This window comes from Leuresthes tenuis, unplaced genomic scaffold (assembly GCF_036924035.1).
Source record: "Leuresthes tenuis unplaced genomic scaffold, fLeuTen1.0.hap1 SCAF_12, whole genome shotgun sequence".
Classification (NCBI taxonomy): Eukaryota; Metazoa; Chordata; class Actinopteri; order Atheriniformes; family Atherinopsidae; genus Leuresthes; species Leuresthes tenuis.
In genome coordinates this window covers 21,826,394-21,949,739 of record NW_027325366.1, presented here as the reverse complement: position 1 = coordinate 21,949,739, position 123,346 = coordinate 21,826,394, and the positions used below count along the sequence as shown (strand labels likewise).

The 123,346-nt window shown below is 38.9% G+C and overlaps 5 protein-coding genes across 7 annotated transcripts; 4 read left to right on the top strand and 1 right to left on the bottom strand.

Annotated features, from left to right (window-relative positions):
- The first annotated feature begins 830 nt into the window (after positions 1 to 830).
- On the top strand, positions 831 to 31,539 carry scn1laa (sodium channel, voltage-gated, type I-like, alpha). Its single transcript, XM_072397097.1, has 27 exons — positions 831 to 1,011; positions 4,541 to 4,857; positions 5,773 to 5,891; positions 7,096 to 7,185; positions 7,293 to 7,421; positions 7,990 to 8,081; positions 11,099 to 11,326; positions 11,880 to 11,943; positions 12,104 to 12,245; positions 13,848 to 14,054; positions 14,550 to 14,816; positions 15,905 to 16,279; positions 17,639 to 17,771; positions 17,879 to 18,117; positions 18,209 to 18,382; positions 19,460 to 19,816; positions 20,000 to 20,473; positions 23,295 to 23,454; positions 23,557 to 23,711; positions 23,859 to 24,032; positions 24,642 to 24,764; positions 26,760 to 27,041; positions 27,146 to 27,199; positions 27,793 to 27,930; positions 28,013 to 28,117; positions 28,228 to 28,498; positions 28,597 to 31,539. The coding sequence occupies exons 2-27, from the start codon at positions 4,594 to 4,596 to the stop codon at positions 29,778 to 29,780; spliced, it is 6,000 nt and encodes a 1,999-aa protein (XP_072253198.1). The 5' UTR covers positions 831 to 1,011; positions 4,541 to 4,593; the 3' UTR covers positions 29,781 to 31,539.
- Positions 31,540 to 37,626: 6,087 nt separating this feature from the next.
- ttc21b (tetratricopeptide repeat domain 21B) lies at positions 37,627 to 49,935 on the top strand. The gene is made up of 29 exons (XM_072397096.1): positions 37,627 to 37,805; positions 38,218 to 38,347; positions 38,436 to 38,546; positions 38,624 to 38,790; positions 38,924 to 39,046; positions 40,037 to 40,194; positions 41,071 to 41,155; positions 41,287 to 41,385; positions 41,510 to 41,705; positions 41,784 to 41,881; positions 42,151 to 42,351; positions 42,579 to 42,708; positions 42,804 to 42,961; positions 43,755 to 43,979; positions 44,090 to 44,328; positions 44,577 to 44,649; positions 45,655 to 45,765; positions 45,844 to 45,982; positions 46,481 to 46,587; positions 46,814 to 47,002; positions 47,231 to 47,341; positions 47,435 to 47,516; positions 47,605 to 47,755; positions 47,842 to 48,003; positions 48,116 to 48,311; positions 48,569 to 48,793; positions 48,944 to 49,064; positions 49,155 to 49,222; positions 49,308 to 49,935. Exons 1-29 carry the CDS (start codon positions 37,782 to 37,784, stop codon positions 49,383 to 49,385), a joined length of 3,957 nt encoding a protein of 1,318 aa, XP_072253197.1. The 5' UTR covers positions 37,627 to 37,781; the 3' UTR covers positions 49,386 to 49,935.
- Positions 49,936 to 50,588: 653 nt separating this feature from the next.
- On the top strand, positions 50,589 to 57,794 carry galnt3 (UDP-N-acetyl-alpha-D-galactosamine:polypeptide N-acetylgalactosaminyltransferase 3 (GalNAc-T3)). Of its 2 annotated transcripts, none has more exons than XM_072397092.1 (11): positions 50,589 to 51,045; positions 51,314 to 51,853; positions 52,492 to 52,664; positions 53,181 to 53,330; positions 53,514 to 53,748; positions 53,849 to 53,966; positions 54,088 to 54,288; positions 55,913 to 56,044; positions 56,264 to 56,365; positions 56,463 to 56,615; positions 56,717 to 57,794. In XM_072397092.1, exons 2-11 carry the CDS (start codon positions 51,357 to 51,359, stop codon positions 56,828 to 56,830), a joined length of 1,875 nt encoding a protein of 624 aa, XP_072253193.1. In that variant the 5' UTR covers positions 50,589 to 51,045; positions 51,314 to 51,356; the 3' UTR covers positions 56,831 to 57,794. The 2 variants fall into 2 exon arrangements, with proteins under 2 accessions (XP_072253193.1, XP_072253194.1); XM_072397093.1 differs by having other exon boundaries at positions 50,590 to 51,045; positions 51,460 to 51,853.
- A 127-nt stretch (positions 57,795 to 57,921) lies between these two features.
- On the bottom strand, positions 57,922 to 81,428 carry csrnp3 (cysteine-serine-rich nuclear protein 3). 2 transcript variants are annotated; one of them, XM_072397094.1, is made up of 6 exons: positions 81,138 to 81,428; positions 80,245 to 80,285; positions 66,932 to 67,100; positions 62,843 to 63,102; positions 61,209 to 61,505; positions 57,922 to 61,038 (listed from the first exon to the last, which is right to left on the bottom strand). In XM_072397094.1, the coding sequence occupies exons 3-6, from the start codon at positions 67,092 to 67,094 to the stop codon at positions 59,908 to 59,910; spliced, it is 1,851 nt and encodes a 616-aa protein (XP_072253195.1). In that variant the 5' UTR covers positions 67,095 to 67,100; positions 80,245 to 80,285; positions 81,138 to 81,428; the 3' UTR covers positions 57,922 to 59,907. The 2 variants fall into 2 exon arrangements, with proteins under 2 accessions (XP_072253195.1, XP_072253196.1); XM_072397095.1 differs by lacking the exons at positions 80,245 to 80,285; positions 81,138 to 81,428 and adding an exon at positions 70,054 to 70,408.
- A 23,291-nt stretch (positions 81,429 to 104,719) lies between these two features.
- Positions 104,720 to 121,265, top strand: xirp2b (xin actin binding repeat containing 2b). The gene is made up of 9 exons (XM_072397091.1): positions 104,720 to 104,860; positions 106,942 to 107,104; positions 107,666 to 107,794; positions 108,464 to 108,550; positions 108,819 to 108,876; positions 108,984 to 109,072; positions 109,643 to 118,997; positions 119,388 to 119,518; positions 119,742 to 121,265. The coding sequence occupies exons 2-8, from the start codon at positions 107,054 to 107,056 to the stop codon at positions 119,477 to 119,479; spliced, it is 9,861 nt and encodes a 3,286-aa protein (XP_072253192.1). The 5' UTR covers positions 104,720 to 104,860; positions 106,942 to 107,053; the 3' UTR covers positions 119,480 to 119,518; positions 119,742 to 121,265.
- Positions 121,266 to 123,346: the final 2,081 nt, after the last annotated feature.

The following is a 123,346-nucleotide window of genomic DNA, read 5'->3' as shown; positions in this document are numbered from 1 at the left end:
GTTCCAATTGTAACAAACAGATTTTATTTACCCCAGGCTTGATTGGGTTCATGCTATCATTAGTCTGGTAACATAGATGCCAAATTTTTATTTTCTTTTTTTGTTTTTTACAAAATCTTTAGTAGTGATTACCAATAGGCCATTAGGCGAGATTTACAGTCAGCTAATTTATCTGTTCAGTAACTGCTTATAATGACTTGTTTCTGTTATTATCATTCGCTGTTCAAATAATTATTTGTCCACATTTATTTATTTACTTTTAATTATTAATTATATATTTTTTTATTATAGTATAGGATAGTTTCCATTCTGAAAACTGTGATACGCTTTTCAGCCACAATTTAGTTTTTCATGCGTTGCAGTCTTTATCCACCAGGGGGCACCAGACTTACAATTGGTGAGCCCTGGCTCACTGTCAAGTCATCACCAAACTTTACAAACTAAATGATTACTTATAAATAAAACCACCAATTCGGTTTCAGATGTAGACCACCTACCTAAGAGACTGTTTCATTGGTGACCTATAGTGCTTGAACAGAGAAATATGCAGACATTTGGGCTCACTCAGAACACCCACAACAGATCACATAATCCTAAACACACACAGAGAAAAAGAAAGAGAGAGTGACTGTTTCAAAACACAGTCAATCAGATGTATTGCTGCGGTTTTAGCTCTTAGTTTCTCATACCAGAAACCAAGATCTAATTCCCGGCAACAACGCTCGGTAACCGCACTATTGGCTAAACAGCTTCTGAGGCACCTCTGCCCTCACTTTGGTACCCTGGAAGAGCCGGAAGCGCAGCAGTACGGTACTCTGCCGCTCCGAGGGGCGGACGCAGTCTCAGTCTCCCAAGGTTTTTCTGTTGAAATTTTGGAAATGAGTAGCTCTGCACAGGAAGAAGCTGCAAACATCTTGAACGGACTGACAGGACAACGTTTTTCGTCACACTGAGGGTGTTCCACATAATTCTTTCGACTTGTGTTCACCTGTCGATGATGGAAAATTGATGGTGAGTTTAAATTAGTGTACAAGATGTGCTTTTGTAATGGCTGTGAAATTCACTTAAAAGTAGTTTATTCCATGTTTTTCATGAAAGTTCGAATTGGATATAAGTGTTGTAATTCTATCTATCTATCTATCTATCTATCTATCTATCTATCTATCTATCTATCTATCTATCTATCTATCTATCTATCTATCTATCTATCTATCTATCTATCTATCTATCTATATATCTATCTATCTATCTATCTATCTATCTATCTATCTATCTATCTATAAAAAATGTGCTTGAGACGTTTCACCTTTTGCTGTATGATGTAATATTTGATGATCATATTGCTAAATGTATCATTTTAAAATAATGTCAATGTTGGAGAGGCTGTGTGGGAAAACGTGATTGATCTCTTCTTGCAGTTTGGGCAAAAACTAGACAGCAAATTGCGGTCGCCAATACATTACAGAAGTTAATGGGCATGACAGCAATTATTAGCCCACACTCCATCTTTGATGACTTCCTGCTTGCCTGACTGTCAACATCATTATTAGATTGCTGTCAATTAGAGATCTGACTGTCCTGCCCGCCTTTCATCCGGAGTGTACAGAGTATAGCCTGGAAGCTTGTACATAAAAACATTAATTGATTAGAGAATTGTGTGAACAGCCACTCGTCATCAGCTATTTTGCCAACGCCCTGAAGGAGTAAGACTGAGTCGTGGATCTGTACTCGGTATGAGGAAGCAGCAGTTATGAGTTGTGAGCACTTAAGAGCTTTGAGTGTTTTGGCCCCCCAGGAGCCCACAGGCATTGGATTGTTATCAATCTGTATGCAGATATATTCAGGCTGAAATAACGTGTTTTCTCATTCTTACACATGAATGAAAGCCAGACCGATACATCAATTTCTCTGCTTTTGTCACCTTTGTGGCTGTTCTACAGCATGCCTGAGCAGCTGTACAAGTAACGACTCATCTAACTATTCTTTAGTGAATTTTGCCAAACACCTCTACTCTTCCCAAGAAGAGAAATTCTGTAAACCTCAACAATCAATCAAAATATATGAAAAAACTCTGAAGATGGATCCAGCTCCCCGGTGAATGCATAGGCCTATGCATTCAGTCTGACAAAAATAGTCTGAAAAGAATATATACTTTACTTTATTAGGCAATTGCGGTAGTTTAGAATACAGTGGTTACACTGGTTTTCCTTGAAAGCCTACATACAATCAAAAAGCAATATGTCGCAAACCATTTCTTACATAATGAAAGCGCCAAAAAGCATTCTGAGGTCAAATAATTTCACTTTGAATTGAGTGATGTACATTAATTATTAAAGCTTAGCTTCCGTCTCTGTTTGACCCTGTGGCCTAAAGCCAGTGTCAGTCATCGCTTGAAGCACTTCATCAAGACCCAGTTAAATACACGATGCATAACAGATAGCAAAGTAATTTGTTGGGGTTCTGTTCCAACGAAAGTTGGTGGGAACAAATGTGCTTGTGTCAGGTTAGTCAGCACAAGGTCATGATGCAGACAGGTTAGAGATAAATTGAAGTGGGCCTATTTGAAGCGTCAAAGTGGCAGTTCATATCTCAAGTTATGTGTAATGAGTTGGGAACAGATTGACAGAGTGATGCATACCTCTTTAGATGTTACAAACGGCAGGGTGACCTTGTAGGGTGATCATCAGATCAAAGTACTTTATTCAATTTAATGTCTGCGGATAGCCATCAGATACTTTGTATTACTGCTATTTCTCAGTTGTGTAGTTGTTCCTGTTAATCTATACAAACCTGATGTAACGTATGTGCCACATGCTCCATTTCAGACCTGGTGTGTCGTCAGGGTGCTTTTAGTTTTCAAGTGTGATGTGAGCATCTTGTCATACTCTAGTCAGTCATTTACAACTAAAGGCCAACGTTTAACTTTTCTATTGATCTTAATTTCAGATTCACAGTTTCTTCAGGCTGAGAAATAAAGGTTTTAGTGGATCATAACAACTTAGTCAAGTTGCTGCAGAAAGTCCCCAGATTTTATAGGCTTTTTTTTAAACAGTCTGAGGTACAAAAGTACTTGCGCTGTGAACAGTTTTATACAACAATTTCAGTGAGTGTAAAACTCATCCACCGATTTCCACAAGCTCAAATTTGTTAGATTATTTGGGCTGAGCTGAAGACAAAATATTGTATCTTCAGGCAAAAAATGTAACCACTATTTTGTAAAAAGTGTGACCTTGAACACGATAGATTCCAGTTCAATGTGTTTTTTGCTACATTTGATGTTTGAAAGCACATTTTTCAGCAGTGCAGTACTTTGCTTTTGGAACTGGACTTTGTTTTTTTTTTCTTTTTAAATCACAGATGCACTCAAATCTGAAATGAGTACAAAAGACTTGTTCACAACAGTGACTGTAATGTACATGACCGTTTAGCACATGTTGAATTCTAGAAATTCTTGTGTACATACCTAGAATATTGAAACAGGAGAAAGTTGTATTTGCATAACGTGAATGCTGCTTGCACAGATATTTGCAACCCCTCTTTGGACTTGCAAAGGTCTTGTGCACCACATTTGACTAGCTCAGCAACCCAGCCACTGGTCGGCTGTCTGTCAAGTGACTATCAAGGGAGTGTTTTGGCAGTGTCAATGATAAATATCTTCATTGTGTTTTGTGAAATGTAACAATCATTTATATTGAAAATAAGGAGCTATCCCCTTTGCTTGAATTGTGGCTTTAGTCCCATAGGGAGAACGATATTAAAGTCCTGCTGTGTTTCTGCACCACATGTTATTATTACAGTAGACTATGTACAGAGACTTAGGCTATATTAAAACCCACATTTTTTTTTCTTTTTTTCTTATCGCTGTGTCTCCCTATGTTGTTTCAATTACATCACACAAGTCCAACTCAGTGCTAAGGGCAATTGATTGACCAGTGCGTTTGTGATTGACTTTTGCTGTGTGACTGATTACAACACACTATCTGAATGTATTTTTTTATGCTGTTGAATTCAAATAAGGCTGAATCTCTGTGGCAGGCATATGCAGTGCAGTCTGTAGTGCATTCATATTTAATACAGCATAGGTCTTCCTAACACATCCTACCAGTCAGGTCTATTAGTAGGATGGATCTTTTCCTCCCTCTGCTCTTTGTCAGGCACTGAGGGAAAGAGACTCATTCCATTTTGAGGGATGGTGGAAGGGAGCAAGAATCTCACCTGGAATTGATCATTGTCATGTCAAATTTTAATTTTATCTGCAGATGAGTAGATAATTAGGTCTAATTTTATCACACTTGGAGGGAATTTATGTGCATGACAGCCATCTTTAGACCTGTTATAGCAGATGGTGATCTCTGGCCAAAGAGCAGAAACAAACCCATCTTCCTTTCCTCTCCATTTGAAAGTAATTTGTCTGTTGGCAGAGTTAAAGATGATTAGCCAAAGATGTGTCATCACATAATATTGAATGTTAAAACAAAGACAATGTTACCCAGTTTTGTAAACTGCCCGACCTTTTTTTTTTCCTATTGTGACCCCTCAGGCCTTTCTCATGTTGGACGCTACTTGTTCACTCTGAAGTTGCAGGATGAAAAGATGGCACAACCGTTTGTACCACCAGGTCCAGATAGCTTCCACCTCTTCAGTCGTGAGTCCCTCAAAGCCATCGAGAAACGGATTGATGAGGAGAATGCCAAGAAGCCCAAGGGAGAGAAGAAAAAGCGTGATGATGAGGATGAGCTCAAACCAAGTCGTGATCTGGAGGCGGGCAAGTCCCTCCCTCTTCTCTATGGGGACATACCCCAAGGCATGGTTTCGACACCGCTGGAGGATCTGGATCCCTACTACAATAATCAGAAAGTAGGCTTGTTTCATTCCAAATTTGTGTCTTTTTGTCTACATATTAGACAAAAACCTTTGACAAGTAGAGTCAAATTTTTTGTTTAATCTTTGCATACAAGGAATTACATTTTCTTGGTTGTTATCGCAACACTTAAGCATGAAACAACATGAGAGATGACATACTGAAACGTTTTTTTAACTGTGTTGAAATGTATGGGTATAATATGTGGTTTGATATTCTTAAAGAGTCTGTAAGAGAGTGTCACTGAAATAAGGCTTCTCCATCTAATATTGCATCCAGCTCTTACACAGAAGTATTGTCATTTAGCCAGGGGTCTTAAGAGTATGTACCAGACAAGAAGAGATTGTTGCTGTGAGCCACGTTCTCACCAGTGGAAATACTCTGGTGATGCACCTGGGTAGTATGCACGAGACAAGATATATTTCAGTATGCTGAAGAAATGTTTCTAATAAAACAAACACGTGTGGTGTATAAGGATGCTGAGTTATCTGTAATGGTGGCTCTTTTTGCATCTATATAATGAATGAATTCCGATGAAGTGGCATTGCCTAAAAAAAGAGGCAAAGGAAACATACGGGGCAAGAGGCAAGAGTAGGAAGCAGCAAGCATCATCAGAACACCCACACAGTAACTATAAAGGCCCTGGATTATTATCCAGTTTATTCACTCATGTGCTCAGTATGACATTACTCTGGGTTTCCACTGGGGAGCTGGCAGAGTAAAGTCCGGACAATGTGTAGTGCATCTGATAATGACATTAGGCAATCTCACATGCTGCCTCTCTGGGTAATGTGTCGAAGATTTCAGAGCTGCAGTGCATGTGCAGGAAAAGCTTTTGATTAGTTCCGGTAATGTGGGCTTGAAATTCAGTCAAATAATTCTGTCGGAGTAAAATCTCTTTTTACTTTTAGACTTTCATAGTATTAAACAAAGGGAAGTACATTTATCGCTTCAACGCTGCTCCTGCCTTGTACCTCCTGGGCCCCTTCAATCCTCTAAGAAGAATATCAATCAAGATTCTGGTACATTCGTATCCTTTCAACAAGACATTCATCTCATAAGCATAAATGAGGTTTTATGTTGAGTCTGTACCATGTGGTGACACAAGCTTAGTTTAACTTGTTTACATTGCAACTTTGATTCAGTTCACTGACACGGGAAGTTTGAGCATATCTGTTGATGTGAATAATTAAATGACTAAATGATAACCTGATTTCCAAAAGGCATAAAGTTAAAGGTAAGACATTTATTTTGTGCTATTAGGCTAGATTGATTTATTGATTTTGTCTCTCTTGTACTTTCAATAGCATTAAAGAAAACCTGAGAATAAATAATGGGTTTGGCTCCTTGCATGGTCAGTAATAGCAGCAAAGAGGGCGCTTACAGCTTGTAAATACGAATGCCAGCTGGGAGTCTTTTTGCTCTTTTTTTGGTTGCTTTTTGCTCATTCCTTCTGGTTTGCTTACTAGTTGTATGAAATTCTCAGGCTGTGTTGCATGCACTGCTCTTCTAACATCCTTTTAGAGATTTTTAGTAACCTGTAAGAGTCACCGCAAAGCTTTCAATTTATACCTTTTGAAGAGGTCCATTGTTTGAAGTTTGTTTGGGATGATTATTCTCTCTTGAAGCCATCTCCCTTTCATCTTGAGCTTAATTTTTTTTCCAAAGACGGCATTATATAATATTTGCTTCTAGAATCCATTGGTATTTTGCCAAATACATTTTTGCCTCAAAAGAATTATTTATCCCTGTGCTGCTGGCTGTAACAAAAGCCCAAATCATCATTCATCCACCCAAACAATGGGAAAACAATGCTCCACCACCACAGAGTCTCTTTGGTCTTTTAACAACAAGTTTTTTTGTCCTCCATAACTTCCAACTCTTTTGTTAGCTGGCATTTCTTAACTAGAGTCAGATACGAGCAAATGGCTGTACCTGAAAAAGCTTAGGTGTCTCCTTTGATATTAGCAGTGCTAGTCGCCTGTGACTGTGAAAAAGCCAAAGCCCTAACAAGTTGTTATTGTTCAAATCTGTTTCATGTTGCCCAAAATATTGACTGGAACTCTTCATCTTTAAGGTTTTACCTTTTGGACATCAGTTGATCTTCTACTCACATTTGTATATGGACAGATTTTAAATGGGTGCACAAACCTTTGCTTGACTGGGTTCAAAATGACACAAAAACTGTTAATCCGACAATAAAAATCATCATCTTCCTTGACAACCGCCTGTAGATTGTTCAGCATTGTGATCATGTGCACTATCCTCACCAACTGTGGACTCATGACTCTCCATCAACCGCCTGAGTGGGCAAAGAGCATGGAGTAAGTTTTCCATTAACGACACATCAAATGACATACACATACTGTATCACATTTCACACATTTTGTAGTTGTTTTGCAGAGTGAAATAATTGTTATTTTTCCAACAGGTACACGTTTACTGCAATCTATACCTTTGAATCCCTAGTTAAGATTTTAGCTCGGGGATTCTGTATAGGAAAGTTCACTTTTCTAAGAGATCCCTGGAACTGGCTGGATTTCTTTGTCATTGTCATGGCGTAAGTACAAAATTTCAGCAAAAAACACAAGAATTATTCCATATCATCTTCAAAGTTTCATGAGTATACAACCTGTGTTTTTTTGTGTGTCAAGCTGACATCCAACAAAGTTGTATTGAACCGGCTTTATTCTTTGTTATTTTTGGGGAGGCCTGGATTTCTCTAACCATCAAGAAATCCCAAAAAAGTAGTGCCTCACAATGTCTCTCAGTACTTTCCATTTTTTTTCTCTGGCTCATTTGTTCCAAACAGATAGATTTTGTACAAAAATGGACGTCCACTGCACAAAAATAGGACTAAAAGCTAAATCAGACTTTGAAAGCACAGATAATTCTTGTTTGGTCTTGGTAGTCAGACTTTTTTAATGGAAATTTAAAGCTAAACTGTCGCTTGTCCTCTCTTTCTTATTTGGTATGCTATTTCTCATCATTGTAGCATATCATTATCATTTTACCCTTACAAGTATAGGCCGACGTAGCTCACTTCAGTGTAATTTCTTGTCCTAATGCTAGTAAAATGTAAACGAATTTGATTGATGTCTGACTATATTTTTTAAATATACCTGCAGGTATGTGACTGAATTTATGAAGTATGGGAATTTGTCAGCTCTTCGCATATTCAGAGTTCTAAGAGCTTTCAAAGCTATTTCTGTTATCCCAGGTAAGTGGTACAGGTACATGCATCCTTGTCACCCCTCCTTCCTATTATTGAGGACTGCCATATAAAAAATAAATAAAGATGTGGAAATGAATAATTAAGTACACGTGTTTTTAAGTTTTTCATTTATTTATCAATTTATTTTTTACTTACATTATATTTAGTTCCACATTTATTTTTTATTTCTGCGTTTCATTTTTTCTATTTTTTTACATTTACTTTTTTTATTTCCACATTTGTTCATTTATTCATTTCCACATGTTTCATGAATTAATTTTCACTTCTCTTACTTTGGACAAACGAAAATTACAGCTTGTGAAGAAGTAACCCTGAAATCGAACACATCCTTTATCTCGGTAACTGTTAAACAGCTGGTTATTGTGAGACATAGAATGCGACATTACAGAGATGCTCACATAAACTTACTGTGTGTGCTTATGCCTCTTATGACGAATGTTCACTTCAACAAAATTTCAAGTACAACGCCGATTAGTTTGGAAATTTAATGACAGTTAAAAAAATGGGGGATGGTGTTAAGAGCTGGTGCAGCTACTAGCAACCATCGACACTTTTAGCTGAAGGACGCCAGTTAACGCCAGTTAAAACGTAAAAATACACATATTTAATTATTGATTTCCTCATATATTTATATATTTATCTAGTTTTGATTATGGCAGTTTTGGTCCTCCATAATCCTAAAACTAATATCAAATGTTCATTCAAATATAACACAGATGTCACAGGGTTTTTTTCAGCAAGCTTAGCATTCACAATCGTAAACATTATCATGGTTATCTAAGGTGAAAAGTCATTCAACTGGGAATGTGTTAATATTATCAGTAACTTAGTTTAGTGCCAAGATTTAACGTTTGAAATCAGGGACTGACTTTTAATGATCAATGGGAGAACAGTGGGTTTTGTTTGCGTTGCTCTGTGAGATGTGTGGTATTTCTTTCCATCTGCTGAGCGACTCTTTGTTTTTCCCACTATTGTTTCTGAATGCTTTGCTGTTTAGACTCTTGTTTCTCCTCTCTTCATGTGGTGAGGGTGTGTCCCAGTATTACTGCATGCATATGATCCATATTTCTCCTCCCATTTTCTTCCTGTTCCTTGATGCAGTTGTCATGTTGTCAAATTGATCAGTAGTTATCTTTTTTTTTGCAAAGATAGCGTGGCTCCTAAAATAGATTATAGGATTATGAGATTACTTAGATGCTCTTAACATATTGCATTATTATGAACTTTCCTTCACAACTTGTTCCTAGTTGGAAATGGGATAAAAAATTAATGTACCCTTGTTTTTACACCCAAGTTTTACTTCACTGTCCATTGTGATTTTGATAACTTTCAAGAAGTGCAAATGATAAAATCAGCAACAGCCAGAGTAGTTTACTTCTGGGTTAGGTCGGCTAATCTGAAAAATGTAAAATTATAGTTTAATTAAAGAAGTCAGTAGAGAAATGGAGGTTTAACAGGAAAAGTTAACAGATAGCCAAAGCAATAATGATTGAAATCATGGATAAGTTATGAGGTATGAAAGTGAAAATTGTAGCAGTAAACATAATGGATAATCTATTGATATTTTAAGATTATGAATAAATAATTATAAATTATTATCTAAGGCTTTATTCAATAGAAATGACCAGCTGCTTGATAACTACTGAAATCTTTACCTTGATTTATGGATAACTGAAGGTTAACCATGAAAGGCATCAACAACTCAAAATGTGAGTAAATATATATTTTGTACAGTTATTGTTACAGTTGTTCATTTTCAGCAATATTTTCAAAAGATTGAATTGAACCAAAAGATAATTTTCCAGTCCCTGAGAAATTGTATTGTTGCAGTATGAATAATTGAGGAATCTTATAAGAAAGACTAACTGAATAAATCATTTCAGAATCTAAGATATAAAAAAAGAAGGTTGAAGTTAAATTTGAAGTGTAGCACAGAGAGGTTTGGTTGATATCCACAGATATTGCCATGAGTGGACTGGAGTGTTGTTTTTTTTAGCTTGGCAACAATTTAGTTGATGATATCATACCCTTACTCTTATAGGTAGGTAACTCAGGTATATTCTCCCTTTAGACATATATGGAAATTGACAGTCAATTATTCAACATCCTGAGTGCAAAGATATTCCTTGTCAGTGATACGTCTAGGAATACACCATTTGTTGTTAACAAGCTCTGCAATTTCTCCGCCTTTACTTATACCTCCCTGTCTCCTGTCTACGTCTGCTGTCTCTGTCTGTTAATATAGACTGACATCCAGGCGGAGAGGCATTGGAGTCCAGAATATGCTTCTGCAGCCATGTCTCATTGAAACACATAATACTACTTTCCCAATATCTCTGCTTTGTCCTCATCAGTGATCCAAGTTTGCCCATTTTATTGGCCAGCAATCTTACATTACCAGCGATGAGCAAAGGAAAAATTAGTTTAATCTTCCACCTAATTTCTCTCCTTTTTTGCTCCTACCCATTACTTGGGCTTTGTAAGCAACTTTTACGTTGTAACAATAGTACATTGGAAAATATTTTTAAAAATGCCAACAAAAACTATCTCCATCAGCACACCATCCAAACTAGCGTTAAAAATATATTTTTTAAAAACTCCCAATAGCTAATGCAACTGTACGATTAAGTCATGAAATTGCAAAAAAATATATGATATTGCAGATCACCTTAAACTGTTTTTTATATACAGTATATATAAAACAGTTTAAGGTGATTTCATGTGTAAGGACAAGTTGTCAAAGGGTAAAGAAATTTGTACAGTTTAATGGGTCACTTAATATAATGAATTGCTGTTAAAGTATTCATAAAAAGTTGTATGTTATTGGTTACAATAGAAAGATATCTTGTATTTGTAATTGGTTCAAACAGTTTTTAATGGTAATAGATGCAGAAAAAGTTGAATGTAATTGCTTACACTACAATATAAGTAGTCTAGGTTTAGCTTAAATCAAAATTCTGGTAACCATGACAGAGAGTGACAAGTGCTTTTGTGTTTCACAGGCCTGAAGACCATTGTTGGTGCATTGTTTCAGTCAGTGAAGAAGCTTGCGGATGTAATGATCCTGACTATCTTCTGCTTGAGTGTCTTTGCACTTGTGGGGTTACAGCTGTTTATGGGCCATTTACAGAATAAGTGCATACGGATACTAAAAAATGATACATCCACAACAAATTCTACATCTGACGATGGGGCCCAATTCAACTGGACTGCATATGTACTGAACGACTGTGAGTACTTTATTTTCTTCTGTTCTTCTCTGAGCTGGATGGAAAACTTTAAAATTGCATCTAATGTAAGGGACAAAGGAGAGGAATACCAGTCAAACCAGTCGCAAATACAAAAAATAATGCAACTCACCTATGAAGTCTCACAATATTCCAAGAACAGATACAACTCCCAACAAAAATGGTCCTGTTGCATTGGCAAGGGCCCAGTCAATGTACTCCAGTAAAATAGTTAGTCCACAACAACTCTTACTTCCATAAAGACTTTCGAAATTTCCATCAGACCATGCCTCTACTGAAAGTGGTCCAAGAACAGCTTTAAACTGTCTTTGGGTGTGTCTTTTTTAGGCATTTTAGGCGAAAACTGGAGGAATTTTAAGGGGCTAACATTACAGGCATTGTAGAAATATAATAGATTGCACATGCCTTGTAAACTTATTCAAATTATGATCTTACTATAATTCAGTTTTAGTCATGTTCTCTTAAGAAACCATTGCTGAAACAGTCCTCCTCACAAATATTAAAACCATGGTTTTCCCTTTTTTTCAAATTTCAGATAATCATTATAAACTTCCAGACAAACGAGATCCATTGCTTTGTGGAAACAGCAGTGCCGCTGGGTAAGCAAGGTGCCCAATGGCAGCTGATAGAATGCTGATTATGTTATAGAATAAATACATTTCTTGTATGGTGAATTGCTGAATTATTAACAAGACCAAATGGAAGGAAAAGTAGGACAGCTAATTCTTTCTGAGCTTAAAAGACTCCTATTTCCTACAGGCAGTGTCCAGAAGGGTATGTATGCATTCGATTCGGACGAAACCCAGACTACGGCTACACTAGCTTTGACTCCTTTGGTTGGGCCTTCCTTTCCCTGTTTAGACTGATGACACAGGATTACTGGGAGAATCTTTACCAGCAGGTACGGAGTGGGAAAGGTGACAAAAAAAGTCATGTTGGAGATATATATATATACACACACAGGTGTGTGTGTAGCTTTCAACTAAGGCCTTGCTGCTTGACTTTTATGTACTTACATGGGTTTCATCTGTTCTATCAGATTTTACTACTCTTTTTTAAACAATAAGGTATATTATTAAGCAGCGCGATCTCCAGGATACTGATGCTTCGTTTAGTCCTTTTTTTTATTGATTAGATAAAACCAATTTAAGTATAGTTAAAAGATGCCCACAAACTATTTTATACATCCAGAGAGGGCTGTTAGTGGACCAGAGCAGCATTTTGTAAGTCAGTTTCTTTATTCGTCCCATCTATAATAAATGAGTGGTGACTAGTAGTCCCAGTAAGACTTGAATCTTTTAGTTCTATCAGATTTTTGTTTGAGTTAGAAAAATGTTTAAAAAGCTTTGAACCATTTTGTCCTTATTTTTCTGTGTAGCTCTTACTTTACCTTGAGCGTGAACATCTCTTACTTGCTTCCTTCTGTTTGTGAATGACTCTGTAAGAAGAACACATTTAGATGCACACTGGCAAAATATTTAACCTAATGTGTGGTTCCCGACGCTATATTTTGGATTATTGCCTCTGTAAGTACACAAATAGGTGGGGCTCGGTGCGTGAAAGAACAATAAGTGTTCTTTCATTGCAGTAATAGTAAAGATGATCTACAAAGCATCCTGTTCAAACAAACTTCTAAAACCAGTGCAGGTGCATCAGAGGAAAAATTAGGAGTTGTAATGTGACTTAGGCAAACAAACCTTGAATGATGTGTAAAAAGCGATATTGGTGTCCAATGAATATGCCAGTACTTAGCATTGTAATATAAATAAGCAAAGCAAACAGCTAATACAACAAAGCTCCAATGAGGGCATTGAGTAGCAATACCTGTTGTTATCAATGAGGTCTCTTTAATACCAATGCTTTTGTCCCTAAAACAGAACAGAGATTTATTGTTAAGTAACCATTCAGAGTATCAATTTGATCATCTTTGGGATAATGAACATGATTGCTGTCTCTTACAGAAGAAGAACACAACAATAAAATCTTTTGAATAAAAAATCCTAGCAACAGCAAAAAAAAAAACAACTAGAAATATCCAAATCTTAATCCTTATCATATGCGTTATTCTCGCAGTCAATCATTTCTGACACATTAGTTTAACCTTGACATTAACATTGTGTATGAATCTACACACCAAACCAATTAGAAAATTCACAAATGGGCTTAATGATGTCACTGCAGATTGGTCACGTTAATTGTAATGAAATATAGATTATTGTGGACTTTAGGTTCGCCCTTGAATGAGCCTATTTTGCTAATCTGGACATCAAAATGAAATTGGTCTGTGACAAAAACACACAGATGCAGAAATAGTTCTATATATTCTGTTAGATCTTACTTGTAATGATATACCAAATATTAATAGGAATATATATTTTTTAAAGTAATAGTTAAGAAACACACCATAACAAGCAATTATAAAAGAAAAAATACTTAGTATAATAACTGCAATGTTAAAGAAGTGAGTATAAGTGTACCACAATCTTGTGTATATTCCTTCCAGACTTTGCGAGCATCTGGGAAGCCCTACATGATCTTTTTTGTCTTGGTGATCTTCCTCGGTTCCTTCTACTTGATAAACCTGATCTTGGCTGTAGTCGCTATGGCCTATGAGGAGCAGAGCCAGGCCAACATAAAGGAAGCTAAGGAGAAGGAGGAAGAATTTCAGGCCATGCTAGAGCAGCTGAGACGGCAGCAAGAGGACGCTCAGGTATGTGGCGACGAGGACTGGTTAAGCAGTTAGTTAAGCAGCAACAAGAACATAGCTATGTAGTTATGGATGTGTGCTCACATCGGCACCACAACAATCCATGCAAATAGTTTGATAATGTCTAGACACAAATCCAATCTCAATTTTGGCCTGTCTGTTCCAAAGATTTGATTTGAGAAACATTTCAGATTTTTCTGCAATCTGTTGATACTTCAAATATATTTGAAGTAATATACAGATATTCAGTCATCATGTGTTGTTTTCATGACCATAATACATAAGTATACCTGGTTCGGGATGGGTGAAGATTTTGTTGGCAATTATTAACAAGTGTTAATTAGTGTATTAATATGCAATTACCTTCTGTGTTTCATGGTATGTCCATACACATTTGGTTATTGGTAATAATGGCAAAGATCAACCTTAAACGTCTCCATACAGATCTGAAACATTGTCTAGAAGATTTTCTCATCAGTTTTGTCTTTTCTCAACAAGGCATTAGCTAGTGCAGCTGCAGCAGAGAGTGGAGAGGCCGTTGACAAATGTGGTGGCACTCTGAGTTCCTCTGATGCTTCTAAGTTGAGCTCCAAAAGTGCCAAAGAAAGGCGCAATAGGAGAAGAAAAAGAAAAGAGGAAGATGGGAAGGGGGCTGCGAAGAATCCTGAATCAGATTCACTGGACAGTGTAAAGAAGGGTCGCTGCCGCTTCTCTGTGGATGGAAACCTGCTCAACTATGACACGAAATGCTCCTCCACACATCAGGTGCAGTGACATCTGTCATTATTCTTTGACTAAAAAAGTAATCATCTGTTGGCCTTTTTTTCTGAACCTAGCCCTAACATTAGCTCACTATGTTCTTTTTCAGTTTTAAAGTTTCTTTTATATGCGGAACTTTACATCTTTACCTTATTTTGTATTTCATTATTGTATCTTTTCAAGAATAATATTACATATTACAATTCAAGTAATTATGATATTTTTAACTTAGTATATATGTTTTAATGATCACACCCTTTAACTCCTTTACACCAAATTACAGTTGCATAGATTTTAATTATCAATTGAATTTAATATTCTCTGTCAGTTATATAATCATCAGATTGACTAACAGTCTTTCTTCTTGCAAAACTTACTATTCTATTTAATCTGTCAAAATAGTAGCACTCTTGTGATTTATACCTCTTCCATTGGCAACGAAATATTAAGGATTTTATCAAGTGAAATCAAAACTCCAGTCTGTGATGGGTGTTCATTTAGTAAAATGGTATATATGTGTTCTCTGTATTTGCAGAGGTTGAAAAATAATTAATGTGAGGCAGTGAGAATAAAAAAGACTGATACTATGAATACTAAGCTTTGTCTTGGATTTACAGAATAATATCAGATTTACTTAGATATGTTCCATTTGTCACTGTATCCTTTTGTTAAGTTTCCTTATTACTGCAGACATCCAAATAGATTTTTGTCATCACTTTCATATCATCTTGATCATCACCATCATCCTCATCAACTCCTGCTCTTGTCATTGTGAGCCACAATCAGGATATGTTTTAATTGTGTGATTTTCTTCTTACAATGCTTATCATTGATATGACCCCACCATCATCATAATCATCATTCTTTTCTTCTTCATCGTGATCATCATCATGATCATCATCTTTACAAGTCTTATTCATCACCACTATGTATTTTTAAGTTGAGAAGTTTTCTTACCATGCTCATCTCCATCGTCATGCAGTTTTTTCACACCATAGTCTCCTTTTTGTTTCTAAGTAAGAAGATCGTTGTCATCGCCATTCTTTCCTCCTCATGATCAGCATTTATCATTAGAGAATATCTTTTTCTCTCAGTCCTTTCTGAGTTTTCGTGGACCCCTGCTCTCATCCAAACGAAACAGCAAGACCAGCCTTTTCAGTTTCCGAAGCCAAACACCGGATGTGGGCTCGGAAAATGAGTTTGCTGATGATGAGAACAGCATTTTTGAGGACAACCTGAGTCGGAGGGGATCCCTGTTCCATTCCCAGAGGTGCGATCGACGGAGCAGCAGTATGAGCCAGTGCAGTTTCTTGCCACATTTCCTATGTCAACACAGTGGGATAAGGCACAGCTCTGTAGACTTCAATGGGGTTGTGTCTCTGGTGGATGGGAATTCACTCCCATCTTCACCACCTGTGGGGCTCCATCTGCCTAAAGTGATGGTAGATATGGCCTCCACCGGGGACAATGTAAGAAATGCTTCCCTATCCCAGTTGTCCCTATTTATTTGCTCAGAGCTCGAATGTAGTGGCTCTCACATTTAATCAAATTAACTACACTTCACATGTCTGACACTTAGCATTAAGACTGAATATTTTCCAAAGCAGGACAAACTCTTTAGATTGATCATTTAGGTAACCATTAAGTAAAATATTGGTGACCTATGTAGGGTAGCATTGCTAAAAATGTACAGTTGAATGTTTATACATGCTCATTATAAATATGATTTGGTTGTTTTCCTTGAACTATTTGTTTTCTGGGCCAACCTGATTCTACAGGATACATATTTGATAGGAAATAAAAAGTGGATTTGGTGGACAAGTTTAAATTTTTTGTGGGTTGTCTTAATACGAACAGGGTAATATTCTACATAAACACCCAAAAGTTCTATAATGTATTTTGATTTCCGAAGACCTCTAAACTGAGGGTAGTTATAACTGACTCTAGCTTCTCTGTGCCAAAACAAAGAAGGGTGTGAAAGCAATACTCACTGGACTGATGAACTCACAAAAAACGGCAAAGTCAAAGGAGCTCAATGTAGATCTGACAAGGAACTTTTTAAAAAGGCTTTGAACCTTTGATTTAGTCAATTGAAGCATAGCTGCTTTGCTTGGAAGAAATTTCTAAAAAAAAACAAGCTGTGACTTTCAACTGTGAAGAAATTGATTTGGATGGTCAGAAATTACCTGAAACCCACCAAGACAAGACAAGTCTCGCTTGAACTGGAAGCTGTTGGAACATCAGTATCACTATAAAGCAACTTTTATGTAGAATTATGGACTATAACCTAAATCCATCAGCTTGACTGTTTAAACGTTTTGACACATAATGGTAATCCAGCAGCACAATGACTCCAAATACACATCAGAGCTGGTTGTGGATAGGGTGAAAAGTCAAATCCCTGCAATGACACGGAGCGGTCCAATAACCAACCAGAATCTTGTTGATGAGAACCAAAAGCAATTTTGAGTGTGCATGTACATGTTTTTCCCTATGTTGATAAGAACTTCCATTTTTTTCTTTTTTTGCAAGCTGTAGATAAATGTCTTTTCAGACCTTCTGAAAAGCCTTTTCCACAAGTAGAATTCTGATGTAATCAGAATGACAAATTAGGGATGAAGTTTATAACACACTACTGTTCTTAATTATATAAAAAAACTATTGACCTATTGCACTTTTGTTTATTGTTATAACTAGCAAGCTTATCTTGCCCGTTATTCTAATCATCTTGCGTAAGATATGGATAAAGTATATGTGTTGCTTTTGTTGTTTATTCATAGTAACTAACAACACACAGTTGCATCTGTAACAAACATTTCTATGGCCAGGCGGACTCTACTGACACAGAATACAGACAGGCCAGTGGAGTACCCTCTGGGGAGTTTATGGACTTCCTCGACGGCCCAGAGTTCAGACAGAGAGCACATAGTATAGCTAGTGTCATAACCAGCACCATGGAAGGTATGTTTTCTGTATCATTGCATCAATTTTGAAAACATATTATGCCTTTCATGTTTACAAGATAAATGGTAGTTTCACATAACATGTTTTGCATGTTTTACCATCAGAGCTCGAGGAGTCAAGGCAGAAGTGTCCTCCTTGGTGGTACAATTTTGCTCACACATTCCTTATCTGGGAGTTTTGTCCAAAATGGCTGAAAATCAAGAGAGTGGTTAAACTGATTGTGATGGACCCATTCACTGACCTTACAATCACCATCTGCATTGTTCTCAACACATTATTTATGTCCATGGAACATTACCCAATATTTCCTTGGTTCTCCAGAATGTTGACTGTGGGCAATCAGGTAAGCTGACTTCAGTGTAATGTCCATATTTTTGCAAAATGCTTATCATTTATAGTAATGATCTTATTTAATTTTTTTTTGTTTTCCTTAGGTGTTCACTGGGATCTTCACAGCTGAAATGGTCTTTAAGGTCATTGCTTTGGACCCATACTATTATTTTCAAGAGGGGTGGAATATTTTTGATGGAGTCATTGTCATTTTAAGCTTGGCGGAGCTTTGTCTGGCCAATGTGCCTGGCATGTCTGTTTTGAGATCATTCAGATTGGTAAGTCGAACTATAAAAATGTGCAGTGTCAAGATAAAGTATGTGAAAAACCTATTTTATACAGATTGTCTAAAAGTACTGTATAATCAGCTCTTCATTTACATTAGGGATGAACAAACACAGTATGTTTAAACTTACAGCATACAACTCCTTGTATTGCCACTACATGTCCATCTTCAATAATTATTCAAACATTCACGCTCTAGAATATTGACATAATTAAAACGTGACAAGGGTCAGGGAGTTAAAAACCTGGAGTCCATTCAGTGCAATAAGATTTGAGGCAAGATAAGGATGTCAGGATAGCTGTCTGCTAGCTGAAGTTTGGAAGATGAGTAATGCAGCAGCCCAACTAACCTAGATTTTAAAGAAGATTTATAATTGAGGGACTTTAAACAAAGAACAACTGTTCAACCAGTAGGACTGGTCTGAGATTTCTTCTTTTAGGTCTACATCCCAGACATGCTTTTTTTGGGTGTCATTACTGTCTGAGGAGGTTGGACTACTTGTGACATACAGACATCTTTTCACTGGCACAAGAAATTTGTTCAAGAAATACATATTGAACTACATTAAATTTTTTGGACTGTGGTGATTAGCACTATCACATGACAGCAAGAGGGTTCCTAGTTTAAATCCCGGCTGAGGCCTTTCTGTGCAGAGTTTATATGTTCTTCCTTTTCATGCAGGGGCTTTCTCTGGGTACACTAGCTTCCTCCCACCATCCAAAAACACAGATGTTAGATTAATTGATCATTCTAAGTTGAACCTAGGAGTGATTGTTAGCGTGCATGGTTGTTTTCTATCTGTTGGCCCTGTAATGGAATGACAACCTGCCCAGAGTGTCCTACGCCCCCCACGTGACCATGCATTGAATTAAACTGATATAAAAAATAGATGGATGGATGGACTTAAATTGTTATTGTTTTGTAACTTAAGCATATTTCTTCTACTTACATGCTAATTCTGCTAATTTAGTTTACATACTTATTTGTCACTATGTCCTAGCAAAGATGTTCTGGTGTGTTTTGAGTGCAGGAACTCATGAAATTACTTGACTTCTTTTTCCTTTTACAGCTGAGGGTGTTCAAGTTGGCTAAATCTTGGCCCACTCTTAACACACTCATCAAAATAATTGGTAATTCAGTGGGAGCTTTGGGCAACCTGACCCTGGTGTTGGCCATTATTGTCTTCATCTTTGCTGTGGTGGGAATGCAGTTGTTTGGAAAATATTACAAGCAGAATTTGTATAAAATATCTGCGGACAGCACTCCGCCTCGCTGGCACATGCACGACTTCTTCCATTCATTCCTCATTGTGTTCCGAGTGCTTTGTGGAGAGTGGATAGAGACCATGTGGGACTGTATGGAGGTGGCTGGGACTACCAAGTGCCTCATTCTCTACATGATGGTCATGGTCATTGGAAATCTTGTGGTACATTACATCTTTTATGGTCAATTCATAAGTCCAAGTCATCCAATTTTTCTCTGTTTAACTTATCACTGCAAATAAATACATATCCATGATGCAGTTTCAGTTATACTTGTTTTGTTGATATCATTCAGGAGCAACAGACCAAAGATCAATCTCACTTTAAGTGATGTCATCGTCTTACAGGTGCTGAACCTGTTCCTGGCCCTGCTGCTGAGTTCATTTAGTGCAGACAATATTGCAGCGACAGACGATGACAGCGACATGAACAATCTACAGATCGCAATTGGACGGATTCACAGAGGCATTGCCTTCACCAAGTCGCTGCTTCGAAGTAGCTGCAGGAGTTTATGTTTCAGGGATAAAACGAAAAGGAAGAGCGAAGACAAACCTCTGGATGAGCTCCACAAACCTTTTGGTCTAAATGGTGTTCCCGATCATGCTATCAAAGACTTTCGTAATGGCAATGGGGATGTGATTGGAGTGGACAAAAGTGGAGACAAGTACATAGTCAGCAGCAAGAGTGATGACTCAATTATGTCTTTCATTAATAACCCTAGTCTGACTGTTACAGTACCTATTGCTGTGGGAGAGTCTGACTTTGAAATGCTCAACACTGAGGACTTCAGCAGTGCCTCGTCTGACATACCAGGATTCAATGTGGTAAGGCTGCTGTTTTGGATTGGTCAGTTTAGTTTGTCAATTTGAATTTAATATAAAAAAAAGTCTCAGCAGCGTTATCGCAAGCTAAATATTTATGTGATGTGATGGATCACCAAGGATTTTTGTGTTGAGGCACTCATGTTGACATAGGATGATCTATTGCACTTATGCTCCTACAGTCTACAGTCTGAACACGTTATAATGTTTCCTCCACAGATTCCATTTAGTAAGGATAAATAAATAGATAGATAAAATAAAATAAAATAGATAAATAAATGTGAAAAGAACATGTCCGCAGTCACTGTTAAAAAGCCTTATGGCTGTGGGAACAAAGGTCCTCCTGAACCTCTCAGTCCTGCAGGGCAGTGACATGAGCCTCTCACTGCTCCTCTGTCCTGCCAGGATGCTGTGGAGGAGGTGTTTATTGTTCACCATCAAAGAATATAACTTCCTCTTCATCCGCTGCACCACCACAGTTCTGAGAGGGTCCAGCTCCCTGCCTATCACAGAACTGTTCATTTTCACTAGTCTGTTCAGGCGCCTACAGTTTTTGTCTGCAGTGCAACTCCCCCAGCACACAACAGCATAGAAAAGTGCACTCTCAATGACAGTGTGATAAAACAAGCACAGCATATCACTGCAGACATTGAAGGACCTGAGCTGTCTCAGGAAGAAGAGACAGCTCTGTCCCTTCCTCTACACTGTATCTATGTTGGCAGACCACTCCAGTTTATTGTCCAGTACCACCCCCAGGTATTTGTAGGACTGGACAGTCTCTGTCTTCTCTTCCTAAATGCAGACCGGCTGCATCTATATGCATAATAGGTAGAGTATATGTCAAAAAGCTAGTGGTGTGAAAGGACTTTCACATCACTGACTGTCTTTAATGTCATTGTTCCTGTGTCATGGCTGCTATCAGTTTAAATACATACAACGCAAGTTTTCCAGAAATTGATTAACTTTGTGAAATTGTTATTTGCCTTTTTCAGTATTCTACAGAAAGATGTCTAAGCAGTTTGTAGCAACCTACCACTCCACACATAATAAATTAGTCCTACTACCTTGACCAGACTGACTGGGGGGTTGGGTTTATTTTGATTTAAGGAGGCTACCCAAAAGATTTACCCGTTTAGTAAATTACTTTTACTCTTCTGATAACCAAAATACAACTGTCCAACTATATTTTGAATAAATGCCTCCATACAAGCTTTTAGAGACTGAAACTTTGATAAACAAATTTTCGACAATCAGACTGAAAGATAAAATATTTCATATGCATAAATTGGAGTGCACGACCCTAAGAATGCTTTCTACGTTTTTCCTCAGAACTAGAAAATATTCAGCATGTCTTCATCAACAAATAAAACACTGTGTGAAACGAAAAAAGAGCTTTTTGTGCGTTCTCACAACACTCAGCTACTTTGAATTACGTATGGTTGGTTCTCTCCATGTTTACTCAAAATGCATATTTATCCATCAATAAGTCATGTATTATATTTTTTTCAGCAGACCTAAATTCTACATTCATTTAGCATCTTTTTTCAATCCGTGCCACAGATTTGTATTTCAGGTTTTTTTTTTTTTTATCTTATGTTGATCTATTTAATTAACTCTTTATTGATCGAGCTTAGTAAGGAACTAAACTAATCGAATCTCTATTTTTTGCATCGGGTGTAACTCACTAGAGTTGTACTTGTTACTTACAGCTGATGCTGTCAAAGTTTTTGGAGACTTGTAAGAAGTTTTTATATCACGTTATCAATGAGTGCCTCATTTACATTCTTTTGTGCCTGTACCTTATCTCTGTAAGATACTGAAACCTGAAACCTTCCCTTATGTATCTAAGCTAAGCATTCGGAGCACTTGTCAACAGAAAGCTGTACAGTACACCATTATGACAACCTAACACAAACAACATTTTTTCACAGCATCAGTAAAAATTTGATACGAAGAAGCATCATGAAAATGGGATTTGTGGCAGAGCCATTGTATATTGTTCCCAAAAAAGTGCTTTGAGAGTGTGTGCTCAAGCATGATAAGAACACAGGTGTAATTTCTGGAGATTTTCTGATTTAAGCACAACTAAAAAAGTACTATCAATGTTTTAGATTTCCAAATTATAAAAAAACATTTTTGAGCTCTAGTTGACTTTTGATTATGCTCAAGCATAACATGCTGCATTGTTCTTCTCACAGAAACAGAATAGCAGGTTTGAAGCACAAGCTATCATCACACTGACATTAGTGTATCCAGAATATCACAGTAACATGTTTACATCACTGCCTGCACTGCATTAGCTGGTCCCAGGGCAGCCAAGTGCTCCTACGTTCTCCAGGAAGACATTGAATCTGTTCTCATACCAGCTATTAAGAGACACACCCTGCAGAAAGCCATACAACAATAAGCTGAATTAGAAACCATATGGCTACTTGAAAACAATACCAGGCTTCAAATTGCCTTTCTCTTCTATCTATCTTTTAATGCAGAGGCTGCAAACACCTGTTACAAGTATGTGTGTAACTGACGTAGCAAACATTCAACAGTTAAAACAAGTTACAGTATTTTAAATTCGCTGGTAAATTGTACTTTTGATGTCACTGGTGATACAAATCTGTCCATTCTTATTGCTGTAGCTATTTATCAATCACTGTTCTTTGTTTAAGCCATCACATATGTGATTTGAACTTGATCTGAATACAATTTGACTATTCTTTTGATGTCTTAACCACCTTATCTGTTTCAGTGACATTTGCCATGGCTCTGTAATATTGCTCATATCATATTAGTTTTTCATCTACAATCTTGGTTTTATCCACAGGTTATTGATGATGATGATGATGATAATGATGATGATGATGATGGGCAGCTCAGCTCTTCTGAGGGCAGCACAGTGGATGGTCTGCCAGCTGGAGAGGGACCAGACTTTTTAGACTTTGATTTTCAAGAAGCTATGGAACCTGACCCCTGCTTTCCTGCAGGTGAAGGCTACGACTACACAATTCATCAACTAAAACATTCAGTTTGATCTGATACAGCGTAGTACATGTCTAAAACACCATCTCACCTTTGTCTCTTCTCAGTTTGTGTGCAAAACGTCAAGTGTTGTCAAGTAAACGTGGATGTGGGTTGGTGGAAGATGTGGTGGACACTAAGAAAAACCTGTTACCGGATAGTGGAGCACAACTGGTTTGAGTACTTCATCATCTTCATGATCCTGCTTAGCAGTGGAGCACTTGTAAGTCCCTGATTGTCATTCTCTGCAAAGTACAGACAAACTTTATTTTAAAGACAATTTCTTTCTCTTGATGTTTTATATGACTGAAATTGTACAGTCTTGTTTACAGTTTTCAACTGTAACTCAGGGTTTTCAATTTCTCATCAGGCATTTGAAGACATCTACATTGAGCAGAGGAAGACGATCAAAACAGTGTTGGAGTTCGCCGACAAAATTTTCACCTACATCTTCATTCTGGAGATGCTGCTGAAATGGGTGGCATATGGATTTGCAAAATATTTCACAAATGCGTGGTGCTGGTTGGACTTCCTCATTGTTGATGTAGGTTGAAGCATCTCAGTTTATCCTAAAAAATACCTACTGTGCACTCATTTTTTCAACCCTCTTTTTTAAGCATTGTTATATCCTCATTTGTAAGTGGCTTTGAATAAAAGCATCTTCCAAATGCATAATGCATAAACAGTATACTTGGGACAGGTCAAACACAGAATAAGACCAATGTAGTATTGCCTGTTAACCGAATACCTATGTCTTTGGACTGTAGGACTAAATTGTGGTACCTAAGGAAAGCCCACATGTATACAGTCCAGTGAGAATATGCAAAATCCACACAGAAAACCCTCAGCTGACCAGCAAGTTCAAATGCAGAACCTTATTACTGTGAGATAAGAGAGCTAAATATTGACCCACCATACTGCCCCCAGGACATGAACAAATAAATGAATGAATGAAAAAAACGATCAGAACAAGAATGATTTTCTAAGTAAAGACGTTTTCTTTTTTTATATCTATATAAAAGGCATAGCAAAAACAGTGCTATCAAGAGAGTATACGGTCTGTACTTTCTGTTTCTCTCTGTAAAGTGTTCCTTGCACATGAATAATGTGTCTTCTCTGCTTACAATGTAATATCTGTGTTCATTTGTTCCAGGTCTCACTGGTCAGTTTGGTGGCGAATGCTTTAGGGGTTGCAGAACTGGGTGCGATCAAGTCTCTGAGAACCCTGCGAGCTCTGAGGCCCCTGAGAGCCCTTTCACGGTTCGACGGCATGAGGGTAGAGTAACTGAATAGCCTTATACACATATAGCCTTTAATATCCTTACCCATTCTGAGAAACAGTGCACTTTCTACCACCGACTTATTGCACTGGCTCAGTATTCAGATATTCCATAATGCAGTGAAGAACAACATTAAATGGATATTAAGTTTTCCTTTTTCGTAGTGGGATTGTGTGGATTGCTTATGAGCTATTAGTGTCTTACCTGTATTAGAATGTAGCAAGTGCACCACCAAAAAGATCCGATCAGGAGGCATCTTAATCAGATGCCCAAACCATCTAAGCAGACTCCTTTGGATGTGGGGGGCGTTCAGCAAATGACATATTCTAGATTTTTACGCTGCATCCCTTTTGTATCAGTTATTCACGTTGTCACTTCATTTTCTCGAAAGTGCTTCACACAACCTCACAAAAAAAATCCTTCTTAGACTTTCTGTCTTTGCAAGACACAGTATTTGTTGTATGTAAAAAACATATTCCTTAATTTACTTTGCCCTCTTTTTCCAGTTATCATTCATCTTCTATGTTAGCTCAAACAATTAAATGACAAAGTTAATATTGTTTTTGATTACACTCTTCTTCAGAAGTCGGATGAAGATTTTTTTCTAAGATTGATCATTTTGACTCTCTCGATAATCTATTGCTTAATATAAAGACTTGCGTCTGAGGGAAACAGGGGTTAATGAAGTTACATGCTGAAATATTTCCTGGCAGGGAGCAGTAAATGTCCACTGTTTACCAGAATTCCTGAGTGAGACATTTGTCATTGTTCCTGAGTGAGACATGTACTGTGGCCGAAATCATTGTGTATTTACTATTACGTTATCGCTTCTTATTTAGTGAGCTGTATTGACTTTACCCTACTATATATTACTTATTGGCAAGGGCACTGTGTAATGGTCCTCATTTTGTGGATTTGAACATTTTCACTGATGAGTTAAATTGATTGTGATTAACAGGTGTTATAGATCTAAATATGTCCCACTTTTGCTCACTGTTTTGGTTTTTTTTTTGGTTTATTGTTTGTTTGATTTCACTTTAGTTTTTGTGGCGAATAATGGTGCCACACCATGTTAATCAGTAATCTTTAGTGGTGCTGGTAGGTGGATTTGGTGAGCATAAAGCCCTGACAAAGCCAGGGTAGCTCTTTCAATTTGTTTTAAGTCTTTATGCTAAGCTAACATTCTACTGGCTCCAACTTCTTATTTAATTAATGTGAGAGTGGTTTAAATTTACCCCTGAAACTCATGGCAAGCAAACAAAACTGTAAATTGGCCAAAATGCTGAATTATTCTTTGAGAGGGCACCATGTCTCTTGCAAAAAAATTGTAATTATGATTTTGGCACATATTGTATTAACATAATATTTAGCTGTGCTATGCGGACATGTCCTAAACAGAGGTTTATAACTTATGTAACTGAAGGCGCACGGTTGTCAGCTGTTGAAATCAATGAAGTATGTATCGACTAGTTCCTTTCATATTGTAGTCAAGTTTTACAGCACTGCTATGATTGCCTTTATTCACGTGGTCGCCAGTGATTTCCCTTATTTACATGCCAATTTTCTCTTGTGCGTCAATAGCTCTGCTTAGATTATGTTTGCTGTGTTATCTAACATGGTTTCTATGTGCTGTGTATAGGTTTCTGTTTACAGTAATCATATTTTATGACATCCTAGATCCTCTACAAGCTGTTCTGTTTCAGTGTTCATTTAAAATTAAGTTATCCACTAAAACTAATTTTTATGTTGATCAATCTCTTGCCACCTCTCCACCTAGTTTTTGCATTATTACCACGTACTTATCATTGCATTTCAGCTTTGATGTTCAGTCACAGCTGTAATGAGCTCATGCTATTGTATGTTGATACTGAAATGTTCACTCTTATGTGTTCCTTTTTTACATTACATGGGTACAGTTGGGTGCATCAGTTTTAAATTGCATTTTCTCTACCTGCAGTACAGATGTTTTTTGTATGTGTGCTGATGTCCAGGTGGTTGTCAATGCCCTGCTGGGAGCCATTCCTTCCATCTTCAATGTGTTGTTGGTCTGTCTCATCTTCTGGCTTATCTTCAGCATCATGGGAGTCAACTTATTTGCAGGGAAGTTCTACAGTTGTGTGAACAAAACTTCGGATAAGCCTTTCAACCGAACAGAGGTGAGATTCAGGAATGAATGCTTGGCCTTGGAAAATGAGACGATGGATGCACGCTGGAAGAACGTCAAAGTCAACTTTGACAATGTAGGCATGGGGTACCTTGCACTGCTGCAAGTGGTAAGTACCCAGAAGAAAACTTGATCATAAAATGCCAGATAATTGCACAATGTGTGTATTTTATAAATAATTTGCTGTCTTTTGCTGTATTTATTTCTATACAGGCTACATTCAAAGGATGGATGGACATCATGTATGCTGCTGTGGACTCAAGCAAGGTAATATTATATTCTTTGTGTAAATCAGCACTACCATCACTACTAAGACGAATTTAGATTCTCTACAGCAAAGGAGAATAGCCTCTCATGAGAGGGCAATGCATTAATTGTAAAACTCATAGCAATGCTAAATTGATTTACTTAAATTTGTTGCTATATTTGTTTCAAAGCGCCATGTCACTTATTTTCTGTGAATTGCTCCTACTGCTGTAAATTCAATGGAAAAAAAACTGCAACTTACATTTACAGCACAGTATTCTTTAGACTGATTCAGTTGTTTGAAATTGACAAATGGATCATGAAGTTACAGCCACAGTGAGATGGTAGATCAAGCGCTGCAGGCAACTGACTGCAGCTAAGTCCTCGACAGAAAGGCAATGTGCAGCTTGCAATCAGAACACGATAGCAGTTACTCCCAATCTCCTTTTTTTATCTTTTCTGTACAGCAAAAGCTTTTCTGAGGACAGACTTATGTACCTTTGAGGCTTGTTAGTGTTAAATCACTCTTGTTGTTACCACTGCAACTACAACTGAAGTATATTGGACTCTAACCTTCCATTCACTAATTTCTCTGTTTTATGTTTCTATTATAGCAAGAAGAGCAGCCAGTATTTGAAATCAACTTATATATGTACTTATATTTTGTTGTTTTCATCATATTTGGAGCCTTTTTCACCCTGAATCTCTTCATCGGTGTCATTATAGACAATTTCAATCAGCAGAAGAAAAAGATAAGTATCAAATCCTCTTTCTAAACAACTTTTGATATTTGTATTTTTCTGTGATTTAACATGGCTCTTGTGCCCTCTTTACTTTGGAGGCCAAGACATCTTCATGACTGAAGACCAGAAGAAATACTACAATGCCATGAAAAAGCTTGGGTCAAAGAAACCACAAAAACCTATTCCCAGGCCAGCTGTATGTAACTTTTATCTAGAATCTGATCTTGTGTTATTAGTATGCAAAATGTATTTTTGTCTTATTTGTGTGTGTGTGTGTGTGTGTGTGTGTGTGTTTGTGCCTTTCAGAACAAGATTCAAGCATACATCTTTGACTTCACCACAAAGCAAGCATTTGATATTGTGATTATGGTTCTAATATGGCTGAATATGGTAGCCATGATGGTGGAAACTGCTGACCAGTCAGAAGAAAAAGATGAAGTTCTCAGGAAAATAAATATAGTGTTCATTGCCATCTTTGCTGGAGAATGTTTGCTGAAGATGATCTCTCTTCGCCAGTACTATTTCATAAATGGCTGGAATATATTTGACTTCATTGTAGTCATCCTGTCAGTCATTGGTATGATATGCTTTGTCAACTGTTTTACACAAACAAACTGATTTTGTGAGTATAACTGTTTTATTTAGGGTGTCATATGTTGTCTTTTCTTTCCTTAGGTTTGTTTCTGGCAGATTTGATACAGAAGTACTTTGTCTCCCCAACCCTGTTCAGAGTCATTCGACTGGCTCGGATCGGCCGTGTCCTCCGCCTTATTAAAAGTGCCAAAGGAATCCGCACACTCTTGTTTGCCTTGATGATGTCACTTCCCGCTTTGTTCAACATTGGTCTCTTGCTCTTCTTGGTGATGTTTATCTATGCCATCTTTGGCATGTCAAACTTTGCTTATGTCAAGAAGGAGAAAGGCATCGACGACCTTTTCAATTTTGAGACTTTTGGCAACAGCATGATCTGTTTGTTTCAAATCACCACGTCAGGAGGGTGGGATGGCCTCTTAGCTCCAACTCTCAACAAACACAAAGATGATTGTGACGCTTACATGGAGCATCCTGGCAGCTCTGTTAAAGGAAACTGTGGAAACCCAACTGTAGGAATTGCTTTCTTTGTAAGTTACATCATCATCTGCTTTCTCATTGTGGTGAACATGTATATTGCAGTCATCCTGGAAAACTTTGGTGTGGCCACTGAGGAGAGCTCTGACCCATTAAGCGAGGATGACTTTGAAATGTTTTATGAGGTATGGGAAAGGTTTGATCCTCGTGCAACGCAATTTGTGAATTACAATAAGCTTTCAGACTTCGCAGATGATCTGAAACCACCGTTACGCATTCCCAAACCTAATAAGATGGAACTGATCTCTATGGACCTCCCAATTGTTAGTGGGGACCGCATTCACTGCCTGGATATCCTGTTTGCCTTCACAAAACGTGTTCTAGGTGAGGGTGGTGAGATGGACATTCTTAGGGGGCAAATGGAGGAGCGCTTCATGGCTTCAAATCCCTCCAAATTGTCATATGAGCCCATCACCACCACACTCTGCCGCAAGCAGGAGGATCTGTCAGCTGTTGTCATTCAGAGAGCATTTAGACGATACACAAAGAGGATTAAGTTCCCTGACACCACCAATGTTGACATTGAAATGGATGAAAACGTCACTGACAAAGAAGATCTTGCCACAGACAAACACGAAGTAAGTTCCAGTGCTGATAAAACTGAGCTATCCCCTTCGATGGCTTCTCAAACGTCATGTAATAGTGTGATAACAAATGAGAAAAACAAATGCGAAAAAGACCGAAGCGAAAAGGAGGTTGCAAGCAAAGATGTCAGTGAACAAGATATATAAAACCACGATGGAGGTGCAACGAAGACTTCAATGACACAATGTTTACAATTTTGAAAAACCCTAGTATGGATATCCACTATGCCTCATAGACTGCTTACTTGAGGCTTGTGTCTAAAAGTGGCTCATTCGTGCTTTAATCATTATTATCCACTATTATGGATGATTTCAGGAGCATCAAACCTCTTTGCCGTTTGTGAAGATCGGCAACATTATTTGAAGTGTTTTGAAAGAAACATTAGTTAGGCTTTAACTTCAATTGCAGCTAGTTCTGCTATCCAGTGTCTTGGATTATTGTTATATCACAGACTGTTAATTTACTGGCGTGATTATTTTTCAAGCTGAAAAAGTGTTTTGTTTTATTATAGAAGCATTCATTATTTTGTCAGTTGACTTTTTATAATTTTTTGAACTCTTATGGTTGTTCCCTCAGGGGTAATATTTTTAATAAACGCACTGCTTTAAGGCTGGTCTTGCTCACTGATAGTGCTTGGAATGTTGGACAAAGCCAGGAGGCAATGTCAGAGTTATGGTTGAGTAAAACTGTTGACCTGCATGAATGTTTCTCCATGGTTATGCATGTCAAAGAGTGCTGTTTTCATCACATTCTCTCCCAAGTTTTATGATGCAATGTTTAGACATGATCTGGCTGCTTTTTGTAAAAAAACAAAACAAAACAAAAAGTCAACTTACCATGCATCTTAGAGAAAATCAAATACGCTGATTGTGTGTACTTATCAGTGTCAGAGCAGTAACCAAATATACTTTGCACATTGTTTAATCATAAAACCATACTCATGTGTCATCTCAGCATCCTGTTTTATATCCATGTACTATTGACAATATTATTGATTATTCATGGGTTTTATCATAAAACTGTTCTAAAAACAAAGACCCCAATGCCTTTTAAAGCTGAAAATTAAAGAAAGATTTCATGTTGTTTGCACACTGTATCTGACTTTGTGATCATTTATATCCCTATAAATCAAATCGCTGGCAGTGTGCTTTAGAGGTGGAGATGATCTATAATATTGTCTGGTCATGGGACGGCAGTGTCACCTGAAGTTTTTTACTTTTCCAAAACACACGGCTTCTCCTTTTGCATACCCTGTCTTCATTGTCTGTGTTTTCTGTCTTGGTTGCGTGTCCTCTATAATAATTATAAAATCACTTGATATGACCGAAATCTTGTTGATTCCCTATGAATACAAACTAAAATCTAATCTCATGTGTGCAATATTGACAGTAAGTTTTTTTCTGAAAAACACAAAGCTCCATGTTAGATTACTCAAGGGATATTTGACTGAAAATGTATGTGCTTCATAAACTTTCTTATTTTCATGTTACATCTCAGTCTTCATCATGATGAATATCGTAGATGGATGAAAGATGGCTCGAGTGCTCTGAATGATCACGAGGAAATGGCATCACACATGTTGTGTTCTTTGCTATTTCCTGTCTCTGTTTACATTTTATATTGTTGCCTCCCTGAGCAGCTTCATCTGAGTTTTATCTGTTGTCCTCAGTTATATAAGTATAACTCACATGATGTAATTACATTTTGCATGTCATGAAAATGTTCCAATACTTATGCTACACTTTATGCACAGTGAAAGAATGTTTTTATGACTTAGAGTTAAACATTTCCCATTGTTTATATGCATAATACTTGTAGTATATAAACCACTTGCATGCAAGGCATTGCTATAACTCATTTCTCGAAAAAGGTAAACTATTGAAATAAAGATTACATGTAAGTCAAGTACGCCTACAAAATTCAGTCTTCATTTGTTTTATCATAAAGACATGATTGGGGTGTTAGGGTAATAATTTGAACACTGTTCCTCTCAAATTAGACTACCTGTTCTTCTAAAGTTTGGCTCTGAGTGCTTTGTGTACTTCGCCACAGTATGTCCTGAAGAGAATACTTTTCTTTCTGTGTTTCTATGTTCTCTACAGGTAAATGTATTGTTTAGTCATGTAAAGTCATTACATTTAATTAGAACTGAGCTCCTGAAACTCTAAGTGTGTATGATATACATGAGGACTGTTGAAATTCTGAGACAATAAGTCTCCCCTCAGTTCAAGTTTGAAAAAAAGACACCACTTTCACTTTCCTCAATACCTATTGGATACGATCTTTCCTTGTTTCATCCCATACACACTTGCTAAGTGAATATTTCTTTGTGCAGCAAGTCATCTAATTGAAACAATCATATAGGCCATATGTACATACCATTCAGTGCAACCTTTTAAGTTGACGTACCACGCCTACAAGCAGCAGAAGGGAAGGTTGACTCGTAAGCATTTTCACATCATTCTCAAGTCTTTTGAGACTTGAGATCAACGTATGTTCCTGTAACAACGCTAAAAGACTTTTGTCACCTGGATTTAGACAATAACATCAATTAATTTCATGTCAGTTTTATTCATATAGTGTCAAATCATGACAAGTCATTCATGACACTGAAGATACAGACCAGTTCAGGCCAAATATAATCCAATCTAATCCAAATGATTTGATGACAGTTAGAAAACCATGATGGTTTGAACTAAATACATTCTTTTAACAATCAGACAATCACGTTTATGTATGCTAGTTTGCTGGCCTTAAAACACTGTCACCTTTCTTGCTATATGAGCCCTTTTACCATATTAGAAATATTTAAGTGATTCTTTTTAAAACAAACAAAAAAATCTACTTTCACTGAACCTTCCCTGAAACTCTTCCTGTCTGATACTTTGAAAACCTCTGATATACATTATATAGTTGGTAGAGATTCTAGAAAAGTAAGAAGATCACTGATGACTGCAAGAACAAAGAAGACAAATATATTTATTTTTGCATGAGAGGGTAAAGACGGATGGGGGTAAGATGATGGGAGCTTGTAACAATGGGTTAACATGCTGTTGCCACATCCTCTTATCTGACGAATAAAGGTTTGTTGTTTTTTCTATTTTTCTGCCAGCACAAGTTAGCTTTTCTAACATCCAACATTTACAAAGTCTGGCTATGCAAACAACATGTTGAAGATGTTTACACAATTTACTACTGCCTATCTGTCGGTGGATGTTTAATCTAAAACCTTCAAAAGTTGCATTTAAAGTACATAGAATGAATGTTAATTTTATGATGGTAAAACTAATTAACACTTTTCTGATGTTATGATATAACAAAGGCAACTTTTTTAGAGCTCTGCTTAACAGTGCTTTTTTGTGTCATTAACATCAGGCTAGGATTTTATGGAACTAGAACAGAGACATTTAGAGTTTTGTAAGTAGTAAATATGTTTTGTACTTACATACATGCATATTTCATTTGTACTTGCTATTACACATACAAATATAGTGATACAAGTTATAAAAGGCATGTACAAGTTGCAGAACTTTATGTCTATATTCTAGCTCTAGGATTTGTGTTCACTGCTTCATTAAACTGATGTGCAACTTTCACTTTTCTGAGGGTTAAATTTGATAGAATAAATGATTGTCAGATAAATGATTCATAGGCATTAAGCATTAGCTTTTATAACAATAATTCATAGAAATGCCAACAGCACAAAGTGCCTACAGCAACTAAACCCTAATCACCATTAGATGCCATTTTGTAACCTGTAAAATGTTGAAGTATTCATCCATTTCATGTGCAAAATGAAATAAGCACTAAAACTATTAATGCTTCAGCTACAGTAACCAATGTCTTGAATTTCTTGGGATATTGAGAAGCTCTTTTTAAGTGACACAACATGTACTATGAGTATTTCTATGAGAAAAAGACACTACTGTTATATTATACTCAGAATATTCAGATCTAAAATGTGTACAAGTTAAGAGTTTATTACTGCTATGTTATATGTTTCAGCAAACATCTGTATAAGGAGCTAGAATCTGGTTTCTGAGTATGTCGCGTGGTGTCTGCCAGAACTATTAGCATCTAAAGTGGATGGAACATTTTATTAATTATTAACAGCAATCCAAATAATAATTTATTTTCCAGCATCACTTTTGCCTATTGCGGTTGCTGAACCCTTTGGACAGTAAACAGGAGACTGAGAGCAAAGTGCTCATTATTCCTGCCATTTTGTCAAACAATGTGATTATCACTTTGCGTCACACCCACTCGAAGTACTTTATGGCTCATATGTTGTTTTACTGAAAGAGCAGTCAGCACAACATTTGAGCTGCAACAGTCTAAGTGTTTGCCAGCATCCACTTACACATTATGACAGAAACAAACCAGCAATTGTTTTGATGTCAGGGTTTCTACTCTGCATCAATTTTTGCTTAATGTCATCTACCCTCTGATGTAAGAGATCCAACATTGTACATCATGAAATGTAACTGGAACCAGCACACAGCTTCACCGATGGCAACAAGTGGGGTTACAGATTGCCTATTTTAATGGCCAATAAATCAAGAATGATTCTGCAGATTATCCTTGCTTGTTGCCCAGCAACCTGACAGCAAACTCCTTTGTTAGACTGCATTAAGGTGGAAGGTCGGATGTTGGTCTACTGTCCCGATGTCTGGAGTCTTGCATGCTGGGCAGTAATATGTGGACATGTTTATGTGAAAGGATGTCTATTTGGCTTGGATCTGGCCACTGGTATGCATGGAGGGGGGCATCTTAAAATCATTTCAGAGAGAAATCTGAGAGTGGTACCATAACAGCTCTGTAATTTTATTTGCTGTAGATAAATGGGTTGAAAATCCCATTATGTTAGATAGTGGTGAGTTCCCTCTTATACCTTCCCAATGTGCTAATAGACAGACACACAAGGTGTCAGAAACATATGCATGTAGTTTGTTTTTTTAAAACCACAACCTCAAAATCACATGTTTGCAGATAAACTGTTTCTCACTCAAAACAAAGCACCCCAAATATCACAGTTTACAGACTTTTGAAATAGAAATATAACAGACATTTTCCTTTTTCGATTACTTTTTTCATCTGCTGTTTTAACATCAAAGTCACAGCACATATACAAGAAAACAGAATGATACCTGTTGTTTACTTACAAGGGTAAACTAGCACATCTGAGCACTGAAGTGCAAAGTAATCAGATTTTAAGCAACTTTTTTCATGGCAGCACATGTGGAAAATAGAAATAAAAGAGTTCATTAGCAAGTGATCTGCTTGTATAATTGAGGATGGTGCTTTGATCAATAATGGTCTATACAAACCACAATGGATATAGCCATTAGAATGCTATAGTAATATACCCCAGGGGGTCAGTATTCCATTGTACTGCTCTAATAGGTTTTCAGATGCATCCTTTGAAAGTGCAACAACACATGCAGTATTCATTGCTCTTTTCTAACTACAACACCTCAAATGTCTACCATATAACTACTCTATACTATGTTATTATTGTAAAATTACATACATTTCATTCAGATGATTGAATCACCAAAGAAAAAGAGAAAATTCTACATTCATAAATTAATATTATTGGTCATATTATTGTCATTATTATTGGTTATTGTAAAATAACCTCCAGGAAGTCCAGATCTCTGCTCAAATTTATGTGAAACAATACATAGACATTTGCCATTGCTGCACATACTGTACACAGAGCTCGATATCAACCTGATTTACTCTTCCATTGATGTGTTCTGTAGAGAGTAATGATTATGTGCCAGGGTTAGCGCTAAATAGTATCTGACAAGGCATGGAAAGGTCTCTATTGGAACAGTTGCACCATGACTCATCACTGTGGACATCATACTTAACAGTCAATTCATGGTGTTGTATAATATTGGGCCACCAGTTATCACTGACTTGATAGAAACATATTTCTACTGCGCATGGTTAAGTATATAAACATGTAGAAATAGGTGAAAGCAAACGTTGCTGATACAACATGGAAAATAATAAAGTTTATATAACACAATAACTTGAACACAATAAAGTGTCAGTGTTATCTTATGCAGTCTAATTGTGCAGCACTGCAAGAGAATAGAGCCAGCCATACGAAAAACAAACCACACTAACCAAACTTATCTGACTGTAACCTAAGCCAGTGAACTCGCTCACATCATTTCCATATATTCAAAGTAGGTTATACTTACTTTGAACCTTTGCCATGGATTTTTAAATACATTCGGGAGTTGTTTAACCAAGTGAATTTCTGAAGATACTGGAGTTAGTCGGGTTTAGTTTGATGGTGCTTTCTATTTCAACTTCACTGTATTTCAAAATGAAATATTGCATTTTTTCTCATCACATTTACCTGTTGTTACCTTAGTTATAGCAATATCAATTTATAAAATGACCATGATACATAAGATGAAATGTTATGAAGCAGTCACTAGAAAATATATCAACTTAACGAACATCAGCTACATCTCTCATGTATTTGACAATGGAAACCGACAGGGTATGTAATGAATACTGTTCTCTTTTAACATTTGATGACTACTACTTATTTTACTTGAGTGTAGAGAACGGGATGCTGTGAAAAATGTAATCAAAAGCTTAATGCAGTGACTTACAAATAAAGGACTATTTTATTCACAACAGAACTTTGAAAACATACAAAATGTTGCGTGCAAGATATCTTGCCCTGTCATGACAAAAAGCTCATCTATGGCAGCAACACATCTCAAAAATGTTGGAATCAGGGAAACATAAGGCTGGAAAAGTAATTAAAAAACTAATTGTAAAAAAGCAAGTAATTATGTGAACTGGCAACAGATCAGTAACAAGATTGGATATTAAAGACTACCTTAAAAAGGCAGAGTCTCTGAAAAGTAAAGATGGACAAAAGTGCAGCATTCTGAAAAAAATATGTTTTGAATATTCTATCATCTACACTACATGATATCATCAAAAGATTCAGAGAATCTGGAGTCAACTTTGTGGGCAAGGGACACAGCCAAAAAGATATTGGAATCCTGCAATCTTCAGGGTCTCATGCAGCACTATATTAAAAATGTTCATGATTCTAAAGCTTGAAAAACACAAAGTTGATTCCAAAATTACTGAGTCAAAATGGGAAACTGCTCTGTGATCAGACTTATCAAAATCTAAAATTCTTTTAAAGAAAATCATGGATGCTGAGCCCTCTGAACTAAAGAGCAGAGGGTACAATATCTGATGGGATGGGGGTGCATTAGTGCCCATGGAACTGGAAACTTGCACATCTAAAGCTGTGCCATCACTGCTAATGCATTGTGAAAGGCAAAATATGACAAAGAAAACCCAGGATTGTAGAGCTGCTTGAATCCTAGATCAGACAAGACTGAGACAACATTCTTCTTCAAGAGGTCCAGCAAAAGTGCCCAGAAGTTTATTGAGAGGGGATGCTACACATATGTGAACATGACCCTGTACCAACGCTTCTAGGCGTGTTGCTGGCATCAAGAAGATAAAATATCTGTTTTTGTCTTTGTCTTTTGTCTTTTTTAAAGTATGCCAATACAATTTCATGATTGGGCTACTAGGTTTATCATCAATTTACAATAACAATAGGCTCGACTTTGGTTGTAATAGCAGTAGAAGCAGTTTAGTATCAAAATAATAAAAAGGGTGATTACGCCCCCTATAGGTATAAAAGGAAAATTACCTTGACAAACGTCAACCATTACTGCTAATATTTTCCGAAACTCATTCTTTCAGGCTTCTCACAGTTCTTAAAACCCTAATGTATTTCGCTAACTACCACCTAAAAGACGGTAGAAAATGTAAAAAAATGTAAGGTTTAGAGAATATAAACCATATTAACGTTATAAACCTAAATATATGGTAAAACAAGACGGTTCATACGGCACTCACAAAGGAAGTCGGTCCTGAAAGTCAAGATGAAGGGATTAATGATTGTATTGTACAGGCTGTTCCTAAGTTACCAGGCAACGCTAAAGGACTTGGTGCAAGATGGCGAAGACAACACGAAAATTGCTATAATGTCCGTCTTATTTTAAAGAACCGTGAACACAAGGAACATTACCTAAGTGTTACAGTAACGCCAAAGCACTGTCTGCACCTAAAGCGTTTGAAACAAGATGGAGGATGAAGACACAACGCTGGTAAGTTCACACTTACCATACAGCACCAGAATGATACAGCACCAGAAGACGAAAACGTGTAGGGAAGCGAAAATAATAGTGTAACTTGTTAAGAGACTAAAAAAGCCAGTAAAGCTATAGATTAAGGAGGATGATTTGTAGTATAGGGTCTTCCAAATGGTGTAAGAGTTGTGACAGCTGTTGGCCGCGACGACGACATGGTAATAACTTACTTTAACTAGCTTAACATGTATTGTTGCTGTAAAAGCAGGGTAGCTGGCGCATCCTTTCACGTTTTTCACATTACTTCATTCTGTTTTGCCAAAGTAACCGGTTGATAAGCTACTTTCAGCTATTTCTATTTTTGTTTTGTCTTTGCTATCAGCACCTTTACACTCTGACAAAGTAAATTCCCTCCTTGTGTTTCCCTCAGGCTTTGATCAAGTACTACTGTTATGAAAAGTACTTCAGTCATGCTGTGAACTCTTCATCAGCTGCTCAAAGGAAATACAGCAATGATCCCATCTATATTTTTTTCCACGCATACGGGACTCTTATGCAAGGTGAGCTAAAGAAATTCGTAACGTGTCTTTAGGTAAGTGTGCCTTTTCCTTCTGTTATACATGTAGCTCTTTGATTATTTTACTTCAGATCAAATTGAAGAAGCCACAGCAGAACTGGATGCATTAAGAGATGATCGAGATTTGTCTCTCTGCACACTAATGGCTCTTGTCTATGCAGAGAAAAGAAAAACGAACCCAGGTAAGCCAGCATAGTTCTTTTATTCGTGCCGTTAGACACATTTGCTGGGATTTTTATAAGTCTCCTTGTATTCACAGACAGAGAAGTTATTCAGGAACTTGATGCTAAAGTCAAAGAGGATCGTAAAAGTGCACCTCCCAAGAGCCTGTACCATGCTGGCACTTTTCTCTGGCTATTAGGGCGGAATGATAAAGCTCGGGAGTACACGGAAAGAATGATCAAACTCTCCAATGGCTCTAGAGAGGTGAGATTAGTATTGTTCCTATAAGATGATTGACAAATGTATCAATATTATATTGGAAAGCAGTGTGTGCTCTCAATGATTAGAGCTGTGTGCTTGCGTTTTTGTAAAATGTGCTCTGAATTTTGTCATTTAGGGGATAATCCTAAAAGCCTGGATAGATGTTACATCTGGGAAAGACGCATACGCCAGAAAGGCTGGAAAATACTTTGATGAGGGGCTGAAAGAGAAAGCAGATGTTTTCGCCCTGATGGGAAAGGTGACATGGAAAATACTGATCCATACTGAATGGCCTTCCTCAGCTGCAGCTGCAAATAATATGCTGCTAAAATTCCTCACATTTCCCACAAAAATCTCATGAAACCTTCTATGTATCTAATTGACTCCTTGAGTCCTTGATTAAATGCATCTGTTTCCATGACAGTAATTTCACTAATAAGTTCACTGTTTTCGTTTACCATACTTATTGAACAAAATCTTGGTTCTGAAAAATTTGGGATGGGTTTTGTTTTTAATTTCAATTCAATTAAATTCAGTTTTATTTATATAGCGCCAAATTACAACAATTGTCATCTCAAGGCACTTAAATAATATAGTCCAATTCAAGCCAATTGGAATTCCAAAGCCAAATCATAATCCAATGAAATCCAATTAATTGATTTCAAAATAATCCAATTCATTCATATAGAGCCAATTCAAAAACAATGTCCTAGTTAAGGAAACCAACAGATTGCACCGAAACTTGTCTTCAGTCCAATCTCCCGTCCTGTTTTAATACAAAACAAATTTGCATTTGCAGATACAAATTATTCCAGCCTTATACTTAACTGGAAATAATACAAAGACAACAAATCAAATGTTATATCTGAGAAAAGTTGTTGCTTTTTGAAAAACTCCTGTAGAGTTCTGCGCTGTTTACCACCACACTGCATGGTCTTGTGAAAATAACCTACACATCAAATTCAAAGAGAGCGAATAACTCAGCATCTCTTTTATAAGTTTCGACATTTGTTATGTCCTCTTTGTATTATTTTCAAGACAATATAGCTTCTGTTAATTGTGTTTCTCTTTTTATTCACATTTGAAAGAATCCCGTTGTTTTGGAAATGATCGTAGCTCTTACAGATTTTTTTGGACTGTAAATGAGTTAAATCAGTTCAACGTAGCATGTTAAATATTGCCTACCTGCTGTTTACATGTCACACAGTGTGCATGTCAGTCATCCTCACTGAAATTTCTTTTGTCTCAGGCACAATACTATGAATATCGTCAGAACTACTCTGGAGCGTTAGAGATGGTTAACCAAGTCATAGTGAGTTTTCCTGGGTTCTTACCTGCTCTAATCAAGAAAATGAAACTGTTGCTGAGTCTTCAAGACTGGGACCAAACCATAGATGCTGCACACAGGTAATCAATTTGGAGCTTTTTTGAGGGTTTCTTCGAAGTTGTGCGATGATCTCTGATATGTTTTCTTATGTAATATTATTTGAGCTTGCTTCCCAAAACTAAAAAAGATCATAAACAGTTTTAAGTGCCCCTTTTTTCTTTTGGAGATCAAGTATTAGTAGATGACGACTAATCCTTAATCATTAAAAGAGGGCACCTTACCCCTGAAAGACGACGGGTACGGCTCGGTCGTCAGTGTATCTGATGACATGACAAAAAAAAACAACATTTGTTAGCATTTCAGAAGAAAAGACAGTCTGCCGTCACAAATGATCCAGCGTTCAACTACACATTTCATTTGGAGTTATCTCTCTGTGTCGCTCTCAGCCCCCATAGACACAGCAGAAAAAGAACATGAAGGACAGCACTAAGACAACTAAGAGCAGTCCACGTTCAGTTTGTTTATTATTTATGAGACTGCCCCCAAGTGGCAGCAAAAGCTCAAACATGACATGCATCTGAGTGGGACCAACTGAGCGAATGTGGACATCTATGTGTTTGCCTTTCTTGGCAGAAGCCAGTGCAACATAAAAACAAATAAAAAAACAAATTACAAGAATCGCATACAGTTTCAAAGAGGAGAAAGAGCAAATACTCAAGTTGCACCAAGTTTAAGCTGCTTTATAGCCTCTTTCTGATCTCATGAATTTGACTGGGGGGCAGGCAGCAAACGGTATTCCTTACATCCTTTAGATGCCTTCTTAGATGTTATTTGTGTGGGAGCTCAACACAGTACTGCAGCAGTATCATATATTCTATTACTATCAATAAAAGAAATCCTAGCTTATTAAGTGTTGGAGATGGACTTTATTCACAGCATCTTGTATCATATTTCAGGCTTTTACAGAAAGATAAAAATAACCTGGAGGCACTACGGATTCTAGCTCTACATTCTTTATGTAGAGACGGCGATATCACTGAGGTAAAGTTAACACAATTTTACATTGTCATACATTGAACATAGTAGTAGGAAATCAGCATGAAGGTAAAAAAGAAAGCAGGTAATAAGTGGACATACAGTATGATGGAACTCTTGATATCGCCCAATAACAGGCTGTAAAGCACCTTTCGAACGTCATCAGCAGCTTAGACATGTTGGAACCACACAACCCTGAGCTTTTCTACAGAATGTCTCTTGCCTTCACCCGTGTCGTAAGCCCATTTTTCCGTTTTAATCTAAATTCTGTTCTGAAATGTTTCAGCTGTTGTTTCTGAGGCGTTCTTTGCACAGAATTACAGCCCTTCCTGTTATTGTTGTATTTTCTTTGCCCTCTAGTGTGGACGCAATGCGAAAGTGATTGAGCAGACATTCAGAATGGTGGAAAGGGCCTTCTCTGTGGCATCAGAGGACCCAGATTTAGCCACAGAGTTGGGTTACCAGATGGTGCTTCAGGGCAGAATCAAGGAGGCCATGAAGTGGTACAAGACTGCTATTACCAACAGGGAGAAAGCTAGCATTTCAGCTTTGACAGGTAACATCTTCGCATGATACTTTGAGTGCAAAATTGAAATATATATTAAGAAAAAAATTTCATATGGTCATTATCCAGGTATAGCTCGTTGCCAACTGATAGAGGGTCAACTTGAAGATGCAGAACAACAGTTGGAATTTCTCACAGAGATTCAACAATCCATTGGAAAATCAGCGGTAATGTCTTCTATTAGAGTTTGCTTGAAGCAGAGGCTTATTGTGATTTAGAGATATTGTTGAAGCATTATGCAAACATAATGGCAGGACAGCAGTTTTTTTCCTCTCAGTTCTTCATTCTTCCACCAAGATTTATAGTTTTTTTTTTGCCCTTAATGTGAAACCTTTGAGTTCTTTTTCTAGAATAGCCCTTTTAAGTGGCTGAATCTGTTGAATCTTATTTCACGTGTTTGCCGTCCTTAACTTGCAGTTTGTTTTCACTCTTATAGGAACTTCTCTACCTGCAGGCTGTGTTATCAGTGAAAAAGCACCGGTCCCAGGAAGAGGTGACCAATCTGCTGAACGATGCAGTGGACACACACTTCTCTTCACTTCAGGGTCTGCCTTTGGGAGTAGAATATCTAGAGAAGATGAACCCTGACTTCCTGTTGGAGATTGTGAAAGAGTATCTTGCACTGTGTCCTTCTAAGGTACAACTAAACGAATCATTAGTGGTAAGGCGTCTGATAAGGGCCTTCATTTTGGGAAGAGAGCTTCAGTATTTATTGTATTTATTCAGTATTCCTTTGTCACGTTGTGTTTTCTTGGGACACATTTCTTGATGGTTTAACCCTCTTGCTTAAAGACTTATGAAAAAAGAAACATTTAAGTCATGATTAATGTGTAGTAAATAGCATTTTCATTGATCCACTATAAGCCTCCTGCCCCTGGCCAGCCTCCTGCCCCTCAGCTTCAGCACTGTGCCACGTTGTTGGATACTGTTGTCAAGATAGTTCCGGGCCTCCTTCATGCAGTCTTCATGTTAGCTAAAGTCAGGTATCAGTCTGGTGAGTTCTCCAGTTGAGCAGTTTATTTATTTACTTGTTTGTTCTTGTCTCATGTCAGTGGTATTTTAATTTGCATTGCTGCTGTGTTCGCTCAGGTGACATTGAAGCTGCTCAGAGCAGTCTACAGCACTGCTTAGACCAGTGTCCATCTCATGCAGATGCACATCTGTTAATGGCCCAGATCCATCTGCAGCAGGGTAACGTGACGCTGTGCACCCAGTCTCTGGAACTCTGCCTCAGCCATAACTTTGAGGTAAATCGCCACCCACGTAGATTTGGTGACCCCTTTCACGTATTTGTTTTGTAACATTTCTTTCTCGCTGTTACATTCATCTGATGAAAATACAGACATGCTCCAAATATAGGGGCAGCCAATTTAATGGCAGGGAAAACAAGAAGCAAGTGACAATAAAGGGAATTTCAATGAGACATGAAACATGAAGGCATCCTGCCGCTTCATATATTATTTTTGATGTAAGTATATATAACGATGTAAATACAAAAAGACACAGCTTGAAATGACATCGCTCTAAATACAAGTGTTAATGTCGGATGGCTCTGATCACATTCAGAGATGGTCTGGGACACATGTTTACACTGTAAAGCAGTATGAACCCAAACGTGTCTTAGGCCACATTAACAAACCACCTGCTTACCTAACTTCAAATGGCTGGGTGGCAAGAATTTCCTGTCTCACTGTTCTGTTGTCTATATAAAACAATTTTCTGTTTCTAATTGTTTACTTGAGAGCTGTTCGAAAGCTTCAGCTGAAGGGGGGGGGTATGTTGAATACACAGGCCATTGATGTATTAAAGGTATTAAAGCAGTAATGGTACTTTTTATAGTGAGCAGTGCGGTTTGCAGTCTCTGTCTTTCATCACATTCAGCTTCACTTTACATACGCATGTAGATGTCCATATTAAAGCCTGGTGTAAACAGCTTCTAAGTCATATCGTTGCAAAATCAAGTTCTTGATTTGTTGACCTTTCTTTTATTGATGCAGGGATTGCTTGTTCAAGTGGGTCATGATTTATTGTTCATTCCAGATTCGAGACCACCCATTGTACCACCTGATTAAGGCTCAGGCTAAGAAGAAAATGGGTGAGCTTGCAGAGGCTATTCAAACATTGCAGATGGCTATGAGTCTTCCAGGTGTCCGCAGAGCTGGATCATCATCCAAGTCTAAGCACAGGAAGACAGAACTAAGCTCTGCTGACTGTGTATCTGTCTTCTTGGAGTTAGCTGAGGCTCTGTGGCTCAACGGAAAACAGGTAAAATACTCCTTTCAAAGTGTGCTGAAATCTTATTTGGGCCCATATATACTGTATGTCTGGCTTTGAAGGAAAAAGTAATAAGATGATGAATGAGTTTCCTCTTTCAGCATGAAGCGGCAAAAGTGATGCAGGATGCCATCAATGAGTTCTCTGGAACCCCTGAGGAGCTACGTGTCACTATAGCTAACGCAGACCTGGCCCTATTGCGTGGTGACACAGAGCTAGCGCTGAGTATGCTGAGAAACATTACACCCGAGCAGCCCTATTACATTCAGGCCAAAGAGAAAATGGCAGACATATACCTGAAGCACAGAAGAGAAAAAAGACTTTATGCAAGTTGTTACAGGTGAGCACTACATTTGGAAGATACACATGTGCACACTGTAGTTCCCACATCTGTCAAATAGTTAAGTCTAATAAACCAGAAGGTGAAGGTACATTGAATAGAGCCATCCATGCTGTTGGAAAGAAATGTTTATGGTTCTTAATGGCAGTTTGGACTTAGCAAAGTGTGAATGAACAGATCACCTCAGAGATGTGTCTACAATAATGAAGTACATCATTTGTAATGTGATACACCTGTCTATTTCTTAGAGAAATGGTGGAGAAGCTGCCTAACCCTCACACATATCTCTTACTGGGCGATGCCTACATGAACATTCAGGAGGTGAGTAAAATCTGGGACTCAGCTGTGTCTAATGAAGATCTAAAGATATTTTCTGTACACCAAAACATTTGATTTGTTGTTGTTTTGACAAACTTAGTTTGGCTTTACATGTGCATTTAAAATCACTTTATTTCTCAGCAGTAATGTACATATTTTAAAAGAATAGCCTAGCTCAAAATTATTATAAAAAGGTTATATGTGAGTGATATGAATACAAAAACCTCATGTAACATAGTAAAAACACAGACTGGGACTATTTTTCTGCACTGTACTGTTCACACTGTACTTTCCTCAGTGCGTTCTGCTGATAATGTTCACATACCTTTGCTTAAAAGATCAGAATGTTACTTCTAAAACTGGACAAACTCAAAGTAAACAAAGCTTCCACTCCTTAGAGAGCAAGAACGCTGTCATTACATTAATTAAGAAGAAAATATTTTAGAAATGAACTTTTTTTCACAGGGGATCAGTGGCATCACAGAAACTCCTTGCATAGTCTCCCCTTCCATCTACAGATAAGAAGGTTATCAGCTGGTCCCTGGTACAAGACAAGAAGCACTGACCTAAAGTCATTTTTCCAAACTGTGGTGGACACAAACAACATAATCCTCATCAATAGATTTCAGGACAAACAAAAGACCAATTGTGAAGTCCTTCAATCATTTTACACAGTGGACAGGAACAGAATGCAGCTAAGTTGTTGTGCAGTCGGTTTTAATAGAAATCATAGCATCAAAGACTGTGAGATATTGTGGTATTGGTGGCAACCTCAGCCGCATATTGTTGACACATAGTTTGGTTGTGACGATAGGTGAGATGGCATCATTCAAAATCAAAAGAGATCCTCCAAACCTCAGTATTTGCGTCTTTATTAACCATTTCCAAAAGGTTTTACTTAAAAGGAGACAACACCATGAGTTGTTTAAATCATTTTACTGCTATTTATAATATTTACACATACCCAAATTCTGACTCCACTTCTGATTTCCTCATGTTTATCTTTAGCCTGAGAAAGCCATCGACGTTTACGAGCAGGCGCTGAAGAAAAACCCCAAAGATGGTGCCTTAGGCAGCAAGATTGGGAAAGCCCTCGTCAAGACTCATAACTACGTCAAGGTCTGTGTTTACAGTCGTTTGAAGATTAAAATCACACAAACAAACGAGTGCTGACGCAAGACTGCCATTACCATGCAGGCAATTAATTACTATGAAGCAGCCCTGAAGACTGAGCAACAGAATTTCCTGCGCTATGACCTGGCCGAGCTTCTGATGAAGATGAAGCAATACGAGCGCTGCGAAAAGGTCCTGCATGACGCTCTGGATCATGACCCAGGTACTTCAGACGTCACGATATGTCATGGACTGTGATTGTAGTTTCTGCACAGCCGTGATGACACAAGCAATGTGGCAGTATAAACAGCACGATGCAAAACTGGGCGTTGGTGTTTGTAAATGACGGTGATGCCGTACTTGTGTTTGCACATAGAATCTGCTGTCTTTCTGCTATGTTTTTGATTGAGGATTCATAGATTGTTGAGGGGCAGGGAGCTCATATCTCTGAATTCCATATCATAGAAAGTGAAGATCCATTCCTGGTTCTTCCTGAGGCATTTGAGGCATTTGACCACAGGGGGGTGCTGCAATGTGTACCGCACAATGGCCCACATGCATGTTTTTTCTAACGTTGCTTACAGCTGTTCCTTTTACATGATCTGGTTGCCACGGTAACTGTGACCTCCTGGACTGCATGGCCTCCTTTTGCATCTTGAAGCTACACTTGTTTATTGGGTTGTTGTGCTTCTAACTTGTCTTTTCTTCTTCTAAAATCCAGTAAATGAACTACCCGCCCTCTCAGATGATTGCCGTTATCTGGTCCTGTTGGCAAAGATCCAAAACAAAGTTGAAAAAAATGAGGAAGCTCTACTTTCTCTGCAAAGAGTAGGTGGCTCCGGTTATTTCGTCAGTCTTTTTCACATTTTCTATAAGATATTATTGCTTCATTATTTCTCTACACTACGTCGTTCACTTGGTGAAGATAGACAATCTTCTAAAACCATGGGCACATTTACAAAGGTGTGTCTCATTGTAGTATTTTCTGAACAAACATTTATGATCGTCATTGGTTTTGTTATTTCTGTAATGACACTGTATTTGTTGTTCATAGGCCCGAGATGTGCAGGCCAAGGTGTTGAAGCGTGTGCAGATGGAGCAGCCTGACGCTGTCCCCACGCAGAAGCAACTTGCTGCTGAGATCTGTGCCGAGATCGCCAAACACTATACAAGTCAGAGGGGCTATGAGAGAGCGGTCAAATTCTACAAAGAAGCTCTTGTGTACTGTGAGACAGATCGCAAGGTCAGTGCAGCTGAATCAAAACCGTTGTTTGTACTCACCACAGCTGTGCTCCACGAGCATTGGAGCGATCTTTTTCAGTCTTTTGCATGTTATTTTTTTAATTATGTGTGAACTCATTTGTTTATAATTCGATTGTACAAAATGTCATGTTTATGCGCTCAAGATTATTGTCCAAAAAAACCCGTGTGACATGATTTCATTCAGATGAATGCGCTCCCTTGTTCTCAGGTGATGCTGGAGCTGGCGCGGTTGTATCTGACTCTGGACGAGGTGGACGCATGCCAGGAGCAGTGCAGTGTCATTCTGAAGAACGATCAGTTTAATGAAGATGCAACTCTGGTCGGTTCTGTTTCTCTGACACCACAGCTGCTATCACGGCCCCTTTTAAAAACTAATATAAAAAGTGCTTTTCTCCTATTCGTTTGTCTGTAGATGATGGCAGACATTATGTTTAGGAAGCAGGACTACGAACAGGCAGTGTTTCATTTTCAACAACTCCTTGAGCGCAAACCAGGTGCTCCTGCTTTTTTTTTTTAAATGTGCATTGATGATTTGACATTCTCAAAATGAAAAGCATAATAAACGGCACCTGTCGCTTTCAGACAACTACCCAACTTTGTCACGCCTTATCGACTTGTTGAGGAGGGCTGGCAAGTTGGAAGAAGTCCCCAGATTTATTGATATGGCTGAAAAACATTCTTCCAGGACTAAATTTGATCCTGGGTTTAACTACTGCAAAGGACTTTATCTTTGGTAAGTGGAACGACTTTTCACCCCAAGATTATTGGGACTTCTGTTCTTTTTCAGCCTTTGTGACTAAACTTGTGCTTTCTGTTCAGGTACACGGGAGAGCCAAATGACGCCCTTCGACACTTTAATAAGGCTCGAAAAGACAATGACTGGGGTCAAAATGCTGTGTATAACATGATCGAAATCTACCTTAACCCTGACAATGACACCATCGGTGGAGAAGTGTTTGAGAATTTAGAAGGTGAAATTGGGTGAGTGAACTTTATTAACAGAGTTAGGTAGAGTGGAAATGACTCTATTCAGAATACAACTCTCTGTTTAAAACCTCTAATGCTAACATGCTTTCGCTTTGTCTCTCCTTAGCAACTCCACGGAGAAGCAGGAGTCAGAGCAGCTTGCTGTGAGAACAGCTGAAAAGCTACTCAAAGAGATAAAGCCTCAGACACCGGGCGGACACGTACAGCTCCACATCCTGGAGAACTACTGCTTGCTTGCGACTAAACAGAAGGCTAATATAGAGAAAGCCCTCAGTGTTTTCACAGAGGTTGCAAACAATGAGGTAAGTAAACTCCAGATGGTGCATGAGTTACATCACTCCCTCTTTTGTAAATATACCCACACTAAGAGATGGGCATTATTTCAGGCTCTCTCTTAATGTCAGTGAGCGCCATTTGGTTAGAAACCACACATCACTCTGTACCAGGCTGAATATCAGTGTATATAACTGTGTGTATGGTAATAGTTTAGCTACATAAATCAGTGGTGGGATGTTGTCAGATTCATCCTGTTTCACCAGAATTCTTCGGTTCAATCCAGAAAGACCACGTACCAGCACTGTTGGCCATGGCAACAGCTTACATGATGCTAAAACAAACCCCTCGAGCCAGGAACCAGCTCAAACGCATAGCTAAGATGAACTGGAACGTCGCTGACGCTGATGAGTTTGAAAAGAGCTGGCTGCTCCTGGCAGACATATACATCCACTCAGGGAAGTTTGACATGGCAGGGGACCTTTTGAAGAGATGCCTTAATCATAACAAGGTCAGCCTGAAAATACTCACTGCTTAAACATAACATCAAGGCTACATAGTTCTCACATATACGCATCTTATCCTCTTTTTGACAAATTGTGTTTCCTTATAACTCAGAAACCAACTTTAATTTCAATGTGTAACTGGACTTTTTCCCCAGTCATGCTGCAAAGCTTATGAATATCAGGGCTACATAATGGAAAAAGAGCAGGCGTTCCGTGATGCTGCACTCAACTATGAACTGGCTTGGAAATATGGAAATCGGACAAACCCAACTATTGGTATGTCAAGCAAAATCAGATGTCAAGTTCTATTTATAATGGATCAAGACAAAACACTTTCGTAACATCTAACGTCTACTTTTCCTTCAGGATACAAGCTTGCTTTTAACTATTTGAAAGCAAAGAGACATGTGGATGCCATAGATGTCTGTCATAAGGTGAGACATCTAGGGATGGATGCTTACACTCTTATCATCTTTGAGTTGATTTTATGATTTGCATCTGATTTATTTCTGTCCTCAGGTTCTTGCTGCTCATCCAAATTATCCAAAGATGAGAAAGGAAATCCTGGACAAGGCTCGCGCTGCCTTGAGATCTTAGTGTTGGACCTGTTTGTGTGTGTGTGTGTGTGTGTGTGTGTGTGTGTGCATGAGCAAGTGAAGGAGAGAGAAAGACATAAAATAAACATTTATATATTGAAATCAGTCAACTTTTAGTAAATCTACTTTCATTGTTTGGATTTTACTGTTGAAAGTGAACAGTTACTTGGATTTGGGAAGAACCTCAAACACATTTCTATGTACATTTTTTTTTCTGAGCCTATTCTAAGCTGGTTGCTGGCAGTCCAAAGAGAAAACACAGAGCAGAGACATTCAGGCATGTGCGCGACTGAAAGCTTACAGACATAAAACAGCTAGAAAAATGTTTTTGCAGCATAAAACGAGGGGACCTCGTAGAAGGGGAGTCTTAGGAGCGTTTCACCTGTATTTATTCAAACTGTGTTTCTATCATCTATTAACATTTTTTAAGGCAACAACTAAAGTCTCTAATAATGATTTTCTGTAGCTGACTTAGCATTTATATGTATTGTATAGAATTGTTTGTTTTATTTGTTTTGTCCTTCAAAGAGATACGTCATTTAATAAATATATAATAGTGTTTCCTTGGTCTTACTTTCTTTTTCACCTGAATTGACAGCATTAATAAGAACATGTGCGCTCCTAATTATGGATGACCGCACGACGATGATGTATCCACATATCAAACGTCACTTGAATCACATGTTGGACACAGTGAGCGTTTTAATGGACATAATAAACTAGCCGCCTGCCGTGGGTCGGACGCGGTGGGGGACATGGTCCTCACAGATGGAGTCGGTGTGCAAGTCAGTGACCGATTGACTTCAAACAAGGCACCAGAGAAGGTTCCCTGCGGTGAAATCCACGTCCTCAAGCATCAAGCGCTTTACGAACAACATCCGTGGGACTTTTCAGGGAAAAGACAAGCTTCCAGAGAGCGGTGGTGAGTGTCCACAACTTTTATCTGTAATTCTCGGGTTATATGCGTTCCCTTCGACTCGGGGAGTTTTCCACATTTGTACCCGGACCATGTGTTTTCTCAGTTTAATAGGACTCGTTCATTAAGTTTAAGCCCTGCGAGCGCGATGTCTCTCAGAGACTTGATTGGATGCGGTGGGATATATCGCCTTCTTCCGTGATTTGTAACCCAGCAACTGTTCCAGTCAGTGACCAGTTGAACAAATCCTATTAATGACGCCGTTGCTGACTCTGAGCAACTCCGAGGAGATCAGTCACCAATATTACTCCAAACGAAGACAGCCTCAACTCGCATTGATCGAGAGTTCATCGCACCAACACATGTCTGACTGAGTGCCTTGATTTGATTTGGCTGCTTGTGGGAAAGGTGGCCGCAGTTGATCGCCATCGTCTTTTGTAATCTCTGCTCTCTGGTTTGTGTTCCAGGTATGGATTCTGACCACTGTTTTGACACGCAGGAATCCTCTCTGCGCACGCGCACCGGTGCGTCACCACCTTCTACCTGAGAGTAACACACCTGGATCCAACGACACGGAAGTTTGGTGAAGTCCGAACACAGAGCGAGTCTTTTTGTCTCCTCGCATAGTTTCACTGGAACTGAAGCAACAAGCAGCGGATCCCCAGTTAAAGCAGGATGCAGGGTCGTTGGATTTGAGAATCAGTTAAAGGACTGCTAAACCTAACCTGTAGATCAGCGACTCATGGTACGTTTTTATTTGCTATGAAGGAATCCGGATCCCAGGGTGTTTGCTGATTTCACGTACTGATTTTTTTATTTATCTTCTTTTTTTTAAAAATCTTATGCTGAAAGCACACTGTTACTGTGGTGATATAACAGACAATGTGTCAATATGCTGTCTGTATTTTTCTGTATCTTTTTTTTCTATATCTCAATGTCTTAAATGTTAGAAAATAGCATTAATGTGGACTGCTAATCATTGTAATGCATTTGACTATATTTACTTATTACAGCTGAATCTCAGTCCAAAGCCTGCTTGCTCTCCACTAAAGAACAATGACAACTCTTCGCAGAGTCCTCCGAAGGCGATTGCACCCTTTAAAACTGGCTGTAGTGGCCTTAGTCTTTGTCACATTTGTGTTCTTTATACAATGGGAAGTGGGGACCCAAAGCCAACAGGAGGAACCATGGCTAAAGGAGATGGCAGTGAAGCGGGACGCCATGCTGGGGATGGTGATGGGAGCTGTCAATAACTTCAGGGATGCAATGCCAAAAATGCAGATCAAAGCCCCCATACGGCAGCAGGATGAACCAGGAGGTGCTTCCTGCCTGCCAGGTCACTACACTGCTGCTGAGCTCAGGCCAGCTCTGGAGAGGCCACCCCAGAACCCTCTTGCTCCTGGAGCTGCTGGGAAACCATTCCACACAAATTCACTGAGCCCCGAAGAGCAAAAGGAGAAAGAGAGGGGTGAAGAGAAACACTGCTTTAACCTGTATGCAAGTGATCGCATCTCTTTAAACAGGGACCTGGGCGCAGACACAAGACCACCTGAGTATGTCAACATGTACAGTCTTTATGCTTTCAAAAAACTTTTACAATGTAATTAAGTTGTTCTAATCTGTGTTCTCAAAGTGGGGGGAGAAAAAGAACAAGAAGATCTTGCTGTTCGAGATTAGCATAAAAGTGTACAGTTCTCCTTAGCTATTATAAGAATTTATCCAAAATGTAACTCTTCGGTTGAGTCTGTAAGATTACTGTAAGATTTACTGCAGACAGGGTAATGTAACATGGCTGTTGAACCCAAACAATTTTCTCATATTTTCTTTTTGAATCAGACGAAAATGTCAGGTACAAACCACAGAGATGATTGCTCTGACTGACTTTGTTTCTGCATGCCTGCCCAGTTACAGTTGGCTAAATTCACAGACAAGCTGTTTTGTAGTACCCGAAAGACCAAATGCATTTAATTTTGTAATCGGTATACAGCACAGACATAAGGCCTGTTCATAAATGACAAAATCCCCCTCTCCAACAGGGCAGGTATTTAAAAGGTTGCCACACATGCAGTATCATAGCTGAAATAGACTCCCCACAGGGGAGAGTCTGCAGATGTAATAACCAGACTATTGCTCTACTCAAGAACCGTTCAGAATAGTCAGATCTTTGTTTTCTTTGTCCTTCTCGATGCAGATGTATAGAGCAAACCTTCAAGCGATGCCCCCCCTTGCCGACCACCAGTGTGATAATTGTGTTTCACAATGAAGCCTGGAGCACTCTGCTGAGAACAGTATACAGTGTCCTCCACACCTCACCCGCCATTCTCCTTAAGGAGATCATCCTGGTAGATGACGCGAGCGTGGATGGTAAAAACTCAATGGGGGCCATCAAGACTGCCCTGCTCACTTTTGAGTTTGATGTCTTGCAGTGTGTGCGTCTGTAGCTTGTGAAGTGGGTAACAACAGGAAGCAAGGGGCCGCTATCAAATACACCAAAGAGGAATTAGCAGTGGTTGGGCTAAGAAATGAGTTACTGCCTGTAAATAGGTCAGATGTTGGAAGGAAGCAAAATGCAGGAGAGTTCAGAGGTTTCAGGGAATGCAGTCCAGCTGACACTTAAAAGTTTAGTCATTAGGTGGGAGCAGGCAACAAACTGACCTTCGTTCTACAACTGATCTCCGCACACACTGTCACTGTCAAACGCTCTCACACGGTGTTAGTTTTTATCTTTTTTTAAATTTTTTTAAGTACTATGAAAATAGTCTGCGCAGATCTATTACACATTAATAGAGTCTTTACGAAAAGCTGTTTACTTTTGCATTCATCAGATCTTTTTGGAATTTATTTTGAACTCTATGTCTAATGAATATCTCGTGCTTTCAGATGTATTGAAGGAGGAGCTGGATGAGTACCTGAAGCAGCTGAACATTGTGCGAGTAGTCCGACAGCGAGAAAGGAAAGGACTCATAACTGCTCGGCTTCTGGGCGCGTCCGTGGCCACCGGTGACACGCTAACCTTTCTCGATGCCCATTGTTAGTCAACACCAGTTAGTCAACACCATTATGCACATATTTAGACTGTTCTACACGCCCTTTCTTACACACCCAGAGCTCTACAAAGCAATGTTTGCTCTGGTTGAAAGCCAAGACATAAGAAAGGTAGAAATTATTAAGAAAGCAGCTGTGATGAAGTGTCCTGTGTGCATGTATTAATAGGTGAATGCTTTAATGGATGGCTGGAGCCTCTGCTGGCAAGGATAGCTGAGAACTACACTGCAGTAGTGAGTCCAGATATAACCACTATTGATCTCAATACATTTGAGTTCATGAAACCGTCCCCATATGGCCAGAACCACAACCGGGGCAACTTTGACTGGGGTCTTGCTTTTGGCTGGGAGAGTCTACCATATCACGAGAAACAAAGGAGGAAAGATGAAACATATCCCATTAAGTAAGCACGAGTTGCGCATCAGTTTGGAATATCCACTGTATGTAGGCTTTTTTTTTTGTAAATCATTTGAAACCTGTATCTGAATTGATTTATTTTAAAGGACTCCCACATTTGCTGGTGGGCTCTTTTCCATCTCTAAAGAATATTTCTACCACATTGGAAGCTATGATGAAGAAATGGAAATCTGGGGTGGTGAGAATATTGAAATGTCATTTAGGGTAAGACTTCAGTGAGCTGTCATTCTGTGCAGCAGTGTGCATATTCACCACTGAGCTAAATGGGTGTGTCTAACCACATGTCATTGTGCGTCTGTTTCTCCCGACTCCTATTAATCTGCAGGTGTGGCAGTGCGGTGGACAGCTGGAGATCATCCCTTGCTCCATTGTTGGTCATGTGTTCCGCACCAAAAGTCCACACACCTTTCCCAAGGGTACACAAGTGATTGCTCGCAACCAGGTACGACTGGCAGAAGTCTGGATGGATGACTACAAGGAGATCTTCTATCGTCGCAACCAGCAAGCTGCGCAAATTGCAAAAGATGTAAGTGCTGGTTTTGAATCTAGCATGCCTATGAGATTCTGTTAATTGACTTCACTTATTTTGAAGGAGTAGCAAATTGCTCTCAGGCATTGTCTTTCGTCTCCACTCTTCACGGTTGTAAATAAGTGTTTTCAAGTCCACTCATTACTATCTCCCCCTCAAGGCAAGTTTGGGCAAATCCAGCTCCTGTTCCTGACATGCTTACAAGCATTAAGTCTGATTATGAATTACTTAACATGCTCTACAGGGGAAAGCATGCACTCTCCAGCAAAATTATTCACTATTATATCTCTCTGTATATGAACTCTGTAAAAATTAAACACATACTTCAAAATGAGGAGACGTAGATCAGCTATCAGAGGATGAAAGCAGTTAACCAGCAAAGAAAAGCCCTGAAGGAAATCAGCTCTGGTAAAATGACAGCCTCTCAGTGTTTGCCAACATGTGGTCTCATTGGAGCCATAAACATTTCCCTCAGGGCTGTACCTCACAGAAGAGGCCAGCCCTTTCCCGCTGATTTCAAACAGACACGCCATCATCCACGGCTTCACAGAGTCCCCTGTCAGGGCCATCAGTGGGCCCTAGTTTGAGCACAATTCCCCTCATTATAGTAATTAAGGGCTCTCATTATTTAAGAGTATGAGGTGCCTGCAAATGTTTTTAAATGTGCCTTTACTCTTCAGTTTGAAAGGAACAGTGGTCAGATACGTTTCTGTAGTTAATTAAACAAATGAGGCATCAGAGCACTGGAACACAGTTACTGGTGTTGAGAAGTGTTAACTGATGGTGATCATCAAAGCAATTCAAAAAGGAAATGTTTCAGTCAAATTTAAACTGAAATACTCAGTAACTACAGTCTACAGTATGGGATGGATTGCCTTGAAATGTAAAACATTGAATTAGTAGATTTAATCCAATTTTGTCTTGCTGCTTTTAGAAAGGTTAATTAAAGCATCAGCGACTCAGTAAATTGTTTTGCGCTTGACTTATGAAAGAACCCGTGACTCTGGGCTCTTTGTTAATTTTATACTTAGAGGTGTTTTATACCTGATCAGTGTTATTAGTGGTAGTTTGCATTACAGAGTTTTCTCTTTCTTTTTTTGGTCTTTTGTTGCCTATGACTGTCTCAAATATTTTATCAGGCATCAAATCGAAATAGGCATCTAAAACAAACAAAAAAAAAACCTTTCTTAGTTCAAAAAGATGATTTAAAAATTTCATAGTAACTTATCTGATCTCCGTTGGGATTTATCATTTGTCTTTGTATTTTATTGTATTTTCAATAACATATCAGGTGTACTTGATTTGCAAACACTATGATTTTCTCACTGGGCACTTCTATGAGTTCTTTTAGCACTAATTAACATGCTAAACCTCATATTTGATGCATAAAAAATTTAACATGCCATTATTTTCAGAACAGAAAATCTAAAGTCAAAAATTTCTTTGAGTTCTTTATAATTCTTGCATTTAATTGCAGATGGACAGTGTTACTGGAGTAAAAGATTCTGCCTCTTTTCTATGCGTTTAAACAGAAAAAAAGATATAGATATAGATTCTAAATATATTTGGAAATACTGATCTTGTTATTCTCTTGCTTTCCTGCCTTTCATTGTTACAACAGAGAACTTTTGGAGATATCTCCAAACGCACGGACCTCAGAGCGCGGCTGCAATGCAAAAGCTTCTCTTGGTATTTGAGGAACGTCTATCCAGAAGTCTTCATGCCTGATCTCAACCCACTCCGCTTTGGCTCGGTAAGACCATACACCCCATCACCACCTCTTTCCAACCCCACCGCTCTGTCTAGCCACTGTGGGTTTCCACTTAGAATCTCCAGAGGGTACAGAGCAGTTCCAATTTAACACCACAAAAGCACTTCAGAGGCTGAAGTTGTTTGAACAGCTTGTGCTGGATGTTAGTTTTTCATTTTGTTTCCTCTCACTGCTCTCTCTTTTCCTTCTCTTTTTCTTTAGGTGAAAAATGTGGGCAAAGACTCATGTCTGGATGCTGGAGAGAACAATGAGGGTGGGAAGGAGCTCATTATGTACCCATGTCATGGACTGGGAGGAAACCAGGTCAGTAAGAAAATGTACCTTCTATCTCTTCTTGATAAAACTGCACGGTTCACTTTCAGACACACTGATAAGGTTTTTGATCTTTCCTGTGCTCTAGTATTTTGAGTACTCCACACGTCATGAGATTAGACACAACATTCAGAAGGAGCTGTGTATGCATGGGGCAGAGGGAGCTGTGAAGCTGGATGACTGCCAGTACAAAGGCAGGAACACATTTGCAGGAGCAGAACAAAAATGGGAACTGAAAGACGTGAGTTTTGTCTTTTGCATTTCTTTGCACTGTGATTTCAGATGCCTGGTTTATCATTTCTGCTTTTGGGAGAGTAATGGTTTTATCATCTCTTTATATAGAACCAGTTAATCTACTTACCAGGATGGAACATGTGTCTGACTGCCCGTCATGAGCATCCCTCTCTCGCTCATTGCAGTCCCTCGGACAGATACCAGCACTGGTCCTTCATCTGAGTGGGCAAAACATCACTTTGCAAACAGCTATGTATGCACGAGCATACTTGGACACAAGTATTCTTTTACGTATGCAGTTTTTTTTTTTAGAGTAATGATTGTATTGAGTTTTTTAATTTATTTTTATACATGTAAGAAGTCAACTGCTGCTGCTGGAAAGTCCAGACTTTGGAAGGAACCATAATGTGCCACCTCTACAAAGAAGAGACCGATTCTTGCAACAGTGAAGTTGCACTATGTTGACAAGTGCCTCTTTTGGGTTTTAGATGTTTTCAATTCTCCAAGTATTCTCAACCAAAACATGCAACATTTGGTGTTTAAAGCCAGCATATTCCTTACTGAGACATAAATGTAAGACAAAGATTGTGAGCAAACGGTTCCTACTGGTAACACTAAAATCCTAAATGTGATGCACCAAAGAGACAGACAGTGAAAACTTCAACCAGACAAGAATTATATGCATTGTCCCTTTTAAAATGTAATTCTTGGAATGGAAGATCTCTTATTTGGGACGGTCCTGTGCCTTGGATATAATGTTGTGGGTTTTTTTTTTTCTTGATGTGAAACTGATCGGAGGGTTTGGTGTGGTGAGGTTTTTGCAAATTTCAGGTGAAACTTAGTTTGGTCTCCTCAGTCCAAATGCATCAGTTATTTCTTAAAGTATTCTTTTAAAAACATTTTTTATCTTTAAACATTTTCAGTACAAATAGATAAGAAGAAGAAAGGCCGATTTATTATTTTTTTTTATGGAAACAAAACTTTGCGTGCTCATCGACAGCCTGAAACTCTGCATTTAAGCAGGGGTCCACATACTAATTTCTGGTGCAGGCACTAGTGTTTAAATGGCTGTGAAATATTGTTTGACTGGTTAAAGATCAGGTTGTGTTTGCCTTTTGTCAAATAGAAGCTGCCATGGTGCAAAGATGTTATTTTGAGCTCAATAAATTCAGTTGGGTAGTACAAATAGCCACTCCTTTGATTCATCCCTGTGGTCTGCAGAGGGCGCCTCAGACCACAGGGCCAGTGCTAACTCACTTTGCGGTAGAACTATGATGTACTGGATACAGCGACGTGAGTTATTTCATAACTGACTTGCATCACAGAATCATTTTTGATCAAATTTATTTGAAAATCATGTTTAAACGAAACAACAAAAGAATGATCTAGGCTTTACTTACAGTTGGAAACCAAACACATTAAAAAAATGTACCATTTTGTGCAAAACTTATGCATTTCACCAAACGTGGAATAGAGTTAAACAAATCGGGCACATGAAGCTTTACAACTCACAACGCGCATGAAACAAATTACAATTTTAAGATAGTGAAGCAATTTACTCAATACAGACTGTTTAGTAAACCACAATAAATACACATTTCAATATATCATTCGCAATAAATACTGGAAACTAAACCCAAACGCAGGAGTTCTAACTGGATGCACTGTCATTGTATCTAGCCTTCTCACATAATATGCTTTGGCACAATTAATAAGCACTATAGGCTATGTTGATGCCACTGATTGCCTGAAAGCGATTTGTACACCTACTCTGTACCATGTAGAGTGGCTCGAGGTCTGAGATGCTCTACCGACACACAAAGCCACCAAAGCTGTAGTGTTGAACTCTGATTTTAACAAAGTCACAGACATTTGCAAGCTTGAAAGAGAGGCAAATGCCAGTATTCATGCAGGAGCAGAGACCGAAGAACAACCGCCTTACTCGCAGAAATTATTGCAGTCCACGAAATGTTGAGGGTATTTACACATTTTTGGTAAGCAGTGTTAGTTTTCATATCTGGCTTTTCAGACATTTTTCAATGGCTTACAGAACAGTAGGAGATCTTTTTTTTTTTTTTTAAACTTTTTTTTGCTGATTAGTAAAATCACGTTTATAAAATAAGCTTTGATTGTCAACTTTAAACATTTGTTTTTGCCATATAGAATTACTAAAACTAGGATAGTTTTTTTTTTTTTAAGTAGTGTATCCAAAGTAGTGCTTTAGATGCAAATAAGTACTATTAAGGAAAGTCCGTTGACATCTATTGCACTTAAGCAGAACAAATAATTTCCTTATTGGATCCATGTAAATGAACTACTTGGTTGTTAAGATCATTTAATTTAGCTCCACTGGTTACTGTTTGAATTAAGCCATTTACGTTCATTTAATGATAAATCCAGAGTTTTGGTGTCTGCGATGAATCATAGAGTTTCTTCTTCTACTGTTTTTATATCCCTGTTTCCAGGAACTGCCCAAAAGGATAAGTCTTCATTTGCAGTGACACATGCTAAGTATATGATTCAAAAACTGAACAAGTGGGGACTCAAGGATAGGTTATTTGAAACCATCTGCATGCCACTGGACCTCGATACATACTATAAGTGCAAAAGGCTTTGAGTTGGTCTGTTCATCTTGTATTCCAGAGTCTTCAGGGTTTTTCATGCTTTTCAAAACCATAGAAAAGCATCAGGTCATGACATTAAAGAAGAGAAATGCTTATTATGAAAACAACACTTTTTATATATATATATATTTATATATATATAAAAACAATGGTGTCCCCATCCCCCCCAAATATCACTGAGATTCCCAAAACAGCATGCAAATTTTTTTATCAAAACATTTACAATATAGAAGTTTACACGTATAACTCAGCAACAATAAATAAACTGACTGAACCTTTTGAAACATTTGACAAATAAAGCAGACATAGAAAAGTTCCATCTATAGTACAATATCTGCTTGAAACAATAAGTTTACATCTGAAATTACAGGAAACATTGCACAGCATGACATATATTGTGTTTTGATGTTTTTGTTCCATTTGTTCTATTTTGCAGTGAAGCACAAACGCTGTCTTGGAGAAACGTGCAAGAGTGAAAAGTTCCTCCAAACCGTTTCCGTCACAAACCTATGGCTTCATAGTTACAGATGAACATGTGTTACGGTGCCGTACATTGCTTTGAAATTTAAGGTCCGTTAATGAAAAAAGGCAATGATCATGTTCCCTTGCAATACCACTTGGTCGGACTCAAGTGAAGACATAATAACAAAAGAACACTTTAAAAGGTGAGGCCTTTTAAATGGCTGTGACCTCAGGGCAATGGTCTGGTAAAGGAAGGTTCTTAGTATTATTTGCTAGTAAGGTCAGATCAGAATGTCCATTAACACTTGACTCTTTTGGAGGCTGTGTCGCCATCACGCATGAGCTGTGACTGCTGTAGGAAACCTGACTGTTATTGTTCAGGTAGTTTTGAAACTGTGTCTGGTTCTGGTTCTCAGGCTGTTCCACTAATGCTGCTTTGGACAAAACCTTCTGGTCAGATGTATAGCAGGTCAAAGAGGCAGTGGGAGCACCACCAGTCATAGTATAATGGTGACTGGTTGTGTACTGTTCCTCTGCTTGATTAGAATAGTCCGTGTATTGCTCAGCAGTTACGCTGAATGGTCCCTGGGCCATGCTGCCGTTGGTCGTGCTGACTGGATCTTGGAATGCTAAAGCTTCCCCGTAGGGTTGGCTGGGCTGGCTGGTTTGGCCATTAGAGCTGGCGCTGGAACTCTCCAGCTGATAGTACTCAGCCGAGGAAGAGTTCATTAAATAAGAGTTTCCGTTTATGTGGTTATCGTGTGCCACAGAGTCATCGCTGTAACACAACACAGAGGACAAGGGCACCACTTCAGTGTGAGAAACTGCTGGGCTCGCCATATCATCCTCAAAAGTCTTCTCTGCATCCTCATCATCCACCTCATCATCCTCAGAGTCGCTGTTAGCCAAGCTCTGAGTGCTGGAGTCAGACAGCCCACTGCAAACACTACTACTATCTTCCTCTTCTTCCTCATCTTCTTCATTCTCTTCTTCCTCTTCCTCGTCTTCTTCCTCTTCCTCCTCATCTTCGTCCTCTAATGGCTCCTCCATCTCCTCTGCAGCCTGCAGGTGCATGTTGGCAGTCTGTGGGACAGCATCTGACAGGGAGTACTCCAGCCTGTCCTGCGGCTGCGTATAAGGGTTTCCGCTTCCCAGGTCATTAGGAACACTACGGTAACCATTGGTTGGGGATGTTTGCTGCTGCTCGCGACTCTTCTCCAGTTCCAGCTTCATGATGGTGTGCAGGAAGTGGGTACGAACACGGATGGGATTAAACTCTACTCTTCCAGTTGAATTGCTGCAACCCTCTTTTGTGCAGCCACATGGGAATGACATACGATCCACCTTAAAAAAAACCACAACATTCACAGTGTGATGCATGTTGAAACACAAGACTTTACTGCTTCTTTTACCTTACTATATGAACCACTCAGTCCTGAACCTTCTCCTTAAATTAAAGTTTCTGTGTTCACAGGTAACATGGAGCATAAAATTATGTGCATTACGGGATTTACCTGACACTTGATCCCTGCTATGCTGCAGGCACAGGTCTCTGGGTCACAGAAAACTCTGCAATCGCAGCCGCAGTCCTCCCTGGATATGCGGATGGTCCGAAGTTCATGTTTCTCCTCCACGTCAATCTTCTTTACCCCAGAGGTGCGCAGCAGCGCCCGACGCTTTTTGGTGGTGAGAGGCTGCAAAAAAAAGTACTCGTCTACTTCTGTGTTGTCGAGATCGATGTCATCATCAGAGATGTCCTCAGCTGTGAGCGTGTTGGCCTCCTCAGACTCCACTGTGCCATTCTTAGTCAGCTGAAAAGAAGATGGGAACACATACAGGAACTTTCAGAGTTGGGCCATTCAATGCCAGCTTACCTAAACCTCACAGTTTCTGTTGTGGATTTTCTTGGAAAAAAAATTTGATAAATATAACGTGAAAACTTTTATTGCGTGCATCGGACCCTGCGAAATCCTAAAATTCTACTCTAATACGACTTCGGTAGGAATTTTTTAATCTTTGAGTGAAATTTGTTCATTTTTACAGTTCTCTTTGAGACTCAGTTTCTCATAATTTTTCAAAGAATTGTGTTAAAATTCTACTGAACATCCGCAAGGAAACAAACAAATCTTTACTTGAAATAAATATCAATCAGATATTATGTGCCTAAACAGATTAAAACCAAAAAAGATGAATTTTTTTTACAGGAATAAATCATATTTACTTATGTATTTGATCAAAATTGTAAACGTTCACTGAGGCGACTTTGAATTATGCTGACATTTTCCACATGAATAGCTCTGCTTCCACTCTGAGGCCCTTAGATGCTTTTTATTGCTCTGCATTACGATTTATTACTGGTGATAGCTACAGTACCCATCATTGTGAGCTTTATGCTAAAGTTGGTTGGCCTTTGCTCTCCGTAAAACGTGACAGAGACACAGAGACCAGGTTTTATTTGTTTATAAAGCACTCACTGTTTTTTTTTTTACCCCCTTTTAATACAACAGTGTTATCATGCGCCAGATGTTTTTATTCAACATAGTAAATACAATTTTTTATTGTGAACCTGTTATGTTGAAAAACAATAATCTGTAACACTCTAAAACCTTGATTTGTCTTATCCTTTAGGGATTTAATCTTGTCAAATCTGATCTCTAGTTGTGATTGTCACGCGTCGCTCATAGTGAGTGGTTGTATGCTGACTGTATTATATTCAAAAGTGTAAACACAAAGCATAACTTTCTGTGTGAACATCAATACAAAACTGTATAGAAGCAGTCAACGTGTAACTGCAAGAAAGTGAAAAGTGGAGAAAAATAAAAGCTGAACATTTCTTATCATCATTAACTCTTAACAATTAAAATCTAACCCTCTGTAAGATGTCTGAAAGAATCACAAAAAAAGCCAAAATTTAAAGTTCAAAGTATTTCAGTTAAGCTTTAGGATTTCACAAGCTCTAACATGTGTTTTTTTTTTTTTGTTCCCAAGAAATTCCAAGACATGAAAGGCTTAAGTATTTCTTTGAAACAAAGAATATTTCTGAAGAAATTCTTTACAAATTTCATCTGCTGTATCAAGCTTGAAAAATGCACTGGTCAGAGTGACTTAGAAGATTAATTTGTTTGGCAACATTTAACAAAGCTTTTACCCTCAATTTGATTGAGTTAAGTTTCTCCTCCTTCAAGTGGTCTCTGAGCATGTCTTTGTGGATCCTTTCCTGCTCCAGGGCAAATTCACCCAGGGAGTACTGCCTGACCCAGCTGTGCCTGTTGGACATGCCCAGTGTGCTGCCTCCCTGGCTGGGCACGCTGGTGAAGCCCTGCCGCCGGCTGAAGTAGTACACTGTCACATTCTCAAAATGCACCCTCCTCGTTCGCAGGCGCTTCTCCCGCTTCAGTATTGAATCAGCTGCAAAAGAAATATTAATTAAAAAGCGACACACAGCAAGCACTTGTCATTTTTGGTGAGAAGTATTTTTGACAAATCATTAATCCCATGCAGAAAGAATTAAAGCTGAACATTACAGTATCAAGTATGCATAAGCGCTGCTTTTTTAAATTATTTATATCATCCTTTATGTTAGAGACGAGCCCCTTAAAATCTGTTTTGTGACTATTTTTATGCAACAAGGGACACAGTTTTGAGCAAGAATTGTCCTCAAGTGCCCAAAATATGGCAAATTCTTTCTTGCTGACGTTTCAACAAGCTTTTTCATATCTTTAACTTGGCACAGATTTTTCAGCCCTGCTGCTTGACATCCAAGTCCCAAGTGTGTCTTTTTAAGGAGAGCTCTACAAGGGGGAGGTGCAAAGAGGAGGGCAAAGTCGGAGCATAAATAATCCCCTGCCTGGCCCGAACAGGAAGAGTGCTGGTTCACACAGAGGCAGCATTACCCAGAGTTCACCCCCCATCAGACAGACAAGACAAATAGAAACCATCTGGTTCCAGCAGCTCTCCACCCCATCCAAGAAGGACAACGCATTTCATAACAAATGAAGAGATGTCATGCTGATGCTACTCAGCAGAGCCCAGTTTCATTATCTGCAAAAAGAGATGCAAAACATCTTGATGTCGCTGTCAGTAATTAGTTAAATGTATAATACATCTAACATGTAGCCTTTTTTCATACAAGTGTTTCTCTACCCTTTAAAAGGCTCCAACACTGACTCTCACCGTAACCCCATCAAGGGATGGAAATCAAAGCCACTCAAAACATTACTGTTTCATCTGCCTGCCAAAGACAGTCATCACGCACAGCTCCCGCGTAGCTTTTGACCTTCTCGAGCTTCCACCTACCAGCAACTACAGAGGCAAAGTGCATCATAACGCTTGTGTTTCTAAGCCTTTTTTTATGCAGGGGGAGAGCTTTGTAATCAGGCCTCCTGCCATTCACAAAAGCAAAAATATGGCTTATTTTACTTGCTTGGATTTATTTACATGTTTCATTTTGAAAAATGAAATATAAATACAAACAAACATACATGAACACACATTCTTTTATGACTCCCCTCTTTTGCTCTTTTAGAAATCACATTATTGCGATTGTTTTCTCCCAATGGATGGATGAAGTAGCCGTTTCTGATGCATCTTATTTACCGTCATCTTTCCACATGCACATTTCCCTTATTAGAAATGACCTCAGCGAACTTGCAGAGGAAACTTGTCTTTTGTAATTGATTTAACTTTGACTGTGACAGTAGTTTTTCATTCAAATTTAGTTCAAGCCAAGAATTACTGCGGAATGTCATAGTAATAAGTGACATTTGTGACATTTGCACAACACAAATCTTCATCAAATCAAATCTCAGCAGTGACCTAATCTTAAAAAACTACATTTGCAGGTCTCATTTGTACTTGTTTCTTCATTTGAGTCAACTTAAAAGGTTGCTACAGCAGCTTAACTGATCAACAGAAAAAATATAGTCACCTTTCCCCCCCCCTATTATCAATTTAACCACATAGGGCTGCTTTACTCTGTTTTAGAGTATTATAAACTTAATATGTTTCTGCTTTTTATTCTTGATGTAACAAGACTGATATATGTTTCTATTGCCAAAGTAAAGTGGGGTTAATAATTGTTTTGGTCCAGCATGGTGTGTAATAAAGGAAAAAGAAACCCAACCATGCAAGCGCTGCAAAATCATTGCAGTAACACATACAAAAGAAATGTGCGAATACATACTGTGAACACATAACCAATCTAGGATACTGGTAGCCCAACAAAAAGAACATGACTGATGAGTCCAGTTTGTGTTCATACCAGTATAAAAGATCTTGCAGAGGGTGCAAAGTGCAGGACCGACTGTTTAAGAAAAGAGACTATTTTTAAGTTTGATGTGGCTTGTCTGTTTGTCTGTAAGGATATGTAAAAATTCTGAAGATTTCATGAAATTTGTGGGAAAACTATAGCAAAGCGGGAAAAAACAATAATATAAAAAATAATAAAAGTCCTGCTAATGATTTTAGCTTCAGTGTTTGGAACCAACTGGAGACGTGTGCGTGATGACTTACAGCAGTCAAGCTGTAGCATGCAGAACTTTTTGTAACTCAGCAGATTGAAAGAAGATGTGATTTTTATGATTGCTGGAAAAAAATAAGACTGACTTGAGCATCAAAACCGAAGTTAAAATGAAAGTTTTCTGTTTCCTGTAACTTGTCCTAATGTTAGAAGGACAAGTTGTGAGATAAGCTAGGCTGCATGAATCTGTTGGTGTTAATGCCACGTGCAGCTGAGTGTCATCACTGTGTTATATGGTCTTGAATGATCTGGCCAGGAGGTATGGGCCTAAGACTAACCCCTGGGGCACACAGCAACTGAGCTGTGCTGTTTAGGAGGTAATGTAAAAAATAAAGAAAAAATGTGATCAACAGCATCAAATTAAATCTTAAAGAACTAAAATCTATCGGTCTCTTCTATTTGCACACTGCAGCTGGTCATTACTCACTTTAACAAGTGCTGTGTCTGCACTATGAAGCGTTCTAAAACCAGAATGGAAGCTGTTAAAAACACTTTTATCACTCATACATTTATATCAACTGTGTAGAAATGACTTTCTCCAAAACATTAGAATAAAAAGGACAGTTTTGAGATTAGTATGTAGTTACTCAAAGATAAGTGGTCCAAAGTAGGTTTAGAAGTAGATAAACATGTTAGAAACTGTTTGGAAAAGAACCAATGGCCAGAAAATTATTAAGAATGTGTAATATAACAGGGCTGACTGTAGAAAATACTTCCTTAAGCAGCCTTGTGGGAACAATATCTACAATATATGAGGACATGTGGGAGATGGTGCGCTCTAACTCTGGAAGGGAAATCTATTTCAGGCAGAACTAACATTGGGAATGAAAATTCAGCAAAGATCTGATATTTTACTTTATTGACTTTTTCTGAAATTGCAAATTCTTAAAAAGATTAGGAGGGATCAATAATAATGGTATAAATTACCCTAAGCGTATTCTAGGAATAACTCATTCAATTCAGGATAAATTTTGTTAAAATTGCAAAATAAAGCACAGGGCTTGGTGCCTTCTCTTGTTTATATTTGTATTGTTGTGCTGTTTATTACGATAGCCTCCCCGGCTGGGCACGTGAATTGTAGTTATAGACTTCATTATTGCCAAGCAGCTGTGCTTCTGACCTATGAAGATGTCGCTGTGGGATCCAAGTAATTTTTTCTCCACCACATTATATAAATCAAAAAAATAAGGGACCATTTTTTTTACTTAATAACTATGACATGAAACTACAGCCCTAACTTTCACCAATTTTATCATCATGTCTAGACAATACATTAGCATATAGCTGTAACACTGCAGAGTAGCTAATCTACAGTACATGTACAGTGCCAACAGTGTTACACACACAGTTTGAGACTGGATCAGCTTGTTCCTGCACACTGATGCTGCTCCTAATGAGGGAGGCTGCCTGTGCATGCTTCCCCTTTATCACAGCACTTGCCTCCTCTTCTCTCTAATGCACGGCTGCTATTCTAAATTCATATGATACTCCCTTATCAACAGACATGCAGGTTTGTTTTCTTTGACATGCTTCCTGTAATGATTGTGAGCTAGCAAATCAAACTACGGTAGCTCTGAGAATTATTCACATCCTGATTATAAATCCCTTTTGGTGCTTCAGCTTTGTTTCCCTTGATATGAAATGGTGACATTAATCTTGTCAATAGCGCACATTTGCCACACCAAGAATAATGCATGCATATAAAAGACAGACACTCACGGGTGAAAGGACCTGAGGCAGAGGGGTTGACACTGTCACTGCTATCCCCACTCTCGCTGCAGGAGACCTCATCATCAGACTCCTGCACAGAAGAGCACGGGGAGGAGGAGGCCTCCACCTCCTCAAATTTCCTCTTCAGTATTCCACTCATGGCCCGCCGCATCTGCACCTGAAACCGAGAGACAGCAAAGGGGCCACGCATTATTTAATATCCAGTTTAGGGCCTTCATAATCCTCAGCTCACTCAATTAGCCACCAACATGGACTCTCCCACTTTCACGCACACACACACACACAGAATCTATCTTGCTGCTGTCCCAGCTTCCAGGCGTTCCCCTGGGCCATTGATCACCTTGGCACAAAGGAGCAGAGAGGGAAGAAGAAAGCTGCTAATTACATACTACATCTGCCTTACAGTTAGTTCATTCCACTGCTTTTGATTGAAAGGTTAGAGAAAAAGACTGACTGAACTAACTTGTCTTGTACTGCTACCTGTCAGCAGTAACTGTTGTACAGTATATAATATGTATAGTACAAAGTGTTTGTATTTATACCTATAAATGCTGCATAATAGTTAAATAATAGTTCAAAACATCCAATGGCAGGACATTTATAACACAGCAGCTTACAGGATTAGAAATCCAGTCATTTTTCTGAAAGGAAATAATAAATTCTGACAAAATTGGCATGAAGTGTGGTTGTACTTTTTAACACAGGTGCATGCCCTCATTTCCATGTACTTCCATGTAGCTATGCAATTGTGACAATATTCCCATGAAGTGACATGTAGATCTATCACTATCTTGTACATCTTTAATGAGCCTCACTTAAATCAGATGCCTCCTACAGAGAAAGAAAAAAAGAGAGAGAGAGAAGGCCTCAGGTGAAAGCAGTTACAATCACAGAAGCATAAAACTAAAATCTATACTGTGAAAGGCTGCAACTGCTCCTATAATCCTCTACAAATGCAGCCAATATTCATGTATCATAGGGCATTGTAAAATGAAATAAATAGGCAGTGGATATAATCACTGCTACAAAGCTTTCAGTGACAGCCACCACAGTGCCGTCAGTCTCCATAACAGTGACAGGGTACAGCAACGTTATGCACAGATACTGAAAAACACTCCTTATATCTAGTTTAATGTCTGTGGCTGGCATTCATGCAAAGGTTTTTGAAACAGACCCCTTCAATGTCAAGTGAGAGAGTCCATTAACTTCCCCTGACTGATGATGCAATTAGACAAATAAACAAGGACAGGCTCATCTGTCAAAAACAGTAAAACGAATTGCTATTACACTGAATCTGTCTCTAATGCTGCTGCACTGTTAACTATCAAACGGCACACCAGTCAGATTTATGTGTTTGTTCCCATCAATACCATGTACATTGTGATGTTGCAAGGCCAGTTTCAAATGGTTGAAAATACAGTGCTTTAGTGTATCAAACAGAAAAACCTTAAATCCTCAGTTTTAACAGCAGTAAATGGAACATCATATCACATTTAGATATACAACAGTGCTGCAGAGGCACAACAGAGATTGCTATGACTGGCACTGCTTTCTCTCTTAGAACCTGGAATCAGTAGAGACAGCATGCATCTTCAGCCAGTCCCGTTCTGTCTAACTGCCAGAGCAGCTTGTGGGGGAGTTCCATTCACAGACAGCCTCAGTGTTTCATCTGGGCTCCGCTATCAAGTCATTACAGATGCAAATGCCGCCTGAGAGAGAGGTGCAACCCAGAGAGGACTAGTGGTGCCAGCAAGAGGGTCATTGTTCCCTGGAGGCTGTGCTTGTTCAGTGCAGTGACATGGCACGACCAGCATTTGGAGAACCTCCAGAGTCAACATATCTACCTACAACTAAGGAATGTGTGGCATCCTCCATGTGGGAGAAAGTGAAGGAGAGAGGAGTCAGTCAGGCTAACCTCGTTGAATAGATTTCTTTTGATAAAGAATTTATTATGATTTGGATGAGAAATACGTGGCTGTATCCCGAGTTAGATGGAGCTGTCTTTTACAGTCTGTGCAGCTAACTGAACTGGCTGACAAGAAACTGAATCTCCTCTCCCTTCTGAATGAGCACGACAAGACTGAGATTAACTAGAGAGGGAAAAGGTTACATAATTATGTTTTGTGAGATTTAAAAATGTGATCAAAAAAAGCTGCTGCTCTCCCATTGGAAACAGATTTATTTCACAATCCTGTTCATTTGCTGCCAAGCAGGAGTGGAAATTTCCACCAGATATGACCTGTGCAATTTTAGTCCATTTCCTCCTGAAGGTCCTAATTAGAAACCATTGTTGGAAGCATATTCGTATGCTTCGCCCTTAGCTGATGCTGCACAAGGCTTTGATACTAAAAGTGGTTTCCATGGAGATTCTAATGTACTCTCATAACTAGTGCTTCCCCATATGGCCGTATTTCCAGTGTTACATACTGTGTATGAGGACACTCAACAACAAAGCATTGATGTCAGAGAAAATTCTGTTCATACATTTGCAGTCATTCCTTCCTCAGACTAATGTGTTACTGATTCATCTGCTTTCTGCTATGACAGCATTAAAAGTCAAAATATTGAAACTGAATGGGCATGACATCATATACCACAGAGCTGTGGGTAATCTCGGGTGAACCTCTTTCATTTGTGGCTTAATGAAAAACATAGTTTGTTACCCCTCTCCAACAGCTCTTTCTTTGTCTTCACTGTTGCCTTACCACTAATCATGGCTGGGCAGCACATACTATTGTAAGAGGAAGAAAATCCCAATGAAAATGCAGCAAGAGCCAACATGGAAAGCCCCTCCCTGTGTTTGCCTCTGTGTGAACACACATCAAGTACGGACACCAACTCCTTCCCTTAATCAACAGTGCTCACAGCTTTGTAGCACACTTGCATCCCAAACACAATCATTTCCACCATCATCATTCACAAAGTTCTCACAATCATGAAAAAACTATCTGACCAAACGAGGCTCGAAACGCTCATCCCAAGTGATGCCAACAAGCCTGTGGCATCTGGAGCACGTCATGACACATCAGTCCTGCTGTGACAACATTACACGTGTGTGTGTGTGTGTGCACATGCGTGTGTGTGTTCAATCTCTCACAGGAACAACTGACCTGTATCCACTGGCAGAGAGTGACTCCTTTCACCTCTTCTCACAGCAATGCAGCTACACAGTCACAGACGTGGCTATTCAAAAAAGGTGAAACATGATGAATGAAGAGATTCCCATTTTGTTTCAGTCCACTGACTTGCAGCGACCCCTGAGCTCCAGGGGCATGAGAAAGAAGGGTGCAGGAGAGTGAGGGAGACTAGTAATTTTCCAGCTCTGACCGCACTGTCGTACCATATGCTTTATTGTTACAAGACGACAGTCTTTCTCACTTTAAATCCCTCTCTGTCACTGTGTTGCTCTCTGCTTCTCTTTCTCTCTTTGGCCACACAAAGGCTCATTAGTTGCAGCCGGCTGAAAGGCAGAAGCCTGACTGGAGCAGAGTGGAGCAGAGCAGAGGCAGCCTGTGAGATCACATGGGTGGGATGTCTGAGAGAGAGAGTCAGGCGTGCCACTGCTACTGCTGTCTGCAGATATTTTTACCAACATGAGCTGGGGAGGTAAGGAGGGCAGGGAGGGGGTGAGGAGAGAGAGGTATAGAGGGGGAAAAAAAAACTAAATGTTGAAGAAATTGGTGAGGGGAGGTATGTGGGAAATGCAGGGCAGTGGGAAATTGGGGCAAAGGGGGTCTAAGAGAAATGCATAGAGGAGGGGATTCAGAAGGAAACAGGGAATGGGAGGGGGAAAATGAGAATGAGATTTGGAAAGGGGTGAGAGTAGGGTAAAGAAAAAGAAATGAGGAAACAACTGATGCCAAGAAAAACACCATAGAAGGGGGAGGTACCAAAACCACAAAGAAAAGCAAACAAAAATTCCAACCTAAATCAATAGAACATTTTTAAAAAGTAGCATAAAGCTATGTCATGAAGAAAGATTAACAAAAGGGACAGTTTCAGCAAAACCTGCTGTAAATATGCTGCATAGTTGAGAGAGATTGACATCAACTTAAACTACCTCATCCACAGGAACTAAGATTTATCTGCACTGAAGTAAATGTGCTCTTGACGTTTCCTATGCCCGGAAGTTCTGCTGAAGAGTTAGTGGGGCCTCGGCTTGTGCAGTCAAAGAGCTACGATCCCATCTTGTACTCAGTTGGATCATATGTCAACATAAAAGGTCTGGCACTTCCTCTTTCAGGATAGCTTTGAGCCTAGATGCTTTTTTCCCCCAGACAGCCAATGCAGTATTACGGTCATTGCAAACAAAGACAATTTTCTAAGCACAACCATGGCATTCTGTACAGTATACTGTCCTTCTCTTGCCTATCGTGCAATAGGAAAATGAGTTTTATATATTCTAGAAAAGGATGACAAAATCAGTGATTAATTGCCCGTGTTGAAAAGGTCCTCACATATAATTTTTCTAAAGCGCTAAAGTACATCTGTCATGAGTGAACCAGGTAGTTCATAAAAATAGCAATAAAACAAGAGTCTACAATACAGTTTCAAGAATACAAATGCAATTTGCCCTTGCAGTCATCTGCATCCTCTCCAGAGTCTTCGCTGAGCCTCAGCTCCACACCACTGCACTCTTCCTTCATCCATGTTGCAAACCACCAAAGATGATCGTAAATTTGAGAACATCACCACGGTATGAAATCATTTTGTACGTATTTCTGTAAGCCAGAAAAGCACTGACTGTACAGTGACAGAGCATGCAAAGCACTCAACGTTCATGGTTGGCTAGTACAGCTAAATCTGAATGCCGACAAAACACGTAAGCATTTGAACATAACTGCAGCAGCGAATGCACAATACACAGCGAAAAGCTGCTGTCATTATCTTCTTTTTTTTTTTATATTATCATTATTTTACACTTATTATGTGTGGGTCATATGAGGGTGTTTCTCTCCCCTCTCAAAGACTGCATGAAAAAAATCAATGCCAGTGACTTACTCATGCTAATAGGTGGGAACAGGAGCAACAGTGATTCATTCCTGATGGATTTGTGTAATCTAGTTGTACCTGGCAAGGGAAGAAGCCAAAGCTGGAAACTATGTCTCTATCTTCAAATACATCTGCATCCATATTTGCACAGTGGAAGTGGGTGGACCATACAAATATCTTGTTCTGTCATCTGAAAAACGTTTGCATTTGTCAAATTCAATGTAACATATTAACATGGACTTTGAACATTTGATAAATTATTAGCCATCTATCCAGAAGGCTGGCACATCAAATAATTCTAACTCAGTAGTTTGTGAAAAAAAAAAAAGATAATCCCAAAGTAGGCCATCAAATGAAATTAAGTTTGTAATCAAAATGCAACTTATTGTTCTAAATAACTGATGTGAGTGAACTATGAAAAATGCAGACACAACACATTGATGAGTTTTGTACAACCTGATTGGTCCCCTGGTCATGTTCTCCACAACCTCTGATGTTGTGTTAGTAAAATATCTATCTCCTTTGTTTCAATGATTTACCCATAAGCCACACACATATACGGCTCCCTATTACATAAAAATGCAAAACATGAGCTGGAGAGATGGCAGTTGTTACACCATTGCACCATTGCAATGGTGACCTATATTTGCTCTGACTTCAAGAGGCTCTCTCATATGAACGAAAGGCAACTGAAGACAGCAGGCAAAAAATAAACAAAGAAAGGTTTAGAAATGATCTCATTTCATGTGTAGCCATGTGTAGTAATTGGAGTCACTTGCTAAACGCCACAAATAAAAAGTAAATTGCAAAAATATGACATCTTCAAACAGAGTCTATGGTTTAATAGGGAAAATACAGCAGTCAGTTTTGTGTCTTTCAGACACATTAGTGACTCAGGGCCAGGGTTTGTGTGTGTCGTGTTAAAAATGCAACGGTGAGACGCAAATTACCAGTCCAAAAGGTTTGGTTTTGAACTCTCTGGTTCATGAAAACATAAGTAGCTAAGAAAGAAGCTGGAGTGAAGAGAGCCTGAGTCATTGCACCCACCTTGTTTATCACCTTCATTTAATCCAACTCATTGCCCAATACAGCAATCTCACATCATCTTCAATACCACAAAACCCAGATGGCAGATTCTTTCACCATCCATATTAGGTTTAGACTTAGACCAAGATAGATGAAGGTGACACACAAGTCTTATGGCACTTTGAAGACGGCTGGTTTTGTTTTAAACTTTGAGTTCAGGTCCACTTGTGGTTTACCTAACTAAAAAAAAAGTACTTCAAAGTAAAACACAAATGGATGGGTTTTATGTCAACACAGAGGGGTAGATGCAGTAAAGGGGCAGAAAGCAGTGCCGATGCCAGTTTGCTTGGCAGAACCAAGTCCAGAGATGACAAGGCAGTAAAAAAGGATGGTCAAAAATTGTTCAATATTCTAAAGGGACCCACTGCCTTTTTTGCCAAGAGCACGAGAAAATGGTGGATCCAGGCCAGGAAAAAGGGTCGACTGGGGTGCATTAGGTCACAAATGCAGAGAAGTCTCTGCAGACCCTTTGTGTCTCAAAATGCAAAACTCTGCTCGCGTTTTAGACTTTATCCCTTGTAACAACAGTGAGAACATAATTATTTGTTTCTAAGGATTTGATGTGCGCAGATTTTCCTCAGTAAAATATCATGACATATGTGCTGCTGTGCCATGCAGCTGCTAACTTGGAAACGTCAAACCATTTGTTGTCAAGAATAGTGTTGGAACCTGGTTATTTCTCTGTATGATTGGTAACGTACTTATTGATATAATCAAAAATTTGAACAAGCCACTCTTCTAGTTCTCGGTCATATCTTGTACAGTATGTCTACAGCAAATGCATCGAGTGATGTTTGTTAATAAGGAACCCATCTCTAGGTGTAAAAATCATATCACATCTCGTCATCTGCAGGAGTCTCATAAGGTGAGCATCACCTACAGTAAAACTGCAGTTATGGTAGCTGCAGTATATACGGATCATCATGTCAACTGCTGTCATTGAGATCAATGACCTGCAGTGCGCCCACTGAGCATTTCCAGATGTATATGTGAGTAAAGGATATGGGCATATTGTAGGCCACAGATACAGCGAATTGTCAGTGGATCATCATATTCTGAAGTTTTTCTCTATTCCAAAGATGATACTGACACAGAATACATTTCTTATTCTAGTATGCAAGAAGAAGCAAATTGCTTTTTCTAACAAGACCGTTAGTTTAAAGACATTTAGGCAGCACTCTTGTCTGCATGCCAGACAGTTGTTTCAGCCATCAGTCTAAAAGACTCCAACATTAAGATCACACTAAACTATTTTGCAAAAGAACTAGAATGGTCGACACATATTTGTGACTACTACAACTGATAGGTTCAGGTTAGGAAAGGTTAGGTCTTTGTTATGATTGAACCTGCATCAAGGCGTCCAACTGCAGTTTTAAGCTAATCTTAGTTAATTGCTTAGGGTGGCTGGGAGGCTGCGCTTAAGCTTGCCCATATACCTGGAGCACTTATCTCAGGGAAACAAGAGGATGAATTGAAGAAAAACTGGCAGCCAGGCTTCTAAAAATGCCACATTCATTTTTGTAAAAACTACACCCCGGGCATGTTCACTTGATAGCTTTGATAGGTTTTGGCAAGATTTGGTGTTTTTGTGCTTGCTGAGTGATTTTCTCTCGCTCAGAAGGCTGATCTGCTGGCTTCACAGAGACACAGTATCAGTGACTGAATCGGAGTCCTAATACAGCTGTTCTAGACTTTCCAAGCTCTGGACGAATTTTCGGAAAAGCATCCTACACGTGAAAAGCATTGTGTGGGGTAGTCGTGACACTCATTGCCATCCCTTGGAGCTACACTCAAGTAAGCCAAGTGCATGGCACCTGCTGAGCAGGAAATAGCAGAGATACAAAACAAAAAAAACAAAAGTCAAGCTTTTTGCAAGCTGACGACCCAGAGACAAAAGTGGCTGGTGAAGCTTGGATTGATTTAAGTCGGAAAAACCTCCTGAGGTGGTCTAATGATTAATAATCAGTTATATACAAAGCATGTATATACTATTTGCATTTTTAGAAAACAGTCCCTCAAGGAGGACCAGTCTTCCTGGAGCAACTGTGAGTGGGAGGAGGGGTAATGTTGAATGGGTATAGATCGATATAGACTGTAGGAAAATTAGCTTCCTTGTTCTGTCTGCTTCTGCCAAATGCCCATGTCATTCAATATGGCTGGCCTCATCACAGCCTACAAGTGTTTTCTGCTGTGAAGAAGTACACATTTATAGAGCCCAGATGGTTCAGCAAATCTTTGCTTATCAATTATTCTTTCCTTCTAAGTTCGAGAATAATTTCTTTTTTCACGGCAGCAGACTTGCCTGAATAACCGAGGGTGCATTCCCGTAAAGGGAACGGATTGGAACACAGAGCATAGAGAGTCCCTGCAACCACAAAAGCTCCTCATCCAAGCAGCCAGTCTGAGGTTGTATGTCGGACTCATCCATCACGGGTGTCGCACTCAGCCATAAACGGCAAAGAGAAATACAGACACAGAGGCGGGGAGAGAGAAAGACCCGGGTCTCAGCTGGGCTCCCTTGAGGAGAGGCTGTGGCCTGGATGATTATACAGCTACAGATGATGTCAGTGGAGGATCCCGGTCGCTGAGAGAACACAAACACACGCTTACATATTCACTGAAGCCGTTTTGTCGAAAGGGTAAGGCAAAGGCTTCTTTGTGAGAGGTCAGGGGCCATCTGCTTTAATGTGCATGTGCAACAGTCATGTTCGTGGAAAATTTAACAAACATTTGTGTTCTGTCTCTGGAGGACACAGTCACATGGACCACGCACCAAATATGAAAAGGAGAATCACTTGTTTATTAAAAAATTATTTAAAAAAAAAATAAGGCAGCAGCAGAAAAATAATCTATGTGCAAAATTACACTCAAAACATGCTTAAAAAATGTGTAGCTGCAGCTAGAAAACAGTGCTGGTCAGATGAGCTAATTGTACAAATAAATAATTGTCAGTTGCATTCTTCTCCACTCTCAATTGGCTTTGAAAGAATTACACAAGAATGTGCGTGTTGAGAAAAAAAAGAGAGAAAAAAAAATATCCCACAATTAAACACAAAGGAACCCATTTAAGGAAACGTTGCAACATCTACAGATTTATGCAAATGAGACTTCACATGCGCTCTGTACATTTGTTAACTTGCACTTGCCTGAGGCTGCAGACAGATCTGCTCCACACACATGAAAGAGGGGGTGGAGGGGTGGAAGAGGGGGGAGGGGACGCAGGAGGGTGGGAGGGAGCGCAGCCCACTGCTCAGCACTCAGCACACGGAGGAGCTGCAGCCTGGTGATGCCTGCTGCAGCCTCTCCTTTGCAACTACAGCACTGGGAGTCATTGATCTATTCTTCCTTCTCTTAGAACAATAAAGGAAGCATGGCTCCTGATTAACCACATGCGTGTACCCAAACGTGCACTGCTCTGCTACACTTATGAATGCACCACTTTCACCGTTACATTTCAGTTAATCACAATGAGCTGGAGTTGGCTGCCGGTCTGATGAGTAGTAGTGTATAGCCACATCCTGAATAATAAAACTGATATTCTGCCACGTACTTGTTGATAGCTCTGAGCTTGTGAACTTTTTTTTTTTTTTTTATTCTCCAGGCAAGTTTGTAAAATCCTTCACACCAAACAGCATTAGCAGTGTTTTAGTGAAAAACGCGCAAAAATGAAAGCGGGATCTTTACATTTCATCCAACATCTCGGTAGCCATTATTCGTTACAAGCAGCGATCAAAATACACAACAGCAGACAAGCAGGGAGGCAGACGCTCCACATTCACACTGATGTTTTGATTTGCTGTAATTCAAGTCTCACACTGTGGAGGCATAATCAGGTACTCTCACCCTCATGTCAATCACAATGCATACCTAAATTATTCACGCCTCTATGTTTTATTTATGACTATATTTTCCCATGCCACCAGAAAGTTAGCGAAAGCTGGTTTGCTGGCAGAAACGGAACTGCCAAAGCATTTCTTAGAGACAAGGCTGCTTTTATCTTTCACACAGACTGGGGAAAGCTGTGGGACGTAGAGTTCATATTCTGCAGACAGGCCTTATCATTTATATATAGCCAGTATCTTGTAGAGATCTTGAATAATTTCCTTATATGCAAAACATTCACACTGTTATCTGAGGAAACTTGTGAAGCAGGCCAACACTGCATGCTAGTACAATGTGCGGTGACTTATAGTGATATAATACGATAGTTTTATGTGAGAATTGTTACAGGTTAGTAATTCCAATCCTATGAGGATGTTTTCATGTCTCAATGACTCAATGAAGGTGCTGCTAGAGCTGATTCTGATTTGTGAGATCATTATTAAAGACCGTGATGTTGCCTGGAAGTTTTTTGTGAGAATTCATTGAGACTGTAAGTCTGGAAAACTATTTCACTTCTCCGGAGCCTTTTTCTGCTAAATGTTTTGCAAAATCAAGAAGAAATTGTAACAATAATTCAAGCGTACGCCATAAAATCAATAATTCAATTTAATAACAACAAGAGGTTAAGATTAATTGTTGTTTAACTATTTTTCTTTAAAATGAGTGTCTCTTACTTGATCAAATAGCTTATGTGAAGTCAAATATTTAGAAAAAAACAAATAAAAGAAAAACGCACCAGCACACTTATCTCCATTGCACAAAAAGTATTATCTATAATATTGGTAGCAAAGACCTTCAGACCTGAAAAACTCACGTTTTTGTTAATGAAATGCAGTTTGAGAGGAAAACTGTGTTTTTCTTTATATGTTGTAGACAGCCACAGAAAGGAAGAAACCACTGATCATAATTCTAAAACTGACTTAGACCTCATGAGCACACGTCTTAAAAGCACGTCATTTTCTTTTACATGTTTAACGAGGAACTCTCTTGAGGGACATTATCTCTTTAACGAAGACATCCAGTCAAAATGTCAGCAGAGTAGTTTTACATGAAGTAATATAATAATATACAATTATGTTAAATGAAATGCAGTATTTTGCTCTCACATTTGTCTTGTTTTACCATAAATTTAACAAGCAAAACTCATTAAACCAGAAAATGATGTACATTTCTTTCTTTTTTTTTTCTTGACATTTGATGAGTTGGCGACAGACAAAACATTCCAAATAGGTGTCATGGCAACATCTCAAGAGAGTGCAATCCTGTACCGTGAAAGCCAAGCACAGCTCAGCCAGAAAGGAGCCAAACACACAAAAAGAGTCGCATCAAAAGCTTCTAAATTGGCACCATGAACCCTGCTGAGGCTCACAAAGCTGCTATGTAATCTAAAGGGTTGATATTAGTTCACACTCAAATCCTACCGACTGTATACTTCATCAGTTCTACAATTTATATTCGGTGTTTGTGAAGAGAAGCCTCAATTAAAATGTGCGATGACAATTAATGAAAAGCACATTGAATCTGGAATATGGAAAGAAGAATTATTGAGAAAGCCAATTTCTTACTCTTTTTTGTCAGAAAAGAGTGTATATGACATGCTACAAAAACAGCTGTCTTGTCAGCAAGGCTCGCTGAATCCACCCGCCTGTCATCTTCCTGAATAATTACATTAAATGATAGGGTTTTTTTTTTTAAATAGCAGAAAATCTAATTCACCATTAAAGGGAAATCTTCTAATTCTTGCATAACACTGACCCTTTAAAGTCATTTCTGCATGATTGCATGGATAACAATGTTCTTAACTTCTACATAAGCTGCATGAACATAATTTTTATAAAAATGAGTAATTCCCTGTTTTTTATTGCCTCAATCTAATTCTAATATAATCCTTTGTTCTAAAATTTTACATTTATAACTCACTGTTACAGTCTTTGAAGAAAGAAGAGGGGGTGGCTTTCTCAAACAGAATAATTTCCCTTTAATGGTTCCTTTTCTGGCTTTGTGGGATACTTTTTTAGTGAAATGGAAAAACACAAAAAGAGAATTTTACACATTTCTTCCATGACAGCCCATTAATTATATAATCCAAGAATTAAGAGTTCAAAAAGGGCAGACCAGAAAGCACAATACCAATTACCACTCAAACATTTTGACTTTTTGCCTGACAAATGCATTGTAAAAAAAAAAAAACCACTGCTCTGTACAGCAATTTACGATGTGACTTTCAACCTAACTTGGCAAATCTCTGTGAACCTCCAAGTCAAGCTAAGAGCCCAAAGTCTTGTTGTTCCTCATGAAAGGAAACAAAATAGATTCATCCACGCGTGTGAACCTTTGTGCACAGACAACTCACCCACATCAGCCTCCTGCAGAGAGACTCTCCTTAGCGCTGCTAAGCCATAACACCTCTCCTGTGAATCTTTAATGGACTACATTTACTGTTATCAAGCTTGGGCCATCTGTGCTACAGTATGTAATACCAGCATGGCTGATTCACATCTTCAAAATAAGCCGGCAGCTTAATGATGCAGCTTTTCACAAATAAATACATCTTCTTAATGTTTCGGTGTCCTTTAACTCTGTGCCACAAGCATTAATTAAATTCTGCTCCCAGTAGAGGACTGGGTGCTGATAGACTGAGGAAACAGATGAATTTAAAGAGGGAAACCACACAGTCCAGAGGAGAGAGGCCCCACTCTCCAAACACACACATACACAACCAGCCTAACTCCTCACCTTTCAAATCTCAACCACAGGTATGAAAATTGTGTAACTGCGTGTTGCATGCTTGCAAGCAGCTGCAGACTGTTGGACTCTTTATTTCCGAAAGAGACCGGCAGAAGAACAATGCAGAAGGCAGTGCTCTCAGACAACGATGATGCCACGCTCAAGTCTACTGTATAGGCAACCTGACAAATCAAATGAATGGCAACAGCAAAACGCTCTCCATCTTTACTGCCTTGAAATATAATGAGATTTCTTTCTTCTTCTTTTTTTTTTTTTTTAGCTCCAATGGTTTATTTAAAGACAAAAAATAAATATAAAAAAACATAATACAACCCAGTCTGGAATGAATACATCTTTTCATCATCTTGATATCAGAGGCATCTCTGTAGTATAATTCAGTGAGAATAGCAACTGTCTTTATTGACTAAACACTGCTGTCTGCACCAACATCGCATCATATCTTGTTATCTGAGGGTCCTTTGTGGCATCTTAGCAACAGTTGTGTGAGCTTTGAACACCGTGGTGTATCTTGCAAGCATGAATTCAATATGTTAATGTGTTGTGAAGACTGACAACGTGATATTTGAAACAGCAAAGCCAAGATCTGATCTTACCTTTAGCTAAATGTGTTACACTGCAACGATCCACTTCTGCTCTGTGAAGAACAAAGGAGAGAAACAAATGCAATGTTTATTCCTTCAGCCAGCGTAAAACTATTCACTTTATAAGGGGATCGTGCTCAACATGGCCTGAGGAAATACGGTTAATACTGTTTGTTAGATGTGTGATGCAAAGCGTCTAAACAAGATGCACACCAAGTAATTATTCTGTTACGCTTGTTGTTATCACAACACAAGTACACAGGCTTTGTCAGGGAAACTTTGAATTTTTAGTATTGACATAGAAATGATCGACAGAACTTCACCTCAAGCCTCTGTGAGTCATTCGTTCTTTTATAACAGAGGGGTGGAGGGGAGCTGGGGGTGTCCCCGGGGTCCTCTCCCTGTTCTATACAAAGTCTGTGTCTCTGGTTTGCATGAAAGCTCAGTTGGCCGTATAACAGCAAGCTGATTTCTAATATAGCAGGCTGTGTGGTGCACATGTGCCTTCAGAAACAATTCACAAAGACATACGAGCTCTAACAGGCATGGTTCATTTGATTCTTTGTCTTTTTCTTACGACGGCAACATTTTGAATTATGTATCTACTATATCAAATGGATCATTGTTGTTGAGCAATTTATCTAATTTAAAATGGCCATTTAGTTGTAGCAGTTGTCCCACATTAAGTAGAGTGACAGCTGAGGTGTGGTGCCCAGTGTAGTTTGACAAATGGAGCACTCAGGGATGGGTTCCTGCTGCATTAAGAAGTAACAAAACAGCAGAGAACCGCATAAACGTCAATTTACTTTAAATGGCAAGTAAAACAAATAAAATGGTTATGTGTTTTCCATCTTGTGTGCGTGTGTTTAAATGCAGGCGTATAACCTGTAATTGGTCATACTCACCATTCATTTTGTTCCTATCATCAGTATCCAGCCGCTCATAGTCACGCCACGCTGCTCTCAATGGACTTCCCAGAATTTCCTCTAAACCATGGCACGGTTTTAACCTGCGGAAACCCTCCACTAGTGACAGGCCACTAAAACCGGTACCAGATCCCCTCAATAGTACTGGGCTGACCGGCGAAATAGGCACATGCAGCAGTGCTAAAAGAAGCACTTCTTCCGGCTACTGAGGGAACAATGGTGCAGCATCAGACTGACAGCTTCACGGACAACGTGACTTGGTCCGTCCAATCATGGTTTTATAATCCAGGAATCAGCCGCAGCAGAGCTGCTGCTGCCCGCTGGAGCCTCAACGCAAATCCCCCTGTATCATCATGTGCGACACACACACACACACACATCCTGTTAGATTTAGAGAAGAAAACTGGGTTTGCTGTTAAACTCCCTCTGGAACTACAAAACCGAAAATCCGTCCCAAGATTTCCGCGTCTTCATGTTTTTCAATGGATAAGCTACTTTTTTTATTTCTCTGTTCTTTCACTATTCGGCTTCGAATAATTTTAGAACATCCCTGAAATGTAGAACTATTGTCTCAGGAATGATTACAATTACAAGGTCAAATATAACACTAGATAATTGATCGATGTAAGAGACCTTTAAAATTAAACACTTGCCTTGGCAAACACCTTTAGACTAATATCTTTCAAATTCAAGACCCCCGTCCACACATGGTAAAAAGGATTTTCGTTTGGCTGTCTTTATCCCAGATGGGAAATAAATAATGAAAGAAAGAAAGAAAAAAAAAATAACACGAAGTTCTCAGTATGACTTTTGTGTTAGAAATGATTGGGGAGGGGAGGGGGGGTGTCATTAGTGTGTAGTGAGCTGCCATCTTGTGGCCAAAATGCAGAACTACAAAACTTCTCCAGCACTGTCGTATTTTCAAGTGTGCATAATTTAGGCTTTAAACTATTGTGCAACTGCGTTATAATGTAAGGACTTTATTATATCTGGCAAAACAGAAAATTTGATCGGGTGTTTTAATATTTAGCTTGAATATTTAGCTTTTCTACTTTTTGGGAAGTTTATTAAAAGTGGTTCAACCTATTGTACCATGTACTGAAAAAAAAAGGTTGATTTAGTTTCTTGCACTACAGAAAACATGAAGGTATGTCATGACGTGTTGCATGTTAGGAAAGTCAAGTCAAATCGACCAAAGTTCTTCACAGAATGAAAATACAATAAAACAACCATAATTGATACATCATAAAAATAACTGAAAACATCTGCGAGGAGATTAAATTCTTCAATTTGAAAGGAAGACTGAGCAAAAGAGATGAGTCTTCAGTAATGATTTCAGAGCCATCTTGTGAGGATCGCCCTGTGCCTGCTACCTGTAGTCACTATATTTCTAGAAAAAATTTGCTATAATCGAAGAATTTGTAAAAAAAAAAAAAAAACACTTTATATACTGACATATTGTATATGTCAAGCATTTCATTATGTGTATAGATGGACAAGTCCTGATTCTGTACAGTACATGTCTTTAAGGACAAATTGAATTGAATTAAATTTAAAGCACAACACTAACGGTTCGTAGCTCCTCTATGCAAGGTCCCTGAACTTAGAAAAAAGCATCTGGGCAAGTGGCTTGACTACATCTTTGAATTCTCAGTACGATACAAGTATACTGAAATACTGTATATTACTCTGCTTTGAGTATGCTGCCTTTCACATACTATAGTACTACCCACTACTGTATTATAAACATCAGGCTCTGGGAACAGGCATGTTAAAGACTTCCCACCTTAAAAACATAAGCAATGTATTTGAGGCCCTTATGCTTTTTCTGTGGTAATCTGGCCTGTTTTTGTGTTTACAACCTTTGCATCATTTGATTTATCTTTTTGGTCTTTTTTTGATATGTAGTTCAGGTCATGGGTTTTTTTTTTGTTTCTTTTTTTTTTTTTTTTTTGAGTGATGAAAAATAAAAGGCCTTTGCAGACATAACCAGGACCAGACTATAAACTAGGATACCCTGATCTGTTGGACTCCTGTGCTTTTCTGGCCTGTTCAGTAATCCATCCATATGACTAGCAGTAGAAGTGTAACAGAGGTACTCATTGAGGTAATATAGTACCTTCCATGGTAATATTGAACCAGAAGTACTACAGTAACAATATGATACACACCGTAGCTGATTTCATTATGGTATTTATAGAACGTTTGCACTGTGTGGCTGGTTGTGAACCTGCAGAGATGAAGAGAAAAGTGACGGTTGGAAGAGCTGCAAATGCTCTTATTATGATGTATGCACTGTGTTCAGGTATTCTTGGAATGACAGTGTGACAAGTAACTCAGCATGTATTATACCAGGGGCTCGGAACTGAAGGAGCTAAATGAAATTCAGCTATCATTAATTTAAATAATTACATAGACACATCAGTTTTTTACAGTCTCAAGTCAGAGTATTTCAGAGAAAATTGTATATTGTCACAACTATTCATACAGCTGGTAGTTTCACCTGTCACACAGGCTCACTTCTCAGCCAGACTGTCAGTCCATTATCCCATTAACTTACCTACTTCTACAGATGTCAAAATTATTCACCAAGAAAGGAGCGCGCTAGTTTCTGTACTTCACAGTATGAACAGTAGATGATGCTGAAGAGCTGGTACTGAAACCCCTTTAAGACTGGCTGAAAAATAGAAAATACAAACACACAAGGTTAACAGAGACAACGTTTTGTGTCAGCTGTGCACAAAGTCGGCTACAGAAATGTTCTACTTGATTTCAGTTTCTAAAAAGAGACTTACTCCAAAGACATTAGATGTTCTCAAGGATGGCACTGTTGACGAGGTGAGGTTCAAAGACAACCTCACATTGCCTATTTTATAAGGGGATATGAAAATAAAGCATCCTTGTTTAAAGGTTTAAGTACTAGCTGATCAAAGTACCATTTTCCACATGTTTGAGGTCATCTTGATGCCTTTTGGTAATCTTCATATATACCTGCTCGTTTTCTTTCTTTAAACAATGGCTTTCTCTGTCCCATCTACTCCAGAACCCAGCTTTGCAAGGTGTAAGGCTTGGAGTTGTGCTATGGAGAAACACTTCAGCTTCTGCCGTGAAGCTTTGCAGCTCCTTAAGAGTAATCTTTGGTCTATTTGTTACTTCCCTGATTAAGGCCCATCTAGTCTTATCCATCATCTTTGTTAGTCTGCGTGAGTGTCATATACTTTGCATTCATTGCATAAGAGAAACAAATCTCCAAACATATTTACTCAAATTGTGGATTATCAAGCTGCAGAACAAGAAAAACGCCAATGAGGGGGAATACTTTATCAAGGCAGTGTTACGGTTTGCTCAAGTCCATAACGATGGACACCACACCACAGTTTAAGGTGATCATTTCAATGTTTATTAGTAAAGATGAGCAACTGAGTTAGAAAAGCACCCTAAGGCATTGGTGGTGGTGTTGCTGCTGCTGGATGGAGGGAGAGAGAGAGAGATTACCCAGGAACTTGTCTATATAAACTCAGCCCACTAATTAAGCCAGAGCTACCAACAGGAAGCACCACAAAATAAATGGCACCCATCAGATGACAATAATCGCGAAGCCCAAAGCATTAACCTCTGTTTGCTGTTATACATGCGATAGAGAACACTAACAACAACCAGCTGCAAAGACGAAATGACATATTTGGAAAACTGCAATGCCCACAACAAAGCCAAGGCTTCTTTCTCAATGGTGCTGTAGTTTCTCTGTGACCCTGCAAACCTTTCAGAGAAATAGCAGACAGGGTGGTCAATACTTAGAGTATCCTCCTTAACTGGGACAGCTCCAGCCCCTGTACCACTGGCATCAACCTCAATTTTAAACAGAGCAGCAAAATTGGGGGCAGCAAGCACTGGTGAACTGTGTAATGAAGCTGTATCCACTTTGAAATCCAGTTCACCACTAGTTCCTTAGTAAGGCTAAGAAGATCAGTTAGGGGGGACACAATGGTAGCAAAGTTACAACAGAATGCTCTAATAACCCATCAAATCTAGAAAATGCCATAGCTGAAGTTTAGTGGTGGGCTCCATGAGCTGGTGCTAGGAGCTGCAAGACCATTTTTCAGCAAGAATTCAACCTCCCTCTGCATCACAACCCCTTTGAAAGGACTCACGTGGTATGGAAGCTGGTTGATTGGCTGATGATCTCTAACATCAATATCATGCTGTAAAATATCAACACATGTTGGCACATCTGAAAACAAATCAAGATGACAGCATATCAACTCAAGGACAGCATCTTTTTGAGAGCCAAGAAGAGGAGGCAAATTATTCTCCAAATCTGCTAACACTCAGTTATCCAGACAGGCTCCCAGAACATGTACATCTTGTTTGGTCAGATCATCATCAGTAGGAAAATAAGAAACCACAGAAACTGAAGCAACACATCTCACTTCTTCGGAAACTTTTATTTCGTCACTAGGCAGCATATAATTTCAACATGATCATGTGATATTGACACACACAGGACTTGGGGGTACAAAGGGGTAGAAATTACGTAATCCATGTCACTTAGTTTCTTCTTAATCACATAAGCACTAGAAAACTTGGCATGTATTGCTGATCCAGATTTTGGATCAGCCTTATTCCTGTTCAGGGACACATGAGGCCTTAGCCAGTCCCAGCTATTACAGGATGAAAGGGCCTCATCTCTATAAAGGTCTGTCCACCAAAGAACAAAGACAGGGAGAAAGACGACGCTCACACTCTTACCGATGATCACTTTAGAATCCCCTAGTTAACCTGAGATGCATGTCTTTAGGAAACCACCCGTGTAGGCACAGGGAAATAGCCACACTTGCAAACTCTGCATACAAAAGGCCTGGGGACACTATGTTGAGCTAACTATTCATTGATTACTCAAGACACAAAATGGCAGAGCTGCTAAAGTTGAGGACCTTCATACGATTGGTGATTTTAGTATTTTTCTTTTTTGGGGAATTTGTGAAACTATATTTACTCTCAACTCAGATGGAAGAATAGTTCGAATAAACCTATTTCAGAGGGAATATAATGCCAAACAACGACATAAAATGCCATTACAGAGCTAGTCCAAAATGTGAAACGTCTGTCGGTAAATTGGGTTGGGACATCTGAAAGTGCACCAGCTGTTTAGGCATTAATTGCTTTGATTTCGGGTTTCCAATGTTTTTTAAAAGGTGTTAGGTGTTTAATTTCAGCAATACCGTCCCTGGCATTCTTTTTTAAGTGAGAATCTGTAGCTAATGAATGTTAGGATCTATCACAAACGAAATTTGTATAGATTTGTCACATGAGTTAAATATTTGACGATATGTTTTTCTGTCCCCTTCTATCAATAGATAACTGAAAATATCCTGTTATTGAAAAGTCCAGGCTTACTTTGAAGGAAAGTGATCAGCTGGCATGTAAAAGCCCTGGTGTAACCTGATGGCTGTGCGTGGACAAAGGAACAGGTTACATGTGACATTCTGTGCTGGCCTATTCTGAATTATGCATTCCTCTCAAGTTGACAGTGGATATCCAGTATCCCTCATTCAACACGTTGCAGTGGACAGATCCATTCTGCATATTCTAATGTTTTTTTTTTCTGCCTTCAGCTACAAGAACCTTATTCTATCATTAACAAAAAAAAAATGTATTGTGTCAATTCAAGCAAAATAAATCTGCAATATTTTGCATTGTCTGTTTTTGAGAAATGATAATGTCTGAAGAAATTTATGCTTGTTGAGGGAGTTCTGTGTGTGTGAAATGCCTCTGATATTTATAGTGCCAGAATTATTGAGTGTGTCTCTCTTCCACAAGCTTTTGTGTGTGGCCTGCCAATTTTCTGCCTTTATGGAGCTGCTGATAACGGCCTCTAAGACTCCAAAGAAAGTAGAACCCTGTCGAGTGCAGTGACCTGTGTCCTCTCCCTCCTGTAGACCTGGCTGATACAATTGCACCACAATGGAAATTCAATCAAGAGATGGACCAGAGTGAGTAGAAGCCGCGCTCCTATCCCTCTGCAGCTCGCCTGATAATCGATCAGTTACTCATAAATGGAACTTTAAACACATCTGGATTAAAGAATCCCCGGCAGTGGTGGGTACTTTGGAGAGAAGAGCTTCAAATATACTTTGTTTACCTGTGAGTACAATTATTTTTCTATTTAGGTCTGCATGAATGGATATGTGTGTTGGTGAATGTAGCGAATGCTGAAAATGATATCAGGTCATTGCATAGGACGGCTAGTAATTATCACCAGCACTCTAATAATGATGTTGGAAAACATAACTAACATGTACTTATTGTGTTTTGGGTTTGGTGCTACAGTACAACTGGACTAAGAACACCCATTTGCAGTTGGGTATTTTGGCCAGAGAATTGGTTTCCTTTGTTCCATTATGTTGTTAGAGAAATTCACCTGTGGAATGAGGTCAAAATTGAGACAAATGGGCAAAACAGAAACATAAGTCAGCACAGAGTAGCTTTTAAACAAAAATCATGAATTTTCACTTGTTTACTCAAAATCTACTCTGCCCCCATGTTTGTGCTCTTTTCCAAACTAATCCTTCCTCACTGGCACTCTACTGTAGATATTTGCTCTCTAAGAAGTCACTCTCACAGCTGCAGAGGTCATTCCACATTTATATGAGAGTGTAATTAAACAGGTTAACGATGCCACTCTCAACCACTGGCAGGAAACATCACCATGGTTACGGATAGAAGGCTTGTCCAATCAATTCTTGAATTGTATTAAGTGCAGTTTATCTGTGAATAACATCCACTGACTGACAGCAACCTCCAAGTATGGATGAATAAGCATGACCATCAAAATAAGCAGTACTGTGAGCCATAGAATACAGAGTGCCGACACCAGTTAATATTTCAGTTACATTTTTAGTTCAGCACTTAAATGGATAAAATGGCTGCATATATTGTGAAAACGATTACTCCATGTGATAAATAATACAAATTATTTATATGCAGAAGTGTTTCACTGTCTCCTTTTTGGTTTCAAAGTTGACATTTTAACAGTCTGTTTGGAAATGATCTGCTTTATCAGTTTCAGCAGCAGTCGGATGCAGTTTCTGAAAAATCAATTTAAAGCTATTATAGACCCTGTGGATGCCATGCAGCGAACTCCAGGCAGACAAAGTTGGGAGCAAACTGGCAAGACCTTTGGCAGCTAAAGAGACAGCTATTGCTCTTGGAAGTCACTGGAGGTCAAACCAGTAACAGCAGAGCAAAAACTGCAGAACCAACTATCAGATGAATAAAACATCACCTCGAAGGATGATGAATTTCTCATTTCCCCACACTTTGTTGTCAGCTTTTTTCCCAGACAAGAAAATCTTGTTTCTTTCACATCATTAAGTTGTTTATCTTTCAGCTAGATCTTTCTTGTTGGCATCCTTAAAACAGAGGTGCTTGACATTTTCATCCTCATATTGCTTTGAGCTAAACTAAACATGTTACACCCACACAGCAAATAAGATTCGGCTAACAGGGGATGATGAAGATGTATCAGGATAAACTAAGGGAGGCACTTTTTTTCTAACACCAGACGAAACAAGAGTATCGTTGTGAAACAATAAGCAACAACATTGTTCTATTTTGATTTTCTTCTTCATAATTAGTGGCAGTCAGAAAGGTAATGAAAATAATATCTGATTAATTGCACAGCCCTGTGGTGTGAAGATATGTGCAAGATCAGGATTATTTTCCATTTTGTGTCTGAGTAGTCCGCGTCTGATAAGTCAGCAGTGATTGAGAGCTCAGCGTGAGCCGAAAGGCCTTTTAAGGATGGACTGTCTATGTAAACATGTGAACGGAGATGGATTGGGGGAAGGGAGCCAAAAAGAAATTGAACCTCCGTATCTTGAAGCGAATCTTAAGAGAGCCCATCCTGTCTCTCGAGGGCCCAGCCCTGGATTTCATAATGTCTAAAAGGAGCATGTCTTAAGAGTGAGCTCATCTTTAATAATAATAGGTATAATCCTTTTATCAATAAAAGTTTGAGTTTGACAAATGTTCTACAGCAAACATGATTCTGTAATGTGTGAGTAACTTACACTGTGAGAAGACCAGTGACCACAATCAGTTGTTAGTGTAAAACCTGTCATTTCTTGAGTCTTTGATGTTTTGTTACAGGGTCAAATTTACCACATTTCTGCAAAGGGAATACTTTATATATTTCGTGTTCAGTGACTAGCAACTCGCATCAAGAAGAAATAGACTTTCAAAATGATTCTTGCTATAAATATGCAGCTGTTTGTTTGGATTCAGTACAAAGTATGCAGCAAAAGAAAGATGTGAAGTTGTAGTCACCAGTGTTGCAGCGACTGCATTTTACCACAAGATGGCTGGTAGGTCCCCATAGATGTCATTAGAAGACTTCGACTCTTACTTGACAAGAAGAATCTATCGAAGCTCTTTATGCTCCCTTCATTCGATGATGTTTTTCTTAATATCGCAAAGCAATTACAAACTCCCTGCAGAGACCCAACTTTAACCAGTGGCTCCATTTTGCTCGGACAAAGATGAATGAAAAAAAATAATGATTGAGTTGTATTAAATCCAAGTAAACACATGCCTCTAAAATAACATGAATAAAACATTTATTATAACTCTATAGCACATCTTCTGACTCTATTATTTATATCTCACAAACTCTTCTTTTGTTTAAACTGATAAGACTTTTGATTTACTGTGCTTACATCCTCACTGACGCAAAGATTAATTCATTAAAGCTTTCACTCAAATGGATAGTACTTCCCATGATGTCTCTGGAGCTCACTCATATTGTACCATTTAATTCTACATTAAATAGGAGAGTCGAATGACGACCGTATTAATCAAAGTCTGTTAGAGGATTGTAAATCTACTGTAATGTATGAATGTGAGAAAACCTCATACCTGACTCACTTTAATCTGTTTAATGATGTAGTCAGATGGTGGCCCGTTTAACACTGTGCTCTATGTATAGTGCTTAACTGGAGCCGATTGGAATTTGAATTTGGTTCTTTTGGGAATTAATTTTATCTGTCTTTTGCTTTTACGAGGATACACTGTCTCATAGTATTTAGGCATGAAAGTCAATGAATATTTTGGAATTTTGTTTATTCAAAGAAGTTGTTTGTTTAAAGTTTTAACTTTAATCCCAACACTGCTGAGTAAGGTCAGATATTTTCTGATAATAAATTATTCATATTCCCATGTAGGCTAGTGCCCATATACTGAGAGTGCCTTTGGAGAGACAGTAGTACTCCATAACATTTAACTTAAAAGTCTTAAATTTACACTATAAATATAGATATGTTTACTGTGTACAGTAGATGTATTTTTTTTTTTAAATCCTCTTTGTACCAAGTGAGTTAACATGAATTATTGTTTCATAGATAAAATCTTTCATTTGAATTAGGACAACTCAACTTGCTTATACGGGTTCATACATTGGAGCAAGCTTTTATCTTTTTTTTCTTTTGGTTGAGAAAATACAAATTTAGCTCAGTTTTTGAGCATGCAAAACTGAGCTGAATCTGATATTAGACTGGCAAGGCACTCTAAGTCAGAGCATAGCTATGTGGTTGCTTGAGTGCAGCTGAATTTATGGAAAGATGGGTAGAAAGCTGCTTGTGGCAGAGAAATGACTGCAATGGGATAGAATGGTGCTTTCTGAAGGGATTTCTGACTGATGAGTGTGAAGATTTGGCACTTATAAAAAGGACAAGACAGAGTAAAAATTAACTGAGATCAAGACTGTCAAAGAAAGCCAACGTTGACTATATTGATCTGTATGAGGACACAAGAAAAAAGTATTCATGCTAAAAAGTGAAAAACAAGACATCAGTTTTGAAGGCACATGGCAAATCACTCTTTTCCAATACAGTTTTGCTTCTTAATTTCACATTGCTTAGCACCGAGTCTGCTGTATGAGCTCTTTCAGGCCTACACTGGTTCGGACAAATTTGTAATTAGGACTCAGTTGACCATACTGAACATTTTGTTGAGAGTAATGTAGGTCACCCTTCTTTGATTCATGGTGCTCAATCTTTTGTCACTTGAGACAGTTATTTTTAGGTGCTTTTTGAGTTTCCGTCGTGGCTATTGGTGCCGAGATTGGGTGTCAGGCATGACTGTGTCATAGGACAAGCAGAGACTAAATATATGCCCTGTTGCTATGAATGTTGGTGGTCCTTTTTTGCAAATTGATTGTGTCATTGTCTCAGCAGCCCCTTCCCCTTATACAGTTCCTGAAAAGGCATCTGAACATTTGCAGGTAAATAAGCTGGAATAAAATATTAGGCTTTTCCTTGAGCAATTTTCAGCTCTATTACTAGAACTTGTATAACACTGTATGTCTGATTGTTTTTCCCTGAAGCAGTATTTCTCAGAAATGCTTGTGAAAATTTCCTCCCTTTATGTGTTCAGCTTTCAGGTTTCACCAACACTCACAGGTTAGGAAATTGAGTTCTGAGAGACTGGGGTAAAAGTTCTGGGTAAACTTTTACGGAAACCTGACACTGTAATTGATGGACAGCAGTGGGTGGAGGTAGAAATAAGTCATGTGCGATCTTCGACACAGCCCCACATTATAGGAAACACATGCCTCAGATTCCATTTTAATGATGTTACTCGTCTGTTAGAGCGGCCCAGGTTCAAGAAAGTTTGTTTGTAATATTTGTTTCTGCAGTTTTATTTTTCACATAAAACTCAGGCTGCAAAAACTGTGTTGGGACAAGTGGAGCAGAACAGTAGAGTATCGTCTCATCTGAGTTATCCTAAAGAGTAATCCTCCAAAGAAACCAGGTCACTTAATTGTTAACGCTTTACAGTAATCCTCCTCAGGGTACCACAGATCTAATTACAGTGAGAATTATTCTGAGCTACCCATAGCTCTCTGTTTTATTTAATCTGGTGTCAGGCTGTCTGGTGAACAGTGAAGTGTTACACTTTTCTTTAAGATTGAGATATCCATAAAAACTATATTACCATATGCAAATGTTTACAAACAGTTATAAATGAGAGGATTTCTACCTGTGTGTACCGAAGCTTTTATTTGGTTTCTGGATAGTAGCCATTGGATTTCAGTCTCGTTGTCCCAATTCGGCAAACATGTTGAAAAATGTAAAAAGCCTTGATTCATGTCAGTCTCATGTTAACTCTCAACAGGAGGAAGGGCCAAATACACTAGGTTTTCATTGTAAAAATTCATGTAAAAGTTTTGCCGTTGTTGCTTTTATATCTTATGTGTGAATCAGAGCACGTGATGAAAGCTTTTTAAACTTAAAGTTTACAGAGGTCAGAAAGAAGTCAGAAAGAATCATAACTGAACTTACTATGCTTGTAAAAGTTTTCTTACACAAACTAGGTATGTAAAATGATCACAGTTTTCCAAGAGGAAGTCTATAAAAAGTGGGTGATAGTGCCACACTGCTTACTTCTTGCTGATTTTGTCTGGGTTTTGCTTTTGCTGTCCATTCTTTGCAACAATTTTAGAGGTTTGCCACTCAGTTGATGGATATTTCCTCCAAAGGTGGTGTTGTATTGACTTGTAGTCACCCCAATGACTCAGCAATCAATAGCACCACGCTGGGAATCTCCGCTGTGAACAGTTACAACATCGCAGCAATTGCAGTGTTTCATATGGATGTATATGTTTTTCTTTTGGGCTGAAATCAACTCAGAGCTTTGCATGCCACTTGCTCCTCACCCCTTCACAAGGAGACACATTTGTTAATGTAAATCTAGTTACGATTATACACAAACCCAAATGAATTGCAAAAACACAAGGACACACTTGCTTGCACACCTTCACAAACAGTGGTCAGAAACTGGCTGCGCCCCACTGACAGTCTGGAACAAGGCTTTTGTTCTCAGTAGTGGAAGCTCTGACAGCTGGCAGGAAGTGAGACACTTGCCTCTGTGCATAAAAGACTGCAGTATAGTACAAAGTGTCTCGTTGTTTTGTCGACTTTCCAGTCATTTAGGTGCTATTTTCTGATGATGTGTGAATTCTTATAATGTCAACACGAGGAAGAAGGAATTTTTGGACAGCCTAAGTATATAAGCTGGCTAAGTATGTCTATTTTCTAGAGTACACTACAGAAAAGCATTCTCTCCATAATAGGCTATTTTGATGGTCTTTTGTACAGTGAGAGGAGGGAATAACATAGATTGTAGAATTGCATCTATCTCGCTGAATATTAGAAAATAATATTTCTGCTCAATCGCCCCATAGAAACAAATATTGAATACATGTATTTGACAGGCTACAAATACAACAACAGAAGGCCAGGAGCAAAGCATGGAGGATACATGGAGTTAGTCATACATGAAATGAGATGGAAGCTGCAAGATAAATCAGATTCTCCTCTGTCAGAGTATCGCACATGAGCCGCTTCTACACTGTCCATTACAATTCACCAGTGAGGCTTTGCCTAACAGTAACATGAGATTGGAGCTTTCACAGAAATCCCTCCGTCTTCAGTGACTTATGAGGCACGAACACTTGTAGCTCAGTCTGGTTCTATGAAGCACAGTAAGCAGCAACAACTGTGAGTCTGCGGGGGCAAACATGTTAACTCTTGGAGCATCGTGTTTTTTTGACAAAGTGACATATGTAAGACTGGAATGCTATAATATCTGTTAACATTTTTTGTTTGACTGGTAGATTTCTGTTTAAATGTGTCAAAGTAATGAAAATGAATATTTTTCATTTATAAAAAGGGGCCAAATATCCATGGTCACTATGAAAATGAGAACTAGGTATAATTCTGTTGTTTCCCTTAGCTAAAAACCCTGATATGAGTGGCATTAAACTTGTTAGTAAAGTACGAGGAAGAAACATGTATAAATACTCAATCCCTCTAAAGGGATGATGATTACTTATGTAGTTGAGTAAATCATATATATATATATATATATATATATATAGACATCCATGCAACTCCTTATCTAAATTCATTAGCTGCTTCTTATTTGGTTAACACAACATGAAATTACATGATTCTCACACAGTGATACTGTGCCTACAGATAATCTAAGTACAGTGCAAGTTTCTAATATAGCCATGCTTTTTGTGAAAATTCATACTGAGTTTTTAACTTGCGACTCTGTATGTCTGTGGTGTGTGTGTGTGTGCGTGTGTGTGTGTGTACTACTTGTATTCAGTGATTTAGTTATCCTGTTGGAAACCACCTTTCTACAGCAGCCAGTGACCCAACACCAAACTAAATATATCGGAGACAAACATAGAGTCTGGGAAGCTTTAACTGCCTCCTAAATACTGGAAACTACTTTAAGTCTAAAATGATCATCTAATCTGTGCAGAGCAGCAGCAGTAAAATGTCAATATTAGGCATGCTAGCACGACAGTTCGCAAACATTTTCTGTATTCACGCACCAAGCAACAACACCTATATTATTTTGTGTAAGAAGGATTGATGTGAGATCCCAGTTTCAGTTTGAAAGTGAGCATAGACATTTTGAAGACAGCCACAAAAGGCTTGTTTTGATCTGGTGGATGAGGACTTCTAAGGATCACTGCGCTCACAGACTTATTTAAAGTTTTCTGATATTAGGAGTGACCTCTTCTCTGAAGGCCCCTTGGAAGAGTTCCAAGCAAAAGAATGGAATTGTCTTAATTTCACACTTTTTCTTCCAGCTGTAATTTTCTGAAGAAGCAGCAGGAGAAACACCTTCAGGGTCTTATGTGATTTGCAAACAATTTTAAAACCAAGGGAGGGAAATTCATGAACCATGTGGTGCTGATTAGCAGCTTAGCAGTATATCTTCTTTGGTGTTCCTTGGGAGAATTTCCAAAAAGAAGCATACATATTAGGAAACATTGCTGTGCTTGTGTGGTCACGACACTCCACTCTTGCCACATTTCATTTTTGTATTTATTAATTTATTGGTTTGTTTTTTCTGAATGGACTGGACCTCAAACCTTATTAGATCTTCAGGGAAGCATATTCGACAAAGATAAGCCAGTGTAATCAATAAAGATATGTGATCATTTATTTGTTGAGAGAAGAATATGCTGTGTCTATAAGGGGCAAATATATAGCAAACTATGCTCAGAGTTTGTTGTGACTCATCCATCCATCCATTTTCTATACCGTCAATCCGTCGGTCGGGTAGCGGGTGTAGCTGGAGCCTATCCCAGCAGTCTTGTTGTGACTCATTTGTGCAGCAATAATTTAAACTATATGTTTCGAGAAACTCTTAATGATTGATGTCCTGAATTGTACTAACAGCATGGTGGTGGTTCCCACCCACGAACTGCTCGCTTAAGTTAATGAATTTCACTTGGCCATTTGAATTTATTTTATTGCTTAGTAAGCCTGCACACTTGGTTCTTTTGAACATATTTTTGTGGCTTCTATAACTGTTGGAAGAAGCACTCTTACCTGTTCGTCTCTGAACAACAACATTTTAGGATCTTTGTTAAAAACCTTTTGTGGTAACAAGTTCTCTCCCTGCATATGAGAGACCATCACGGGTCCATTGAGGAAACAAATGGACCCATGATGCAAAGCACGCTCTACCGCCATCACAAAATCTGTGCAAACATAATTGATATCACTGGTTGTGTAGCTAAAGGCTCTTAAATCCAGGATGAAAAATGATTTCTTGATGATGATAAATGTCCTAGTTGTAAATGTATTATCCCAATGTTTTCAGGTAATGTTGCTCTTGTAACATTTGTAGCTTTTTCAAGGCTTCTATAGCAACCAAAGTACACTGATGTAGAACTGCACATTGATCATTAAGAGGTTAACTATTTTAGAAAACAACTGGCAGTTCTTTTGATGATAACAAACATATTTTTTCAAACAATGAATTGTGGCCAGAAATGGTTTTGTTTTCTGTTTTCTTTAAATGTGTGACAGCATTAAGGTTTGTATTGTTTCATATGAAAGATTTGTTGACAGCTTTTAATGTATTTACAAACGAGTTAGGAAAATTATCAGCAGATTTATGGATAATGAAAATTGTTGGTAGTTAAAGTTCTAAATAGATTACTTACCTGTCATAGTTGACTGTATGTTTTTTAATTCTGGCCATTCAGTCTCACTCCAGACACAAGCTACATTTATCCATAGCACAAAAACGTACTTATCTCACAATAAAAGCTATAAAATTGTGAGATGCCAGACCTTTATGTTTTGCATTGTTTTACAAAGAACAAAGCTAGTGCGATGGGATGGCAAATCCCTACCATGTCTTCTTTTTTAAGTATACAATGACACCTACCAATAAATTACATGAAATGGCAATATTTCTATAGAATAATTATTGTCATCATCCTTTACTGTCATTAAACAACTCTTTCCTCCAGAATTTCAGCTGTAGAACGTTGGCATGCAAAAATTTTACACGTGTCTTATTTTTGCTTTGTGCATTGGCCATCCACGAGAGATCATTACAATGGCGTATTGTTAATGTGAAACATCACATTGAGTAACAAATCTAATTTATCAACTGTCCACACACACTACCCACATTGGTCTTTCCATTTCACAGCTGCACAAACTACTATTTTAGGTCTGGACTTTTTGCCAAAGGAGAATTTGCTCACTTGCCATACTCAGAATGTTTTTTTTGTTGTATGCTGAAGTGTAGGTGTTATTGCCAAATTGTGGTCCGACATGATTATATCAGCATTTGTCAGAATTTCTGTATTCTCAATCGGACAGATATTTTTTGAAAAGGAAGGAAATATAACTGTTCTTTAAATAGCCTAAAATTTTGTTTGTTGTTCTTACATTTTCCTTATTGTGTCTTTAAGGAGAAACAGAATCACTCCTATAGACCAGGCTGGGTAGTGTATAAATTTCTTTCTATAAATTAAGTCTTGTAATGTTTTGCGTGTACCACAGCAAAGCTTGTTAAAGGTAATGATAATGAGCAAACAGCTTCCTTCCATTTTTGGCTGCGTCTGTCCACTGTAATTGTACCAATCAACAAAGTGTTTCACACATTGTTACCCTGTTTCACTCTCTTTGTTCAATTTGTTGATTTGAAGATTTCCCCTCTTCGTTCCTCTCGCTGAAGAAAACCAATCTCTTCATTTTTAACTACATTTCTGATTGGCAGGGTAAGTGTGTGACAGCCATCTGCACAAGGTGGCCTGTGGTCAGATACACTGTAAATCCTGTGTGTCGCACAGACAAGCACACACAGAGCCGTGACTCCAAGGAGCTTAACGAAGCTGCTGCTGCTTCTCTGCACGACACCGCAGTGTGTACGCTCTTTGGGGCACATGCCAACCATTAAATTTAGTATATCACTGGACTCTCATATTTGACGTCATCTGTCAGGATTGTTGGGCTTTAACTAAGGTCTTCCACTCGAAATAAGCAAAAGAAAATGCTTTGGTTGTAAGGAATCTCAAGAAAAGTGGGGTATAGCTGGTGTTCTTTGATTGAGACGGCTACAGTTGTTAATCCCTGACAATGTGGTCATCTGACCAAATATGAATCCAACGAAAGGAAATAGTCACCCACCCAAATAAAAAGCTTTTCTTTGTGTGTGAATTCCAGAGATTCACAGCCTCACTTCCAATGGCATCTTATAGACTTGTGTCTCATTGACATGCACCCCATGACTCTGCCTGTGGTCCACATGCAGTGCTCACTGATGTGAGCTACACCAAAGGCTCTGCTGGGGAGAGGATCAAAATGAAAACTGCTTGCAATATTCCTTCTGAATTTACGAAAAGGGTAAAACATTTCCCAACTATATGAATTAAGTCACACTTAATTTGAAAAGCAAATAGAACTTGATACATTTGTTTAAATGGATTATTTAGGGTAATTTGGCTATGAAATGATTTAATTATCAACTTTATAATACCTCTGACATTACACCCATGTTTTTATTTTCATCATTATATTCACATAAAACATTAGGCAAACATGGCATGTCAGCATTTTTGTGTTAAGGTTTTGTTTACAGGCAGGATGCAACAAATACTGATAGAGACTGTTAAGTAAAATGGTAAGTGATTAACTTAATATGGAATTCTGTAATTCATAAACAGGTAGCAAGAACAAGAAGAGGCTGACAGGTTATTCCTCTGGGAAAATGGCTTGGGTCTTCAGGGGAGGAGATGTCGGTTAATAAAGAATTCAGTGTTTTCCATAGAGAATATGAGTTCTAAAAAGTTTGTACTGACCTGTAAGTTGCTGGTTTGAGACTTGGAATAACTTCCCTGTGGTGAAAGAAGACTTTTATTGGCATTAGCAGTAGCAGTGCAGAGTGGCTTTCCTTCTGTAAATTGCACTGGGTAATCCAGTTGCAGTCTCCCTGAAAGATAAGTAAAAATATGTCGTGACAAGGTCCACAAAACTTGACATAAACTTGAGACACGTGAAAACTTGGCCAGTGTTGGCCACTTAGAAGAACAAATGAACTGGCAATGTTAGGAGAGAAGACTGGAGCTTTTAAGCAGTAGACGCAGGATCAGCCACAAATGCGGACAAGGAGTGATAAAGTACCACCAGCCTTTGTCTGTAATCCACAAGCCGCCTGGCTTGTGGGGGGGTCTGGATGGAGGTTTCAGAGGAGAGGTAACAACAGGTTTGATATGGGACCCATATCGGACACATGAAAAGTGGTGTGTAGCCTCATAGTACAAGGTATCTTAAGACGGACAGCAGTGGAATTAATGAGTCTTTCAATCACAAAAGGGTCTTTGAAGCGAGAAGAGAGTTTCTTAGACTCAGTGCGAAGAGGAAGATTCAGGGATGATAACCAAACTGCTGTGTAACAGGTGTGCCCAATCAGCATGGACACCTCTTCCACAGGATGAGGAAAATGTTCAGGTGTCGTTTTGAAAGGTGGTGACAAACATACTACAGGCAAGTGTTGATCGAGGCTGACTTGAAGATCTCTCCTGTACTCTGTACTCTAATGCGGTTGTCTAACCTGATAATAAGTGGTACTAAAGAGTTAAAGTTAGGAGGAGTGTTGCTTAAAGCTAGTTCATCCTTAAATGAATCAGATAGAGCATTCACAAATACGCCCTGTACTGCTGCATAATTCCATCTGGACTCTTCTGCCAGAGTACTGAAGTTCACAGAGAAGTTAGCCATACTCCGTGCTCCCTGTTGTAGGTTTAAAAGTCATTTGCTACCTCCTCCCCGCGGTCATGATGAAAAACACACAATGAACCCTGATGCTTTCTTTCTTCAAAAAGAAAAACTAATTAATTGTTGAATTGTAAACAGTACAGTCTTCTGTCCTGAGATTCTCTTTTAATCAGGCACTGAGACAAAGAGCTCAAACATATTTGCAGCAACAACCTACAAGGTGCGAAGAAGCAGGAACAGAGACGTTTAGAAATTCCCTCTTTAAGACTCACCACAAGCTTGTGTTAGCTGGCAGGGAGCCATTCATTGGAAGGAAGCAGCCAGGGGTTTGGTGCTTTGCTTGGGGGCATGTTGATGGAAGTAATTCAGACAGGAAATAGCATTTACTCACTGCTTTCTGTCATTATTTAATCTGCTTTCCTTAAACAACTTCTGTGCAACATCCTAAAAAGTCTTACTGATATAACAAAATGTCATGTCAATCCCCTCTTTTACATATCTAGATACAGGTAACATGAACCAATATTGTAATGGTCAGAGATGTCAATGCAGTGTCTAGTACTTGGACACTGTGGTGCATTTCCAGTTTTGTTTCTGCACTTCAGATTAGACTGCATAAGATTTAATTTAATAGGTCTATATTGGATAAATGATTCGGATTTAAATGATATTTTATTCCTGATTTCTGCAGTTTCCAAAGATATTTACAGTCGTGAGAAGAAAGTACACCCTCTTTCAGTTTTGAGGTTCTATGTATAATTAGAATTATCATCTGATCTATACCAAGTCTTATAATTAGATAACAACTACTTAAGATAAACAACAACACGTGACATATTACATTGTATCAATATATATCTAACAAATAATAAGCCAAAAAGTAGAAGAATAACAACAAGGTGCCCAGGTCCCGTGGCTGCAAAACAAAGCCAAATCATCATTCCTGCCCTGTCCTGCTTTGCGGTTAGTATGAGATGTTGTTCCTGATATGCTATGTTTGGTTTTTCCATTATTTGGTGATTTGCGCTATGACCAAACATCTGAACTTTTGTTTTCATCTGGACATTTTTCCAAAAGTCATGGGGTTTGTTAAGATGAAACTTTGCAAATCTACAGTATGTTGCGCTGCCACAACATACTTACTAACAACCCTTCTAAACAAGTTATACTTGTTTAGTCTTTTTCTAATTGTACTGTCAACAGCTTTAATGTTTAACATTAACTGAGGCCTGTTGAATCTCAGATGTAGATCTTTATATTTCTTGCAATTTATCTCAGCATTGTACAGACTGAGTTTGTTGTGAACTAGCTGGGGCATCCACTTTTTAAATGTCTGGAAAGTTTTCACTTTGATGGCATGGTGTAATATTTCATGTATTGTTGTACATCTGAGGATGTGTTTAATTGTTTTTAATGAAATAAACTTCCCTAAACCATCCAAATTGGTTAGACTGAGTGTGCAATGACGACCAAGACTGCATCAAGAAAAGAATGAATCAGGACATGATAGGAAATTCTATTAGATGAACAGCTGTCTGTATGGAAATTGTATTTCTGAAAATATAATGTAGCCTAAAATGATTGCAGGTTATAGGCTGTGCAACAATTTCTGGCATCAAACTAGGATAACAGATTTGTATAAATGAAATAACCTTAGAGCACATCACAATATCATTTTGGTTTTCTGTGGGCTGCTATTATCCCAACTCAATTTCCAAAGTCTCACTGTCACAACAAATTACTAAAAGTTTTAATGAATGAAATGGTCTTACCACTATTATCTAATAACAATTCCACCTGTTTAATGCAGGTTCTGGTGGCAGCCGGATAGCACCACTATCTGGTGGGGCTGTAAAATTAGACTGCATTGAGGAATCGTAATCTAAATACAGATTATTTCTGGCTACATTATCTTACATGAAGTACTATTTTTATGAACAAGTCTAAAGGTAAAGTTTCAGAGTGACAGACTCAGAGTCTGTAGTCTGTAACCACTGCCTGCTCTGGCTGTCTGTGTGCTGTCAGTCTCCACTACTCACACGGCAACATTATCAGTTAGGCATTTGTTTTTAAAGCAGCTTGAGAAAAATTTCAATGGGATGGGACAGTCTGTGAAAAGGGGCCTTTATGGGTATCTTGTGGTCAATTTGATTCAGTTGACAAAGTGAGCAGAAGTTAACAAATAATTTCAATATCTAAGGGCTATATCAATATTCTGTGTAGACAAAAGTGAATCACAGCTAAAACATACTGCCAGAAGTTGGACTCAGGACCCCAATGAGTAGTCCAAATATATGCAATTATTTATTTATCCGTTTAATTTATTTTTGTTCGTCACTAAATTAATAGAAAATGTATAAAGAAATAGATTAATGAATAAACAAATGTTTTAAATACAATAATCTGACTGCAGGGACTTTTAATTTTTAGAGATATAAAAAGCGGTGAAGCAAAACTGCATCAACAAACTGAATAATGGGGATTTGTTTTACCCCACTGATTAAGCACCTATGCTCTCACAGTGCTGGAAGAGTGTTCATTATAAGTCAAGCATTGATGCTAAAATAATTTACTATTTGATTAAAAATGACCCCCCACCCCCCAAAGTAATTTGTTCTGCTCTTGAAGGATTCCAGCTTGCTCACATTATGAGCCAGTGAAGTCTGCTTTTCCATGTTTGTGCAAATGTATGACATTAGTGTATTTTTGAGGCTCTGGAAAGGTACATCAGAGCAACTAACAAGCAATCAACAAGTTCTGCTGATACCTCAGCTGTACAAAACAGAGGAGCAAGATTAGTCATTTATTGATTTCCCATAGTAATGTGTGTGAGATACACATATGCCTATCCTTACTATTGATGAAGAGAATAAACAACTAAAGTCAACTCTATGAAAAGCTAGCAAATACCGGTGGCTATCATAATTACAAGATGTGTCAAAAGATTATCAGTATAGAATTTCGTCTAACTGATACAAACTACTAAACAATTTTATACAGATTTTATATGGATTGTTAGGAACAGGGACATGGGTGCAGTGATTTATTGAAACCTAAAAAGGAAAATAGTATATAAGGCAAAAGCAAATAATTTGAATAGCTTGAATATCAATACTTGGTGACAACCTTTATTCCTCAAGACAACCTGAACCCTCTTAGACGAGCTTTCTTGTCATTTCTTTAAGTAGTCTTCAGAAGTAGTTCTTCAAGCTTCTTCAAGGACATTCTCAATCTTTGGATGTTGGCTGCCTTTTGTTCCGTTCTCTGCTAAGATGATCCCGCACTGCTTTAATATTACTGAAGTCAAGGCTCCGGGGAGGATTCATCACTACATAAGACCTGTTGCCCCTGATTTTCAGTACAGTTCTTTTGTCATCTGGCATACCTCAGCCTTTTGTCCCTATTTCTCTTCTTTAAGAATGGCTTCCTGACAGCCACTCTTCCGTGGTGACCATTTCTGATGAGGCTTCAGTGCACAGCAGATGGATCACCTGAAAGTCTGGATGTATCTCTCAGGTCCTGTGTCATATGTTGGATTTTTTCTTGTTTTCAAAGAACATCACCTTTAAATATTGTTACTCTGCTTTAGATATTTTATCAAGCCTGCCACTTCTTTTTGTAAATGCAACTAAAAGAATGACAACAAATAATGTGTCTTTCAGACAGGCTGCTAGTAACAAAGTGCCTAAAGATACTAATTAAAACGGGTTCTTTGCTTAGTTTTTATGTTGAGTGTGGACACAACACTGGTTGAACCTTGAATTAGGTGCCTTTTTATGCTTGAAGAATTCAGAGGTTCGTGTGGAATGGCTTGCCAAACTAAAACACATTCCCCTGAAACAGTCAGGTGCGAGAACTGGATTGAAAAAGAGTAAAAATCAGCCAATTTTCAAAGAAAAACTTTAAAAGACCTTAAAAGACCAGAAAGTCTGGAAAACATTACTTGGGGCCATTTTAAAAGATTACAAGAAAGTCTCATTCCTTGAGAGAAAACTATAAAGAAATGAGAGCTGACTCTAGAGAGAGCTGTCTGTACACCTATACATCGTGTTTAGCCAAAAGGCAAGCCTCACTTTTGGCTGCAGGATTATAAATTAGTGTCCACATACTGTAATAACAATCTGTTTGCAATCAAGCAGGAAACATTTGAGATTCTCCTACTGCCAGTGCTGGGAAGCTGTTCTTTTGTGTATTTATGTATAAATGGGAGCTTAATATTTTTTTACTCCTTTAACCCTCACTGCATGATTTTTCTTTGGATCACCGAGGACAGGCTTCAAACTGACTCAATTTTTCATGAAACAAACATGAGAAATTGAAACACTCCTTACTGAAACAGTCCTTCTTTCCTCTCTCCAGGATTTGGCAGGAAAATGTTTTGGAAGTATAATACATTCAACCTACAATGAATTACAACCTATGCAAACACTTTGGGATCATTTTAGGTTCGTCAGAAATGTTTAACATTGCCTTGCTTAAAAAAAAAATAAATAGAAAAACATTTATGGAGAAATAATCCACCCATCCATCCATTTTCTATACCCGCTTAATCCGCCAGTCAGGTCGCAGGGGGGCTGGAGCCTATGGAGAAATAATAATATCTTTATTTATATTACACTTTCAAAACCAGACAACATAGGCCAAACAGTCAAAACATTAACAGTAAGAGAAAATTAAGTTAAAGCTTGTATTAAGTTAAAACAGGAAGAAAAAAGCAGAACATAAGAAAATCAAGTCTCAAAGGTTTCCTCAAACAGGTGGTGTTTTTAAAAATGCAGATATGAGTTACTAATGCCAAGGAGGAGCAGGGATGTGTCGATGCCTGGCATATATGTCTGGTCTCCAAACACTGGCCCACCTTCCATGAGATACCAGAGTCAGGCTGGCGCCACCATCTGCGGCTTGTCTAAACAAGACGAGATGGCTAGCTCTTCCACACTTAGAGGTGTCTCTTGTATTTACAGCCCCCTTAACCCTGATCTCCTCATCACATAGCATTACATCACATACCCCAATTCAGACCAGCCGCAAAGCACAGAGCAACACATTTCACCAGCATTTACTGTCTCTTGAATTTGCACCTACTTGACTTCCAGTTTACACTGCTTTGATTTGAGATGACCAGGAGCAGTGAATAATGAGAGATTCTCAGAGTATTTGTTGTGGATTTGTATGTGCATAGTTTGGTGTAACATGACAGGCGGTAGCAGCTGTTGGAGTATGCAGTGCACCCTGATGGAAGGTGTGATGATGAAACCAGTGTGACCTGATTTATTCGTATACAAGTGTCTAAAGAGGAGTCACAGCAAGTATTTCTGTATAGATTTTCTGGGGACTTGACATTGGAGGCCTCACTCTAAAAAAAAAAAAAAACACCCCAGGACCATCTTTTGCAAGGGGGCGGAGGGACTAAAATAAAATCAGCTGTCACTGTGTGCTTGTTGGACAGAGTTGAACACATAGTACTGGAGCTGGTCTCCATCACTGACTGGGATTTGCTTTTGGCTTGGAAAGACCCTGCAGGTCGGGGGTGCAGTGGCCTTCTTGTGGGATTCTACTTGCTGAGCTCTTATTTTTATAATTCAACATCATCTTTCCCTGGTAGGTAATGAGTGTTCTCAACTAGGTGCTTTGTCTGTAAGATTAAAAAAAATTGTAAAATAAGTGAATGATATTGGCTTTTAAATGATATTTTTATGATAATAATCATGGATGCAAAGAAAAGAGAGGAGCATGAAAAACTAATGAATTATTGATTATAATCAATTATATTGTCCTTGTGCTGAGCAAACTTTGACTGAAAATAAAGGACATGGGATGAAAAATATAAATCAACTTGTGACTAAAATGCTGTCCTTGAAATTTTAGTTCAAGAAGAGATAACATTTATTATGTTAACTAATTCCAAAGAGATGCAGTATCGAGTTGTTTGTATGAAGGTTGGTTCCTCTTGCTGTCAAGACGACTCTATCTCCTTGGCAACAGGTCATGAGATAAAGAATTCTGAAGAGCATTTGGAAATACAGCCTCAAGTCCAATGTCATCAGTGCAAGTTTTCTACATGCTTTTGGAAAGGAAAACCTTGACCTCACAGCTTTCCTCCATATTTCACAGAGAAACACGACCCATCATGGTTAAGTTTAAAATAGGCATGATTTATTTTTGTATGTACATGGCGCCAAGATTACTTCACTTTCTTGTTATCTGAGCTCCTGCCCTAACTTAAAATGTCATATGATAGCCTGAGCCTGTTGACAGATTTGACAGAAATTCTTAGTTCCTACCACAGTCTTTAAAGTCTAATAAGCTTTTGCCTTTGATACCTCAACTGAAAAAAGCTGCAGTGCAAGTCTCTTCTAAAGTGGAGATGTGAGATAACTGAAAAAGATTAATGTGTAATGCTTGTCCCTGTGTCTTTCCTCCAAGTTGAAACTGGTGCTCTCCAAATCAAAATGAGCCAGTGTGAAAAATAAAAGAAAATGCAGTAGAGAAACAGATAACCAAACCACAGTTACAGTATTATGAAATGCCATTTTGTCATATTATTTAGAAGGCAGCCCTAATGAGTATCAGGAGTGCCATGAACCCACCAGTCAGTTTATCAATCTCAAAGCCTTCTTTTTGTTAGAAAATTGTTGTGTTTTGATCTTACTGTCCTCTCAATGAGTTAGCTTTAAGTAGTATCCATGGGCTCTAAATCAGAGTGAAGCTAATCATTTTCTTTATGTTGTTGGTTCCAAGAAACGTGTGGACATTTTTCAGACATAACAACAGTCTGAATGCATATACATCAGTACATTTTATATTAACACGTTCTGAGGTGTAAATACCTTCAATTTATAGACGTAGAAAAATGTGTGAGCAGCTGGCAGAATCTGTGGGTGTTGGTGGTTTGAAATAAGTAGTATTTTTATCAGCACATTTCAATACTACTTACTAGATAAAAGATTATACAACTTTTCGGGCGATTACATAAACCGTGTGATACGCTCCTGTTTTGGAAGTATGATTTGGAAGCAAGGATTGTAATGAGTGATGGCAAAACAGTTTATGTAAATCGAGAACCTCTTAAAAAGTGTAGGTTATAGTTTCACAGGGTAACCAAGCTCCCGAGGTTACCTAAGAGGATAACTGGAAAAAGGAGGGAATATAAAAGGTGATACATTCACTTCACTTTAGACTGGTCCTAAATGTTTCTACAAAGGAGTGATGTATCTGAAATCACCTCATATCATGATAATGACTTTGACATTGGATGATTGTTTACCAGCTTTTTAATAGATTGTGCACATTCTTTGAGTAACTGAATGCCATGACACAGGTGTATAATTGATTTCATGTCCCAGAGGGGACTCATTAGATCAGCACCACCTGCACTGCAGCTGCACTTTGTAAGCAGTACTGTACTCATATTTTGCTGTCTCCTCGAATCACAAGCTGAAGACTGTTGCTGTTCTGTGCTTTTTGTGACGCATTTGGATAATAATCCTTATATTAGATTTGCCACAATAGTTAAACCAGTCTTATACTTATAAATTTGTATTCAAAATCCACTATAAAGCTCTGAGACCCTTGAATATATTTAAAGCAATATGTACTGTGTGTGAGTTCTTAGGTATTGAATGACACCAAATAAAACACGTAATGAGCATTTCTCAAACAGTTGGCTTTTTGTGCCTTAGCTGCTGGCAGTGCAGGTTTAACCAGGGCCGGACATCCTGAAATATTTAAACCAGAGGAATCAGGATTCACTCTGCAGACTCAGAGGTCATCCCACTGGCTAACTGTGAGGCCATGTACCAGGCAGCTGTCTCCAAGCAAGCAGACAACACCATCTCCAGCGGGGTACTTTAGCTTGTGCATGGATGTGTGCATTGTAGTCTCAAATACAGCAAGTAGCCACAGTATAGAACATGAAGAGCTGCCTATATTAGAAAATAAACTTTCTATTCATTATTGCATTGATCAGTTTGCTTTCCTGTTGTACAGGAGTTTATAAAAGTGCAATAGAAGCATTGTCAATAGAGGCATTGTCACCATTATTGCTGGTGTTGTTATGCACTAGCAGACGTGCTGACAGTATTGCATCTATGACAAGGGGCCAGGAGTTCCTGACAGTATGAATAAAGGGAATATATGAGTATTGTCTAAAAAAGCTGACTAAATTGAAAATACTGCTTGTTTTACTTAGGAAAAGTTTTCAACAATAGTTTTGTAATACTGAAACCATTATGCAAACACAATTGTGTGGAGCTTTAAACATAAGAAACAAACTGCATGAGCTGCAGCTCTCTTTACTGCAGCCTGCGCTGCACCAATGCCAGACAGAATAGCCCTATTAAGCAACCATGTGATTCCAGGTCACACAGAAGTGGAGGCAGCTAATGATGTTTCCTGCTTCGTTAGGTTATGGAGGAGTCAGAGGTGTGTTCCCTGCCTGGGGGACTTGCAAGTGTGAGGAAACAATTTGAATCCCAGCAAACTGCAACATCCCACAATGTTGCCCAGTTTCATTTTCATCACAGCTCTGTGCAGGTACACCGGTCACAGCTTTCAGCTTCATTAGGTTGATACAAAGTGTTCTCAAGGGATAGAAGGGTTCAAATCATTGTAACATTTGTCATGCCTGTGCTTGTTTCTGTTGCACCCTAACATTTAGCTTTCAGTAAGCATATGCATGCGGACCTTTGAAAATAGTACTACATAATTTAGGCTGAATGTCGACAGTGAGGATCTTTGTACCTCTTGTTGCACCTGCGCTAGAGTGTGTATTTAAGTTGATAGCAGTGCTTGACATTTCTAACAGCTTCCATAAAAACATCAAGTGCATTTTTACTTAGACTGATATTCCTTTTGGTAGATGGAAGCTTAACAAAGTGATAGAAAGGATTTTCTCAATTGTTATTTTGCAAAGGCACAGTATGAGTAAACAGCTTGACACATTATCTGTCTTGTGGCCTCGATCTGTGATTATTCATTTCAAAATGCAGTCAGCAGTCTGGTCCTGCATCTCCCCTGCATGGTTTTCAATTGTGTACTGTTGAGCACTGGCAGCCAGAGGAAACTGAAGTGAAATAATTTGTGTGCCACTGACGAGGAGTGGAGATAATGTAGTGAACTGACACTTTTGCGTATATGTGTGCATGTGTTGGATGTACAGTACATTTTTACCATGTTTGACAACCGACTCCTTCGCCCTCACAGGAAATGTCAAACTCAGAAGTGACAGTGTCAAGCACCAGCAGGCAGGTCATCCCAGGCAGTCAGCAGCTAAATTTCCAAGAAACTATGGTACGCATAACATTTTCATAATGACTGTCTTCTTGCAATGTGCTTGCTAGTCAGATAAACATGCTGGGTTAAAACTATGGTTCCAATCATTTAGATTATTAAAATTAGTGATTGTTTAGTACTCTTTGGTTGTTCGAGTTGAGTTTGAAATATCCAAGACTTTGAAAAAAATTGTGTTGCACTTCAGGGACATTGCTGACTTGTTACAGTTCTGTGTGTCTCTGTGCACCAATTTCATTGTACCATTTTCCATTTGAAATTCACTCAGGTGTCGTGCAGTGACAGCAATTTTGATTCCAGCTATGAAAACCATCAAAATGAAACAGGTGAGATATTTTTAAGAAGTATTCTTATTGTATGCCATTACTTTGAACTGTCACTGCAGTTATGATTTAAACCCCATTTTTGTTGTTTTGGCTGTACTGACTTTTAGAGGAAGAGTTTCCCAGGTATACTACAAAAGAGTTAAGGGATCGCTTTGAAAAAACAATAGAGGAGGCTGCTTCACACAAGCCCATTAAGGTAATAATTACTCGTTCGATTCAGCTGAGTGTTGTGTATTTGGTTCAATAGTCTTCTGCAACAAACAAGAAAAGTAAACTGCACAAGTAGGTTTTGCATGCATGGACAAAAACATCAGTTACCCTGTGAGGTGTATAACCTGTCACCTGTAACTAATGATCGCTGTTGCCCTTTTTATTTCCATGAGACATTTCCATAAGGATTCTGTGTTGAAATATTTCTAGAGATAACTGTATGAACATTTTCAGAAATAGACAAAGAAGTCTTTAAATTGAGGCAAAATGGAATGTGAAAACACAGGACTTTCACCAGGGAGCCTGAGGTTCAAGTTCTGCGTAGGATCATTTTTCCCTTTTTCTTTCCCCGTTTTACTCTCGGGTGGACTGCTATGATTGTTCATGTTAAATCATTAAATTTTTACACTTTGTCAGAAGGTGTTACAACAGAGTCTAATGTGGCTTGCACATTACTCAATGTTTAAAATAATGGATTTATACTTGGAATTGTATAAATAGCCTACTTAGAAGTAGATTTATTTACCCACAAATATCATTTTTGTTCCTTACAAAGATTGGACGTGACATCAATCGATCTAAGTGGTCCTCAAATGTGACTCAAAACAACACAGTGACTAGTGAGATGTATGAAGCATCCGCTATTGAAGCAACACAAGGCACAATCGCCACAGTGATGGATGATGAGGAGTTTCCACCCCCACCAATTGATGATTCTGACTATCTTCCACCCCCTCCACCAGACTTACTACAAATGCCATCAGACAGTGAAAATATTCAAGAGGATCATTACTCACATGAGCCTCAAGAGCCAGTAAACCTGTCCAAACACCCACCCAACAGAGAGGCTTTTTTCAAGCAAAGGGGTATGTCTGAGCTCAAACGTCTTTACAAGCACATTCATCCTGAAGTTCGTAAGAATATTGAGAAAGAGTTCTACACTGAATGCAATGAAAGTGAGAACAACCAGATTGAGAGCCAAGCGTACACGTATGAGGAGGATAGCGGGAGTCCCGATGATATCAATGAAGAGGAATATGGGGAATGGGAGGAGATTCTTCCCGGGGAGGTGCAAGCAATGCGCTGGATGTTTGAAAACAAACCATTGGACACCATTAAAGATGAAACTCCTGATGAAGATGAAGACAACAAGAAAATAAGTCAACAGGAAATCATAATGGGAAAAGATGTAAGACGTACAGCGTGGATGTTTGAGACAAAGCCGATAGATGAGGTGGGCTCACTAAGCACCAATTCAACAGAATATAAAAACAAATTCAATAAATTCGACAAGGGTGATGTTCGTGCTGCAGCATGGTTATTTGAAACCCAAACTATGGACTCTCTAAACAAAATGCATAAGGAGGAGGATTTAACAAAAGAGATTATGTTTACTGAAGAGGATGGAAATGCTACCATTTACATGATTGACAATAAGTTCATGGAAAGCCTCGGCCACACTGAGACTATTGACGAGAGCCATCTGCTGAGCCTACGGTCAGTGTTGGAGGAAATTAATGGAGAAGTGAAAACTGTAACAAGTACTTTTGACACTCAGTTCAAATGCATCATCATGGGCCAATCAAGCCAGATGCTGGAGATCACGTCTGTTCGCAAAATTGAAACTGAATTGGAGAACTCTATTGCTTCAAGGTGGCTTTTTGATACCCAACCTCTGGATATGACAAACAGAGAACCTGCTCCTTTGAATCTTGTGTGTAGCCTGTCCATGGAGGATAGCAGTAAAGGAAACTGGGGCAGGTGGTTGTTTGAGATAAAGACATTGGATTCTCTCAATGAGTGGGAAAGTTCACAAATGGAAAAAAGCGACATAATCGGTGCTGATGTGCGCAAACACTGCTTAGTCTTTGAAACACAGCCAATGGATTCGCTAAAGGATGAGTCCAATGCCAAACCTCAGTCTATTGAAGACATTATTGGGGGCAATGTTAGATCTGCAAGAAACTTTTTTGAAAGCAGCCCTCAAACAGCCAGGAAGAATGGCCCTGAGGTTGGAAAACTTAAAATACCAACAGTCAGTGAAGAAATAAAAGGTGATGTGAGACACCAGAAATGGCGCTTTGAGAGTCAACCTCTGGAGCACATAAGAGAGGACAAGAAAGAAGTTACTCGTACCGTGAATGTTGAGGAGGACCTCACACAAGAGGATGGCACAAGCTGCAGGGCAGACGTTCGCAGGAACTGCTGGGTGTTTGAAACGCAGCCAATGGAAACTTTAAAAGATGATTCAAATGCCCGGCCCTTGACAAAAGAGGAAATTATCGCAGGTAATGTGAGATCAGCCAAGCATTATTTTGAAATGAATCCAAGTGATGAGCTGAAGGAGTTGGCAGAGGTGGGCAAACTGAAAAAAACAATAGCACTTAATGATGAGATGGGTGATGTGAGACATCAGAAATGGCGATTTGAAAGCCAACCTCTGGAGCAAATCAGAGAGGAAAAGAAAGAAGTTATACGAACAATTGACCTGGAGGAAATTGATAAAGTGGATGTGTCGAACTACAAACAGATCTTTGAGAGCACACATTTAAACAGGATAGATGAATCTCAAAAGATTCACATAGAGGGCGTAACATCCGGCTCTGTGATATCAAATAAGAACCTGTTTGAGTCCTCTGCGTTGTATGCCATGCAAGACAGCTCAGGGCACTTCCATGAGGTAAAAACAGTCCGCCGTGAGGAGGTTGTGAAAGGTGACGTAACCACCTGCAAATGGATGTTTGAAACACGGCCAATTGATCAGTTTGATGAAAGCATTGAAAAATACCAAATTATAAAGGGCATATCCAAACAAGAAATTGAGTCTGGCGATGTTAAAACTGCAAAGTGGTTGTTTGAAACACAGCCTCTTGATGCTATCAAGTACTTCAGCAATATCGAGGATGAAGAAACTGTAGAAACAAGTACAAATCTTGATGTGGTGAAGGGGGACGTGAAAACCTGCAAGTGGCTATTTGAAACAAAACCAATGGATATCTTGTATGAAAGAGTGGAGGTGAAAGGTGAAAATGAATCTGAGGAAATGCAAAAGGGAGATGTCAAAACCTGTACATGGCTCTTTGAGACACAAGCACTTGATACTATCCGCGATGAGACAGAAACCATTCTGAAAACGAGCACGGTACAGCAAGATGACATTAGAGGGAAAGATGTGAGAACGGCTTGTTTTCTCTTTGAGACAGAAAAACTGGATAATCTCACTGGCGAGGAGACCGGCTCATACAAACGTGTCACAGAGATAGACATTGCATCTGGAGATGTGCCAAGGATGAAGTATATTTTTGAAAACCAAACATCTGATATTATGACATCTACATCTGATGAAGTGATGCAAAAGCTCAAGAGAGTTCAGACTGAGGACATACAAGGAGGAAATGTTGTGAACTGCAAATGGCTGTTTGAAAACCAATCCATAGATACCATACACGACAGCCAAGAGGAATATATGAACAGCCGCACAGTGAGCGATGTACAAGGAGGTGATGTAAACAAGGGGCGTTTCATTTTTGAGACCTGCTCCTTAGATAAAATCCAGGAGGTCTCTTCAGAGCTGATGAAATCACAAAAAATTGTCTGCGATGAAGATGAGAAGGGTGATGTAAGAAATTACACCATGATGTTTGAAACTCAGCCACTTTATGCCATTCAGGACAAAGAGGGCCATTACCATGAGGTCACCACTGTCACCAGTGAGGAGATAAAACAGGGAAATGTCGTTGGAACCCGGTGGTTGTTTGAAACCAAGCCCCTTGATGCTATTAAGGACACAGATGAGGTTTATATCATCAAGTCAGTCACACAACAGGATTTGCAGAAAGGAGACGTCATGTCTGCCAAGTGGAAATTCGAGACTCAACCTCTTGATAGGATTGCTGAAGAAAAGAAGGCTTTAATGAAAACTGTGGATGACATTCAAGGGGGCAATGTTAGAATGAATAAACATCGTTTTGAGACCGACAGCTTGTCACAGGACTCTGTGAGGACCGTGAATGTAAGTGAAATACAAAAGGGTGACGTCAGGACTGCAAAATGGAGATTTGAAACACAATCCATTGACAAAATAAGAAGCATGAGCTCTGAAAATCTTATAGAAACTGTTAAAAAGGAGGAGGTTGCGCAGGGAGATGTTAAACATTCAGTCTGGCTTTTTGAGAAAAATCCTCTTGACCACATTAAAGAAACAGATGAAGAAGGAGACACAACTATAACTCCGGAGGAGATACCCAAAGCAGATGTAAAGACAAAAACGTGGCTCTTCGAAACAACCTCATTTGACGACTTTAATGAAGCAAAAATGGAAAAGACTGAAATATTGGGCAAAAGTGTCAAGGGAACACTTGAGGAACTTTACAGTCAGCAAATGGTAAAGTCGAAGGGTATACTCATTGAAACTGATGAAATTGGTGATGTAAGAATGGCAAAATACCAGCTAATGAATAAACAGGCTCCAGAGATTCAACGAGAGGACGTCATCAGGGGAGATTTGCAAACTATCATGATGAACCTACTGAATAGACAGGAAAAAAAGGAGCAGCAGATAGTCATAGATTCAGAGGAGAAGGGTAATATCAGTTCAACAGTGCAACAACTATTTAGCCAAGAGACAGCCAGCAATATTGAAAAGGAGGAAATACTGCGTGGTGACATCCAAGAAGCTATAAACAACCTCTTCAATGAGAGTGGATCAGGAAAACATGGAATACTCATCCAGGAGGATGAAAAAGGAGATGTACAGATGACATTATATTCCCTTCTTCATAAACATGAGAATGCTAATGTTGAAAAAGAGGACATTGTAAAAGGAGACATAAAGAGTGCTCTACAAAGGCTGTCCAGCCCAGACAATCTGGATCAGGCAGTGAAGATAAAGATAGATGAAACCGAAAAAGGAAATGTCAACTTTTACTCTACATGCATTGAAACTGGGGCTCTTGATTATCTTAAACAGCTCCATGTAGGACCCGATGAAATTCCACCTGACCCAGCAGAGAAAGAGGAGGTTATTGGGGGTGACATTAAGGGCACCAAACTCATCCTTGGCCATAATCAAATGCAAATTGAGCGTACAGTAGAGGATGTCATACCAGGAGATGTTCACAGCACTGTGAAAGTTTTCATGTCAGAGCCAACGGTTTCACTGGAAAGGATCCAAAAGGAGGAGATAGTTAAGGGGGATTTAAGGGCCGCTTTGAACTCATTGTCAGAATCAGTAAATCAGACAGTCATTGTGGAGAAAGAGGAAGTGGTGAAAGGCAACATCCCCAAAGCACTGCGGTGTTTAGAGAAGGCGCAAAAAAGGCAAAAGGAGATGGAGAAACCAGATATTGTACCAGGAAATATCAAAGGGGCTTTAAGATCTCTTGAGAAATCAGCAACATCCAGAGCTGAAGCTGTTGTTGAGGATTTAGTTTCTGGAGATGTTAAGGCCACACTGAAGTCTTTGGAATTGGCAAAGCAAACAATGAGGGAAGTTGAAAAAGAAGAAATTGTCAGGGGTGATATTCAAACAGCAAAGCAAAGTCTCCAAGATGCCTCAAATGACAAGAGGAAGTGTCAACAAGAAATTGATGTTCAGGGAGACGTCAGAGGGGCAATTCAACTTTTTATGGAAGCTCCCCCTTCACCAAGGATCCAAAGGAGCTCGAGCTTTGAGGGTGATATGAAGGGTGACATCAAAATGTCAATTAAGTCTTTATACGAGTCACAGGAGCAGACCCAGCTGGACAAAGAAGAAGTGATAAAGGGTGATGTTAAAGGCACTATTAAATCGCTGCTGGAAACAGCACAGCGGGAAACTCCCAAAGTCAGGCATGGAGCATACAGAAGAGTTAAAGTCAAGCAGAGCCCTCCTGTGAAAAACCTGAACACTGATACACATAGGAACATACAAAAGATCAAAACAGCAAAACAAGTTGAGATATCAAATGAGAAGAGGCATAATGAAGCTCATACTGTTACAATAAAGACATGTACTGTGGAGAAGTCTGCCCAGAAATCAACTGTGGTGGAGCACAACACTATTACCCAAAACCACGGCGTCAAAACCGTCAAAACAGAATTTCGTAATCTTAAATCAAACCCAAAGGGGATGATAAAACTGGGTAAGACCAAAGTAAAAACTGATGTTTACACGTTAAAGCCAGAAACACCAGAGCCTGATCTACCCCTCCCACCCCCACCTCCACCCCTGACAGACAATGACCTCCTTCCTCCTCCTCCTCCTAGCCCTCTTCCTCCTTCAGCTGATATTGATATTGATCAGCTTCCTCCTCCACCCCCCCCACTCACCGCTGAGCAGGACTTCCTCCCACCTCCTCCATCTCAACAAGAGCTGGATAATATGCCAGCACAGGTAATTCATCCTTCACCAACAAAAGCAAAGAGGATGACGGTCAAAAAAGTGAAAGCTCCTGCTTTATACCCAGTTCCAAAGCTGGAGCCTAAAGTGGAATTCAGTAAAACACGAGAGGTGAAGGCAACATCTGAGAAAAGTGTAGAAATAAGTCAAGAACAATTAAAAACAACTGCACTTGTATCAAAAACGGTTTCATGTGAAATTCCTCCACAGCCAGAGTCACCACAACCATTAAAGAAAGTTTACATCGCTCCAGTGAAATTCACTCCTCCACCCTCTCCTCCTCCCTTCATGAAAGAGAAACTGAGTAAATTTCATACACCCTTAATAAAAGCAGAAGTAAAGTACCGCAAGATGAGAGAGGAAAGCACACCTCCAACCACTCCACCTCCCACTTTCATACATGACTCAGTTAGCGCTGCTCTTGAAATGCTTTCCACTAAAGAGCAGTCAAATTACAGCAGCTCAGGAATCACGTCAGAGAGAGATGAATCATCTGATGTATCCAAGCAGGTTGTGCCCTCAAATACAACACAGAGCAAAGCCAGCACTCAACGTGAGAAAACAATTTCAGATTCTACAATTAAATCTTCTGCCAAACAACATATTGTATCCAGTGAGACTTCTACGGTCGTCTCAATTCAAAAGACCTCATCTATGTCAGCTGTAAGACAAAACACACATACCACTACGCAGAAAGCAGTTTCCGTTTCTTCCGAACAGTCTGCTCAATCCGTTATGTCTGACAAAGTCCAGACCTTGGTCACTGATGTTACAAAAACAGAAAACATGACTGCATCAGCAAAGAAAGACTCCAAAAGTCACAAAACAAAGAACTCCAACAAATCTGAAGACACGAAAGAAAACACAACTCCTCCGCAAATGGCAAAACCAGAATCAGAGATAATTCAATTATCCTACAACCTTTCTGGAACAGAGAATGTCACCTCAGGCAAAAACGAGGAGTCCAAATCACCACATTATGATAACAAGAAGAAAACTGATGATTCTATTACCAAAAGCGAAGAAAATGTTTCTAATCAGCCAAAGCAAGCAGAGAAAGCAGCAGCCAATGTGAATGGAAAAACAGGCAAACAAAACCAAAAGGTGAAAAAAACCAACAAACAAGAAAAGCAAGCAGAGGTAAAAGTGTCCAGTGAGAGTGATAAGCCGAGTGTTTCACAAGCTTTGAAAAAGGAGGTGAAGGAAGGAGTCGAGTTGAAGCAGGGGATAAAGAAAGTCATTCTGTCTCCTCCTCCTGCTCCTGCTGCTACGATGGCTGTACCTGCAAGCAAGACTGAGAACCAACCAGAAACTCCAGCTCCTTCAAAAAAGAAAAAGAAATCCAAAAAGGCGAAAGGGGGTATACAGTCAGGCCAAGGAAAAGAGACTCTCTCAGAATCAAAGACAGAAACAACAAACACCAAGAAAACTCACCAAGCTCTGGAAACAACCACATTCACCCAAAGTCACAAAAGTGTAAAAGAGCATGTTAAAGTCAAGAGGGAATTTATCACCACAGACAATCAGAAGGAAGAAGTGACGGTTATTCAGCAGAGCGCAGATGAACCACCAAAAGAGAGTAGAGTAGTTCCAATTACTGTGACAAGCAAATCAGAACAAAGTGAACTTGTAAAATCCACAACAGGGAGGATAGAGGATTCTCAGAGGGAAGAGGTCCAAGTAGTAATCTCCCACATCACTGAGATACAAGGCATTTCAGATAAAACAGATTCTAAGGCTGTGAAGAGCCTGCTAAATACAGTGCCAGATATGCTCATGCCTCCGGAAAAGAAACATGAGCTGAAAGAATCTACAACAGAAAGTGATGCTCAAAAAAATGAAGAAATTCTTTATAATGTAAGAAAAGTTGCAGAGTCTAAAATGATACATCTAGCAGACGAGACTATGGAGAAGCAGGAATCTGAGCCAGTCTCAGAGAAAGCAGTTTCTGGCCCGGCACCAAGGATATCCAAGATCAGTATCGGTTCTGCCAAGATTGAGAACCAAACCCAGAAAAGTACTTCACATGAAAGCAGGAAAGAAGAAGTCAGTCTCTTGAAATCTGGTGACCTTCGAGCTCCCTCACCTTCCCTCAGGATGCGTTCACCCTCACCAACATTTATCACCATCGAGTCCACACGAAGAACTGACTCGCCCCAGAGAGTTACTCCGTCCCCTACCCTGCTACACAGGCCACCCACACCTCCAACACCGCCACCACGAAGGTGTGACACTCCGACGTCACGCCTCACTAGAATCACACCTTCACCGACTTTTGACAGAGCAGAAAATCTAGCTCGACTGAAAGACGCCACAGCGAAGCTCTCACGTGGCGTCACCCCACCCCCACTCCTCACCAATCAAATCCCAGAGAAGAAATCAGAGATTGTGGAATCGCCTGCATCATTCCATCGACAAATCAAAATTGATTCCCAGGTTGTGGAGGCTTCAGGGGCACTGACTGGAACAGAAACACCCAAAGAGAGTTTTTCTAAGGAGAGCCACCAGGCTGATGTAAAAGTAGGAGATGAGACTCGTGGATTGAGCGAAAACAATATACAAAGTAGGTCTGAGACCGATGAGCAACAAGGCCAAAATGACCAGGATCTTGTGGAAGCTTTAGATGATTCAGAACCATCTTTTACTTCTGTCAAAGAAAAGAGAGAGTTTTTTGAAGAGGCCCAAAAAGCTGAAACAAATAAGATCTATGTGCGCAAGGAGCCCATCAGTATCCCCGAACGACTGGGCCCAGAGATGGAGGAGTATGAGGCAGAAAACAAGAACAAAGAAAGTGAAGAGCTTCTCAGGGCAGACTTGTCTAATCTTGCACACACATTCGAATCTCCAGAAGAGAAACTATGTAGCAATAAAGAGCTGATCCCACTTTTAGACCGCATTCGCAATGACTCTGAAAGCACAGATTGTGACAAAGAGACAGCAGACATCCTCAAACAGGAAATGCCAACTTTTGACATCCAGACTATTAAAAATGTTTTTGAACTGGATGAGAAAGTGGATGAGGAAGAAGTTTCTTCCTTCAAAGAGCAGGGAAAAAAGAATTGGGAGGAGCTTGTGTCAAGCCGGAGTGAAACAACAACAGACACGTCAAAGCGAGAAAGGCCCCAAGATGCAAAGGGAGGCTCGAGGCAGAGTACCCCCCTCCCTCCACAGAAAAACAAAGCAGATACTGTTCCAGCACAACCATCAGGCTTCTCTGAAACCAAATCAATCACAGAACATTTCTCAGATGTCGATGAATTTGGTAACAAGGTCACTGGAATGGTGACTTCCGTCACTGAGCACTCTGAGAGTGTGTCAACCCAGCCAACTCCTTTTTCCTATGCTGATGCAGTAAAAAGGAAAGCTGCAAGGCGAACAGAAACGTATGATGAAGATGCTACAGACAAGTTGCTGAAGAATTTCCATAAAACATGGACGGAGAGTGAGGCGGTTTTCAAAAATCTTGGCTACACTGTTTGTGAGGAGACAACATCACAAGCCGTGTCACATCACATGAAGATCGTTTCATCGGGTAAAAAGTGCATGGCATGAAACAGATTAATGGCATGGACAATGGAGGAAGGGGTTTTCTGGAATTACGAAAGTATTGTTTCAAACTGGCTTGACTGGATATGATCATTCTAACAGAGAGGATGAATGTTGCAAGCTAGCGTGCCATGGCATTGCTAATTAACAGTTTTCTAGCAGGTAATTCTGCATAGGTCAGACAATAGATTACAAAAAACAAGTGTGTAAAGCCACCTTGAAGTCAGTCACTGATGTACTTGTATGTCACTACGCAATGCAAGTTTCTACCTGATGAGTACTATGCATGCGTAGAAATGAGCTGTGCATGAGCCATAGTGAACTTAGCTCACTCAAAAAAAACAACACTGATTTTCATTATATGTCTCACAAACAGGTTCGAGTCCCGAAGTCAGAGCTCTGCACGATATGTCGGAGGAGAGCTTATCCGATGGATGCTCTGATAGTGGACAAAAAAAAGTACCATAAATCCTGTTTCCGCTGTGAGCACTGCAGAAATAAATTAAGGTAAATGTGACATTCATTCATTCATTTTTTTCTCTGTTTATATGATATCTTATATTTTATGTTGTGTGATTTATATGTTGGTACTTGTTTTTTCGTGTGAGTTCATCCCAGAACAGCAAAATTAATCCAAAATGATTTGATGAATTCGGTTTCTGCTGTGAGCACAGCAGAAATAAATTAAGGTGGCATTCATTCATTTTATTTCATTATTTTCTTTTTGTAGCTTGGGAAATTATGTCTCTCTCCATGGACATTTTTACTGCCTACACCATTATAAACAACTCCTCAAGTCCAAAGGGAACTACAATGATGGACTTGGGCAGAAACCTCCCACTGGAAATGATGGACCTATCCCCTCAGATGACAAACTTGAATGGAGATATTCCATGAGCAGCATAAGTTCAGTAGACAAAACCCACAGAGGTGAACAAGAAATGACAAAAACATTTGATCAAAGTAAACAACACTGCAACAAAATATCTGTAGTTTGGCCCCCAGAGGTCAATCCCCCAAAGAAAGTCTTTCAAATAGAGGAAGATATTCAGCTAACTAAACCGCAGTGGCCTCCTCTGGATAACTCTCCTACATCTCCCATACACCAACACAGAAAGACTGTTCCCAGAAGTGTCCTTTGAAATAAAATCTCCCATGTACAGTGAGTTTAGTCAAATACATTCAAAGACAAAGCACAAAAGGCTGAATGGAAAAAGGCTTGAGAAAAGAACGGTTCTGTTGGTACAATTAAGGAAGTGTTTGGTTGAAGGTCATGTACTTAAGTGATTTACAAGGGAAACGCGACAAGTAAGAGTATGAAGAGAAACTGTGTATATACTTGTAAATGGTTCGGGAAAGCAAGTTGTGAAAGAAAGTGCAAGGAAGGTAGATGTGAAAGTGTAGAAAGTGTTTACAGACCTGAAGAAGTGTGCCTGGACTGATGGGCTTATCCAATGTGTAATTTTCCATTCACTGCAGTTTATCGTCAAGTTTGTTTTTCCTGATGATGCGCAGTCATGCTGATGTAACTTTTAGCATTTTTCTTGTAAACCTGTTTTAAGCAAGTGAGCTGTTGGTTTAACCCATCACGACTGGAAACAACTTCATGACAAATTTGTGATATGGGATAAAATAGCAAAGAAACTGCTGGTGAAATTCACTAATGGATTTAATCTACTTTTTCAGTCGAATCATCGGGTCATTTACCTTTAACTCAGCTGAATGTTCAAACTTTACAAGTTCCATTAATCTCGACCACTCCAAAATAAAGCATCCATGCATGATATTAGATATAATTCGTACCTGTATTTTAAATGCGATTTGTTGTCATTCTGAAATTAATTAGTTTATTAAAGTCTCCCCATTTTTTAGTTATCTGTGCTGGTTCAATAAAACTGTCTCAGTCTGTTGACTCTACTTTTGTATTGTTTTGTCAGGATTATCTTTCAACATTACATTTTTCCATTTGCCTTTTCTTAGCACCTGGTGTGCAGACTACTACAATCATCTTGGAATCTTTTTATTTATTATATTGAAAGTAAATAATATAAACACGTGAATTTGGTAATGAACATGTTTGTTTTAGACATTTGTATCCTATTTTGAACAACAAATATTTTGCAATGAAGAATTGTATTTTTTAGATTTGACATTAAACCTTGTATTGTACAAGAACATTTCTGATTATGTCATGCTGTCAGGCTGGTTCACTTTCTATATTGCAGAATTAAAGGCAATAAAATGCTGAATTTCATTGTTTCCTTTGTCTTTTAAAGGCCGACCATAATTCAGGTACATTCTCATGGGAAATGTGGTGCCGTTAGTCCTTTTTACATGACCAGTTTTGTTAAGACAATTTATGAAAGAAGAAATGTAATTTTATAACCATTTTCTACCCAATATTTATTTACAGAGAGGTGCCAAACTAATGCGCATTTGCATATCTGTCTGGCAGTGTGAAGCTAAGCACAATCAGAAATAACAAACTTTTGCTCGTGGCATTCTTAAAATAGTCCGACTAATTCCCTTTTTGTCAACGACTGGTTCAAACCTGCCAATTCTCTTTCCCTCCCACAGTCATTTCTGCAGCTCATTTACTACAGTAAACAATAACATGTAAGCCATCAGCTGAAGCTGCTAGCAAGTTTGCAACATTTGCTGCCCAACAGGGACATTCTTGCATTACATACCTAAACTGAGCAACAGAGATGGTATAAGTAGGTTTACTAACACAAGTTTTTTGATGAGATAGAGTATCATCCCTGAAAAATGATGGCGCAGGACATGAAAGGATTAAAGAAATACACACAAGTGCCATTATTCTAAGGCGATGCAGTGAGAGCATTCATCAGGTAGAGATGTCTGTCATCTTATGAGAGACTATTTTGGATGAATAAACATGCACGAAAACACAAAAATGATAATACAACAGGCAGTGACAAGGTCAACCACACCAACATGTTATAATAACTACATTATCATATGATAAGTTGGTGGTCTAATGATTATGACAAGCTAAGACGCTTTATCTCGAGTTCATCCATATCAGACACAAAGAGGAAGTACTGTCACACTGAGTTTATCAAGTGTGAAGAGACGCCTTCAGTAGACAGGACGAGGTCAGCAGATCCCTTTCAGGCCTTTAGAATAATCTCCTTTACATGCTATCCTTACCCTGCTGGAGATTTTGGAGCACAGAGCGCAGGTGTACCAAAAGTAGACCAAGCTACCTTTCTAATATGCAGGTTAGCATTTGAAAAAAGAAATGAGCAGCACTTTGGATACATGCATGCCTTCCAGCGGCAGGAAAAAGAATGTGCCTAAACTGAATTTTGCATTGAGTTTAAAATAAGCTTGGGTCTAAATGTGGTTGTTCATCCTCTTACTGCTCAATAGTGTGGACACCTCTGAGCTTATGTCATAGTTTACTGACTCTGATCGCCTGTAAAACTGCCATACAAAACAACAGGTATGTTGTAATACCAAGAAACCAATAAAACCAGGGTAAAAATTAAGTACATTCTAATCTATTTAATGTATCAGGACAGAGGATAATAAAATTCCTCTGATAGGATTTAAGAACATACTACCCTGTGTCATTATTTACTTAACATTAACTAAGCCAAAATGCGGAAGTAATGTATATACCAAAGAATAGAGTCAAATGTGGGTCCATTAGTCTGACAGTTAAAACATGGCTGAAATTGGATCATGCAAGAGGACAATTAACACTTGCAAAGCAGCAAATGTACATGGTTGAAAGAGAAAAGAATCACAATGTTGCGATGGCCCACACAAAGTCCCAACCTGAACCTGATGAGATGCTGTGGTAGGAACTTAAGAGAGCTGTGCATAAGCAAGTGTTTGTGAAACTCAATTAAGTGAAGCGATTCTGTAAAGAAAGCTGGGCCAGAAATCCACCACAAGGATTTGAGAGTCAGATAACATTCAGAAAATGAATGGGGTGTACTTAGTTTTTCACATATGCTTCTACATTTTTACTTCTTTTTTGTTGAATAAATAATGTCACGGTATAATGTCATGTGTTGTTGTTCATCTGAGGTTGTATTTGCCTAATCTGATACGGGTCAGATTATCTTTTTATGTTTGATATATGAAACCTTGGAACTGAAAGAAGATCAAGATACCAGGAGACTATTACGTGATATATACAGCTCGCTTTTTGGAACATATAAAATACAGCTCTTTTACATTTTACACACTCGCCAATGATACAATGTGCATCTCCATTTCGACAATTTCTGAATTGTTTATCCTTGAGTTAGTCTATGATTATCAACCTTCAGGCGCAGCCGCAAAAATACACACTTTAAA

What these genes read in the sequence shown, in the direction of transcription:
- csrnp3 (XM_072397094.1), bottom strand. Translation starts at nt 67,094, where the DNA reads ATGCGGCGGGCCATGAGTGGAATACTGAAGAGGAAATTTGAGGAGGTG. An exon ending in TTAACTCAATCAAATTGAGG is followed by an intron (nt 61,506 to 62,842) that starts GTAAAAGCTTTG and finishes TCTTCTTTTCAG; the next exon opens with CTGACTAAGAATGGCACAGT. An exon ending in TAGCAGGGATCAAGTGTCAG is followed by an intron (nt 61,039 to 61,208) that starts GTAAATCCCGTA and finishes GTTTTTTTTAAG; the next exon opens with GTGGATCGTATGTCATTCCC.
- galnt3 (XM_072397092.1), top strand. Translation starts at nt 51,357, where the DNA reads ATGACAACTCTTCGCAGAGTCCTCCGAAGGCGATTGCACCCTTTAAAA. An exon ending in GATGAAACATATCCCATTAA is followed by an intron (nt 53,749 to 53,848) that starts GTAAGCACGAGT and finishes TTTATTTTAAAG; the next exon opens with GACTCCCACATTTGCTGGTG. An exon ending in AAAAATGGGAACTGAAAGAC is followed by an intron (nt 56,616 to 56,716) that starts GTGAGTTTTGTC and finishes CTCTTTATATAG; the next exon opens with AACCAGTTAATCTACTTACC.
- ttc21b (XM_072397096.1), top strand. Translation starts at nt 37,782, where the DNA reads ATGGAGGATGAAGACACAACGCTG. An exon ending in AGACTCATAACTACGTCAAG is followed by an intron (nt 45,766 to 45,843) that starts GTCTGTGTTTAC and finishes ATTACCATGCAG; the next exon opens with GCAATTAATTACTATGAAGC. An exon ending in TTAATGAAGATGCAACTCTG is followed by an intron (nt 47,342 to 47,434) that starts GTCGGTTCTGTT and finishes GTTTGTCTGTAG; the next exon opens with ATGATGGCAGACATTATGTT.
- scn1laa (XM_072397097.1), top strand. Translation starts at nt 4,594, where the DNA reads ATGGCACAACCGTTTGTACCACCAGGTCCAGATAGCTTCCACCTCTTC. An exon ending in AACCTATTCCCAGGCCAGCT is followed by an intron (nt 28,118 to 28,227) that starts GTATGTAACTTT and finishes TGTGCCTTTCAG; the next exon opens with AACAAGATTCAAGCATACAT. An exon ending in AGTCATCCTGTCAGTCATTG is followed by an intron (nt 28,499 to 28,596) that starts GTATGATATGCT and finishes TTCTTTCCTTAG; the next exon opens with GTTTGTTTCTGGCAGATTTG.
- xirp2b (XM_072397091.1), top strand. Translation starts at nt 107,054, where the DNA reads ATGTACCAGGCAGCTGTCTCCAAGCAAGCAGACAACACCATCTCCAGC. An exon ending in TTCATCACAGCTCTGTGCAG is followed by an intron (nt 107,795 to 108,463) that starts GTACACCGGTCA and finishes TCGCCCTCACAG; the next exon opens with GAAATGTCAAACTCAGAAGT. An exon ending in CATGAAGATCGTTTCATCGG is followed by an intron (nt 118,998 to 119,387) that starts GTAAAAAGTGCA and finishes TCTCACAAACAG; the next exon opens with GTTCGAGTCCCGAAGTCAGA.